Source organism: Nycticebus coucang, chromosome 15 (genome assembly GCF_027406575.1).
Source record: "Nycticebus coucang isolate mNycCou1 chromosome 15, mNycCou1.pri, whole genome shotgun sequence".
Classification (NCBI taxonomy): Eukaryota; Metazoa; Chordata; class Mammalia; order Primates; family Lorisidae; genus Nycticebus; species Nycticebus coucang.
In genome coordinates, this window is record NC_069794.1 from 88,391,046 (window position 1) to 88,535,224 (window position 144,179).

Below are 144,179 nucleotides of genomic sequence, written 5' to 3' on the forward strand. Positions count from 1 at the left end.
AACTCGTAGACAGTGTGGCCATCCCTTGGCCACAGTGTCAGTTTCTTTATTAAGATATGCTACAGGTTGTAGAACTGGACCTCAGTATTGGGCCAAAACTCCCAGGGCAATTCCAGTTCATTTTTTAATATACAGATTAAACTGCTGGCCAGTGGGAAGACTCAAAGCAGGGCCCTGCAAAAGAGCATTTTTCAACCGTTGGAAGGCCTTATCTGCTTCCGGTTCCCATTCTAAAGTGACTAGACCCTCTTTTTGAGCATTTTTAATTAAAGAATAGAGTGGTTTAGCTATTTCACTATATCCAGGAATCCAGAGTCTACAAAAACCTGTAATTCTTAAGAAGCCTTGAAGTTGTCTGAGAGTTCGAGGTTTAGGATGAGCCAATATAGGCTCTATTCTTTCCTTGCCCAAGGCTCTCTTCCCCTGTGAAAGCTGGAGACCCAAATAGTGAACTTCTGGGACACAAAATTGGGCTTTAGCCTTGGAAACTTTGTACCCACAATCAGCTAGAAAGTTTAAGAGAGCTTGGGTAGCTGGGTGGCATTCCTCTGCATCTGATGTTCCCAAGAGAATGTTATCTACATACTGAATAAGAGTCGCTGTAGGATATGAAAAACGACTCAAGTCTGGCTAAGGCTTGTCCAAACAAGTGAGGGCTGTCCCTAAATCCCTGGGATAACACAGTCCTAGTAAGCTGGTTGTTGGAATCAGAGGGGTCCTCAAAAGCAAAAAGGGATTGGGAATTTTCATGAAGGGGAATGCAAAAGAAGGCATCTTTGAAGTCTAATACTGTGAAATAGGCAACCTTTACAGGGATATGAGATAATAACGTGTAGGGATTGGGAACTACAGGATGGAGAGGAATGACTGCTTCATTTATAATGCGGAGGTCTTGGACTAGTTTCCAAGTCCTGTTTGGCTTTGGCACTCCTAGAATAGGAGTGTTACATGGACTGTTGCAAGGTATTAATAATTTCTGTCACTTTAGATTCTGTGTTATAGGCATTAGTCCATTCTTAGTGTCTGCTTTTAGAGGATATTGTTTTTGATTGGGATAGATAGTGGGATTCTTTAACTTAATTTGGACTGGCTGAGCATATCTTGCTCTTCCCACCTGTCCCTCAGTAGCCCAAACTCCTGGGTTAATTTCTGTCTCTAATAAGCGAAGATATAATATAGGTTCCTGTCCCATATTCATATAAATCGTTGTTCCTGCTTTAGTTAGTATGTCCCTCACCAAAAGGGGAGCAGGACTTTCAGACATGATTAGGAAGGCATGAGAGAATAGCCAGTCTCTCCTTTGCAGCTTAAAGGCTGAGAGAAAAATTTGGTAACTGGCTTTCCAGACACCCCCTGATATAGTTACCAATTTGGGGGCGGTAAAAGACCAGGGTTAGAGAGAATTACAGAAAAGGTTGCTCCAGTGTCCAGAAGAAATTCTATCTCCTGGCCCTCCACTATAAGGTAAGCCCGGGGCTCCTGAGGGGTGATGACACAAGTTGGAGCCATGAGATGCCCCGGGCACCCTCAGCCCAGTTTGGGTGCAGATGGGATCACTGTCCCAGGAGGCCTTTGCCTCTGGGGACAGGCCACCCTCCAGTGGTCACCCTTACATTCTGGACAGGGGCCAGGTGGCTTGCCCAGCCAGCAGTACTGCTGGGGCAGTCCTTTCTGAAGTGAGCAGCCTGACCACATTGGAAGCACTTATCCCTAGCACCTCTGGCTTCCCCCTGCCCCTGGAAGGTGCTCGTTCATCGGAGTGCCATTACTAGACCTGTCATTCTTTTTTGATCCCTTCTCTCTTTTTCCTCCTTTTTCTCCTGATCTCAGTTATAAAAGACCATAGTGGCTATTTTAAGAAGATTCTCCAGATTATGATCTAGGCCTAGAGCCAATTTCTGGAGTTTTCTTTGAATGTCTGGAGTTGCTTGAGTAATAAATTTGTCTTTTAAAATAATTTGACCCTCTATGTTGTCAGGTGTCAATTGGGTGTGTTTCCTCATTGCCTCCTTAAGCCTCTCAAGAAAGGCTGAGGGACTCTCGTTTTGCTCCTGGCAAATAGTAGACAACTTGGAATAATTCACAGGCTTTTTCTTGGACCAAGGTAAACCATCTAGGATACATGTTAGAAAATGTTTAAGCCACTAGTCACCTTCTTTCCCAGGGTCCCATTCGGGATCCTGAAGGGGACCTGCCTGTCTTCCTGTGGGGTATCTGTCCCTGTCTCCAGGAGACATACAGCCATCAGTATTGGACATGAACTACCAATCACCCCACTTTCTAGCTTCATCCAGAACTTCATTTTTTGTTAAATGTTAAAGTTTGATCTAATAGTAACATTATATCTCTCCAAGAGAGGTCAAAGCTTTGTCCTAACCCTTGGAGAACATCTATGTACTTATCAGGATCATCAGAAAATTTTCCTAAATCAATTTTAATTTGCCTCAAATCTGCTAGAGAAAATGGAGTGTATACTCGTGCACTTCCCCTTTCACCACCCACAGTCTCAACCAAGGGACACAAAGAAGGATATGGTTGCTGTCTGGGGGTCCCAGTAGGACCAGTAAAAATTCCTAGGATTTTCTGAACACATGGAGGAAGGTGTGGGAGAAGTAGATGGAGGGTTTGAACTAGGGAGTGATGGTGTCTCCCTTGAGAATCCCTGACCATTTGGGCAAGTTACTACAGCTAAGAGAGCAGACTATCTGACAGGTCTTACACAGCTGGGGGTTGTCCCTGAGGGAAAAGAAAGCTTGCACATAGGGCACCTCAGACCACTTTTCTTCCTGTTTACAAAAAGCATCTAGCTAAGAAATGGTGTCAGAATTAAGAGTACCTTCTGGGGGCCATTGTTCGCCAGCGGAGAGTTGACCCACGCCAGGCCTGGGTGCAGAAGAAAACCATACATTCTTTTTTCAGCACCTGGGGATCAAACATGTCCCAGTGCCCCAGAATACAGCCCAGCAAGGAGAAAATCCCACCCTGTATTCCTGAGTCATCAGAGCATCCTCTGACCAACCCAAGAAGCCTTCCAACCAAACAAAAGAAAGCGTCCTTCCAGTGCTTGGGGAAGAGTACCTGAGGAGAGTGGCCTCCTCAGCCCCGCGCTTGTCTGGAATTAGCCACTCGTAAGAGCGCTTAGTGCCCGCTGGTTCTCCTGTGCTTATAACATGCCGGCAGCACAGCTCCGAGAAATCAGGTATCAGGGAGCCTGGTCCCACCCGATGCATATATTCTGTCCCTTTCTGCCCCTTCCCCCCACAAGCCTCAGAGTATCAATCAAAGTGGGGATGAGCTGCATCCTGGAGAAAATGGCTGTGTGATGTTTGCACATTTAACTCTATAGAATCTGTACAAGCTTTTTCTAAATCCCCGTAACAAAAAAGGAAAGTAGGCTTTCCAGCATGAGCACGTCTTGGTGTTAAACGCTATGCTTTTCTAATTTCCCTTTCTTTCTCAAAGGTTAGCAAGGCAACAATAAATTAGAGTTGAGTTGAGAGACCCTGTGAAACTTTTTGTATTACAATTAGTTGCACAAACCTAGAATTATCTTAAATTTCCCCACACCAGAAGAAATCAAATACCCAGGTCATCCTCATTGCTCTTCTTTATTTTCAAGAGACTGAGCAGTAGCCAAGGTTCAGGGCTAGTCCCACCTTGGGGAGTCATCCTGGGCTTCCCTTCACAGGCCTCTGGTTGCCCAGACAAACTGTGGAGGGGAGTCATGTCGCCTCTTGTTTGGGACTGACTTATCTTTAACAAGGTCAGCCCTTGTGTTTTTAGTGACATAAAAACACTAATGAACAGTAAAAACTCTCAACCCACCTACAACATTTGAAACCCCCTTAAAACATCTAATACATACTTCTAAAAAAACCCAGAATACACTTACAACATTAACTAAATATATAAACAATTCTTACCTACATTCAAACAAAGCATATTTACTATCAAGGAGAGGGAGAGAATGAGAAGAGGTCTACAGAAATAGAAAAGATTTGGGACCAAGGAAAAGAAGAGAAGATAGGAAAAGCTGGGAGGGCATTGCTGGGGACCCCAGGGCTACCTCTTTTCTGGGTGCTATCTCTTTACTCGGCTCTCGACCAGGGAAAAGGAATAAACAGAGAATAGGTTCACCCTACGAATGGATTAATAAATTGTGGTACATGTACACCATGGAATATTATGCAGCCTTAAAGAAAGATGGAGACTTTACCTCTTTCATGTTTACATGGATGGAGCTGGAACATATTCTTCTTAGCAAAGTATCTCAGGAATGGAAGAAAAAGTATCCAATGTACTCAGCTCTAATATGAAGCTAATTTATAGCTTTCACATGAAGGCTATAACCCAACTATAGCACAAGAATATGGGGAAAGGGCCAAGGAAGGGGAAGGGAGGGGGGAGGTTAGGGTGGAGGGAGCCACACCTACGGTGCATCTTAGAATGGGTACAGGCGAAACTTACTAAATGCAGAATACAAATGTCTACATACAATAACTAAGAAAATGCCATGAAGGCCTCGTTGAACAGTTTGATGAGAATATTTCAGATTGTATATGAAACCAGCACATTGTATCCCTTGATTGCACTAATGTACAGTGCTATGATTAACAATAAAATATATATAATATATAATATATATATAAAAAATAAAGAATTGAAGACTAGCATGAAGGAGAGTGAGACCTGTCTCTACTAAAAAATTGAAAAACTGAGGTAAGAGGATTGCTTGAGTCCAAGAGTTTGAGGTTTCCGTGAGCTATGATGACACCATGGCATTCTACCCAGGGAGACAGAGTGAGACTTTATCTCAAAAAAAAAAAAAAAAGATTTCTCCATGTTTTTTCAGGGCTTGATAGCTAGCTCATTTTTCTTTTTTTCTTATTTATTTATTTTTTCAAAACAAGTATTTTTGTTACATGGCTATCTTGTGTGATGCTTAAGTCAGGGTTTTGGTATACCCACACCAGAATAGTGGAATGAAACTGGACTCCTGTCTCTCACCATATGCAAAAATAAATTCAAGATACATGAAAGACTTGAGTGTAAGGCATGAAACCATAAGAATTCTCGAAGAAATGTAGCAGAACCTCTTCTAGATACTGGTTTAAGCAAAGAATTTATGACTACAACCCCAAAGGCAAATGTAACAAAAATAAATAAATGGGACTTGAATAAATTAAAAAACTTCTGGATAGCAAAGGCAGGAATCAGGAGAGTGATTAGACAACCTGCAGAATGGGAGAAAATATTCCGAAGCTCTACATCTTATAAAGGGCTAATCACCAGAATCTGCAAAGAACTCAAATCAGCAAGAAAATATAACCAACCAGTCCTATCAAAAAGTGGGCAAAAGACATAAACAGACATTTTTTTCAGAGTAGACAAATGGCCAAAAAATACATGAAAAAATGCTCAATATCACTGAACATCGGGAAAACGAAAACTACAGTGAGATACCATTGTACCTCTATTAGAATGGCCATTATTAAAGAGTCAGAACTCAACAGCTACTGGTGTGGCTGCAGAGAGAAAGGTACACTTATACACTGTTAGTGGGACTGCAAAGTAGTACAACTGGGTGTTGTGGTGGGCGCCTGTAGTCCAGTTACTTGGGAGGCTGAGGCAAGAGAATGGCTTAAGCCCAGGAGTTAGAGGTTGGTGTGAGCTATGATCCCACAGCACTATACCAAGGGCAACAAAATGAGACTCTGTTTCAAAAAAAAAAGAAGAAGAAGAAGAAAAATAAAGAAACATAGTGCACTATTGTCAATAGCTGATAACAGACTATTGGACTCAAACCCCATAAACTCTCACTAGCTGGCCGACGTCTTGCAGTGGTGGAACCAGTCAGGTCAGGGAAGTTACAATTAAATCATGGGTGTAGTAGCTGTCAATTAGCTTTTGTGACTTACTAATGTTTTAATTATGCTGATCAATCTGGGAGGATTATTTGGTTAAAACTTATTTTATTCTTTGGTATTTTAGATATATTAATTTTGTATATATTTTTAATTAATTAGTTAATTTTTTTAGAGACAGAGTCTGACTTTGTTGCCCTCGGTAGAGTGCTGTGACGTCACAGCTCACAGCAACCTCCAGCTTCTAGGTTTAGGCGATCCTCTTGCCTCAACCTCCCCAGAAACTTAGACTACAGGCGCCCGCCACAACGCCTGGCTATTTTTTTGTTGTTGCAGTTTGGTGGGGGGCTGGGTTTGAACCCACCGCCCTCGGTATATGGGGCTGGTGCCCTAGTCACTGAGCCACAGGTGCTGCCCAATCTGTTAATTTTTTAAATGAAATAAAAATATAAAAGACAAACAAAAATAATAGTCATAAAAATGAAAGGATTTGTTCTGTAACATTTGGATTCACTCAAGAGGCCACACATAAGGACCTAGAGGCCACATGTTCCCCACCCCAGCCTGTGCGTTTATTGCTATTATAAAGAAATATAACGGATTTTTGTATGTTTATTATATATTCTGTGATTTTGCTGAACACATTTATTAGTTCCAGGAGGATTTTGGGGGGCTGTTTCTTAGGATTTTCTCACTCTGTTGCCCTGGGTAGGGAGCCCATGGGTGGCCAGGGGCATTGTTGAATCTCAGAAAAACTTTAAAAGGCAGTCCTTTACTGGCAAGATACTTCCTGACTTCAGGCACCTATGGAATCAATACAGAAAAAGGGTTCTCATTGTCCAGGCCTTCTTGTACATATGACCCAAAGACAGGCAGCTGGTGTTTATCTTTTCCCTTCAAAGCTTGGGGTTTAGCAGTCTTATAGATAAGGGCAGTTTTGGTCATAAACCCAGTTGTATTTGCACAAAGCAGTAGTTAGCCTATCCCTTCCTGCTTTGAATCCTGGTACTCACCACTTTTCTTTCTTACTAATAAATGTTCTTTGCGGCATTCCTTCCCCCTCCCCCCATTTCATTTACACTAAAAACTTGTTCGGGCAGATATCCGCTCTTCTGAATAATTTCTTTAAGACAGAGTCCCACTCTTTCACCCTGGCCAGAGTACTGTGACGTCATCATAGCTCCCTCCTGGGCTCAGCCTCCTGAGTAGCTGGGTCTACAGATGCACCAACACACCCAGCCAATTTTTCTACTTTTTGTAGAGATGGGGTCTCACTCTTGCTCTGGGGGGTGGTTGTCTTGAACTCCTGAGCTCCAGGAACCCTCCTGCTTCGGCCTCCCAGTGTGTTAGATTACGGGTGTGAGCCACCGCACCCAGCCTCAGTGATTTTCTTTACGGTATCTGGGAATATTTGTAACCTCCTGGTCAGCAGAACCTACTTCTCCTGTTTTCTTGATTTTTTAAAGCCAGACCTCTCTAAAATTATGAAATCTTCTTTTCCTGGCATTAAATTCTCCAGCTTTCCATCCTTTACCTTCCTTTGTTTTTTTTAGACAAGAGTCTCAAGCTGTTGCCCTGTGTAGCGCCGTGGTGTCACAGCAACCTCCAACTCTTGGGCTCAAGTGATTCCCCCTCCCTCAGTTTTTCAATTCTTTTTTTTTTTTTTTTTTTTGTGGTTTTTGGCCGGGGCTGGGTTTGAACCCGCCACCTCCGGCATATGGGACCGGCGCCCTACTCCTTGAGCCACAGGTGCCGCCCCAGTTTTTCGATTCTTAGTAGAGATGAGGTCTTGGTTTTGCTTAGGCTGGTCTCAAACCCCTGAGCTCAAACAATCCACCCACCTTGGCCTCCCAAAGTGCTAGGAATTACAGGTGTGAGCCACCAGGTCCGGCCCTTTTGCTTTAAATTGTCATCTAATGACACATATAAGTGGACCTGCATAGTTCAAGCTCATGTCAATATAAAGATGTCTAGACATAATCTCAAGTCAAATAAACTCCACACATGTTAAGAACATGTCAAGGTAAAAATGATCATTTCATTGCAATGAGATTCGCATTGTTTTAATCATTCCCCATACTTCTTTATGTTCCCTTTTTTTTTTTTTTTATCTCAGTGGAGCATGATTAATAGCTAGTTGTGTGATCTTGGGAAATTTACTTATTTAAATACGGTTCATTTGTGAAATGTGGGTGATCATACCTGTACTGGAGTCTATCAGATTAAATAATGCATATAAAATGCTTATCAGATTCCTTGGATACACTAAAAGGGTAGTAGCTGATATTTTGCCATTTCACTCTGCTATTGCTATGTGTTATTTTTGTTAATGGGCTCTGAAAATTAGCTAAACTACCTTTTCTTTCAGATTGCCTCAGATTCTGTATGAACTATGCTCTTAGCTTAAGTCAATGTGTGCTTAGTATGGTAAGGTGGCATCAAAGGTATCAGAAATCTTAAGTCTTCATGGATGAACCACATAAAAAAGCAACACTTTCTCCCAAAATTCCTATTATGCTTCAAGTATGCATTTTAATCACTAGCTTATAAAGAATAATAAATTATTTCATCACCTTTTAGGTTCATTAGTGATCTTACTTTTAGCTCAAGGGGTTATAAATTCTTATGAATTCTTGTAGTCTTGGCTGGGTGTGGTGGCTCACGTCTTTAATCCTAGCCCTCTGGGAGACCCAGGCAAGTAGATTGCTTGAGCTCAGGAGTTCAATATCAGTCTGAGCAAGAGTTAGACCCCCCTGCTATTAAAAATCGAAAAATTAGCTGGGCATTGTGGTGGGCACCCATAGTCCCAGCTACTTGGGAGGCTTCGGCAAGAGGACTGCTCAAGCTCAGGAGTTTGAAGTTGCTGTGAGCTATGATGCCATAGCACTCTACCAAGAGCAACAGAGTGAAAATGTTTCAAAATAAACGAATGAATAAATACATGTTCGTGGTCTTTCCTGTTTGCTGTCATTTCCTACTTGTATGCGCTTTTCTTTGTTGTTCTTTTAATCTACTTAAATGCTCTCAAAATCTATTAGTAAATGAAGTGTGCTTACTCATTTAATTATTACTATATGCTAATAAGTACTGTGCCAGGGATACTAATTTGATTAAGGAATGGTTTCTATTTTCAAAATGTTAATAAGCTGTAACTTTCAGCTTACTTTTCCATTTCAATTTTATTTTTCAAACGTTTAATGTACTGCTAACATGTTCTACTTACATAACCTCCGATTTTCAAACCCTCCAAAACCAAAAGTTATAGCATCATCATTAAAGAGGGCATGTATGCTCTGGAGCCAGACTCCGTGGGTTAGAATCATGATGCCACTCTTCCCTAACCGTGCAACTGTGGGCACGTAACCATTTTCTGCTTTCGTTCCCCCATCTGCTGTACAGGTTAGATGAATCAGTATATAAGTGCTTAGAACAGTGGCCAGTATACAGTAAGCATCTAATAAATACTGGATATTATTATGAATAGTAGTAGCTTCTCTAAGATGGTAGAAACAATCTAATTCTGACTTGGGGTTCATTATTTTATAATTACTATTAGTCCTGATAGTATTTCAAAGACACAAGGTTCTGATGTTACTAAGTAAATATACTTATCAATGTTAAAAAATTTTTTTTTCTTTGAGACAGAGTCTCACTTTGCTGCCCCCATGGAGTGCAGTGGTGTCATAGATCACAGCAACCTCAGACTCCTGGGCTCAAGTGATTCTCTTGCCTAGCCTCCCAAGTAGCCAGGACTATAGGCACCTGCCACAACACCTGGTATTTTTAGAGGTAAGAGTCTTGCTGTAGCTCAGGCTGGTCTCGAACTTGTGAGCTCAGGCAATATGCCTGCCTTGGCCTCCCAGAGTGCTGGAATTATAGGCATGAGCCACCGCTCCTGGCTCAATGTTAAGAAATTTTAATTTTCTTTTCTGAGAAAGTGCATCACTCTGTTACCCAGATTAGAGTGCAGTGGCATCAACATAGCTCATCACAAACTCAATCTCCCAGGCTCAAGTGACCCTCCTGCCTTAACCTCCCAAGTACCTGGGACTATGGGTGTCTGTCACAACACCTAGCTAATTTTTTCTTATTTTTAGTAGAGATGGGGTCTCACTCTGGCCCAGGCTGGTCTTGAACGCCTGAGCTCCAGGGATCTACCCACCTTGGCCTTCCAGATTGCTAGGATTACAGACCCTGAGCCCCACTATGCCTGACCACTTTAATCCCTTTTTAATTAGATTTTTCCAAATAACATGAACTCAAGAGGGAAGGGCTGCCGAAAGTATAAAAATACAGTATATATAAGATTAGGAAGGGGGAAAATAAGACTGTAAAAGGAAATGGACACCTTTGTTACTGACACTATCATCTTGCTTTTAACATATAAATTTCTAAAGTTTCATAGGTTGAAACAGGTTTGATATGGATAAATTTGTATATATTAAATTTTATGCTAACTTTATTTTTGAATCTCTGAAAATGGTTACATGACTATGGTTTAAGTTCATGAGAATTATGCAGGCACTTAAGAGTAAGAATAACTGCTCTGTCTTCTTGTTTAAAAGTTGTATTTCTCAGAATCATAACAACTAAGCTAAATAAACAAAATTACTAAAGCAGAAGAAAACGTGACTTCTACAAACACCAGAAAAAAAACCCCATTTTGTCTAAGAGGCATGCAAATTTTTACTTACAGGAGTTAATTATTTAAAATTATTAAAAGGCAATGACAATAGGTTTATTCTGGCTTTATTTAAAATTCGAATTTCAAATGAAATAATTCGACACATACATAAGAGTACAATCAAAGAGTGCAAACAACCTAATTCATTTTCCGAGTTTGCTCAAGCCTCCAGGCACCCGTCAAATATCGAAGTCGTATAAAAAGTAGGTCTTTGCCCATTTGTAGCCAGCTCCAAAATGGAACTAGTTTAGAACCTGCAATTTAAAAATAATTATTTCATTATTTAACAAAATAATAGATGACCGCATAGTGGCAGAGAGTTGAAAGATGGATATCAGAATCTGGGAAAGGGGTGTGTGTGTATGTGTGTGGGTAGAAGAGGTTGGTTAATGGGTACATAGAAGTTTTAAGTCCTAATGTTCAAAAGCAGAGTAGGGTGACTATAGTTAACATCAACGTGTGGTCTATTTCAAAGTAGCTAGAAGAGAGGAAATGTGTTCAAGGTGATGGATACCCCAATGCCCTGAGTGGTCATTATATCTTCTATGTGTACAATAAATACTCACATGTAACCTGTAAATAGGTAAAATATTATGTATCAATAAAAAATTTCATAGCCAGCAGTGCCCAATGGTTCATGCCTATAATCCTAGCACCCTGGGAGGTGGAGGCAGGCAGATTACTTGAACTCAGTAGTTCAAAACTAGCCTAAGCAAGAGTGAGACCCCCATCTCTACTAAAAACAGAGAAAGAAAGAAAAAAAGAAAAACCAACTAGCTGGGCATGGTAGCTCATGCCTGTAGTCCCAGCTACTGAGGAAAGAGGATCACTTGAACCTAGGAGTTTGAGGTTGCTGTGAGCTTCAGTGACACCAGGGCACCTACCCAGGGCATCAGGGTAAGATTCGGTCTCAAAAAAAAAAAAAAAAAAAATTTCATTGACATTTTAATTATACTTTATCTTCAAGGAAGAGCTTTTCCACTGCTCTAAATATATATAAATTTAGCTTTCTTATGAAAACACTACCACTGAAGCACTTTGTAGACATTAGCCTTATTCTGTATAATCAATCAGGTACCATATTTTTTGTTTTGTTACTTTTTAAACTACCCAATATCTGATAAAGCACATTATTTTTTTCTATTTTTTTTTTTCTTTTTTATTTCAGGGGATATTTTCTTCATTTCACAAATGAAGAAGTTGAGATACCTATAACTCAGATTACAACACAGCTGTCTCTCTAACACCAATGAGCAGGTGACATAAACATCAACTGATTTTTGCTTTTCCCCATTTCATGGTCCTGTAGAGTCTATGTTGGGCATAGATCAACACAGATAGATGAACAGAGCTGCTCGTGATACTTCTGAGCAATCCTTTTACCTGCTTCCCAATCTTCTCTGATTCCAGGCTGCAGAGGAGATTTAACTTTCTGTAAACTCAGTTTGATTCAGCAAGACACCACGAGGTTTGAATCCATTCTATACAGTTTGTATAATCTCAAGACTGGTTCTTAATATTTTTCTGTCTCTAAACATCTGAGGTTAAAGAGTAATAAAGACTTACTGCAACAATGACTCTCAAAGAGAGGTGGATCACCAGGGAGAGGTGGACTTTGATAAAGTCTGTAGTTGATTATGTTAACTGCTCCTACATCATGAATTAATTGAGGTTCATTGCGGCTCAGTGCTTGTAGCTCAGCAGCTAAGGCGCCAGCCACATACAAAGGAGCTGGTAGGTTCAAATCCAGCCCGGGCCAACTACAACCAAAAAATAGCCAGGCATTATGGCGGGCACCTATAGTACCAGCTACTTGGGAGGCTGAGGCAAGATAATTGCTTAAGCCCAAGAGTTTGAGGTTGCTGTGAGCTATGACCCACGACACTACCCAGGGCAACATAGTGAGACTCTGTCTCAAAAAAAAAACAAAACTGAGGTTCATTCTAAGGTAAGCAAAGGAGAAAAAGAATGTATTTCAAATTCTATATATATACTCTATATTTCGGAGCTGCCCAAGTGTTTCCAAATAGTAATTACTAAGACTTCAAATTATAGAATTAAGAAATCTTGACATTTTTGGATAGATGGATGGATCACTACATAGACAGATAACAGTTTAAAAATGGCTCTGAATTAACTGAACATTTAGAGTAAAAATTATTACTTATTTAGCTTTGCATAGTAGTTTGTAGATACTTAATATCCACTTAGTGACAAAAAAGTATAATGAAATGGTGATGCAAACAATGACGTTTATCTCAAAAGACTATCAACCTTGCTCCTAACCTCAGGTCACCATGACCTTGTCTATTGCAGCAGGTTTTACTGAACTTTCTTGGTCAGGGCAGTAGGTGTACTACTGAATGCCCCAAGAAAAGACAGAAACGACAGAGAAGGCAAGCCAGAAGGAGGGGCTTACAGGCAGTACTTGTTACGGAGCAGGGTCTCAAGACAGCTGCAAAGGCCTTGATGAAGGGAGTGGGAGAACATTAAAGTCAGTGACTTTACTAGGCAACTGTATTGTCTGACATCTCCCAACTTTGACTAAAGAGATCAGTCAGAACATAAACAATACTAACCTTCAATTTCAGTCCAGTTGACAGCAATTTCTGCTATTGGAATTTTGAAGAACTGTGCTATATAAAGCAGTTCTACATCAAATGCCCTAAAATAGAAAACAAATTCATATTTACTTTTAAGAAGACAAATAGAACATTAATTAGATCTCGACTTTGGCATATTGTAAAGAAGTTTACACAGCAGATGTAAAACTTATACTATAAAACTGGAGATCAGATTCACAGAGCTCAAATAGTTAAAAGATCAGTAATTCAGAAGCTCTAAGGCAAATAATGTAATTTAGTATGTTACTGTATAGCATTTAAATAAGAAACATTATCGCTGTACAACAACTCAGGAACTTTCAGAGGTAAAAATGGCTTCATGGGCTCCAACATTTAATCCTGGTAATTTTCAAGATTGATGTTTTCCATCTCAGCCTTAACTAGCTCAAGGTACAGAATTGACAGCATTTCAGCTGATTCAGAGCTGGGAATCCTAGAACTCTGGGAAGCTCTAGGAGAGAATGTTCTCAATCGCTGTAGAGTTGCTTAGTTATCATCTTCTACCACCAAAAGACCAAAGGCTTCCCTTCTACTACAGCATCCCTAGGGCCTTGTCCTCCCCTTTCCATTTCCTGTGCTGTCTAGGAAAATACAGTAGAGACAGTCTCCAAGTTACAAACATCCAACTTTATGTACAACTCACATGAGCAGGAGCTATTACAGGTAGTAAATGTTCCTATTCCATTATACATACAAATTCAACTTAAGAACAAACCTACAAAACCTATCTCGTTCATAACCAGAGGACTGCCTGTATTGGCAACTTTTGAAAGTGAAAAGGTACTTTACACCAGACTGAAATGTTCTTTGGGTATAATGAAATACACACATAGGAATTAGGAATAGTATTGCTTGTTACTTGTCCTAACACACATTCTTAAAACCATTTCTATTCTAAATCCTCAGTCAGCCTTCCCTCTACTCATGAAAAGGACTTTTTAAAAGATCCTCTGCCGTTAGCCGCTTGGTTTTGGTCAAAACCACTTTCCCTAAAGGGTTTGAATCCTGACTCAGAAGTTTTCCTGATTCCGCTTACAAATTTTCTGCTTCTTTCCACTGGCATTAGGTTTAGGAAGAAAAGCATCACTATCTATTAAACCTTCGTGAAGCCCCTCTGACTGTTTAAATCCTGTGCTGTTTTGTTCCTGTCCTTAAGTTATGTAGTCCCCACTCTCCAGGCCAGGGCTTGGTTGTAAAACATTAACTCGCACAGACTAGAAAATACCTAAAACCCACTTCTGTTTGATCTCAGATAACTTGAATTTGGGAGTTTTGTTTTTGCCACATTATCACTATCCATTAGGTAACTAGTTGAAATCCCAAGTATTTGGATAATTCAATATGAAAACTATTTTTTAAACAATGTCTTTTCTTATCCTAATAAAATATTTGGAGTTAAGATAACAAAAATACCTATGAAAGTGGGTATTTAAACTTTGTGTTTTTAAAAGGCTAACTTCTGTTTACTTCTGTCAACTAGACTTGTGACACTCATGAAAGGAGATTATTTCAATATTAAACCCGGTGCTCAACTCTTAACTGTCTCTTTTAACACAAAAACAAAATTATTAGCTAGTGGGCTTAGTTCTAATGATACTTAAAACACAGCTTTGAACAATAACCTAAACAAGACTATGAAATAGTTTTCTAAGGATATCAATATATAGCTAGTGTCTTATCAAAGACAAAAAAAGCAACTCAGAAATGATGAATGAAAAGCAGTGGGTGAATTAAACAATAATTAACTGAAATCTCTTTATATTAAAAAAAAAAAACCCTCGGCGGCGCCTGTGGCTCAGCGGGTAGGGCACCGGTCCCATATGCTGGAGGTGGCGGGTTCAAACCCAGCCCCGGCCAAATTAAAAAAAAAAAAAAAAAAAAAACCCTCTATAGACTAAAAGGATTTTTAGAATTACATAATTTTACTCTTAAACGTTTCAGAAGACATGAAGATATTACAAAAATCCCTGCAACTCACATCACTGTATTATAAGTGATTATAATGTGTTACCAAAGCAAACATTTTAACTAACATACCAAGTACTCCCAGACACAGAATTATGCTGTTAGAGGGAAAAAGTATAAAAGCTATTTTCCAGCTACGATGCCTTCATTTGTTTTTGCAAATGTGGTTGGGCAAAGCCACCATGTTTTCTGTTGTCACACAGTTCCTGTACAAGTGTCGTCTCACTAACAGATATATTCCTAAAGAACAAAAAAGATGTTGAGACTCTATTAGACATAGCAGATGGACAAGGAAGGACCCACTGTTCCCTCCTGAAATCCTCCTAGAACTAAAGCAACAATAATGGAATAAACAGACAAGAAGAGAGAAGGGAGGAAAATATAACAGTAAAAAGAAAAGTGGAAGTTGTAGAGTAGCTGGACATGTGGCAACTAGGAAAGGTAGGAAGGCGGCCAAGAGCAGTGGGAGAAGGGTGCCAGAGAGCCCCCAGCAGCTCAGGGTCAGAGGCCTCGGCTGCTAACAGGAGGACTCGCTGGGTATCTGTACCAGCTTTTCCTTCTCCTCATGCCTTTGGCTTTTCAGCTCTCTGAAGGGTGACAGCCAGTCTCATGGCTCCTAGGCAGGAAGGAAAATGACCAGCCCAAAACACAGTGGTTGTTGGGACTTTTTCACACAAGGCTCCATCAGTTTAAATTGCAGTGACATCCTCCAGATGGTCAAAGTCTCTGCCTATGCACACAGCTTCTGATGAGGGTTTTAGTGCCATTCTAAGATAGTTGAAGAAAGAAACTGGTGATGAAAGGGAACAAGAAAAAAATTGGAACCAAGAGAAACAATGGAGGGAAGAAGAAAATGACAATGTTTCAAATGATGCATTCAGAGGCGGTGGAAGATACCACAGTCATGGAACAAGAACAGAGGTTTCAAAAAACTTATACTGAAAAACAAAAGAATTCTAGGAAATGAAAATTTTTATAGCAGAAAAAAAAATTCAAAAGGAGGGATGGATGATAAAATTGAGAAAATCTTAAGAGAACAAAAATAGAAAAGATAGAATTATAGGACCAGTAAGGAGGTCCACACCCATCTACAGGAAAGAACAGAGAAAACGGGGAGAGGCGATTGTCAGAAATGATCGAAGACACGGGAGGTTTTTTGCTGTATGTGCAAAGTGGGGACACAGGTGGGGCTGCAAACAGGAAAACTGAGCGAATATCTACATAAGATTTTCCCCTCTGTTCTGGTGTTTCATAGCATTGTAGGATGACTACAGTTAATAAACAGTATATCATATATAGTTACAAATAGCTAGGAGAAGGATATTGTCCATTCCCAATACAAAGAAATGGTGTTCGAGATGATGGATATGCTTATTACCCTGAACTTATCACTACATAGTACCTGTACTGAAACATCACTATACACCGCATAAATGTGTGCAATTATTATGTCAATTAAAATAAATAAAAAATTGATTAAAGAGTACTTCTTTGAACTAAAGGACACGACTCTTCAAAAAGTGGCCCTGGGAAGGCTGGATATCCATATTCAGAAGAATAAAGCTATACCCTTTTCTCACACATGTACAAAAATTAACTCAAAACGGATTAAAGACTTAAACCTCAGATCTGACACTGTATGACTACTGGAAGAAAAAAGGGAAAAAACTATAAGATTTGGGTCATATAGTTTCTGGTCAAGTATTGGTCTGAGCCAAGACTTTTTAGAATGGACCCCAAAAGCACAGGCAACAAAAGCAAAAGTAGATAAACAGGATTAAATCAAACTGAAAATCCTCTGCACAACAAAGGAAACAACTAATAGAGTGAAGAGGCAGCCTATGGGTTGGAGAGGAGATATTTGCAAGCCACATGTCTCATAAGGGGCTAATATCTAAAATACATAAAGAACTCAAACAACTCCACACACAAATTACCCGATTAAAAGACAGGCAAGGGACTCAAATAGACATTTCTCAAAAGGTGATACACAAATGGCCAATAGTTATATAAAAAAATGCTCAACACCACTAATCTAGGGAAATGCAAATTAAAACCAAAATGAGATACCACCTAACACCTGTCAGAATGACCATTATCAAAGAGACAAAAGGTGAGTGCTGGCAAGGATGAGGAGAAAAGGGAACCCCGGTTCACTGCTGGTGGCAATGTAATTAGTGTAGCTATTATGGAAAACTATATGGATGTTCCTCTCAAACTAAAAACAGAATTACTGTACAATCCAGCAATCTCACTTGAGTACCCAAAAGACTTGAAGCAATATGCTGAAAAGGGATCTGCACTCCCATCCTCACTGCACTACTATTCATGACAGCCACATGCAATCAACCTAAGTGTCCCTCAACAGATGAATAAAGAAAATGTGGATTATATACACAAGAAATACCATCCAGCCTTAAAAAGAAAGAAAGTCTGTCCTTTGCGGCAAAGTGTATGGAACTAGAGAACATTATGCTAAGTGAAATGGGCCAGACCCAAAAGATAAGTACTGCGTAATCTCACTTAGATGTGGAATCTAAAATAATTGAACTCATACAAACAAGAGAGGAGAATGGTGGTTACCAGAGGCTGGTGAGCGGCAGTGGGGAGATGGGAAGATGCTGCTCAAACGGTACAAACCGTCATAAGACAGGAGGAATAAATTTTGAGATCTAGTGTACAGTGTGTAAATATGGTTAGTGTATTTTACATTTCAAAATTGCTAACAGAGTAAGTTTCAAGTGTTCTCACGACAAAAAGTATTTGAGGTGATGGTTATGTTAATTAGTTCGATTTAATTATTCCACATCCCATTCACAAATCACAATATCATTTTGTATTCCATAAACGTATGCAGGTAAAATCTGTCAATTTACAAGAAAAATTTTTAAAAATTGTATTACACATACAAATGTTTATTAAATGTATTAATGAGTTTTGTGAAAAAAATTAAAGGACATGAGTTTTCAGATTTAGGGGCCTATTTAGTACTCAACAAAATGCATGAAAAAGAGCCACACTAAGGCCTAGGATATTTCAAAGCATTGCAGAGCAAAAGCTTCCAAGAGGGGGGGTGGAAACAACATTTAAAGAATCAAGATCCAGATTCTCTACAGAATTGGACTCTTCCCCAGAAACACTGCATGCCAAAGACAATACGGGAATGTTTTCAGAATCCTGAGGAAAAAACGGTTTCCAACTTATAATTCTTTCTCCACCTAACTATTAAAACAAGTATGAAGATGGAATAAAGATATTTTTTCACATGCAAGGCCTCAAAAAGTTTCTCCTATTTTTCGGACATTAACAGAGGATGTGCACTACTAAAGTGGGTATAAACCAAGAAAAGGACATCAAGGACCATGCTGTTTGGCAGGCCAGAGAGCAACCAGAGAGATAGGAGCAGACCGACGTTCCCAGGAAAAGAGGAAACTGATGCCGAATCTGTGTTTGAACACAGTGAGAAATAACCATACTCTCAACAGAGGCTGAATGTGAGTGAGAGACAGATCCATAGTACACTAATGCAAACAAAAAACTCCAGTGCCTGTAGCTCAGCCAGCTAGGGTACCAACCACATACACCAGAGCTGGCGGGTTTGAATCCAGCCTGGGCCTGCCAAACAACAATGACAACTACAACCAAAAAATAGCCAGGCATTGTGGTAGGCATCTGTAGTCCCAGCTACTTGGGAGGCTGAGGCAAGAGAATCGCTTACAGCCAAAAAGAGTTTGAGGTTGCTGTGAGCTGTGACGCCACCACACTCTACTGAGGACGACATAGTGAAACTCTGTCTCAAAAACACCCCCAAAACTCTAGATTATCATCTTCAGGAAAACAAATAGTACGAAATAATGTAATCATACTGCATTCAAATGTGAATTATCTTTACATAGCTATATGTATGTTAATACTGACCTAATCAAAAGTTTTACTGTACTTGGACTTGAAGTGTGGAGGCGGTACAGGAATTTTTTTTTTTTTTTTTTTCCAAGCTATAGCCCTGGGTAGAGTGCTGTGATGTCACAGTTCACAGCAACCTCCAACTCATGGGCTTAAGTGATTCTCTTGCCTCAGCCTCCCCAAGTAGCTGGAACTACAGGCGCCTGCTACAATGCCTGTTTTTTTTTTTTTTGTTGCAGTTGTCATTGATGTTTTAGTTGGTCCAGGTTGGGTTCAAACCTGCCAGCCTTAGCGGCGGGTACCCTATCCACTGAGCTACAGGTGCCGCCAGCTGTACAGGAATTTAAGAGAACTAAATGCGTATCCATGGATTTCCTAGTTTGGAAAATAGTATCTAAAACTGAAAAACAGCTATGCAGAATCATTATCTAGACTATAGAGGCAAACATCACAAAAAAATAGCAAAAGAGAATTAAAAGTGTCTACAGCTGGCAGTAGGAACAGAAGATTGGGGGACGTAAGGGAAGGGACTGTTCTTTAGTTATAAACATATGGAACTAACTGTACGTTATCATCATGTATTAACACTGATTAAAAATAAAAAAGTAATCACTGGAAGATAGTACATTTCAGAGAATGTTTTAACATCTATAAATGGAAAGAACTTATGAGGTAAAGCTCTGAGGATGGAGATACACACACACTGGCCCTCTGCAGTCATGAATGTATCCACACATTTGATCAACCTCAGATGAAACATTTAAAAATGTATCCACACATTCAATCAACCTCAGATGAAACATATTTAAAAAAATAATAAAAAATACAAATAAAGCACATTAGGTATTACAAGTGACCTAGAGGTTAAAATTTACGGGAGGACGTGCATAGGTTATCTGCAAACTATTATGCCACTTTACAGAAGGGATTTGAGTACCTACACAGGTTCTTGTTACCCATATAGATGTGGGTCCCAGAATTAATACCAGAAACCAGTACTGGGATCTACTGTGCAAATACTGAGGAGCTACTGTGTCTGTATCTGAATTGCAGACCATATTTATGTTACTTATAAAAATTTCAAATCTTTCTATATTTTTATGTGTAGCATAGCATTTATTTAATCTTATTCATATTTAATTTGTATGAATATTTAAGCACACATATTTAACATTCCTATATTCAACTCTGTAGCTCTGAATCCAAAGATATACCAATAGTGTGAACTTCAGGTATAGTCTTTGATAGATTTCTAACACCTAGATACTTGACTTGATTTGGATTTCTTGAAAGTTTTGAGGAAATTTTAATGAATCCTTAAGAACAACAACAACAACAAAAAAACAGTCAAAAGAGACACTTGTATGGAAATAAGAAGCAGAAGTATACAAGTTGGTTTCTATAACTCGTGGTGTATAAGAAAAAAACAGATTGCTCTTTAGTTTTTCTTTACTTAAAGTGCGGGAGCAGAGATGTTTAAATGAAAACTATTAATGAAATATTACTGCAGTGAAGGTGAGGCAAACTGATACATGCACATCTGCTGCTTCTCCTTTACAGGCACAAAATAAACACAACTGGACCCTCAATGAAAATGCGAGAGGTTAAAATTTTAAGTTAGGTCAATATTATGTCAATCAAGTCCAAAATGAATAATTAAAAAGTCTTTCGCATAACATTTTAAAAAGAAAATCCAACAATATTCTTTACCTTAAAATAACCCCAAAGACACTGTGCTAATATAGTAGCTACTGGCCGCATGTGGTAACACCTGAAATGTGGCTCGTCTGAATCTAGTCTGAAGCGAGATGTATTGTTAAGTGCGAAGACATAGTGCAAAAAGAAGAATGTGGGTGGTGCCTGTGGCTCAAAGGAGTAGGGTGCAGGCCCCATATGCCGGAGGTGATGGGTTCAAACCCAGCCCTGGCCAAAAAAAAAAAAAAAAAAGAATGTAAAATACCTCAATGTTGTTTCATACTGATTGCATTCTGATATGACAATGTCTTGGACAGAATGTGTTAAAGGATATTATTAAAATAAGTTTCATATGCATCTTTATTTTTTTAATGTGGCTAAAAGAAAACTTGAAATTACATATATACCTTGCATCTGTCTCATCTTAACAATCTACTGCACGGTACTGCCCTACAACAGCCCCGACAAAGAAACTTCATGATTTTTAGGTTATCAACCTCAACCTTTTATATTTCAAGAAAACAATGAAAAATAGTGTTCTCCATTTCTGAATCCTTCCTCTCAAATTATAAAGAACCTACTTGTGAACCTAATAGCTAAGCAAAAAATGTTTAATGCAGACAGAGGGCTTTATTTCTAAGATTGCTCCTTAAATTTTCTAATTTTGGAGTCCATTAGCTATCAGTTTACATTAATCTTAACATAATAAAAACATGTATCTGAATTTAAGCCCAAATTTATACTTCCTATAATTTTTTAATCTAGGAAAAAAAGATTAATGATAATCTTAATTTTGAAAATATAGTTTTTTAAAGCAATTTTTTATGGGGTTATACAACATATACTTCTAGGGAGATAACAGATCTTTGCAATCAGATAAACAAAAGTGGCAGAGGGCTCAAAATGGACATATATGGGAATAATTATGCAGATACTCATCATAAACAGGATTCAGGACTAACACTATACTATTAGTTCTTTTAACAGCATTTACCGGGCACCTATTAACTGCCAGGCACTTGATCAGACAGTGGAATATACTAGTAAGCAAAATCAAATAGGACTCTAGCTCTCATGGATTTTATGCTTTAACAGAGAAAAGGAAATATTAAATAAGAAAAGCTACAGGAGTGGGCTATGAATAAAGTACACAGTACTCCAAAAGCATATAATCAGGGCATCTGAGTGAGTTTGCAGGGCAAGGGGAAGCTGCCCTAAGGAGAATTTGAAGCAGTGGACCAGGGGGAGGGTTAGGAAAGGGAAGAGTCTGTACATGGAGACACGGGTGGGGTCAGGCTATGCAACATGTATTAGAGGCCACTGGAAGCCACTGAGGGATGGATTCTAAGCAGGAGAGGTACACATGACTGATCAGTCTTAAATTTAGGAAAGACTCTCTTGTGCTGCAGCATGGTAGTCTGGGGAAGGATGTGGTGGTGGTGGTGGAGATAACAGAGCAACATAATAGCTAAAATCCATAGGCCTTGGTCGTGGAGTAGATACATTCAGCGGATGTAAGAATGTCAGGGCTGATGCCAGATTTCTTGCTTCTGTGTGACAGTGCTGGTCACCTGTATTCCCAGTGCTTTCAAGAAAGAGCTCAGAAGTATCAAATAGTGCTAATGGGTTAAGTATGACAAGTATTTAACATGACCATCGGCTTCAGTGACATGGAAGTAACCAGATGGTTAGACTAAGGAATGGGAGAACATTCCTATTAAGATGGGGTGAGGAGTAAGTGGTAAGCAAGAAAATGAAGCTACTCGGTATAGACCACTCTGCTAAGAAAAGGTTGGCTGTGAAAGGAGAGAGACCGGGCCAGGGCTAGGAGAGTATGGGTGGAGATCAGTGGAGAACTGATAAGAGAGAGAATGAATGAATAGGATTAGGTTGTGAGAAAGTGGTGGAAGATGTGGAGGTCAAAAGGTTGGTCTTAGGAGACAGACTTTATCTGCTGTAAAAGGAGGGAAAGAAATGGGTACCCCATTCTGCTTTGGTATTTCTGAGCATTTTCTTTTTATTCAAAGGAAAAAAGAAACCTAAAGAAACACTGTTTTCAGGCTTCTCAATTTATACTGTCTCTAATAAAGGTGAATACACAACTTTTTACTGTATGTTGTATTTGTGTATTTTCAAAATAAGATCCAATCTGGGAAAAGTATAATGGCACAGAAGGAATTTATGCACGTAGGTGTCAATTTTATTTAAATCTTCATGTTCGTTATGAGAATACAAGGCTGCTTCTCGTTACCTGGAATAACTGCTGGGTAATAAGACAGACCAGATACATTCTAGTTAGAAACATACCATCGTTCAATGTGAAGAGATGAAAATGTCCGTGAAGCTGCTTCTCGAGTTAATAATTTGAACCCACACTGTGTGTCCCTGATTCCTTTGACACAAAGGAACCACACCAGAAAGTGGAACCCATACATGAGAAGAGTACGGAAGTAAGAACGCTGAAAACAAAGACAAAATATAAATGACTTTTCCATTTATCTGTAAAGGAGACATTGAAAACACCTGGCTACAGACAACTGCATTTTAATATTTAATTGATGAGGTAGATCTTACATATGAAAATCATCGTTCCATGAACATCACCAACAAAGTATATTAAAGAAATAGCGAGAATATCTACCGCAGAGAGAAGTGTTAAAGAGGCTGAGTCAGACAAGAAAAATCACTGGACCTGTGTGTGAGAGGCCAGAGCTTCATCCTACTAGGAAAAACTGGTTTGGGGTTGCTATGAACAAGGAGAACCTCTCATTTACCTACATAATTCATGCCTCTTACCCCACATATATTTCAGTTTCAAAAAAGGCATCAGTTTCCAGAAAGTATTAGCAAAACAAAATACTAAGATTTGAACTTATAGTTCAATACCTAACTAAGAATTCTGACAGAAGGAGGACGTACAGCCGGGTATCACAAAGGTTACAGACCAGAAAGGAATCTGACACAAAACCTAGTCTCTCTAATCAGGGGTTGCGGATAGCTCATTAAATACATTTCAGAGATTTAGTTCTTTAAAACTTTGGACATTAAACTTAAGTAGTTTTTAATCCCTGGTGAGGATTTACTATTGTTATTAGTGATTAATTTTATTATTAATATGAACAGTAACAGAAAAAGCCTATTGTTCATTAAACATTGCAAACTTTAAAACATAAGAATGGAAGATAATTATTATTGTATTCAAGACTTTCATAAAAGATAGGATCTCTCAAATGTAACAGACTCACAGAATGGCACATTACATATGTACACAAGCAACCTGTTAATAGTCCACTTAGTATCTCACACTATAAAATAAAGGTTTCTTCCTCCTTTTTCTGCTTTTGCTTTTTAAAATTAGAATCTTTAGTATTATTCTTCCCTCAACATGGCTTTTTCTATCATCACTGAACAGAACCAGAACTTAACAGAGTGATAACATGACGTAGGAGAAAGATCACACTTGGAATCCGGGCTGCATTACTGATTTGTAGGGTAACCTTGATTAAGTCACTTCAACCTTCTAAACCCCCGTTTCCTCATCTATAAAATGATAATGCCTATCTCACAAAGTTATTGTAAGGATTAAATGAGATTATATTAAAGCTAATAGCCCAGTGTTTGGCACAGAAGGTTAACAGGAACTCAGTAACATCTTTGTTTTATAAAGGAAGAAAACTCGAAAGTCTACTCTCTCAGCCACAATTTTACTTATGTATTAAACAGGGCAAGAAGGAAAAGAAGAATAAAATACTTATCTATGAGGAAAATAAAACAAACTTTTAAAAATGATCTATTCTAGCACTTCTCATTTACACCTACAATCATTATTTATGTTTTGATGTAAATATGTCTTACCTCTCTAAGTAGATAGGGTTGAAACCTCATCTTAAAATATTTTGGGAATCTCTCAACAGCTTGCTCAGTGCCTTCCATATAAAATACTTCCAATAAATACTGGTTGATTGATTTAACCTCCAAAAGAGCATTTATTCTTAGGAAAGGAACAAATAGAAATTGAAAGATAGAAAAATAAAAATTAAAGGTAGAGAAACAATACCTATAAACTATTCTCCTTCAGTAACTTTCCCCCTTTTTTTGGAGACAGGGTCTCACTCTGTTGCCCAGGCTAGAGTAGAGTGGAGTCAACACAGCTCACTGCAACCTCTAACTCCTGGGCTCAGCCTCCAAAGTAGCTGGGACTATAGGCATGTGTCACCACACATGGCTAATTTTTTAAATTTCCTGTAGAAACAGGGCCTTGCTATGTTGCTAGCTGATCTCAAACTTCGGGCAACAAGTGATCCTTCTGCCTTGGCCTCCCAAAGTGCTAGAATTACAGGTATGAGCTACTGCACCTGGCCCCTTGAATGATTTTTAATGTGATTTGGGTAAGCTTATTCATTAGCAAATAAAAGTATTTATGACTGCTTTTGCTTGGATGTTAACAGACTTTTTTGTTTTGTTTTAGGCTAATGGCTTTTTTTTTTTTGCAGTTTTTGGTATGGGCTGGGTTTGAACCCACCACCTCCAGTATATGGGGCCAGCGCCCTACTCCTCTGAGCCACAGGCACTGCCCCTAATGGTTTTGTTTTTTTTAAAAGCAGAAATATGTGGAGTTCACATGAAGACCTTAACTTATATAATTTCTATCATATTTAAAAGCCTAACAAGGTAAGCCACAAACAAGATCTTGTTTTATTTTTTAAAATTTGGCAGAATATATTAAAATTTAGGAGATATCTAAAATATGTTACAAGATAAACTTATTTAGTTAAATAAAGCTAACCAAGTCTTAGAGTAGCCTTACTTGGACTTCTGAAATGGATATTTAAAAACATGTAGGAAAAAGATATTCACGGTTTTAATATTAACAATATCTCCAAAATGTTCATGAAATGCAACTAAGGATTAAAGGTGAAATTTAAAGCTAAGTGCTAATTTCATTATCTTAAAATAAGAAGTTCCAAGAGTTCAGCAGACCATTCAAAGAAAAACTAAAGCCATTAACCACTAAAAGATTCTATTCTTGGATCTTTTAAAAATGATAAATTGAAAAATACCCAGGCAATATATAAACATAACTGTTATATAGAATACATGGTAATATGAAGACATTTAAGGATGCTAAAGGGCTCTACCAAGGCTGTATCATGTTAAACTTCTAAGACAGTAATAAAACAGATGGGAGGATCAATTGAGAATGTGTGAAAACATGTGGGGAAGATATGTCTGAACACTATACAATAAGCTACTGAAGGTGCCATTTGCTGCCTTGTTTCTTTTACGATTTTCTTGTTGCTCATAGATTGATAACCATATGCAAGGGGCTTATATTATCCATAGCACAGCAAGAGAAACGGAAGGCTGCCTTGCAGTTTCCTGGACCTGTGTCACATGCATGTTTTGTCTCTTGGAGATGACCCTCTATGAGACAGGGCTAGTTCTACGAGAGTAATCTGACTTGAACAAGCCTACTGGGCAGCAGTTATATACAGCAACTGCAGAGGACAACTGCAGAGCTCTAGCCAGTGGGTCAGGTAATACTTTCTTCCTATAGAACAGCGGCCAATTCTGTGGGGACCAAAAGCACTAAATCAAACATTAGGTTTTAGAGATCAAAGAATGGGTGGATGGAGACAAGAAAAATTATAAATACACAATTCTTGGGATAGATCCCTTGATGTCTGGCTAAGAGCTGACTAGGTAGAAGATTTAGACCACAGCACAGTCTCCTTTAAGTATCACTGTATTTCTGGGAAAAATTTAGAGTTTTCAACAAATACAAGTTCTAAGTAGAAAGAAGTTACACCATTAAAAACAAAAAATCCATATGGCTCCTTTCTACTCCCAACAAATAAATACAGGTGCCAACTATCTCTTGCCCAGATTATTTCAATACCTCTGTAATTCATCCCTTGCTTGTTATTTTCAAATCTTTTTTTCTCTCACCAAGTAAATTATCCTTTTCCCCCCATTTATATATATATATTTTTTTTTTTTTTTTGGGAGACAGAGTCTCACTATGTTGCACTCAGTAGAGTGCTGTGGCATCACGGCTCACAGCAACCTCAAACTCCTGGGCTTAAGCCATTTTCTTGCCTCAGCCTCCCAAGTAGCTGGGACTAACAGGCACCTGCCACAACACCTAGCTATTTTTTGTTGTAGCTGTCACTGTTGTTTAGTTGGCCTGGGCCAGGTTTGAACCCGCCAGCCTCAGTGTATGTGGCCGGTGCTGTAACCACTATGCTATGGGCACCGAGCCCCATTAATACAATTTTTTAATTTAAAAAAGTTTTAAAAAATTTACTAACAAAACCATTAAATTAGTATTGGTCTATTTTCATTAATTTTGTTTACAAAAACAGTTTGTGTTTTCTACACAGGTAATTAACTGTACTTAAAATACCAGTTTTTTTCATACTACCTAATTTTTAGGTATTAGCCCATGTTACTACACAGTCTCCATTATTATTCGCTTGACTGGCTGCTTATCTGATCCAGGGATGTATCTATTATTGGAAAGTATTTTATACTTGCCAGTATTTTAGTTATAATAATGTACCAAACATCTTAGACATACACTTTTTCCTTTTCTTATTCTTTGTGAATCAGTAAATTGATGAAGTTGGATTAGCTAGTTTCTAAACTTTCTTCCCATTTTAAATCCCTAGGAATGTGATATTCTCTATGGTTAATAGATTAACCTTTTTTAAACGCCAATGAGAAGCCATAGAGTATATAGAATACTGAACTAGATGCTAAGGTTATTAAAACAATTTATCTTTTATAAAGAAATCTATATTTATAAAGAAATTTATTTCTTACAAAGAAATTTATTTCTTATAAAGAAATAAATACTAAATTAGATGCTAAGGATATTAAAACAATTTATTTCTTAGAAAAGGCAAGTCTAGGCTTCTACACTTGAACTTAACCTTCAAGAGGTTTTATATGACTTATCAGCAGCATATGTTGAAAAAAATTAGAATTTCTTTATATTTTATTTCAGAATTATTGGGTAGGAGGTTCAACCTTTTATTCCACTGAGTCTCAAAGTCTGATGTATATGAGAGAAATCTGGGAAACTGTTAGAAATGCAGATTTCTTGGTCCAAACCTTACAGTTTTCTAGAGTCTTGATTCAGTATGTCTGGAACTGGTTTAGGAACATGCATTAAATAACAAACAAACAAAGCCCCTTTCCAGATAATTTTGATCATATATTGAAAAACTACTGCTTTATTCTCCTATTTGAACACTTTAGTAGACGAGCAGGACTTAATATAAGTAATTACTGGACTTGATATACTACACCTGCATTTTAAAGTGAAAAATGATTAAATTGAAAATAAATTACACAGAATTTCATAAGATATTTTTTTCTCCAAAAGTTACTCCAGGTTTTCTAGCATAATCTGTAAAAATGAAGAATTTAATATCTTCATTGATTTTTTTAATACCCTAACATGACAATTACAAGCTTCTCAGATTTTAAGGGATAGTGCTTTTATAAGAAAAACAAAAAAATTTAACCTTTGAATGAAACTCAAAATACAGCACTTACATTTGCCAGTATGAGAAAAAAAGAAGGGGAAGTTGATTGCTTAAAAAATGCATCATTGAGAAGTTTGCCTTATATTACAACTGTATAGGTACTCTTTGTGTCTTAAGAAATATTAAAAAGAACTGCCTGCATCCTAAGGGAAAGAGAAGTCCATACCCTTCTTGTATAACTTTAAAAACAAAAAAATCAATTCTGAAATGTGCTAATCCTTTATAAACTTAACAAAATTAACAACATTATTTCCTTTTCTTTTGGAAAGAACTTCATTTTTAAGAGATCAAACATAAAAGCCTATTTCTTGCCAAATGTTTTTGTAGAAACGGAAATGAAAGCTGCTGCATCATGCCAGTTAGTGAAGTCTCACCTGAGAAATTGATTCTTTTTCCAAATGAGCTCGAGATCCACATGCAATAGCCATTTGATCCTGAGGAAAAAAGGAAGGGAACGGTTCTTAAATATTTAAGTATCACTTACATCCGATGTGAAGGCCCATTTTTAGAAATTCATTTAAAAAAAATTAACATTGAAACTCTTACAGGTTTTACTGAGGAGTTCTGAATATGCATAACTTGAGAAGCCCAATCATATTGATGAAAGAGACACTGAATTTTGCCCTATACAGGGCTAAATATAAAAGGCATGTGTTACTTCAAAATTCTTATCTTTAAATGATGTTTTTCTGAACACAAGTATCAATATTATTTAAGAGAAAAAATTAGTGGAATTAGAAAGAAAAGGGTTATTTATCTATAGGTCATATGATGATGTACCTTGGAAATCCAAGAATAGCAACTGAAAAACTGCTACAAAGAATTTTAAAAGTGGGCACAAAATGAATATATGCATAATACTTTAGCCATCGTATGTACAAAAAATAATCAGAAGATAGTGTCTTTACACTATTCATAACATCAATAAAAACAAAAATTGAGAAACATTTCAAGAAAGGTGCCAAGACTGGCTCAGCACGGGCAGCTCAGTGAGTAGGGCGCCGGCCACATACACTGAAGCTGGCAGGTTCGAGCCTGGCCTGGGCCTGCTAAACAACAATGACAACTGCAACAAAAAAACATAGCCAGCACAGGCTGGCTGACTAGATGCATAAACTCACACCAGACATCTTCTGTACATAAGAATCTCATCTGACCTTCAACCTTCCAAATGCCGTGACCTTTTAATACAGTTCCTCATGTTGTGGTGACACCCAACCATAACATTATTTTCATTGCTACTTCATAACTGTAATTTTGCTACTGTTATGAATCTCATAATGTAAATATCTGATATGCAGGAACCCCCAAAGGAGTCATGACCCACAGGTTGAGAACCCTGCCTTAAAGGATAAAAATAGACTCAGGGTGAAGGGATGGACTTCTATAATACAGGCGAATGGAAACCAGAAAAAAGCAGGGGTTGCAGTTTTAGTTTTAGATACAATCGGCTTTAAACCAACAAAAATAAAGACAGACAAGGATGGTCACTACATATTTGTCAAGGGAAACACCCAACACGAAGAGATTCCGATAACCTTTATGCACCCTACCAGAATGCTCTTCAATTTATAAAGCAGGCCCTAATGCAGGGGTCCTCAAACTACAGCCTGTGGGCCACATGTGGCCTGCCCAGGACATTTATCTGGCCCGCTGGGTGTTTTTGCCACTGCTGCCTATCCTGCTTAGCAGCTGACTTGTCCCGGGCCCGCAGTGCGCATGTGTGGAATGTGAGCCGAACTCTCCGACTCCCCTGCATTTATATTTTGATTGCTATTAGATTTGGAAGAAAAAAGGCATACGTGCCTTCTTTTTTCCTACAGTGGAATCTAATCGCACGGGTCTTCTCACCCATGCAACCAGATTACTGTGCGAGTTCACAGATCACAGTGCGGCTTGCACAGGGTAGTGTGAACTGGAAAGGTGGTGGAGGAACCAGCTCTGTAATTGTGCCAGTTCCCACACTGCACCTGTGTGAGCTTGAGGTAAAAGTGGACTTCCACCAATATGGGCACTGGTGAGGCTGAAATGATGTGGACTGGCAAGGCTGCATTGATGGGCACTGATCAAACTGCATTGATGGGCAGTGCAGTCTATATTTCTCTGTGTGGGCAAAGTTATTGCTGGTATATTGTTTTTGCAGCGCTGTATATATATATATTGGTATTTTACTAATAGCAATTTGGAATCCCCAGGAAACAATGATATCAAGAAAGAGAAAAATTGACTTGGAGTGTAGGATATTCAAAGAACAGTGGACTTATGATTACTTTTTCATGCAGTACAAGGAAAGCTGTGTGTTTGATATGCCAGAATATAGTGTCTGTGTTCAAAGAAGACAATTTGTGTCAACACTATCAAACTCAACATAAAGATAAATATGATTGTTTGGTCAGAGAAGTGAGAAAAGATAAAATATTAAAACTGAAAAATACATTGACAACTCAGCAAAATACTTTTGTGAAGCAGAAGCAGCTAAATATTTCATCACTGCGAGCAATTTTTCAAATTGCCAAGCTAATAGTGTGCAATGGCAAACCATTCGTGGAGGGAGAATTTGTTTCTGTTGCCAAAGAGTTGTGCCCAGAGAAGGCCAATTTATTTAGTACAGTGAGTCTTTCAGGACCTACAATTACACAAAGGATTGAAGAAATGGGAGACAATTTGCATCAGCATTTGCAAAACTCTGCAAAAAAACTTTCCTATTTTTCCTTGGCACTTGAGGAAAGTAATGCTGTTCGTAATTCTGCACAACTTCTAATTTTTATTCGTGGGACAAATGACTATTTCGAAGTCACAGAAGAACTGGCTGCACTGCAAAGCATCAAAGGAACAACTACAGGACAGGATAGCTATGAAAAGGTTTGCCAAACTATGAATGGTTTGGAGCTGGACTGGGCTAAACTAGCCAGTGTGACAAATGATGGTACTCCTAGCATGGTGGGGTCTAAGAAAGGAGTAATTGCTCACATTAACCAAGAGATAGACAAACATAACCATTCTCATCCAATAGCCATACACTGCCTCATCTACCAACAAGCACTGTGTAGTAAATCACTGATGTGGGACTCTGTTATGAAAATTGTGGTATCTTATGTTAACTTCATTAGAGTTAATGCACTAAACCACAGACAATTTCAGGAATTTCTGTCTGAGCTAAATGTTGCCTAAGAAGATGTTCTGTACCATACACAAGTCCGTTGGCTGAGTTAAGGGAGAGCATTGAAACATTTCTATGACTTACTTCCACAGATTACAGCTTTTCTGCTTTCAAAAAACAAATAAGTACCACAGCTCAATGATACAGAATGGAAATGGCACCTTGCCTTTCTGACAGATGTAACAGAGCTACTCAACAGTTTCCATGTGCAACTTCAAGGAAAGGGGAAGCTCATCTGTGATATGCAATCACATGTGAAAGCACTGGAAGTAAAATTAGGCCTCCTCATCAAACAAGTGAAGGAGGAAAATTTCTGCCATCTCCCCACAACTCAAAATCTGTTAGCGGAAAAACCAATGGTTGCATTCCCAAACAAAACATGTGTGGATTCACTGGCAAAGTTGCAAAAGGAGTTCCAATTTAGATTTAAAGAGCTTCATCTCTATGAACAGGACATACAGCTTTTCCGTAACCCATTTTCTATTGACATTGAAAATGTGGATACAATTTACCAAATGGAACTGGCTGAACTGCAGAATTGTGACTCTCTGAAAGACGCATTCAAGTCAAGCAGCCCTAATTTCTATGCATCTCTCCCCTCTGAGACATACCCTAATCTCAGGAACCATGCACTCAAAATGGCAACCATCTTTGGTAGCACTTATGCCTGTGAACAGACTTTTTCCAGAATGAAACATCTGAAATCTCCAACCAGATCTAGACTAAATGATGCACACTTGCATCACTTGTTTCAACTAGCAGTGACAAATATGGAACCGAACATTGACCATCTCATTAGCCAAAAGCAGGCCCATAGTTCCCATTGAAATACTGGTAAGTTTGTTGATTTAACTTTACTTGTTCTTCATTTTACATGTTGTACTTGTTCCCGTTCTGTTTTTTTACTTCAAAATAAGATATGCGCAGTGTGCATAGGAATTTGTTTATAGTTTTTTTTTTTAACTATAGTCCGGCCCTCCAAAGGTCTGAGGGACAGTGAACTGGCCCCCTATTTAAAAAGTTTGAGGACCCCTGCCCTAGTGGATATGAACAACTTGATATCTTCCTGCACTATAACAGTTGGAGATTTTAACACCCCTTTGATAGTTTTGGATAGATCTTCCAAAAAGAAACTAAACAAAGAAATATTAGACTTACTTAAACCTGACCCTAGAACAAATGTACTTTACGGACCTCTACAGAATATTTCACCCTAATAAAACTGAATTCTTCTCATTAGCCCATAGGGTCATCCTCCAAAATAGATCATATCCTAGGACACAAGTCTAACCTCAGCAAATTTAAAAGTATAGAAATTATTCCTTGTATCTTCTCAGACCACCCTGGAATAAAAGTTGAACTCAACAGCAACAGGAATCTTCATACTCAAACAAAGTCATGGAAACTAAATAATCTTAGGCTGAAAAGATAGGTGGGTCAAAGACAAGATTAAGAAGGAAATCACCAAATTTTTGGAACAAAATGATAATAAAGACACAAATTATCAAAACCTGTGGGATAATGCAAAGGCAGTCCTAAGAGGGAAATTTATAGCATTGGAAGCCTTTATCAAGAAAACAGAAAGAGAGGAAGCCAACAACTTAATGGATCATCTCAAGCAACTGGAAAAGGAAGAACATTCCAACCCCAAACCCAGCAGAAGAAAAGAAATAACCAAAATCAGGGCAGAATTAAATGAAACTGGAAACAAAAGAATCATTCAGAAGATCAACAAAACAAAAAGTTGTTTTTTTGAAAAGATTAATAAAATTGATAAATGTTTGGCTAACCTAACCAGAAATAGAAAAGTAAAATCTCTAATATTGTCTATCAGAAACAAAAAAGGAAAAATAATGACACTTCAGAGATTCAAAAAATCCTCAATGATTACTACAAAAATCTCTATTCCCAGAAATATGAAAATCTGACGGAAATGGACTAATACTTGGAAGCACACCACCTTCCTAGACTCAACCCAAAAGAATTAGAAATCTTGAATAGAACTATATCAATCACTGAAATAGCATCAACAATACGAAATCTCCCAAAAAAAGAATAGTATGGGACCAGATGGCTTCACATCCGAATTCTATCAAACCTTTCAAGAGGAACTAGTACCCATATTATACAACCTTTTCCAAAGCATAGAAAAAGAAGGAATACTTCCCAACACATTCTATGAAGCAAATATCACCCTGATCCCCAAACCAGGAAAGGATCCAACAAAGAAAGAAAATTATAGACAAATATAATTAATGAATATCGATGCAATATTCTTATTGAATATATTTCAATAAGATCTTAGCAGATAGAATTTAACAACACATAAAAAAATTATATACCATGATCAGGTTGGTTTTATTCCAGGGTTACAGGGTTGGTTCAACATATGCAAATTTATAAATATAATAAAATAAAAAACAAGGACCATATGATTTTCTCAATTGACACAGAAAAAGCCTTTGATGATATCCAGCATCTTTCATGATCAGAACACTTAAGAAAATAGGCATAGAAGGAACATTTCTTAAACTGATAGAGGCCATCTACTGCAAACCCACAGCCAATATCATATTGAGTGGTGTAAAATTGAAAGCATTTCCACTCAGATCAGGAAAGAGGCATGGATGCCCACTGTCTCTACTACTGTTCATTCTAACTGTAGTAATGGAAGTCTTAGCCATCGCAATCAGGCAAGAGAAGGTTATCAACGGTATCCAAATAGGGTCAGAGGAGATCAAACTCTCACTGGAAAATCACAGGGACTCAACTTCAAAACTCTTAGAAATAATCAAGTAATACAGCAGCCTCTCAGGATACAAAATCAATACTTATAAGTCAGTAGCTTTTATATATGCCAGCAATAGTCAAACTGAAAAAACAATCAAGGACTCTGTTTCTTTTACAGTAGTGCCAAAGAAGATGAAATACCTGGGAGTGCACCTAACAAAGGATGTGAAAGTTCTCTATAAAGAGAACTATGAAACTCTTGAGAAAAGAAATAGCTGAAGATGTTTACAAATGGAAAAACATACCATGCTCATGGCTGCAACATTGTTAAAATGTCCATACCACCCAAAGCAATCTACAGATTTAATGCACCGCCTATTAAAGCACCATTGTCATACTTTAAAGACCTTGAAAAAATAGTACTTCATTTTATATGGAATCAGTAAAAAACCTCAAATAGCAAATACATTACTCAGAAATACGAACAAATCAGGAGGTATCATGTTACCAGACTTCAGGCTATAGTATAAATCTATAGTGATCAAGACAGCATGGTACTGGAACAAAAACAGAGAGGTAAATTTATGGAACAGAATAGAGAACCAAAAGATGAACCCAGCTAGTTATCGTCATTTGATCTTCAACAAGCCTATCAAAAATATTCAGTGGGGGAAAGACTCCTTATTTAACAAATGGTGCTGGGTGAACTGGCTGGTGACCTGTAGAAGACTGAAACCGGACTCCCACCTTTCACCATTAACAAAAATTGATTCTCACCAAATAAAAGATTTAAACTTAAGACATGAAACTATAAAAATACTAGAAGAGAGTGCAGGGAAAACACTTGAAGAAATAGGCCTGGGAGAATATTTCATGAGGAGGACCCCTCCCCCAGGCAACTGTAGCAACACCAAAAATACATTACTGAAATCTGATCTAACTAAAATGCTTTTGCATGACAGTAAGTAAAGCAAACAGACAACCTTCAAAATGGGAGAAGATTTTTACAGGTTATGCTTCCGACAAAGGTCTGATAACTAGAATCTACAGAGAACTCAAACTAATCAATAAGAAAAGAACAAACCCCATTTCTATGTGGGCAAGAGACCTGAACAGAAACTTCTCTGATGAAGACAGGTGCATGGCCTACAAACACATGCAAAAATACTCATCATCTGTTGGGGTCCCTTTGTGGATGCCATTTATCAGGGCCCAGGACTGGCCAGGTCTCCAGCCCTCGGCCTATCTAGCTGACCTCTTCCAGACGCTGACCTCTATGCTGTTATCTAGCTCAGGAACAACTGCTCTTAGGTGGCTATTTACTTTAGCAGAAGGGAGAAAGAGAGAGAGTCAGAGACAGTCTTTGAGGGTGAAGCAGTCTTAGAAGGATAGATCTTAGAGTCTTTCTTAGCAGAGCTTAGTAATCTTCGGCAGAGAGATGCCATAATGGCATTTTGCAAGTGGGAGAAGCAACAGAGTCAGAGTAAGCGAGTCCGTGATAGAATGAGCTCACTCCTGACAGCCTTCTCCTCCAGCCTCACATAGAGCTGACCTCATGACTCTTACACCACAGGTGTAGGGACTCTGCTACTCTTGTCTCACGAGCTCTCAGTTGTTAGGAGAGCTAAATCCCTCCCCAGGCCCTTTTCACCAAGGTGTTCCATTATAACTCTTATAAATCTCACTCCTCCTAGCCATAGGCTATACGGGCTGCTACAATCATCCTTAATCATCAGAGAAATGAAAATCAAAACCACTTTGAGATATCATCTATCTCCAGTAAGATTAGCCCACATTACAAAATCCCAAAACTACAGATGTTGGCTTGGATGTGGAGAGAAGGGAATGGTTCTACAGTGCTGGTGGGAATGCAAGCTAATACAACCTTTTTGGAAAAAGTTTGGAGAACACTCAAGGAACTAAAAGTAGACCTACCATTCAATCCTGCAATTCCTCTACTAGGTATATACTCAGATGATCAAAAATTATTTTATAACAAAGACATTTGTACCATAATGTTTATTGCAGCCGAAGTCATAATAGCCAAGACATGGAAACAGCCCAAGTGTCCATCTACCCATGAATAGATTAACAAATTGTGGTATATGTACACCATGGAATACTATGCAGCCATAAAAATGATGGAGACTTCACATCTTTTATGTTTACCTGGATGGATCTGGAACATATCTTCTTAGTAAGGTATCTCAAGAATGGGGAAAAAAAGTATCCAATGTACTCAATACTACTATGAAATCAACATATAATCACCTACACACTCATATGAATGGCAAAACATAACTATAGTCCAGAAGGTAGAAGGGAAGAGGAGAGAGAGGGGAGGGAAGGGGAGATATGGGAGGAGGGAAAGTATTTAGGGGGACCTCACCTAACGGTGCATGATGCAATGGTACATTTCAAAACTATTAAGAAATTAGTATAATTGTGATGGATGTGTTACTTAGTTCAATGTAAGCATTTTACATTGTATATTGAAACACTACCCCATAAATGCATCAATGTACAAAGTTATGATTTAATAAAAAAAAAAAATAATAAAAATAGCTGGGTGTTATGGCGGGTGCTAGTAGTCCCAGCTACTTCGGAGGCTGAGGCAAGAGAATCGCTTAAGCCCAAGAGTTTGCTGTAAGCTGTGACGCCATGGCACTGTTTAGGGTGACATAGGTTGCTGTAAGCTGTGACGCCATGGCACTCACGGAGGGTGACATAGTAAAGACTGTCTCAAAAAAAAAAAAAAAGAAGAAAGAAAGGTGGCAAGATCTAAACAAAGAAAACATGAAATGCTACCAAGGGAAACAAAAGAATCCAACACACAGGAGGCGATGCCATGATCATGGATGAGAGGATGTGATAATAGCTTTAAAAAGTCAACGATCCTTAAATTAATCTATGAATTTAAAGTCATACCAATAAAAATAGCAAAATGATTTTTCATTGAACTAGACAAGCTGATTTTAGAGTTCCTATTAATTAAAAAGAAATAAAAGGATCAGGAAAATTCTAACAGTGATGAAAAACTAGTCCCTTGAAATTTAAAAATATAAGGCTATAATAATTAAAACTAAGGTGTTAGAATGTGAAGAAACAGATGGAAAGGCCAAAAACACACATTAAAAAGGTAAATGAAGGCTGGGCATAGTGGCTCATACCTATAATTCCAGCCCTCTGGGATACTGAGGGGGGTGGATTGCCCGAGCTGAGGAGTTCGAGACTAGCTTAAACAAGAGCAAGGCCACGTCTCTAAAAAAATAGCCAGGTGTTGTGACGGGCGCCTGTAGTCCCAGCTACTTGGGAGACAGAGGCAAGAGGATCGCTTGAGCCCAAGAGTTAGAGGATGCTGTGAGCTATGACACTGTAGCACTCTACTGAGGGTGACAAAATGAGACTTTGTCTCAAAAAAAAAAAAGCCATATGAGTACTTAGAATATGGTAACGATGACATTTTAAATCAGTGGGAAAAAACTGATAAATGGTGTGGGACATGTTGGTAGCAACTCGGAAACCAAATTAAGTTGGACCCAAGCCTCTTAACTGAATACTAGGATATGGCCTGCATACAGCTGTTTTCAGTGTAAACTATCAGAAAGCATTTTGTAAAAGATCTCAAGGAAAGCCCAAGTACATAAAACCCAGAAGAAATGATAGGTCAATTTGATAATAAGACTTTTAAAAACTGTGTGACAAAACAACAAAAATCCAACAATATTCAGAGTTAAAAGACAAACTAGAAAAAAAATACTGGCAATTTATATTACAGACAAAAAAGGTTAATTTCTAAAGTGGATAAAGTGCTTCTACAAATTAGTAAGAAAAGTACCCAACAATCCAGTTAGACAAAGAAAAAAGCTAAGAACAGAGAGTCCACAAAAGGGGGAGTGAAAACAGCTCTTTACTGGAAAGATCCTTAGTCACACTTATACCAAGAGTAATGCAAACGAATTCTATCGGTTTTTACCACATTGTGCCTGCCACTTTCTATCCACAGCAACTTGAATGAAAAGTTATCAAAATAGCAACTGCACATATCGCTTGACCCAGGATTCCAATAATTCTTCCTATAAATGTTTGCATATGTGTAAAAGTGTAAAATGGCTTTCAGGTAGGTTAACAATCATTTCAGTGTTGTGTGGAGCAGCAAACCTGCACAGCCACCCACAGGGACTGTTACTCTGGAGCTAACTTGAGAAATGAGAGATGGAACTAGTTATGTAGTGTAACTTCTCATGCCATTTGAATTTTGAACTATTCACAAAAGTAAAATGAAAAAGAGTTCATTATAAAAAACTGGCAAGCACATAAATTTGCATGCCTGATAAAACTTTAAAGAGAAACGTTATTTATTTATTTATTTTTGAGACAGAGTCTCACTATGTCGCCTTGGGTAGAGTGCTGTAGTGTCACAGCTCACAGCAACCTCAAACTCTTGGGCTTAAGCGATTCTCTTGCGTCAGCCTCCCAAGTAGCTGTGACTACAGGGGCCCGGCACAACACCTGGCTATTGGTTGTAGTTGTCATTGTTGTTTGGCAGGCGCGGGCTAGGTTTGAACCCACAGCTCCAGTGTATGTGGCTGGCAACTTAGCTGCTGAGCTACAGGTGCCGAGCCTGAAGAGAAAGGTTATTATCTCACTACCTAAAAGCAGCCACTGTGTTACAAAGTTTTATTATCATGTGTTCTTTTCTTCTCTGCATTAATAAAACTATAGCTGAATGGGCAGTACCTGTGGCTCAAAGGAGTAGGGCGCCAGCCCTATATGCCAGAAGTGGCAGGTTCAAACCCAGCCCCGGCCAAAAACTGCAAAAAAAAAAAGAAAAAGAAATGAAATGTACTCATATGTGTTACATTCCTTTTCACCTAAAATCTTTTTAGCTATAAATCATTTAAAAATCTTATATACTTTCCTGCCTTTAAAAAGAGCATTTTCTCTCGACAATCACGGGGATATTACATTTCTGGAGATTTCTGTGATTTGCACAAATTACGGTTGTAAAGATCAAGGTTTTAACCATCTAAAACAAGGATCATGAACTACGGCCTATAGGGTCAAATTCGCCAGTTTTTGAATGGCCCCTGAGCTAAGAAAAGGTTGTTTAAAAAAGGCGGAGTAGGAAGAGGAAGAAGAAAGGAGAAGAATACCACTTTAGAGACCACATGTGATTCGCAAAGCCTAAAATACTTATTCTCTCGCCCCTTACAGAAGAAGTTTGCTGTTCCCTATTTCAGGAGATATCCACTTCTGAACTAAGTTTGTTGGTATCATATCCCTACTCTGATAGGCAACTCTAGTTCTGAGCCGCCCTCTTCAGTGATTAGAGAAACACAGTTTGAGATCTGCTGAGACAGACTCTCTTGGAAGTTTTCTGTACAATCATACTTCTTTTTTTTTTTTTTTGTAGAGACAGAGTCTCACTGTACCGCCCTCGGTAGAGTGCCGTGGCGTCACACAGCTCACAGCAACCTCCAGCTCTTGGGCTTACGCGATTCTCTCGCCTCAGCCTCCCGAGTAGCTGGGACTACAGGCGCCCGCCACAACGCCCGGCTATTTTTTTGTTGCAGTTTGGCCGGGGCTGGGCTTGAACCCATCATCCTCGGTATATGGGGCCGGCACCCTACTCACTGAGCCAGAGGCGCCACCCCAATCATACCTCTTTTTACATTTTCAAAACTGTCCTTTCATTTTTGCATTCTTCCCTGTTTGACTTCACAAAGAATGTAGCAAAATGTTTGGTGGAATTGCCTGGTCTCTAAAACAAATGATTCTAGAAGTTAGGGGTTCTCGTTTGGAAACCTAGTCTTCTACCCACATATGGAGGGGTTGAAACAAATATACAAGCCTCTTAAACTTGCCCACATGTCTACAAAAAAAGCAGGAAGCACTAATTGCCAAGTTCTTTTAAGGATAAACCAAACGAAGCATATACATAAGAAACACTGGTATGGGCGGCGCCTGTGGCTCAGTGAGTAGGGCGCTGGCCCCATATGCCGAGGGTGGCGGGTTCAAACCCAGCCCCGGCCAAACTGCAACCAAAAAATAGCCGGGCGTTGTGGCGGGCGCCTGTAGTCCCAGCTGCTCGGGAGGCTGAGGCAAGAGAATTGCGGAAGCCCAAGAGTTGGAGGTTGCTGTGAGCTGTGTGACGCCACGGCACTACCCAGGGCGGTACAGTGAGACTCTGTCTCTACAAAAAAAAAAAAAAGAAACACTGGTATATCAAAACCACAAGTGGCCAAGGATTATACTGAAGGCAAAGAACATTCAGAGTCATCAGCAAGCAATCATTTCAGACTGAGTTGTGTATGTGGTTAATTTCGGCTTCCTGCAATTTTTCTTAATGTAATTTTACCTTGTAACTCTTCTATATCCATTATCTCCAGGGATGTGTGGACTTGAAAACTTATAAGCTAAACTTGTTACAATTATGTCTAAATGAGAATTCAAGACTTAAGTTATGGCCCAAGAATTACTCTATGATCATGAAATACAGACTTTTTGTCATCTATTTTGCCTGTCCAGGGACTTTGATTCTATTTAAAAAAGCTAAGCTACTGAACAAATGGTCATCATATACTTTGCTTAGAAAAACTACTGTAGGCTCAGTGCCCCACAGCACAGTGGTTATGGTGCCAGCCACTAACACCAAAGTTGGTGCGTTCGAACTCGGACCAGGCCGGCTAAACAACAATGACAACTGCAACAAAAAAATAGCCAGGCATTATGGTGGGTGCCTGTAGTCCCAGCTACCTGGGAGGCTGAGGCAAGAGGACCTCTTGAGCCTAAGAGTTTGAAGTTGCTGTGAGCTGTGATGCCACAGCACTCTACTGAGGGCGACATAATAAAACTCTCTCTTTAAAAAAAAAAAAAAAAAAGAAAGAAAAATTACTGTAAAACCAGGAAGATTTTTATTAAAAGAAGCAGAATATCCAGTGGTTAGGAAATTGAAAATCTGGGAGAAAAAAACATGTGAGAAAATAAAATAAAAATTAAACTATTTATAACTAAAATGTACATGCCCTATTTTTTTTGTGTGTGTGTGTATCATATAAAGCTCTACTTAGATGACATACATTGAGTTTAAAACCTTAAAAGAACAATCATCTTCGGAAAAGAGACTGGAGACAACTTTTCTAAAATGGCCTCAAATCAGACATGTGACCTAGTTACTTTAAGAGGAAATGTAAGTAAAAAGTTGTAGCAAATTCCTTTTTTACTTTGGTAATTAAACAAAAAAAATCAGCTGAAAATACAGAAAACATTAGAAACCACTGAAAAATATACTAGAGAAATTACTTTAAATGATCAAAACAGCTTGTATTTTTAAGTGGCATTCAAATTAACTGCTGCCATCTAGTGAGTCAGTCCTATAATTATAGAACTTAACCACTGAAACCCAGCCATGTTCCTGTTTCATTATTTTCAGAACTACTCTAGTCAATATTTTTTATTAGGGCTTAGAGAAATATATGCAAGGCGTATTTATCAAATTTGTGGCTAAAGTAAATTAAAAGGAACAGTTAATGCATTAAAGATGGAATAAGAACCTTTAGAAACTAAAATCTAAGGAGCTGACATTTAATACAGATTGACAGTCACACTTCTATTCCTGAATAAAACAAAGCAAAAGAAAACAGAAAACAAACAAACAAAAGTACCAGTATAGGGATGGAAAATACGGTTCAAAGGCAACTCATATGAGAAAGAGTTGGCAGCACCTCCGAGGTAACCAAGTAATGTGGTAACCAAAGCCACGTACACTGAAGCATGTTTTTCTTTCTTTTTTCCCCCCTTCCTCCTCCCACCAACATGCTGACTTTTACTAATGCAGGATCACTGAAGCATCTTCAGTGGGAAAATATCAGAAATAGAAAAGTGCTATGTTTAAAAGTTGGTAGAACGGCTGGCCGTGGTGGTTCACGTCTGTAATCCCAGTAGTCTGGGAGGCTGAGGTGGGTGGATTGCTTGAGCTCACAGGTTCAAGACCAGCCTGAGCAAAAAGCGAGACTCTGTCCCTACTAAAAGTAGAAAACTAAGGCAAGAGGATTGCTTCAGCCCAAGAGTTGGACTGTGGTTGCTGGTGGCTGTGAGCTATGATGCCACAGCATTCCACCAGGGACAGCTTGACACTTTGTCTCAAAAACAACAACAACAAAAAAAAAGCAGGTAGAACTGCTGATGGCCTAAAGTAGAGAAGACACATGGAAAACACCTTTGACTCTCCAAAGGGCTGCCACACAGAAGTGTAGCTACAAAAAACAGACCACTGAAGGGGGTGATTAGAAGGTGGCAGATTTGCACTTACTTAATGTAAAGAGGAACTTTATGCCAAACAAGCAGAAATTGATCACTTGGCGGATATCAGCTCTGCCACCTGTTTTGTAAATAAAGAATCTACTGTCTACGTCTATTTTGTGCTACAACAAGCTGAGTAGCTGCCACAAATACTCTTTGGCTCTAAAGTTAAAAATATTTACTATAAGCCCCTTTACAAAAAAAGTCTGCCAACACCTGAATTACACAGTTAAGATGTCTTCTACTTTCTCTATGCCTGTTAACTTTAGAATCTAAGTTTTCTGAGAGCAGTGACTGACTATTTTATCAGAATCAGACTAACTCAAAAGTCTCTCTCCCTGGGTTGATCCAAAAACTATGGATTTTGGCACTTCACTTATCATTTACCTGCCTCCATTCTACCACCTGTAAAAGGTATTATCTGATGCATATTGATAAAACATAGTATCAAATGAACTCAAATGAATTGTGTTATTCTTTTAAATAACTAAGCACACTTTAAGGTGCTGTGAATTAACTGCTTAATCATAATCATATGCTTTGATTCTTTAAACTCATAACATTTACAGTACCAATGCAAATGTTTAAAAATGGGTTATTCCTTTCCTTTCTGGAACAGTATAAAACAACTGAATTCTTAAGAAGAAAGTTCCGACTTTTTTTCCTGTTATTGTTTGGTTCATTCCCTAACTTCAGCTAAATCCTTTAATTTTCCTTTGCCCTACTGTAGAATGACAAAGTCAGCTGCTAAAAATTTCACACTTCTAACCTCACGCCCACTCATGGCTCTCTGAGCCAGAGGGATAATGCTGAAGAAACATTTAGTAAGTCTCTGTGGTGCACTGCAGAGAACCAGGAAATGAAACTAAGCAACTTAACTGGATTTTCCTTTTAGTCTATCATGATTTACTCAAAGGTAGAAAAAAGAAATACTTTTTTAGTAAAAGTGAACTGTAACATATCCAATAACAAATTCATATCATATGGTATAAGGCAGAACTCTCCAAGAGAACTTTCTGTGATGATGGAAATGCTATTTGATAAAGTAGCTATTAGCCTCAAGTATTTGAAATGTGGCCTGCGAGCCTAAGGAACTGAATTTTTGTTTAATTTTAACTAAGTGGCCACTTGTGGCTAATGGCCACTGTTTTGAATAGCACAGGTATAAGGATATTTTTAAAGCTAACTCTTTTAAGACTTATATGAATTCATTTAGTTATCTTAGAAAAAACACGTTAGCATTAAAGGGGAGTGGGGTGGATGATGGTGTGGGGAGAAGCATGAAACTTCACAAACGGTAAAATTAAATAAGTAAATATCTTTAGGAAGTAACATATGTAGAGAGTTTTTCAAATATTAAGCTTTTTGGGCTTTGCATGTTTACTTTTTGCTATATTTTAATAAGTATATAGTAACATTCAGTTCTAAATAGGTCTATTTTATTCATAGTTCTTTTTATTGATTTTATTTTGGCCCTCAATTTGTTTCCTTAGTTCTGTAATTTCTCTTTTCATGTCATCCTGTTGTCTTGCACCTTTGAACACCTATGTTGTTGAATTCTTATTTTTGTTAAGTACTATTTCTTTTTTGTTTTTTTTTTTGTAGAGAGAGTCTCACTGTACCGCCCTCGGGTAGAGTGCCGTGGCGTCACACGGCTCACAGCAACCTCTAACTCTTGGGCTTACGCGATTCTCTTGCCTCAGCCTCCCGAGCAGCTGGGACTACAGGTGCCCGCCACAACGCCCGGCTATTTTTTGGTTGCAGTTTGGCCAGGGCTGGGTTTGAACCCGCCACCCTCGGCATATGGGGCCGGCGCCCTATTTCTTTAGCCAAAATGTTCACATGTCATTTTATCCTTAAATTACATTGTCTTTCTGGTGGGGTTTATATCTTTCTTTTATTATTATTATTTTTTTATGTAGCAACATGGTGTAGCTGCCATTTGTTTTTTATTTTGTCATGATTAACACGGGCAGCTCTTCCACAGTACCAGTGAATTCTCTTTGATATACTTTTATTAGGTTATTAAGTAAGATATCTCCAATTTCCTTAAGTTTGACAGTTAATATCTCTGACACTTTTTTTTTTTTATTGTGAAGGTATATCCTCATTCTTTCAAACACCCATTTTGGCTTGTGATTATCTTTAAAAAACACTAAGAGCAATTTTTGTGAAACCAGGGGTAAGTAAAAAATTTGAAAACTTTATTTTCTAATATAAGTTCCACCATGAAAGCAATGCAGCACAGACAGCTTTAAATATCAAGAAGTATTTGGGAAGGATGTGGCAAATGAATGCATAGTACGTCAGTGGTTTGAGGGGTTCCACTCTGGTGATTTTAATCTTAAAAATGAGCTGCATGGGTGGATAATGATGAGCTCAAAGCTGTAGCGGAAGCAAGTCCATCTTAGTCTATGCGTGAATTAGCATCAAGGTCTGATGTTACTATTCCAATAATATTGAACTATCTGAAACAAACTGGCAAAGAAAATAAGCTGTATAGATGAGTTTTGCATAAATTTAACAAGCATCAGAAGAAAAACCATCTGAAAGCTCTCCTTTCTTTGCTGTCTCACCATAAAGGTGAGCCACTTCTACACCGTATTATTACATGTGATGAAAAATGGATTCTTTTTGATAATTGCAAGCATTCAGCATGATAATTGCAAAAAAAAAAAAAAAAATGAAATGCCAAAACACAGTCCAAAACAGAATATTCATCAAAAAAAGCTAATAGTGTCAGTTTGGTAGTCCAGTGCTAGTACTACCCACTACAGCTTCATGAAACCTGGTCAGTTGATTAAAGAGGATGTCTACTGCAACCAAATGGACAACATGATGAAGATGCTTGCAATTAAGCAGCAGAGACTGGTCCATAAAGACAGGCCAATCCTCTGGCAAGGCAACGCTGTTGTAGAAACAACGCTGCTCAAATTACAGAACCTGGACTTGGAAACTCTATCATCCACCATCTTCACCATTCTCTGGACCGACTACCAGTTCCTCCACTTCTTGAGAGGAAAAATATTCAATTCTCAACATGCTGTGGAAAATGCCTTTTGGGATTTCATCACCACTTGCTGTCCAGGCTTCTTCACTGCTGGTATACACAAGCTACCATTAAGAGAATATAAAACTGTGTCGATAGTTTAGGCACATACTTCGATTAATTGTACTGATTCTTATTTGAGATAAATAAAAACTAAAATTTTGATTCAAAATCAGACATTTCATATTTAATGACCTAATACCTTTCCCCCCTCTGAATTTCAAGGCCTGAGTATTATTCCTGGCATTGAGGGTTGAGGGAGGAAGGACCCTTCCCTGGAACTCTATGTGGCTTTATTAGATTATTTGGGTTCCCCTTGCTCTTATACGATTTTGTTAAATGCTCCATACAAGGGCACACTACACTGAGTAACTTAATCACATGGATCTGTGCTCCCCAAAACAGCAAGCCCTAGAAAATTTTCTTGCTTCTTTTAAAATCCTGACATACAATGTGAAAGGTAACAATGACACTAGGATTTTCCTTTCTCAATCTCTACTTTTTGAAGTTTTTTTTTTATTAATTTTTTTATTGTTAAATCATAGCTGTGTACATTAGTACTCTGCTGCTTAATTGCAACTGAAGTAATTACTTCAATTACTTTTTGAAGTTTTGAGTGATTGTGGCTTATGATTTCTATTTGTTTCATCAAAAAATGTATTCTGTACCTACAAAGAACTCAAGCAAATCAGCAGAAATAAACAAACAGCCCTATTAAAAAGTGGGCAAAAGATATGAACAGAAACTTTTCTTTTTGTTATTTTGATACAGAGTCTCAGTTTGTCACCCTCAATAGAGTGCCATGGTATCACAGCTCACAGTAACCTCAAACTTTTGGGCTCAAGCGATTCTCTTGCCTTAGCCTCCCGAGTAGCTGGGACTACAGGTGCCCGCCACAATGCCCGGCTATTCTTTAGAGACGAGGTCTTGCTCTGGCTCAGACTGGTCTCCAACCCGTGAGCTCAGGTAATCCATCCGCCTTGGCCTCCCAAGTGCTAGGATTATAGGTGTGAGCCACCTTGCCCAACCTACAGAAACTTTTCAAATGAAGACAAGGTAATGACCAAAAACTCATGAAATGTTCAACATTTCCAATCATTAGGGAAGTGCAAATCAAAACCACAATGAGCAATCACCTAACTCCAACAAGAATATTAAAAAGTCCCCAAACAACACACTGTGGTGTGGATTCAGAGAGAAAAGAACTCTCATACATGTTGGGAGGACTGTAAACTAGTATAACCTCTATGGAGACCGCATGGAGATACCTAAAAAAGCTTAAAGTAAACTTACCATTTGATCCAGTAATCCCATTACTGGGAATATACCCAAAGGGAAAAAAGTCATTTTATAAAAAGCACACCTGCACTCTGTTTATAGCAGCACAATTCACAGTCACAAAGACATGGAATAACAACCCAAGGGTCCACAATACATGAATGAATTAATAAAATGTGGTACATGCACACTATCCATGGAATACTACTGAGCCATATAAAAATGGTGATCTAGCATCTTCTGTGACAATCTGGATGGAACTGGAAACCATTCTTCTAAGTGAAACATCACAGGAATGGAGAAACAAACACACATACTCAACACTAGGTTGGAACTGATCAATCAACACTTAAGTGCACATATGGAAGTCAATTTTAATGGAAATCAAGCTGGGAGGGGAGAAGAGGGAGGAAGGAGAAGGATTTGGTTAAATTCATACCCTCTGGGTACGGGGCACACTGAGTAGGGGGCAGGATTGTAACCTTGACTCAATTTGTGCAAAAACCAAAGTATATAAACAAAACATGATTCCTTAATAATCTGGGGGAAAAAAGACTAAAGAAAGATAAAACAACAAAATGGATTCTGTGATCCAGTTTCACTTCACATCTTTACCTAGAAGTCTCTTTTTAAATAAAAGGAGGGCTACACTTTTAAATAAAAAGCCTTAAGTGAATATGCACAACAAATATTAAAACTCTGATAGAAGCAATTAGAAATCAACAGAGAAAAATGGCCATAATACTAAATAAGTAATTAGCAAGTCAATCTCATAAAATCAGTCAACATTTATAACAAAATGAAAAGTTCTTCTTTATGTCTGTAATATTTACACACAAATTTCACATGAAAAGCCACCAATTTTTTAACTTGCAGGTAAGTTTTCTTTTACTTTTGCTTTAGATCCCCTGTATTCTTGACTGAATGTCATTTAAACTATTCTCTTATACTCACAGGCCAAGGCTGTAGGCCATTTAGTCCCTTTTCCAATTTCTCAACATCTGGAAACTTTGTGGCTCCATCAGCATCTGCCATAAGGATCTTTTCTCCTCGAGAACAAAATACACCCTGTATTTAAAAAATTCAAGTAAAGGAAAATTGCTTAAAATGAAGTTTAAATTCAATGATATTTCAGTTTGTCATGCTTTACTTTAAGTATCAAACAGTGAAATAGCTGTGAGATGGCAGAAGGAGGCCACAGTTCACTTAAAATAAATAACCGGTGATCCGATAAGATCCCCCCAATCCTACTTATTGCCTGTCTTCATTATTTTAAAAACTTTGTGAGGTCATACTAATATCAAATAAATATTAACAAAAAAATAGGTTTGGACAAATTAAAGATATTCTACATTATTAAGAAAAGCAAACTACTTCATATGAAATATGGATGTATCATAATGCCGGAAAGGGATCCAGGGCTGCTTAGAACCACACATAGAGATGAGCAGTGTTTACGAACACATTCAGCAATCTAACATACAGATTTGCTGTGAAATGTATCTTAAGACCACAGATCTTCAGTATTCTTTATTAAAGATCTAAAGTTTATAAAATTGTTGAATAAAGAAATATAGAATATCACTAAAATTCAGAAATTATAGATATATCCAAGCACTATTTTATGCCATTTAAGGCATCTGACCCTTAGCAAAATTAAGCCACCTAATTTTGGGCTGATTGGTCTGTGTGCACATTATGGCTCTAGATGAGTGCCTATTTCACACAGAATAAACAGCACATCAACTTTAGATTTCTAGGGTACATCTGACTAAATTCTTTATACCGTAAGTGCTACTGTATTTATGGTTTGATATAGTAAAATTAATACTTAATAAAATTTGAAGATGGACAAGATATATACAAGCATAGGAAGTGATGAGATCATTTATTCTATGGTAAAAATAAGCCTGATTAGTATCTGTGATGTCTTTTTATCACATCATTAGCATATGTGTAAAAAAAGCAGAAATAAAAATGTTATGTTTAACATCTGAATGACATACATGATGTTTTAGAAAACAGAAAACATTACAAGGTATTAAAACTGGAGTTATTAGTTTGAAATGAAACAAACAAACAAAAAAAAAAAACAGTAAGTGACTAATTATTTCAATGGTACATGATAAGGGTGGAACTGACCTGGAAGTTATCATTTAGCACTAATGGAAGACTGCGTATGGCCCGCCCCCATGCTGAAGCCTACTCTTCCATTTTACCATCTTCCTTCTTGGTTTGGTTGGGAATACAAATGTTAAAAAAAACCAAAAGCAAACAGACAAACAAACAAACAAAAAAAAAAACACTCAGCCTCTTGTAGAAGTAGGCCTATGAGATGTAAGTAAAAGATATCAGGCAGAGCTTCTAGGAAAGCTCCTTAAAATGGTTCAGCTGGTATTCATCTGTTGTACCCCGCCCTTCACCTTCCTCTTTGGAATGTGGATGTAATGGCTAATGCTCTGGGTGTCACCTTGTGTACATGAGGGGGAGGGAGTGAAAAGATAGGAGCCCAGGTTTCTGATGACAGTGTGGAATTCCTGAACAAAGCCTGGATGGCCTAATTATACTTTTTGTGGGGGATAAGATAAATAAATAAACCTCTCAGTGATTTAACGCACTATTATATGGGTTTTCTTTCACATTATCTTGCTTTTTGAACTTCCTTTTGGTGTGTCTTGATTCCTACCTGATACACCTCAGCTGAAAGTCACCTATTCTTTCTTAGCTCTCCATCTGCAGGTCTCTGATCAGTAAAATCACCTTCTTTTTTACTTATGCAAATGCTCAGACTACACATCTCCTCAGGGTAGACCCAGGTCAGATTCATCTCAGTTCACACTATCATGCATAACATAGTGTCTTCATTTAGGTGACACACAAGAGCATTTTGTAAATTGCAAAAAAAAAAAAAAAAAAAAAAATTCACATCATCTTATTATCTGGTGATTATATTAAAGATACACAGAAGTAGATAACATTTTCAACTTTGAGGTAAATGTATTTGTCTTAATCGCCTAGTATGTTACAGATATGACATTTTTAAATTTGATTAAAAATGTAGGAAGTTATTAAGAATACATTGTCACTCAACTGAAGTGCTAGTATTCAAACAGTAGAACATACATGTATAAGTCTGTAAAAGAGGTCATTCAAAATACTTTAATATTTTACATAAAAATGTTGAATATAAGTATTACCATCCTAACAGCTCCGCCTTTCCCACGATTCTTCACCAATGTTATCACTCGTATTTTGTCACTTCCGTGTTTCTGGCAATATTTAAAAGCTACCTGTCAAATTATATGAAAGTCAGAACAAGATTAAACTGGAATCCAAGAGATTTATGAACTGGGTTTCTCATTTTGGCTCAAACACTGTTATTGTAGTTCACCTCTTCTTGTGACAAGATTACCTACTTATTGGTAGCCTGCAGGAATTGTAGAATTCCTGGTGCCAGGATCAACATTAACCTAATAGGCTGAAGTCACAATTTGATTACCTGTAGGGCAATCACCAAAATAGGCAGCAACCTTTGCTTCTCGATTCCTCTACCTAAACCACTGTGCTGCTAGAAAATATAAAAGCCATGTGCTAACTGCCTGGTACACACTTGTGACGGGACCTTCAGTACTACTTAGTGGCATGTTCATTTGCTCAGGTCAGCAATTCTTCCCCCAGAGAAGATGTTTGTATCCTAGACCATTTCCTCCAGTTTTTTTCACTCAAGTTTCTCTCTCTCAGCAGATATCCATACTGCAAATTATCCTTGTCTTCTGAATCTTTAATTTCCTTTCCACTGGGGTCATAGCCTCAAAGTTGCTCAAGCCTAAAATCTAAAATTCAAAAATCTTCCCTTTGACTTCATAATTATCTTAAGTGACTGCCGTTACTCTCCGATTTATATCAGTCATGAAACAGCGATACGCGTTTGTCATCTACCTTTCCCCATCACCTGTTTATTCCTTTTTTTAACATTTAAAATTTTAAATATTTTTAGGTCTTTTTTTCTTTAATTTCAAAATATTAAGAGGGTGTGTTTGTTACATGGATATATCCGCGGCAGCATGACTCACGCCTTTCGCTTTTTCCCACACCCCCTTCCTACTTTACTCCATCGAAGGCACCCTCCCTTCTGACAGTCACTCCTGTTCAGCTGTGAAGTCGTTCTCATCTGGGGTTTGCTCCTCCGACGGTTCCTCTTCAGTTTTCACCACAACCCCCTTTTGTTCTTCTTGCTCCTTAAATGCTGATAATCCCCGCAAGGACCAACCCTACCCTGCATAACCAGAGAGTTCACGGGCAACCCTTACCCATCTTCTCTTCTCAATACATAAGCTCAGTGCGAGCCACTGCATGGGTTTAATTACCACTTATACTATGAATCGCAAATGTCTGTCTATTGTCCAGGCTTCTCTCCTGTGTCATCTAATCTTGTATCGGATACAAAAACTCCAGAAATTCATTCATTTCCTCCTCCCACTCCTGCTCAGTCCATATTCCTCACTGCAGCAAATGGCATCAGGGGGCCTCTCAAGCTACACAAGCTAAAAGCCTGAGAATCACTTTCCATTTTTATCGCCTGTCACAATTCCCTGGCTACTACAACACCAAATTGGCATTTCTCAAATGCCTCTCAGCTCCATGCTCCCCACTCATCTTTCTGACCTTATTCAGGGCCTTATCCCCTGCAGTCTCCACCTCTCTAGCCTGAGTCCTCAGTTCATTCCTCACGGTTCTATGAGTAACCGTTCTCATACAGAAATTGTTGCACATTTGCCCGTACCAACACCCTCAATGATGCCCTATTGCTTAGTGTGGGTTTCTTATCACACATAGGAGCTCCTTTGTGATTTGGCCCTTACCCAACCTTTTCAGCCAGTTTCTGAGGCTGCCTCACTAGTACCTTGTAAATCAACAGTGTTTAGGACTTCCAGAACATACCATGCTCTCACATTTCTACGCCTTTTCTCAAAACACTGTCTTCTAGCTTCTTCACCTACCAGACTGACTTAAGATTCAGCTCAAACACCATTTCTTTTTCCTAGTTTCTGTGCCCATCCTCATCTTCTCCCAGGAAAAAAGAAAATATAAATTTAATATATACTCCTAAAACATTTTCTCATTCAACTGTTACTTTACTCACCATACAATGAAACTATAGAATTTCCCAGCTAGGGTTTTAACTACTTAAAGGCAAAGATTAATATTTCTAGTGCCTGACACATAGTCTGGAATTGACCAATCTCAATGAACAAGTGGAACCATTTGTACACACTCCTGTTTAGCACCATGGCAGGTGTAGTTAGCCAGCTGCCTATCCAGCAAATAATGCCTCCTCCTTCCTTGCTGCTGTGGACCTAATCTTGCATAGTGACAAATGTGCAACCTTTGGGGATGAACAATAATTAGCTTAAATCCTCTTTACCAAGTACTTTTCCAGCCTCCTTCACATACGGAAGTGGCCATGTCACCAAATTCTGGGCATAGCAGTGAGGCGTGGCTGTCTCTCATTGCTTCAGGATATGTAATACTCAGAGCTGTGGACATTTTGTGATGAGAGAATGTGTAAGAATCAAGAAGATAGGGATCCAGCTATTTCTCAGTTTATTTACTTACTTATTTTTGAGACAGAATTTCACTCTGTCACCCTGGATAGAGTGCCGCAGTGTCATCACAGCTCACAGCAACTTCAAGCTCTCGGGTTTGAGCAATCTCGCCTCAGCCTCCCGAGCAGCTGGGACTACAGGTACCCACCACCATAACTGGCTAACTTTTTTCTATTTTTAGTAGAGATGGGGTCTTGCTCTTGCTCAGGCTAGTCTTGAACCCCTGAGTTCAAGCAATCTATCCACCTTGGCCTCCAGAGTCCTGGGATTACAGGCATGAGCCACCAGGCCCAGCCTACTTCACAGATTAAATGCCGAGCCAATTCTACAATCAAGTATGTCCACATTTCCTGCCACATGAGATAATTAAATTTGTTTATTATCTAAGCTATACTTCCAACTGATAAAAACACCTAACACATTGTGTTCTAATTATTTGGTGCAGCTCTAGCCACCCCACATCTTACTGATCCAGAGTGGTCTTGCACCTTTGTATTCCAGTACCAGCCAAAGCCCTTGTCTCCCACTCAACAGCTCAAGAAATACCTATTCAGAGAACAATTTATCCTGTCCTGTATATGTTTGCTCTGGAATGGCACAAAGATAGATATTCATCCCAAGACTCAAAAACCAGGAAAACGAAGTTATTGTGCAAGCTGAGTGAACTCAAAAGAACTTCGCTAGGTTAGGATGAAAGGCTCACTCTAAAGAGCTGTGGTATCCTGGGAGGCCAATGCAGAACTGCCAGAGCCTAGGACTTAGTTCAAGGCTGCAGTGAGTATGATGGTACCAATGTACCCCAACCAGGGCAATAAGGCAAGGCCCTGTCTTGAAATAAAAAAAAAAAAAAAACTATGGTATCTAGCTTTGACCAAAGCAAACACTGGTGATGCCACACCTGTGTGGAGCAGGTGCACGCTGAAGCTCTATAGTGTGCCCTCTGCAACATACAGCAGCTGTCACCCGCCTATCATATGTAAGGTGCGTTCACACTGGGTGCTTATTCACCTGTTATATTACTCAAGGGAATAATAAAACCCACAGTACAACTGCAACATCTCTTGTACTGACACGTATAATCCTTGGTGCAAAACCCCTCAAGAACAAGAACTACATCTAAAATTTGCCTAATACCACTCACACTGTAAGACATTAACAGGAAATTGATAAAAATTCAACTTAGGGAAACTGGTTTCTTCTTCTTTTTTTGTTTTAATAAAAACTTCTACTAAATACGACTTCAAACTTCCAGTTTCTTCCAACCTTGGGAGCAACAAGGCCAAGTGCTAACCTCTTCCTCACTTGCCCTGCTGAGAAGAGGGTACCTTCTTTCCAGGAGTGCAGCCTGCTGCTCAAAAGGCCACCACTGCCAAGCAAGTGCTTCTTCAAAGAGGCTGCTTTTCCTCAGCTGGGGTGAGGCTTCTGGAACCGCAGCAGCAAGTCTCTAGTCTTTGCTTTCTGTGTCATTCTCTTCAGGGATGAATCGGCTGCTGAGATAATCTGTGCTCATACTTTTCACGTCACATTCACTGTTCAAAATGCAGCACTTACTCTTCCTCAGCCAGATCCCGCCAATGCTTTCTGGCCCTACGCCGCTTTTGTTTTCATAATTTTTCAATCTGAATATACCATCCTCCCTGCTCCTAGTCATAACCAACTTTGAAGGTTTAATTCAAAGATCACTTCTATTCTCCCAAATTCTTTATAGCATTCTATCTTTGGCCCCACTTTTAACCTGCACTATATAATTTGGGAGCTTGTCACAGGACTGCCCTATAGACTCCTTCCACAAAGGGCTCTGTGTGTGTATGGCCCATCCAGTGCCTGGCATTTCATGCACAGATAGTATTTAACAAAAAATCATTAACTGATGAATAATTAAGTGAACGGATTTTTTTTTTTTCTTGAGACAGAGTCTCTATGTCACCCTTGGTAGGTAGAGTGCTGTGGTGTCACAGCTCACAGCAACCTCAAACTCTTGGGCTTAAGCAATTCTCTTGCCTCAGCCTCCCAAATAGCTGAGACTATAGGCACCTGCCACAACACCTGGCTATTTTGCTGTTGTTGCTGTTGTCATTGCTGCTTAGCAGGCCCCAGCCAGGTTCAAACCCACCAACTCCAGTGCATGTGGGCAGCGCCCTAACCACTGAACCATAGGCACCAGGCCCAAGTGAACGGATTGTCTGTACTTTTACTTTAAGGTTTATTGTGGTGCTATTTAACAAGACTATTAAGAGTCTCATAAATGAATCTTCTATTCTAGAAATATGAATGTCAAAAAAGAAAATGTAAGGCATGCTTAATAATAAAAACATTTAGATAGTTGGAGAGTAACTTATCAGGGACCCTGATGAGATTTAATAAATGTACTATGACAAAGACGTGTACAGCTGGGCCAAGCAGCAACAGGTGTTGGAATGACAAGGGATAATGCCTTGAGACACTGGCACCGCTCAGGGCGAAACCTAGACAAGGAATGCCAAAGGACACACCTGATTCCCAGGGGCAGATATGAAGACAGCTCCTGATTTGTATGACTGCTTTAGAAATTATAAGGCAAGGTGGTGCGTAAGGAAAGGCACTATGCTTAGGAAAAAAGGAAGCAAAAATTGGTAGGCAAAAAGGATTTCCTAGAAGCCAAGGTGAAATGTTGGTTATGTTCCCTCCCTATCTGGTGGTCATCAAAGTCTCCCTGATCTTATGGAGCAGAAGAATAGCTGATACATTCTCCATCTTTCCATAAATTAAACTTGTTTTTTTCTACTGCCCACACTATATCAGACATAGTTTTAGGCCCCTCTGATGAAGGGAAATGAGATTTCACGTATGCTAAATTATTCTATATTTTCTACCTACTGGCAATTCTGAAAGCAAGTACAGACCAGGTGCAGTGGCTCGCGTCTACAGTCTTAGCACTGTGGGAGGCCAAGGCAGGTAGATTTCTTGAGCTCTGGAGTTCGAGACCAGAGCAAGAGTGAGACCTCATCTCTATTAAAAATAGAAAAAGTAGCTAAGGGTGGTGGTGCACCCCCCATAGCCTCATCTACTTGGGAGGCTGAAGCAGAGGACCACTTCAGCCCAGGAGTCTGAGGTTGCTGTGAGCTAGGCTGAGGCTCTGGCACTCTAATCTGGCCAACAGAGCAAGACTTTGTCTCAGAAGAGCGCAAAAATCAATAAAAGCAAGTGTATATTTACCTTTGAAGTCTGGTCTGTACTGCCATCATCAACTACTATCACCTCATAAGTGAATGCAGGGTCTTGTTTCTGCGAGAAGCAAAAGTAACGTAATGACACAATTTGGCAAGACTGCCATCAAGAATTCTAATTAAATTATAAGTAATTTAAAAAACAACTTAGTGTTGATATGTATAAATTTGAACATATATATCACTGCACAAACCACATAAAATAAAGGCTAAGAACGAAAAAAAGGACAGACTGTGAGTAGGAGCAAGGATGAATCCTGACTCCATCCCTGCTGCTCTGCCCCCAGCTACCCTGCACCATGTCAGTGGGAGACACTGGCTACTTGTGGTGCCACAGCACATCTGTGAAGGGTAAAAGCTCATGAGGTTCAAAGTCAGACTTCCAACTCGGCCGTAGGTCTTCTTAGTCCAGTGACCTTGGGAACCTTAACTTTTGCCCTGTTTTCTTAACAACAACAAAAAAGGACAGTCCATGTTGCTGGTGTGAAGATTACTTGTAATAACTGAATAATTAAAAGTCTCAAACGTAATAAAAGCTCAACTCCCTAATTCTTTTATTTAAATTTAATTTTTGGAGCAATATGAATTGTCTATCATTCCTTTATATGAAAAACTTAAAAGCAAAGTACATCAACACAAAAATAATTTTTTTTTAAAAAAAGAACCAGCTGTAAAAAACTCTATTTTTAACCTCACTAAGGGGATTCCAATGGCAGCTGGTATTACAAAACAAGGTTGTATATTACTTCTCGTTACACATGGAAAAGGAGAATATGTGTGTGTGGAGGAATCTTGAGAGAAATAAATATAAAATAATTTTAACTTAAAAATAAGTCTTTTGGAAATATAGCTCTTGAGTAGGGCTGGACACAGTGGCTCACTCTTTTAATCCTAGCACTCTCAAAGGCCAAGGTGGATGGATCACTTGAGCTCATGACCTCGAGACCAGCCTGACCAAGAGCAAATGCAAGAGCCTGTCTCTACTAAAAATAAAAAAACAGCCAGTGTTGTGGCGGGTGCCTGTAGTCCGAGGTGCTCAGGAGGCTGAGGCAAGAGGCTTGCTCAAACCCAGGAATTTGAGGTGGCTGTGAGTAATGGTGACACCACAGCACTGTACCAAGGGTGACAGAGTAAGACCCTGACTTGAGGGGGAGAAGAAAAAAAAAGAAAAAAAATATATATATATCACTCTTGTTTAAAAGTCACAAAAGTAAAAGCAACATTATGACATTATACAAAGTCGGCAGATATACGCTGTCACTCAATATTAAGTCTATTATCAGGAGAGAGAGGATAAAAAGTGGGTAGGAGGGTAGAGAAAAAGAAATTTCAGCCCTTCGATGTGTCCTGGGGACCCCCACCTGCCTGCAGAGTGCGGTGCTGCATGTAGCGGGTGGTCCAACCCTCAGGGGAGTGCCAGCACTGCCTCCCACAGTGCATCTAGCTTAGGGTCCACAAGCTGGCGACCTGGTCTGATTGTCACTGGAGACACCATTTTAAAAGAAAAAAACATGATACCTGTCTCTTCTCTAGATAGCTCAGAGCTTCATCCATCATCACAGGCACTTAAAGAAAAAAAAATACATTGATAATTGCTTTTGAAAATTATTTTCCAAGTCCCAGCACACTCAGTTTATACCTGGAATCCTAATAATCTAACTAGCCCCTCTGGGACTTTTTTCCCATGGCCACTTCCATCTGGAATGTCATCTGCTGTTCGAGTTTGGTTCATTACTTCTCTGGAGCACGTCAGGCCTACTGTCCCATAACGCTATCCTATACGTGGCAGCAGATATTTACTTTTTCTCTTCTGAACTACAATTACCAACTATCCACTCACCATAGCCTACATCTATTAATGTTCTAAGATAGTGAAGTCAAATTTATTTTTCTTCTCAGATTATCTCTTACCAAAATAATTAAATAGGGCTTACACCGTTTTTCTTCATTGTATGAAGGCACAACAACAGAAAGTTGTTTGGTAGGTGAGTCCCATATGCTGGGTAAAGTTTCCTTCTGGCCTTTGGCATTTAAGAAGAACTTCTCTTCTTCATGTAAATGAAATGATGGCATTTTGGTAGCAGTGATAAATGCAACAATGGAAATCTAAAAGTAGACGTACAAAAAAGAAATTATGCTAGCATTTTTATATTTGTCAGAATATATTGCCTACATGACCTTTTTTAGTGGAATATTCAGTCTCAGTTTTTAGTTCATTTAGTTCAGGTAACTCCAAAATTAGCCCCCTAAATATTCCCTACTCATGATCTGATAGCCTCCTTTTTTCCATTTGTAAGGAGCTAATGCCTTAAGAGGCTTTTAATTTCTTCCTGTCTGTCATTCCCTAGGCCTCATCCCAGATGTACGGGGAGCAATCACTACAGGAAGAACAATCTACTTTTAGAGGCCCTGAAGTTCCAATCCCTAGCACACATGCACTCAGGCACACTCACTGTAGAGCACTATCTCTACTTGGAGCATTCATGTGACAGGGGACAAGTCTACATTGCAGTTGGAAAGATCACTCTGACCTCCACAGTAGGAACCAGTAATGTTTAATATGTTTTCGATACTTACCCCAAATCTGAATTCAGAAAATAGCACTTTCTGAAGTATCAAACCTACAGGCTCCCTTCCACACCCACTTGGAAGGTAGCTCTGGAAATAACTATTCTTCATAAGTAACATTGTTTCTGTTGGTACATTTTCTGCTTTCCAAACAATCTACATATTTTTGGAATGCTACTTATTTATAATTTGATGACCATTTATAATATCTATTGGGTACAAACTGAAATTGAATATGCTTCTGATTGGTATGAACACAGAGGCAGTCAGTACCCAAAACAGTTAAGAGTTCATGCTCTGCACTCTGGTGTTCAGACTATGATTTTTTTTTTTTTTTTAGAGACAGTCTCACTTTATCGCCCTTGGTAGAAAGTTCCGTGGCATCACAGCTCACTGCAACCTCCAACTCCTGGGCTTAGGTGATTCTCTTGCCTCAGCCTCCCGAGTAGCTGGGACTACAGGCGCCCGCCACAATGCCCGGCTATTTTTTGTTGCAGTTTGGCCAGGGCTGGGTTCAAACCCGCCACCCTTGGTATATGGGACTGGCGCTCTACCCACTAAGCCACAGGTGCACCTAGACTATGATTCCCCCCCCCCCCCCGAAGACAATCTCACTCTCTCAACCTGGCTAGTGTACAGTGGTATCATCATAATCCACAGCATCCTCAAAACTTCTGGGTTCAGGTTATCCTCCTGCCTTAGCCTCTTCAGTAGCTGGAACTATCCGTGCTTGCCACAAAGGGTGCCTAATTTTTCTATTTTTAGTAGAGACTGGGTCTTACTCTTGGCTCAGCCTATCTTCAACCTTCTGAGCTCAAGCAATCATTCCACTGCCACCTCCCAGACTGCAAGGATTACATGTGTGAGTCACCACACCAGGCCCCAGACTGATTTCCAAATTCAAATTTCCACTAAAAGCAACTATGCTCCTAAGAGGATGATTGATTCAATTCTGGGGCAGGAAATGTACAATGGTAGAATAGATGTCATACCAGAGGGTAAAAACACCATGATTGTAAGGGCTACGTTAAAAGACAAAGTAGTCAACCTGAAGGACTCCCACTGGCCTATAATAGGAGGATATGAGCAACAAAAATAATAATTATTGCAATGGATCAAAACACATGGAAAATATTTATTTTTGAGACAGAGTCTTACTCTGTTGCCCAGGCTAAAGGGTCATGGCTCATAGTTCACAACAACCTCAAACTCTGCAGCTCAAGCAATTCTCTTGCTCAGCTTCTCAAGTAGCTGGGACTATAGGCACCTGCCATAATGCCCAGCTAGTTTTAGTTGAGACAGGGCCTCCTTCTTGCTGAGGCTGGTCTCGAACTTCTGAACTCAAGCAATCAACCAACTCAACTTCCCAAATGAAAAATATTTTAAATCATGAATTCATAATGACAGGGAAAATAAAATGGGGCACTTTTGTAAGATACTACAGAACCATCTCATTGTTTTAAAAACTTGGCTTTTTGGCTCGGCAGCCGTAGCACAGAAAGATGCTAAAAGGCATCAAGGGGGCCAGGCATGGTGTAATCCTAGCACTCCGGGAGGTTGAGACAGGTGGAGAGCCTGAGCTCAGGAGTTCAAGACTAGCCTGAGCAAAAGCAAGACCTTGTCTCTCCAAAAAATAGAAAAAAGTAGCTGGGCATGGTGGTGCATGCCTGTAGTCCTAGCTACTTGGAAGGCTGAGGCAACAGGATTGCTCAAGCGCAAGAGTTTGAGGTTGCTGCAAGGCATGACACAATGGTACTCTATCGAGGACACAGAGATTCTGTCTCCAAGAAAAAAAAAACATAGGGATCAAGGGGATGCAATCAGTGAGATCCAGATTTGAGAAATTCTCCAGGACAAATGACCACATTTATTAAAAATGAGGAAAAGAAAAAAAAGGAGGAAAAACCATTAGTAGAATAAGAGACTTGAGACATAAATTAAGTGCAATGTGTGGCCCTTGCTGGATTCTGACTAGAACTGAGACATTTTACTAAGAAATGGGCTAGTACGGAGGCTCATGCCTGTAATCCCAGCACGTTGGATGAGGAGGGATCACTGCTTGATTTCAGGAGCTTGAGACCAGCCTGGGGAACACAGGCAGATCCTGTCTCTACAAAAAATAAAAAAATTAGCTGGGCATAGTAGTCTTACATACTTGGTGGGGCTGAGACAGGAGGACTGCTGGGGCCCAGGAGTTCAAGGCTGCAGTGAGCTATTATCTCAACACTGCAATCCAGCCTGGGCAACAGAGCAAGACCCTATCTCTTAAAAAAAAAGTAATAAAAATAAAATCTGAACAGACTGTATGAAATAAGGAGAGCATCTGAGCTGAAAAGACATTTAAAAATCACAGAACAGTTAAAAATGTTAAAAACATCTGTGATCACCTTACTGAGGTATTTTTAAACGAGGGTCCTTATCTATTAGAAACAAATGCTGAGAATTTACAGATAAAATATTGTGTCCTGATGGCTGCGCTTGTGGCTCAAAGGAGTGGAGTGCCGGCCCCATATGCTGGAGGTGGCAGGTTCAAACCCAGCCCCGGTCAAAAACTGCAAAAAAAAAATTGTGTCCTGGATTTGTTTTAAAATAATTCAGAAAGGAGGTGAGGTGGGAAGAAAGTTATAACTGGAGAGTGGATACACAGAGAAAAGAAGATGACATTTTTGTCTGGTTTCCTTAAATCATTTCTTGCTTTGCCATTAAGAAAAAAAACAAAACAAAACCCAAGTTCCACTAGCTGTGTAACATTTTAGTACAGATGCTCTTGTCTCCACCCTATTTCCTCACCAGTAAGATGAAGCTAATAACATTTCTGTCACAGTGCTGTGTTAAAGATCAAATGAGATAATCCTTACTAAACGGAGTACAGCATTCAACATGAACAGTTAAGTACTGAATAAAATGGTTGCTCTTATTCCCACTTCAACCTGGTGGGATTACATACTGTTAGTACAGTCTCATATTACACACACTTAGATTTGAACAACAAACGAAACATCAGGCAGCTTCAATCTAGGATTGTGTCAAACTCTGCCCAACTGAAAACCTGATTTGCTCAAAACCCTGAAATCTCCATGTACTATTAAGGGAGAGAGAGGAGTCCTTCATCCAGGCACGTATCAACAGAGAAGTCAGGATGCATTGCATTTTCTTTATCTAAACTGCTTCTAAATTTAAACACACTCTGAGAAGATGGCATAGTGGCCTTCTGGTAGGCTCTGCAGGCGGCTAATCTGAATGCCAAGGAAGCTGACATCCCTCCACTTACTAGCTAGATGGCAGGATCATTCCAAATTATATCGGAGAGAGTTCACTTGGCATCTATCACTTATGGATCAGCAAGTGTTCACTAATGTTTTTCTGTTTCCAGAGCAAAGGCAAAGAAAAAACTGAGTTTGAATCCTCTGCCCTGCCTCATTTAGAGGTAGTCTATTTAGGGTGCTTAATTGCAGAAACACAACAACCCCCAGACCATAGCAACTTGACGAGGCCTTGGGCCTCTCTTGCTCACCCTGCGACTGATTTATTCCAATCTGTAACAGATGGCTGCTAACCGTGCTCCATAACTACTTTCTATTTACTTAACCACACCAGGGAAAGGGAGAGGGAGCACATCCCCTCCGCGATGACGCCAGAACTACAGGGAATGCAGGCCCAGGGAGAAGTCTGGGAGAGGTGGAGGCTGACTGGGCGGGTGGGCAGGGCGTCCAGGCGAGCGAAGCGGGGTTGGAAGGCAGGGAAAGCGCGTCCCGATGTGGAAAAACCCACAAAACTAAGCACGGAGGGAGGTAAGGTTCTCAGGGAAAAATAAAAAACCAGAGAAAAAGGGAGTGAAAATCTAGGACTGGAAATTCTGGGGACACGAAACAGGGCGACGCTGGGTGAAAAAGGACAGAGCCAAGACCCGGCAGCGCGGAGGGATGCCTGGGGAGGGTAGTCTACAGGACAGCGGCGAGCCCGGCCCGCACAGGACCCCAGCTCCTGTTCTCACCAGTATGAGGGCTGCGGCCGCCAGCGCCGCACCGAGCACGGTCAGCTGCAGCAGGAGCGGGGCCATCCTCCATGCCGGGGCAGCCACAGCCAGCCGCCCTATCCCGCGCCTACACAAACGCGGAAGCGCGCCCGTACAGCCACGCCCCCCGCCTCCAGCGAGGCCGCGCCGCCCACAGCGTCCCCGCGTGGCCTGGCGGAGAACACGCAGTCTTGTGTGCTAAACGACCAGAGAAGCGGGCGCTGGTTTCTTCCCTGGCAGGGTTACCCCAGTTAGCAAGTACCAAGGCGTCCTTTTAATTTGAATTTAGGATAAACGACAAATAATGTTAATAGCCTTACTGAGCTGTTCACGAACTATAGAATTCATCCATTTAAAGGTTTCTGGTTCACATTAATTTTTTTTAAATTGTGGTAAAATAAAACAAAATCTGCCCTTCTAACCATTTTAAGTGTACAATACAGTCAGTGGCTTTAATTACATTACAGCGCCGTACTTCCATCACCACTACCTAGCTTCACTCCCTCCAGCTTATGGTACTGCCTATTAGCATTATTTGGAAGCTTATTAAAACAAAGATTACTGTTTTTCTACATTTAAATTTGATTGGGTGTCCTGTATTATATCTGGTAACTCCACCTAGGCGGGAGGTGGAAGCCGGGAACCACGACCTAGTCTACAATACAAGCTGATCCTGTGGAGCCAACGCAGGACCTGCAAAGTGTAACCTGGTGGGGTAATGAACCCACAGAAAGTGCACGTTTCTCGGGTCTGGAGCAAGGAGGCAAGCCCAGGGCCCAGCCTAATACACGGGCGAAAAAAAGACTCAGAAACACTGGAACAATGCTCCACATTTTTCGCTATTAAATTCCGCCTTCTCTTAACAGTTGGAGTAATCCGGAAGTAGAGAACCAGCTTTTTTCCAAAGAGGGACACCTCATTACTTCTCTAATGGCAGATTCGTCAAAATATGTGTAAGCCAAGGAAACCCAGAGAGACGTCTGGCTCAGGAAAGTCGACGCCAAGGCAGTCCTGGGATCTCTCCCGTTGCGTTCTTGCCTTAGGCGTCTCCGGCGGCCGGAGAGGGGCCGGGCCTCAGTGTCCAAAGTGCGGCGGTGAAACGCGCATGCGGGCAGCCCTTCCGGCTCCGGGGCGCGGGGCAGGAACGGCGCAGGCGCATGGGCGGAAAGATGGCGGCTGGATTTAAGTGAGTGTTGGCGGCTGGTGAATGGTTCTTCTTTTAACCCTAACCTGAGGTTTTCTCCCCTGGAGACTGACGCCGCCTGGGTTTATTTTCTTTTTCCTTCAAAGCAGGAGGCGGGTAGGAGGGACTTCATAATTGAAGTATAAGCTAAATTTCAGTTACAGGGAAAGTAAAAATGTAACTTCCCCTCCATTTTCTGATTATCTAGTAAAATGTAACTCATTGGTGATCACTAGGTTAAGCATATCTGCTTTTGAGCAAGAATGAAAGGGTTATTTAACACGTGGACAAATCCTCTCAAAGATTTCCAAGGGCTGTGGACTCCAATAAGGAAGAGTTAAGGACAGCAGTGAATGTGAGGCTTTCTGCAAGGGTTTCTACTTTCAGTAATTATTTTTAGTTACAAAAGTGGAAATTTATGCGCATCACACACACTTAAGATCTTTGCCAGTTTCTGGATTTATGTTAAGATTCATTAACTTACCTTAGATATATGTTTCAGAACCGTGGAACCTCTGGAGTATTACAGGAGATTTCTGGTGAGTAAAAGTGCGTTATATATTTTGATAAAATTATATGCTGCTTTTAAAGATAAATTTCAAATATTTTAATTCATTTTAAGTAATGAGAAAGGTTTAATGTGTTTCTTTTGGTGTGTGCAAATATGTAATAGGTATTGAGTAAAATATGCAATAAATGTAATCTATATTCATACAAACATTTAGAAAGAGAACTGCCGTCCTGATGGAAGGGAACTTGGTGAATTCAGAACCACAACTGTCAACATAGGTGAGCATATATTTTCCAGTTTTAACTGTATGACATTTCTAAGTCTTAGTCTGTGTACCACTTAAACAGTTTTTCAGCCAAATTGTAACGTATCTAAGAGATTTGATGATTTAGGGTCAAGAGCTGTTTTTCAATTATTCAAAAAATAATTAAGTCAAATTCAACAAGTGAATAACTTAAAACATTAAGTACTTTAATTACAAAATGAATTACTTGAACTTGGAACTGAGATGTGTAGCAAGATAATCATACATAGAAAAATGTCTAATTTTAACCATATAGGTAATTCTGTAGCTGTTTTCCGTTTATGGATTTTTCATTTTGCTTAAATACTTTTTCAGGTTCAATTAGTACTGCAGATGGTTCTGCCTTAGTGAAGCTGGGAAATACTACAGTAATTTGTGGAGTTAAAGCGGTATGTTTCATATATGTTCTAAAGAGATTTGAGTTACAAAAGTGGCTTCATAGATTGTAATATACACCTTTACTTCTGTTGACAAGGCAGTTGGAGTCTATTTTAGTTTCCCAAGGGCTTTCATCTATGAGTATTAGATAATAATGACCCAGTCTGTTGACTCTTAATTATATGTAATTTATGAACATTTGTCAAATGTACTGAAACAAAACAACTTTTTAAATCTTTGTCAAGATTTAAAGAGAATTTGGTTGTATCATTGAGAAATTGAGAATTTTGGTGACATCTTTTAAGCCATGGATGGCATTTAATCTGTATTAATGTATGGAAAATTTAAGATTGATTAAAAGCAAAGTTTGAAAAAAAAAAGCGAAGTCTGAGGAATAATAACTACCATTTACTGAGTATCTGCCATGTCCCAGGCACTTTTATTAGATGCTTTATAGAATTATCCAGTTTAATCCTCAGAACAACCATTTGTTATTTCTCTCCATCTCCTATTTTACAGATGAGGTTTAATAACTTGTCCATGTATAGAAGGCTCATAAGTAGAACTTAAGGCAGAAATGACTGCAAAGCTTTTGCTTTTTTTTTTTTTTTTTACTACACTCCCCCTTCAATTACTTCACCTCAATTGATTCTTCCTCAATAAAGCTGGAGTAATACCTAACCATGAGTACTTAACTTCTTGCCAGGTTTTATGCTAGGGACTTAATGGCATTATCTCATTTGACCCATAGTTCCTGGGAGTGTTAGAAACTGCAGATGAGGAAGTTGGTTTGAGGTTAAATACCCTGTTTCCCCATCTTATTTTAAGGTGTCCTCCCAAAGATGCGCTAGGTCTTACTTTCAGGGGATGTCTTATCTTTCCTGTAAGTAGGTCTTATTTTCGGAGGATGTCTTATTTTCGGGGAAACAGGGTAACTTGCCCAAAGTCTGTCAGCCAATAATTGTGGTCTGACATTGGAACTAGGGTAGTGATGGCATATCTTTGCTCTTGACCACCACTTCTAAATTTGGTTCTGAGATCAGCTGGGGATGAAATTCAGATTCTTGGCTACTGAATGAGTAGAAGGGAGGGAAGGGCAGAAACCCAATTAATATTTTTTTAAAGATCCCCAATTAATCTTCATGAGACCACTATAGTGTAGTCACTATACTATACTGCCTTCTTAATCTCGCCAAGATATTGTGAGGTTCAATGCCAATATCCTTTGAGCCCCTGACACAATTTCCCAGGCATGGTAAGATGCTCATAATGTGGTAGTTAACTAAGATGGTCTTTGGTAGAGCTATGGCTTCTTTCAATGGGTAACATTTCTTTGCTTTTGTAGGAATTTGCGGCACCACCAACAGATGCCCCTGATAAAGGGTATGTTGGTAAGTTACATAATTTTGTATTTTTTTTATAATTTTGTAATTTTAATACAAATCCTTTAATGTGTTTAGTAATTGAAAGTCCTGGTATAATAATTGAGTTCAAGAAAAAATTCCTAATATTCAGAAATACTTACATAGGAGTGAAGCACATTCCCCGAAGTTTTCTACGTATGTGTTAGATAATAGAATTTTATAAATTTAACGCTTCTCAAACTTGGGCAGTTTTTGTTTATACATTCAGATATTACCAACCAAGAAAGTATAATTTTTTAGCCAAAGGACTATCACTGCAAACTTTTCTGTTTCCATGGGGATTCTTCATTTCAGAACACTGCAATTTTTGTCATGGACTATCTTTTCTTTATAGTAGGAACCAACATTTTTCAAATGCATAAGACAGTTGAGTATAAGCAGGGGGGCTTCTTCTGTTGTAGACTGAGCTGTTTTGAAAGAAATCAGGAAAACTCTTGTGAAAGATTTAGGAATATTGAGGCCTAATACAGATTAAAAAAAAAAAAAACTGCGTAGAAAAAAAAGAGCAGAAAAGTAGAAATTTCATTTTATCTAAGCCTGAAAGTTTTACAGACCAGAAAAAAATATATAATTATAATGTTACAATGGATTCTACTTTGAAATATCTATTCATGGCTACAGTTGCCTTTGGTGTATATTGCTAATACCTTTAACACTTCAGTGAATTAAAAGGTAAAAGTTTAGTTTATAGCTGTAGAGTGTTTCTTTCAGTTCCTAATGTGGATCTACCACCCCTGTGTTCATCAAGATTTCGGTCTGGACCTCCTGGAGAAGAGGCCCAAGTGGCTAGCCAATTCATTGCAGATGTCATTGAAAAGTAAGACCACCATGGCTAAATTTTATTATTCATTTTTCAGATAGTTTTTTGACCTTACATTTACTGTACTTTTTGTTATTAAATCAAGTTCACAGATAATTCAGAAAGAAGATTTATGCATATCTCCAGGAAAGGTAAGAGGAGAAAAAAGCTACAAACTTTTATTAATTCTGAAATGTTTTTAGTGGAGAAAAGTGAACAGGGGAATTTTAATAAACCACAATAACCTTAAATGTGGATGTCTTACAAATTTTAGATGGAATTCACTTTAAAATAATCAGTCTCATTTTATAATTATCTAAATAAGCTATGTAGTTTATAAAAAAACAAGTTTGACTTAATTGCCTGTCTAGGAGCTACCTTTTAAGCTGAGATAATTTTTTTCCCCTTAACTTTTAGAAAAATTGCAGTCATTCTTTATTCCTTATAGCAGATTAATTTCTGATCATGCTAACATGTGTTTAAGGTGAATCCACATGGTAAATTTTCCAAAAGTTTGTTTGAAAATGTTTCGGTTGGTTAGAACTTGGAGAGCTTGTCCTATCTGATCATATATTGATTTATTAGCACTGTAAAACCTAAACATTTCACGTATTAAGGTTTCTGTGGGCAAGCACATTATATGAGTTTCAGCTAGGGCTTTCAAAAAACATTTCCTTCATCTGCTAACCTAGCAAAATGAAAATTCCTTTTATTATCTATTTCCCCTTGAGAGAAATGCAGATGTTCATCACTGGTCAGCTTAGTAGTCAAAAGTCAACTTTCACCAAACCTGTCCCCTTTTTATTTTGTATTTTACATAGGGTATAGCATTTTTTAAAGCTTTGATTGGCTTGGTGCCTGTAGCACAGTGGTTAAGGTGCCAGCCACATACACACCTGAGCTGCTGGGTTTGAACCCTTCCCATAGCTTGGTAAACTATAACAAAAAAAAATCGCTGGGCATTGTGGCGGGAGCCTGTAGTCCCAGCTCCTTGGGAGGCTGAGGCAAGAGAATCGTTTAAGCCCAAGAGTTTGAGCTTGCTATGAACTGTGATGCCATGGCAACTCTACCCAGGGTGACAGCTTGAGACTCTTGTCTCCAAAATAAATAAATAAATAGTTTTGAGCCTTGAAGGTTATCTTGCTTGTCTGAGGGCTGTGTAGTTCCTAAGTCTTGGTAGATTACATGTTCTACTCATCAGAAAGCTTTATTTTCCTTTTATGTGTACTTTGTTGTAGCTTGCTTGGGTCCTATACTGTGATCTCATTTGCCTTGACTATGATGGAAACATTTTGGATGCCTGCACATTTGCTTTATTAGCAGCTTTAAAAAATGGTAAGTAGCCTTAAAGGCACTGTGCTTACTAATAGAATGTTCTTAGTGAAACTCTTAACGTACATTTGCTTAATAAATGTCTTAAAGATTTTTAAGATTTAGCTTCATTTATTTCCAAATTAAAGAACATAATACTGACATTCCAAATAGAAGTTTTATATTCTCTGTCTGAATGCCTTTTAGAGTGTCGCTTTGACTATATCCATCTATTTAGGTTAGGACTGCAGTCCTTCCCCAAACAGTATGTTAGTAGTGTAATAAACAGTTGTAATTACAGACTATGTGACTGGTGAAGATTTGCAAGTATTCTCTAAGTTTTTTATGCTATGTTACTAACAGGAGGCTGCATTAACAGTAAACTCCCTCAATAAAAAGACTAGATAGACTGATTTGTTAATGGATTTCAGTTAACATTCTGTCACTGCATTGCCGAACTGATACTGCAACTACAATTGTTTTTATCTACCATTATTTACCTTACTTGTTCTAAGACAGTTTTTTTGAGACAGAACCTCAAGCTGTCACCCTGGGTAGAGTGCTGTGAAATCACAGCTCACAGCAACCACCAACTCCTCGGCTTAAGAGATTCTCTTGCCTCAGCTCCCAAGTAGCTGGGACTACAGGCGCCCGCCCCAACACCCGGCTATTTTTTGGTTGTAGTTGTCGTTGTTTGGCAGGCCCGGGCTGGATTCAAACCTGCCACCCTCTGGTATATGTGGCTGGTGCCTTAGCCGCTTGAGCTACAGGCACTGAGCCATAAGACAGTTTTTTAAAAAGAATGTTCTAAGTAAAATAGAAAAGTGAATTACCAGAGGATAGAAAACATTTGTTACTTATAGAGACTAACTTTGCATATTTGCACTTTTTCCCAGTACAGTTGCCTGAAGTTACTATAAATGAAGAAACTGCTTTAGCAGAAGTTAATTTAAAGAAGAAAAGTTATTTGAGTATTAGAACTCATCCAGTTGCAACTTCCTTTGCTGTGTTTGATGAGTAAGTTAATCAAATGCATGAAACAGTTTCTATATTTAAAGTAAAGTAATAGATTATTCTGTTTTCTAACTCTTCAGGAAATGCCTGAGGTGACCCTGTATTCTAGTTTGCCCTGACATTGCACTTATATTTCTGGTCAACCCACTCACTTTTATAAGTATACTGAATTATATACTCAGTTCTATGCTTATTTCACCTTTTCCTTGGTTTATTTATCTCTGTGTAAAGTTTATTTTCAATTCTTTCACTAAAGACTTAACACAGATTAATTTAGCTATTAACTTTTCTGTTTCCCTACCAGTTCCATTTTAGCTTATGTTTGATATCAATACCTAGGCTAAAATGCAGGTTACATACAGTATTTAGTATTCTTTTTTTTTTTTTTTTGCAGTTTTGGCCGGGGCTGGGTTTGAACCCACCACCTGCGGCATATGGAGCTAGCGCCCCACTCCTTTGAGCCACAGGCGCCACCCGTATTTAGTATTCTTTTAAAGTAAAATTTGTTCCAAAGATTGATAACTTTTTCTTTTTTATAGCACTCTGCTCATAGTTGACCCTACTGGAGAGGAGGAACACCTGGCAACTGGAACCTTAACAATAGTAATGGACGAGGAAGGCAAGCTCTGCTGTTTGCACAAACCAGGCACGTTCTTGCCATTTCAGTCCTAAACATACACAACTGAAGAAAACTCAGTATGAGCTTTGTATTAGGGAACGTCAAATAGAATGTGGGGTATTTTATTATTTACCTAATGTAAGTTTATTACAGTTTTGTTACCTCAAATTGCTCATATTTTTATTAGTATTCTTAAAATCATGGCATGTATCAGAATTACTTGGAATTCCTGTTAGAACATAACTTGGAATTCCTGAGGCCGTATCCCTGATTTAGCTTTTTCTTTGTTGTTGTTTTATTTGTTTGACCTGACGTTGATTGATGTTTTGCAAAGTAAGATAACTGATTAAAAGTACTGGCACGATAATTTTTCAGGTGGAAGTGGGCTGACTGGAGCTAAACTTCAGGACTGTATGAGCCGAGCAGTTACAAGGCACAAAGAAGTAAAAAAGCTGATGGATGAAGTAATTAAGAGTATGAAACCCAAATAAACAGCCACCATGTTTTCAAAACAGATTTGTAAAAATTGTATTTGTTACATTGTGCACAAATCTTTTATACTAAATAAATACCAAACTACATTCTTCTGAAAGATGTTTCTAATATTTCTTAGGTCACTTTCTTAATAGTATGTACAGTGAAACCATTTTTAAAAAGCAGTGACTTAGACAAATCAACCCTAGTTTGTTAAACCATTTCCCTGTTTTTATTTAAAAATCATAGGGTTGTGCTTCTGTATAAAGTTTGTACATCTAGCAATGTAAAATACTGACACATTAAAAAACAAAAATGAAGTAGAAACTCAATCTTTTGATTCAATGCTCTTATGTTTAAAAAATAATAATGCAAGACTCAGAATTTTGGAGTGGTTGACGTGCCTCTCTTCATTTTACTTTTTGACTGGCTGCCTGTATGCCGATGACGTTGTAGCTGCGCTGTTTGTGCTGCTGCTGCCGCCATAGCCATTTGGTGCTGTAAGAATCGCAACTGCTGCAAAGGGAGGGGAAAAAATATCATGTTATGTTAGATGCAGGCAGGTGGGGAAAGGTGCTTTTCCTGAGAGTGACGAAAACAACAAAACTGAAAGGGAGAAAGCACCAAGATAACAAAAAAGGACTATACCACATTGAGACAATGCACAATCAAACAGCACCAGTGGCACAGAAGCCTGCTGAGGGCTTTAAAAATGATTCTTGGCAAACTTCAAATTATGTCTGTTACTTTGCCCTGCCAGTCTATATTGCAGTAACTCAGCAACTTCAGTTACCATTTTGTTGTATGATAGTTTATAGCAAAATAAAACCACCCTGAGTATCAAGTTAGTCAACTATATTATGCTGACTTTCCTTCCTAAAATAATGGTACATTTCTCTAAATAAACAGGTATGACAGTTACTAAAAGGGACACTTTTCTGTAGTACAATATTAGGAAGGTAACAATTGGCACTTACAACTGTCTATTGCAAAATATATTTCAAACTAGAAAAGTATGTTAATGTGCCACCAGCACTTCATGAGAGATTTTAAATCAGGAAAAGAGTATGGCTTAAATGGACAAAATATACTCAGTGCTCCAAGTTGACTAGCTAAAATGTCAGACTTATAAGTAAAATTCGCTAAATTATTTACCAATTACTATATAGTCTTAAAAGACAGTAATATAAAACTAAAGCAAGCTATTCTGAGGTACTTTTGGAGCTAAGTATCTTTAAAAATGTAATCAGAGTGAAGTTGCTGGATTACTTGTATCTGTTGCTGCTGCTGTTGAAAGGCAGAGGAGAGCTGGAATCTCTGCTGAGGAAGGCTTTGCTCAGGTCTGTTCTCGGCAGAGCCAAGCTGAGACAACACTACAGAGAGGAGAAGGGGAAAGCAGGCCAGTCAAAAAGTTTGAAAGCTACCAGGGTTAGAAAAGGACAACACAGAAAATGAAATAATAGAAAAGTTAGCAGTATGATTAATCTTAAGTATCAAATTATAGACATTTCAGAATAAATTTAGTCTCCTGTTAGTTGATGAAACTTTCTGGACAAAGAAAGGGAAGAGACTGCAGGTGTGCCAAAGCACTATCCCTTCCTCTCTTGCATCTCCATGAAATTTGATACTGGTGCTATTTTGTTTAGAAGACTTTCTTTTTCAATGTAAGATGAAAGTACATTATTTTGAAAATATAACCAACAAAGTAGGAAAAGGGGGATTGGAAATCCAAGCTATCAACGACAAAACTGGTAGACAACTGCTTTAAAGAAAAATGCTGCAATGAATATCAACAAAAAAGGTAGCGAACTAAGACTACGCCTTATTATTTTTAGACCTGAGTAGAAAGACAATTATCAGTTAAAACCCTCATTTTACCACGAGTATGTTTAAGGGTTAATTAACCTGGTTTAAGTACAAAGTAATCAGTGGCAAGTCTGTTGCTAACACTCTCATGATTTTTCAGCCTAGAGATCTTTCTACTAACTTACACAACAGCTATTTTAGGAGATTTATAACTTGTGTGGTAAAGATATATAATTATAAATTTCCATTTGGAAATTTATTAGCTCTAAATTATTTAACAATTATTATTTCCAAAATAAAGACTTTGATTATTCCATTCTAAATGACTCCTAAATTCAGACATTGAGTGTTATGTAAGAATTCTAAAGCCATTACAGTAAGCTCATAGTGATAACATGAAAATATTGGCAACACAGTCAACTCATTCAATCCTCAAACTCTTACCATAGCTCTTATACACATGGTGTATTGGTTTTAATTAAATATGAAGTTAGAACTGTCTTCAATTAATAGAATATTCACTAAGGGTAAATCTGGCTCACCATTTACTGCTGAAGTAGTGAATAGTAATTAGTTTAATCTCACTTTCTTCAAAAGAAAAAGTGGCTTACGGAAGTTATGCTACTGACAAGTAAGGTTCAAGTCATTTATACAACTACAAGCTACCAGAATGAGATAAAGATGATACGATCTAGAAAAATGCAATCACAATAACCCAGGAAAACTGGAAAGTTATTAAGATAACTAAGACAAGTATTGGCAAATACTGAAAACAGCCTTAGCAGCTTCCTAATAAGTTGTATAAGTATGTAAAATTTTGCCAGTAAATGGTAAGATGAGAAAAACACAACTGCTGTAAATAGATGTTAAGTTAAAACTCTTAATCAACTGTCAAATGAAAACATCTTAAGACAGTCATCAGTTAATCAATTTAATTGTTTACACATTAAATACAACTTTTTTTTTTCTGATTACTGCTTGCAAGGCAACTGAAGTGGTGAGATCGCAGATGGATTAAACACTTTCAGTAAATTCAGCAGATGAAGTTATAAAAATACCTACCAGCTGCCTGTGACTGCATAAAACTTCCTACTCCAGTAAGGTTAATAACAGCAGCTTGCTGAGCAGATAAGGCCTGTTCTTGACTGGCTGTACCTTGTTCAGAACCCTAAATAAAAAATAATGACTTATACAAAAAAGGAAAAACAATTTTGAATTGGTAAAAAGAAATTAGAATTATTTTTCTGGATAAGATGAGGTCTTAGAAAAATGTAGAGGAAAGACTTAAAAGGTATTTGAATAAGCAAGAGTAAGTTCATGGTATTAAAAAAAAAAAAAACTTCAGTTTTCTGAATTGAATCTGAACTTATTGTTTCATGCTATATTAATAATACCTCATTAAAACAATTTTTTAAAGCTTAACAACATCTTTTGTAACAAAAACATTGTGTTGGAACTTTTAACCAGCAAAGTAAGTTTAAAAAAAAAGGAAATAAAGGCCTAGAGATAGTAAGAAAAAACAAAACTGTCCTTATTTGCGAATGACACAACCATCTATGTAGAAAATCCTAAGGAATCTACAGAAAACATACTAGTTAAGTTCAGTAGGATTGGAGAATAACAACACACAAAAGTCAATATTAATGTACTACTAATAAACGTGGCAACAAATTAAAAATAATACTATTCACAGTTGCTCAAAAAAGGAAAAAATTCAGGTATAAACTGAATTTATAGCCCTAAGTCCCAGATTTTTTCCTGTGCTTTCTTCTGACAGTTTTATAATTTCCTATTGTAAATCTTGATCCATTATCAGTTATTTTTTGTATAAGAAAGTGTGTGGGAGGGTAATCAATGGGATCTCACCTACTGTGTACATTGCAAGTGTACATGTCAAATATATTAACAGTAGAGTATACATGTCTAAACACAACAATTAAGTGAGGTGAATGATATGTTGACCAGCTGGATGTGAATATTCTAGGTTGTATACAGAGTCTATACATTTTACCCCATAAATGCAGTAATGTACACTTAGGATCTAATTAAAAAAAAAAATATCTAAAAAAAAATAGTGTGACAGACAACATAACAAAACATATATGTGTAATTTTGTATGCCAAAAAACTATAAAACATTGATTTTTGGCTTAAACAGAGACATAGTTTTTCTGGAATGTGAGACTCACATAATAAAGACAAAGACAATTCTATGCCAAACTGATCAAAAGGTTTAACTCCATTCCTTTAAAAATCCAGCAATGTATTTTGTAGATACAGATAAGATGTTTCTAAATTTATATGGAAAAGTAAATGATTTAGACTAGCTACAATAATTTTGAAAAAGGATGAAGTGGGAAGAAGACATTGTGCCCAATTTCAAGACTTACTACATAATCTACACAGTGATCACAACAGCATGGTACTGGCCAAGGAAGAGACACAAAGATCATCAATGGACAATAACAGAGAACCCAGAATAGTCCCACCCAAAGAGAGCCAGCTGACCTTTGACAAAGGGAGGAAGAATCGCTTTTTCAACAAATGGTGTTGGAACAATTGGACAGTCACAGGAGGAAAAAAAAAGAACCTGGAGCTAAGTCACACACTTTCGCATACAAAAAATAAATGATAATGGATCAAGATTTAAAATAGGAAATTATAAAACTGTCAGAAGAGCGCACAGGAGAAAACCTGAAACTTAAGACTAGACAAAGAGTTTCTTGGACATAACACTTAAAAGCACATTCCATAAATGGAAAGAAAATATTAACTTGGACGTCATCAAAATTAAAAACTTTGTTCTGCAAAAGACACCCTTTGATATAACACCTAAAATAATGTCTGAAGTAATATTTCAGTATATAAAACATTTCAGAAGTTATATTTATCTAGAGGGGAACTCCATGGGTATAGAAGGAAAACCACACAGAAGAGCACAGAGCTGACAGTTAGGGGACGCTCTTAAACTTGAAACCCAGTTCATGAAATGAACAACAGAAAACAGCAGAGTACATCATCTCCCCAACTGCTGTCATAAGACAACCCCAAAATGTAAAAAACCCAGCTGATACAAATTTCCTCCCTAAAAACACCCCATAAACATATAGATTCTAAGGCAACACCACCAACAGAATCAATGCTGGAATAATGAAAAACACCTGAAATAAGAAATACAAATACTAAGAAATAAAGACTCAAGCTAAAAAGAAAAGGATGAAAAAAGATGTAAGCTAACACTACTCAGAAGTAGTATTAATATTACTAGAGATGAAGGTCATTTGTTAATAAGGGGTCAATTAAATAAGAAAATAATCCTGTGTATGCACCTACTATTAGCAAAAAATTAATAGAACTAAAAGGATATTTAGAAATTTCCAGTTTTTGTTAAAGACTTCAACACTTCACGTAGAAAGAAAAAATATATAGAAAGAAAATCAGTATGGGTGCAGAAGAACTAAACAGTATCAGCCAATAATATGATCTAACACAGAACACTCCTAACAACAGTAAAATACACGTTTCCTGTTTCCTGTTATATAGTCATACATATATGGAATATTATCAATAATATCATCCAGACAACATTCTGCAGCAAAACAAAACAAACTTAAAATATATTATCAGACCATAGTAGATTTAAACTAGATATCAACTGTATCTAGGAGATTCCCAAATACTTAGAAATCAAACAACACATCTAAATAACCCAGTAAGAGAATTTGTGGAACATTAGAAATTTCTATGGAATAAAATGAAAGCACAACATAACAAAATTTGTGGAAAGCAGGTTAAATAGGGTTGAGAAGGACATGTGTAACAATATTTAGGTCATCCCAATAATTTAAGTTTCTACTTTAAGAAACTAGACAACCATAATCCAAGAAAATCTTCCAGAAATAAAGAAGACATGAATCTACACATTAAAAAGACCCACTGGAAAGACATGGACAAATCAATTTTGACACATATCTAAGTGAAAATATAGATCTAACAGACAAAGACAAACATTAGGGGCCTCTAAACAAAATGATTAAATAAATAAACTTAGAAGAGCAATATAATAAGACTGGCATCTGATTTCTCAAAAACAAAGCCAATATGGTGGTGGCACCTATGGCTCAAAGAGGTAGGGCGCCAGCCCCATATGCTGGAGGTGGTGGGTTCAAACCCAGCCCCAGCCAAAAACTGCAAAAAAATAAATAAATAAATTAAAAAAAAAAAAAAAAAAAACAAAGCCAATACTAGAAAACATTTTCAATAAATTTAAAGAAAGAAACCCACCTATAGAAGAAAACACAGTAAAAAGAATCATGACATTGGATTTGGCAATGATCTTCAATAAGATACCAAAAGCATGAACAATAAAAGTAAAAGCAGATAAAATGAACTACATCAAAATGTGCAAAGGACACAATAAAGAGTGAAGTCAACCCATGAATAGAAGAAAATCTTTGCACATCATATCCCTGGATAGAAAGAGTACATGAAGAACTACAATTCAACAACAAAAAACCTGATTAAAAATGAACAAAGGGCCCGAATAGACTTTTCTCTAAAGAAAATATGCAAAAGGTCAGGAAACATATGAAAAGATGCTCCACATCACTAATCATTAAGGAAAAGCACAGTTATCACCTGACACCCATTAGGATGGCTGCTGGTAAAAAAACCAAAAAGCCCCATATAACAAGCATGGAAGGTTATATGGGTAAGTTAGATAGAATCTTTGTGCACTGTTGGTGGGAAAGATACAAATGGTATAGCCACTATGGAAAACAGCATAAAAAATTAAAAATAGAATGAACACATGACTCAGCAATCCAATTTCTGGGTATATATCCTGAAAGCAGGGTCTCAAAGAGATGACTGTATACCTATGGTCTTGGCAGTAGTATTCACAATAGCCAAAAGATGGAAGCCACCCAAGTATCCATCAATGGATGACGGATAAACAAAATGTGGTCTATATGAGTATTATTTAGCATTAAAAAGGAAAGAGACTCTGACACATGCTACAATACTACATGGACAAACCTTGTCTCACTTTATGCTAATAAACAAAAAGGACAAATATGCCAGACACAAATACTCACTTCTATTAGATATTTTAAGTAGATGAACTCACAGAAACATAAAGTAGAAAGGTGACTGCCAGGAGGTCAGAGAGGGAAATGGACAACTGTTATATATTGGATATAGAGTGTCAGTTTTATAAGATGAAAAAGTTCTAGAAATCTGTTGCACAATGTTTATACACTTAACACTACTGAATACTTAAAAATGGTTAAGATGGTACATTTTATGTGTATTTTACTACAGCTGAAAAAATTTTTTAAATTAAAAGAAAGCAAACCAAGGATTTTATATTCAAACAATCCTTATTGTGTTAAGAATAAAAAAACTAGTTTTGAATGTGCCTTTTTAAAACAATCTACCAGAGGGCGGCGCCTGTGGCTCAGTGAGTAGGGCGCTGGCCCCATATACTGAGGGTGGTGGGTTCAAGCCCAGCCCCGGCCAAACTGCAACAAAAAAATAGACGGGCGTTGTGGCGGGCGCCTGTAGTCCCAGCTGCTCGGGAGGCTGAGGCAAGAGAATCGCGTAAGCCCAAGAGCTGGAGGTTGCTGTGAGCTGTGTGACGTCATAGCACTCTACTCTGGGCAGTACAGTGAGACTCGGTCTCTACAAAAAAAAAAAAAAATAACAATCTACCAGAAAATGAGCTTTATCCAACTACAGCTCAATTGGGAAAACCTGGGCAAAGGCTTCATATAATTTATTTCATAAAATTTAACTGTGAGCTATAGAAACTCTAGGGGTGAGACCCAGGAATCAGTACTTTTTAGTTTCCCAGATGATTCCAAAACATAACCAAGGTTTAGAAAACACTTTACTTCTACTTTAATTTACTTCAGCTCTTATTCACTTTCTTTTGTTGGGCAGTGTACATGTATTTGTTTTTGCCTGTGTTCCCACTGCCCTATACTTCATGATATTCCCACATCAAAATCCTTTGAACAGAAAGACGATAACTGGGTAGAAAATATGTATATATGCCATAGGGGCAGAAAGACCTAGGTTTGAATCCCTGGCTCTGCCACTCTCTGTGGGGCTATGAACAAGTGTCATTCTTCTTCTTCTTTTCCTTCTTCTTTTTTTTTTGGAGACAGTTTCTCTGCATTGCCCTTGGTAGAGTGCCATGGCATCACAGCTCACAGCTCATAGCTCACAGCAACCTCAAACTCTTGGGCTTAGGCGATTCTCTTGCCTCAGCCTTCCAAGTACCTGGGACTACAGGTGCCCACCACAATGCCGGCTACTTTTTTGTTATAGTTGTCACTGTTGTTTTTAGCAGGCCAGGGCTGGGTTCGAACCCACCAGCTCCAGTGTATATGGCTGGCGCCTTAACCACTGAGCTACTGGCACCGAGCTGAACAAGTGTCATTTATCTGAATGTAATTCCTACTATGCAAGATGCAGATGACATTATCTACTCTATATGGCTGTTTCATTACAAATAGGCACCCAATAACTGAGAGATACTATCGTTAACAAAGAAAAACACTATAGGAAACATCTGTTTAAATAAATAAAAGCTTTGATTGGAATACACAAACACAGGTTATAATTTCTATGGTAAAAGCCCACACAAGCCCAGAAAACACATACCTGCTCCCCGGGTGGTTGAGGACTAGAAGTTGTGGGCTGCTGAGGTTGTTGTGGTGTGAACTGAGACAGCTGCTGTTGCTGCTGCTGCAGGGTGTTAAAAATGAGTGAACCACCTGGAAGCTATTAAGAATTTAAACAAGAATTAACCAAATTCACATGTTTATATAAAATATTTAAATTTCTTTATTCCACATAAAGGTACCTCACAGTGACTAGGTACTATCCTAATACTGAGGAAAGAGATGAACAGAAACCGAAACCTATTGACTGCCCTTAAAAAAAGATCTATTTAGAAACAATTTTAAGTGTTACTACTTTAATACCTCAAACATAAATCTTTCTACTTCAATAATTTAATAGCTATCCAAATTTACATTCCATTTTTCATTTCACTCTTCTTATGTATCAATACAAAAGAGCATTAAATACATTAGAAAGTAAAAGCAAGAATCTTGGGAATCAGAAATGTATATTAAGAAAATCTATCCTCCACCGGGAGGCTGAGGCAAGAGAATCGCTTAAGCCCAGGAGTTGGAGGTTGCTGTGAGCTGTGTGAGGCCACAGCACTCTACCGAGGGCCATAAAGTGAGACTCTGTCTCTACAAAAAAAAAAAAGAAAATCTATCCTCCAAAATTTATTCCAGCTTTGCTAAAAATTCAGAAATGTATGAATTTCTATATAACATAGTGAAGAATTCTGAAGCTGAAAAAAAGCATAGCATATTAGATATCTATATTTGGTTTGAAGATCATAATCTGTTGTCACTCTGAAATCTAAATTGATTCAAATTAAAGAAAAAAAAATTTAAGAAGCATCCAGAAACTTTACGTTAATAATAAAAACAATGTTTTCCAAATGCACCAGAAAATAGCTTTTTCATTTTAAGCTGTAGGGATTCAAGTTATATGTACTCTGAGGCCTTACCAGCAGTAGAATTTTAGATCTGTATAGGCATCTTTCAGTCAAAATATCTACATCCAGCACAGCTCACTGTTAGGTAAATCTGGACATAGCACAGATTGGTCATCCTTTCCTCAATTAGCAGATGGTGAATATAGAAAAATGTAATAAATTCATAAGGTAGCTTTGTCCTTATTCCTTATTATCAGTGCTAATATCCTTGAGAGAAATTCCAGTGACAATATGCAAGAAAGTAGGTTAAATAAACCAATGTGATCTGTGGTCTTGTCCATCTTACATGAATATTGTCCTGCAAGTACAGTCTGCAGATACTGACACTATTTGCATCTTGTATAAGAAATAAGTTTTAAGTTTTAGCTCTTAACAAATTTCCCAATTGTTAATCCTGAACACTAGTTTGGTTGATCTGTTATTTCTCAATAATCCAAAGCTCTATCTCTTATATCTTCAGAACTTTACGTTTATGTCTATCTTTAAATTCTTTATATAATCCCACTCATCTTCCAAACTACTAGCTTAATACCTTACTCCTTCTTTAAATTAAAGGACCTAGCATAAGACCCAAAGTATTGTGAATTTATGTGTTATAAAATTTCTATATTCGGGCGGCACCTGTGGCTCAAAAGAGTAGGATGCCGGCCCCATATGCTGGAGGTGGAGGGTTCAAACCCAGCCCCGGCCAAAAACTGCAAAAAAAAAAAAAAAAAGAAAAAATTTCTATATTCTATCTCTATGACTTTATTGACACTAAAAACATATATGTACATATAAGAAAAAAAGAAGCCTCATCATTAGTTATGTACTATAACCCAACAAGCATTTACTGAATGACTATTAGGTGCCTAACCCTATGTTAAAAAATCATATCCTCCTCAGGAAAAGAATTATTTTAAAAATCTCCATTCAAGCACAAAATCTATTATAAACAACAGTATTACATATATGTATATATAAAATACCTGTTGGGAGAACAATTATTTCCTAAGTATATCCACTATTATTATTGCAGACAATTATCCTTGGAAGGTGTCAGTTCTCTTTACTGGAAAAGCTAGCTAACTAGGCAAGGCTGCTGGAGCCAATGAAAGTATGCTATATAGAATGAAGGCTTCCTGAAGCCTCCTTATCCGCCTGACCACACAAACACAGCAACAGCAATCACACCCTTAAAAAAAAATCTCTAAACAGAACTCAAAATTTCAAATGCAAATTACGTACAGATATACCTTTTTAAATAATTAAAATATAAAAACATCAATCAAAAGCAGTTTTTCAGGTTTACCTGGAGGAGATTTAAGGGCCTGAGACTTGAAGTATTTTTTAAGCCAAATGGAACACCTGTTAAATGAAACTTATGGTTATAATAGAATTAAATCTTTATAACACATAAAAATAATTCATACTTAGTATATTTAAGCACATTTTATATATTCTGCACAGATGTGCTTATTGTCCATACTTTTAAAATATCTTTAAAAAAATCATCTTCTTCAATATTTATCAACACTGAGATTAAAGATGTGGTGTACGAGATGTACATTATATTCTATTACTTCAGAAACTGAGACTTCTTTTCCCTATTCTGAACAAAGAGTAAGCTAAAATTACTACAACACCATTTGTTGATGGCTGAACAAAGAGTAAGCTACAATTACTACACCATGAATATAACAAAACTATCACTGCTGTACAAACACATCAGGTGCATCTACTTAAATTTCTTGGCACTGCAGAGTATACCGTAATAATACCTCTAAAAAGTGGTGTGCTGTATGCTGTTTTTTAAACTACAAATGCTAATATTCAGAATGCTAAAGAATATTGAATTTTATGTGTAATGATCAAAATCCAAAGTCAGGAAACAAATGCTCTGGTAATTCTGATCTTATTCCTAAAAATCTGTGATGCAACATACAATATATCTCAAAGCTGGGAAGAACTTTTTACAATAAAGGCCCTAAATGTAAGCTTTGTGGGCCACATGGGAGAGGGAACCATATGTTGCCTTGAGGCTGCAGGTTGCCCACCATGCTGATGACCCTGGTCTCAAAGTATGTGTATATTTTGCACCTTAAAAAAATGTGTATCTAGTACTCTCTATCAGATAATTTTATTTAAAACAAAAAGATGTGAGGCAAGAAATTCACCTGATAACTACTGCCTGTTGTTTTAAAAAACTGAAAAGTAGGTTCGGCACTCAAAGCTCAGTGAGTAGGGTGCCAGCCACACACACAGAGGCTGGTAGGCTCAAGCCCAGCCAGGGCCTGCTAAACAACAATGAATAAATAAATAATACAAAAAATAGCTGGGCATTGTGACGGGCATCTGTAGTCCCAGCTACTAGGGAGGCTGAGGCAAGAGACTCGCTTAAGCCCAAGAATTTGAGGTTGCTGTAAGCTATGACACCATGGCACTCTAACTAGTGTGACAGCTTGAGACCCTGTCTCAAGAAAAAAACAAAACAAACTGAAAAGTATAATCAGATAGAAATATGATGAAATTGATTTTCCTTTTCTTTTTTTTTAAGGTAGATGACATCTGTATAATGCTTTCTAGACTTCTAAGGGCTTCATTTATTTCTTTTAAGCACCAAAAAAAGTTAAGATATTTTTACTTCCATTTTAGAATGAATGAAACTGAAGAGAGAAGAATGAAGTAAATTAACTTCTCTAAGGCTCCACAGTTAATAGCTGAAGCCACATGTCACTCACTGGTTCAAGTGGTAGAGAGACATAAATGTAAATACCTACGTTCGAGATTTGATTCTGTTTCCAGGGCTTTGGTCACCAGAGCGCATTTAACCTATCTATGCTTATTAAAATAAGAACACCAGCTAAAATCAGGAAATCATAGCAACATGTTAACATATATTTCATTATATTCTTTGGGTTCCCTTTCTTATAATTCATAGAAAATTTTTGTTTGTTTGAAGCAGGGTCTTACATGCATGCTTTGATCATAGCTCACTGAATCCTCAAAATCCTGGGCTAACGTGATCCTCCTGCATCAGCCTCCCAGGTAGCTAAGACTACAAAAGTACACACCACTATGCCCCGTTAGCTTTTAATTTTTTACATTTTGTAGAGATAGAGTCTTACTATGTTGCCCAGGCTGGTCTTGAATTGCTGGACTCAAGCAATCCTCATATCTCAGCCCTCCAAAATCATGGGATTATAAGAGTGAACCACTGTGCCCAGCCGACAGAAAGGTTTTGACAAATTTTTCTGATTATGTTGTTTTTCCTGTTAAATTTTTCCTCAGTAGTGAGAAATTGAATTGTTCCAAGATATTGCCATATATTCTTGGAAAGAGGATGAAAAAACTCCACAAGTTGTTGTAACTGTTTACCTATGGAATAATAACTGTTACTGAAAATGAAGACAACAAATATTTTTGAAGGCAGGTGCAGTTTAAACACATCATCTGCATTTATTCATTTAATCCTCATAACTGTGATGCAAATTATTGCTATGTCCATTTTATTTACAAGAAAATGATACACAAAGGGAACTTTCCCAAGATTATACACAAATAGTGAGAGAACTTTGAAGGCTTTTGAAATCAAATACCTGAGATATAATACTTCATGAAATAATGACATTAATTAAATGCCTGTGGTAATATCCTTTAAACAATACTTTTATATTAGCATCTACTTTAGTCTTTTAGAGATTATTATTTCCAACATTCTGACCTGCTTGTGAAGCTGCCTGCATCGTGCTGGGCAATGCATTTGGTAGGAGACCTCCTGAGGGCAGAAGTCCACTCAGGTTTATTCCTGCAGGAGTTATGGCACCAGTGTTACAGCCCAGCATGGGGTTTGAACCACTCATCAAAGCCTGGGTCCCACTGTAGAAGAATAAAGTATTAAAATTCCATCACAAAAGGAAAAATCAACCACACAAGTCCTCAGATTAAAAAACAAGCAAACTACTAAACAAACACAATTAGTTATTTCTGTCTTAAATATCAATTTCTGGGCTTGATTTCATTTTATTGCCAAAAAGTGACAGCAATGTTGCCTAAAATAAAGTACTGTATATTTAAAATGTAATTTGAAAAAGTAAAGCGTTAACCAAGGAACTAAAAGACGTTAACACAGAGTATAACAGAAAAGTCCAAGCTGCTATGAAGTTATCATCTCAGTACCTCGTAGATATGTCCTCTAAAATTAAAACATACATGTGAAGCAGCTTCTGTCCGGATCTTAACTATTCTCTTTCAGTTAAAGTAACATGCAAATTGTTTTTAATTTTAAATAAAAATGTATTTGGATTGGTGAAATTGTCTTTAAACAAACCAAAAAAACCCAACCAGGACATCCACACAAACTTACCAAACAGAGCCCACTACATTGATGAAGTTAAGTCCAGTAGAATTTGCCATGACCTGGGTGGCCGTAGTTCCTGTAGTTATAGATGTCACCATGGTGGAAAGAGGAATGGTCGTTACAGGCATTGCCTGGCTCAGAGACCTTTGCTGCTGAGCAAACTGAGTTAACAAAGTGGGCTGAGGGGTGAAGCCTGAATCTTGGGGAGTAGGGGTGGCAGAAAGGGTACTAGGAGTTGAGCTCTGAGCATCAGGAGGGTGTGGGGTCGATGAAGGGGTTGGTGTAGGAGTAGATGGCTTAGGAGTTCCAGATCCTGCTCATTGAGAAAAATAAAAATTGCTAGTTTGTTATAAATGGCCAGTCCTTTTAAAAATAAGGTTAATGGAATCTTACTTAGCACTGACAATTTGTTCCAGTTTTTTTTTTTTATAAGCAGTTAACTGCAAGTGTTAATTTCTACACATGATACATGAGTGTTGCTACACTCAATTACAATTAAGGATGCAGTATATCACATAAAACTCCCATTAGAGATGCTATTACCATAACAGTAAAAATATACATTTGTATTCTACCACAATACCCATTTGAAAGTTGGTTTCCTACAAGCTGCCTTTGGCCTAAAAAGTTCAAAAGGAATTCAAATTAATTTATTATTTGCAATCTTACTAATTCAAGACTTCATTTTAAAATATTGCTTATTTAGTGTAACAGTCTGAGATAAACTATGAACGTATTTAATAAATTACATGTGGTTAACAATCATATTTGGCACCTAAATATACATGTTTGATTCCTAACACATCAAGTTTTTCCTGACACACAATTTACAAAAAACAGTAATAAAGCAAGTATTTGATAGATAATACTGCATCTTTAACAGTAACTGTGTACTTCTGTTTAAATGTAGAATGTATAGAAAATCTGTTGTGAATGAAGTATGCACAGTTTATCATTTAAAAAAAAATAAAAAAAATAAAAAAACGAAAACAAGAAACAAAACCAAAAAAGTAAAACCAAAAGCTCTTGAGGTGTTTTCTTTTTTAGCTTTCATGTCCTGCAGAAAGAAAGGAAAGAAATGTGAATGTCCAGAAGCTGTCACTCAATCCCTTACTTAAAGTAACAACTGTGTGCAGTAGATTACCATAATCCATACCCACAACATAAGAAGTGTGAATAAGACTTTCAGAAAATTTATATATTTTTCTTTGTGCAAAACAAGAAGGCAGAAAAATTACACCTTTTGAGCTATCAAGATGAAGATGTTTACATCTAACGCGAAGACCACCCTATCACTGTGCAGTGTACTAAAACTTTTAGCATACATTAATTATCTACAAAAAATCTAAAAAACTGGAATGCTTTTTCCCCCAACTTGGTACTTAAAATATTCAGATATTTACGAAGAAATTCTCCCAAACTAATACTAGCATTCTTGTATAACTCTCCTTGATGTTTAAAAAAAAAAAAAAGGTATTCAATAGTAAAAATTACATTTTACTATCTTCTAAATAATGCTTTATGATCATCGCATTTAGTAACTGACAGTAATTCATTAAAGAGTGTAGGGGTGTTTTTGAAACATTGGTTTTCAGTTTATTCTATCACCACCGTTGGAACTAACTAGTTGGCTTCTTATACATAACAAAGATAGGACCTTCTGTAACAATTCTTAAGACATTTTTTTTTTCGTATCTGCTGCATAGTTTACATAGAATTTAAAATGATCTTAGGGTATACTGGGATAAAAAATATTTTGAGTCTTATTGCCATATGTAACTACCAGATTAAGATTATTGTTTTAAGGAGATGTGTAGGTTGCAAGTCTATAAGAAAGGTATACACAGAGTGCATACATAGATACAGAAAAACAAGTACAGTTACAATAAAGACATAATACATACAATCAACAAGAGCTCTGCCTGAAGCTTCTCGCAACTTACACATTTTGGGTGCACAGTACATTCAGATTTCACTATTTCACAGGTTGAAAAAGCTGCCTTAAGAAACATTAATGCAAAAGCTTATGAAGACTTAAGGAAGAATTTAAGTTTTGACTCACTTTGTGATGAGCTGGCAGGTGACAGGGCAGCTGGAGAAAGCATGCTACCTTGACTGAGATCCACAGATGACTTCCTAGAAAGACTTGGTGGCTTGGAAGAAGGAGGAGGAGTTGGAGATTTAAGAAAGCTGCTTGCCTGTTGTGGTGTAAAATAGTTACCTAAAATAGAATGTAAGTTATTTCCCAGGTTATTATTCAAAATTCTGTTCATTAAAGAAATAAAAATAGGGACAAAATTTTAAAAAGAAATTATCATTGTATAGTATCTCTTACTTTAGATTATAGAAAACTAAGAAATGTAATACCTGAGGAACTATTTCCTGAGCTTGAGGGAAGTTTGATGGGTGGGGGACGATGCTTTACTCCTTTCCCCAATACTGAAGACTGAACTGACACAGTCTCAGGCTGCTAAAAGACAGTGACATTAAGCATACTTGTTAAAATTAATATCACTTTAATTCCAGATGAAAGCAATTTATAATTGCAAAAGTTACAGTTATAGATTTAATATTACAGAGGAACATAATTTTACGAGACCCATGAAATGTATTATAGTAAACTTAAAGCATAAGAAGATTTCTAAGGAACAGAGTGGGAAGAAGTTTGAGGGAGAAGGGCAGAGTAACATGAAGGCAAAGTTCCCACCCTTCTATGTCTATCTTTTCCAGGAAAATAATTATTAAACTGTCAAAACCAGATGACTAGAACGTGGGTGTTCATTATACTTTTCTAACTTAGCTACATTAAAAAATTTCTATTATAGTTAAATCATTTTAAAATGTGGAAGTAAACAATACCCCCACCTCTCAAAAAAATAATCTTTAAGGGTGGCGCCTGTGGCTCAGTGGGTAGGGTGCCGGCCCCATAAACCGAGGGTGACGGGTTCAAAGCCAGCCCCAGCCAAACCGCAACAAAAAAATAGCTGGGTGTTGTGGTGAGCGCCTGTAGTCCCAGCTACTCAGGAGGCTACGGCAAGAGAATCGCCTAAGCCTGGAAGTTGGAGGTTGCTGTGAGCTGAGATGCCACAGCACTCTACCGAGGGCGATAAAATAAGACTCTGTCTCTACAAAAAAATAATAATAATAATCTTTAACATTTCTCAGACTCTTTGAAAAACAGGCACAAAAAAGTAACAGTATTAAACACACTTCTGTTTCTTTCCCTGGAGAAAGTTGACTCAGAGTGGCTGAGCCACTGGAGCTGTGTGACATCTTGACTGGACATTTGGCTTCGTTCTGGACCAATTCCTGGTACTGATTAACGACCCTGTAATATTAAGGGAAAATAGATAAGGATTAGCTAACTTTGTTTTAAACACAAATTTGTTATATAAGAAATGTCTTAATGAAAGTTCTATGAAAATTAACACAAAAATTTATATTTCTTTTTTTTTTTTGTAGAGACAGAGTCTCACTTTATGGCCGTGGCCTCACACAGCTCACAGCAACCTCCAACTCCCGGGCTTAAGTGATTCTCTTGCCTCAGCCTCCCGAGTAGCTGGGACTACAGGCGCCCGCCACAATGCCCGGCTATTTTTTGGTTGCAGTTTGGCCGGGGCTGGGTTTGAACCCGCCACCCTCGGTATATGGGGCCGGCGCCTTACCGACTGAGCCACAGGTGCCGCCCTAACACAAAAATTTAAATCAGGCAGTTTCTTCGTGTTAAAAGCACATTCTTCTAACCTTTTCAATGACAAGCTAATGCCTAAAACATTTTGCTAGATAAGTCAGAAGACATACTTCGAATTTCTTATTTCTAATACAGAAATTTCATCATTTTTTGAACCAATACGCAGCCAGAAAAAACACTGCCTTGTCCTTAGATTCTGATTAAATTACTACATATTATCTTCCTTAGCTACAGCAGATGTCTATTTTCTTATATGAAACAAAACTGTATTTTAAGTATTATTCTTTTGTTTTCTTATTCTATGAAAAAATATCCGATGTATTAAGAACACTGAAAAAAATGCAGTTAAGTGCCCTCCCCAAATCTCATCCTATGAAAACAACCATTAACAGTTTGGCTTACCAGAGAATCAACAGAACTTTAAAGTTGGAAGAGATTTTACTGCCTAATAATCCAATTTTACAGTTGAGGCTCATAAATAATAAAAGTCGTATGTTCAACCATTTAAAGGCATAACTAAAATCAAAGTTTTTGACTCCTAACAGAATACTTCCAAAGGTCAAGTTTTCCCTATACTTTCTGACCACAAATAAAGATGCAAATATTTTTACCTCTCAGCATCAGTCTTTGATCCAATAATAAACCTAAAATGTTTTAAGATACAAAAAAAGAGAAAAGTATTAGATAGAGTTGTTGTACAAAACCCTGAAATTACTTTTGAAATCTTCCATATTTTAGTAACAGTAATTTTATAAATTGATATTCTACCAAGGTATTTTTTAAAAAATTAACAATACATTTAAACTTATGAAGCAATTTACATGCATTATGAAATAAGTATATGAGTAAGTTAACTAATTTAAGGGAAATTTATTTAGGCCAAAATTTTTTTTATCAGAATATAATGTGGGCTGAAAGTTAACAAGGGGTATACAACCTTACAAGTGTTGGCCCTGCAGCAAAATCACTCAACTACCTTGGACAAGGCCCTTGGCCTTCTTCTCACTTTAACCTTTGATTTCTGAAGTTATTTATGTCCACATAACAGGACCTTAGAATATATTTCAGGGCGGCGCCTGTGGCTCAAAGGGATAGGGCACCAGTCCCATATGCTGGAGGTGGTGGGTTCAAACCCAGCCTCGGCCAAAAACCACACACACACACACAAAAAAGAATATATTTCAGATAAGGAAGATAGTTTATTTCCAATTCAAATAAAATATCTCTACCAAGTTCTTTTAACAAGTTTGACATTTACATGATTTCTTAACAGATTAAAACAGTGAGATGATTTTTTAATTACCAATTTGAATGATCATCTGTGGAGGAACTGAAATATAAAATGTTAAAAAAAATCTTAGTTAATGCAACTCAAACTTTAACTTCACAGTTTTTAAATGCACTATTTTATGCATATGCAAGATAATAAATCATGTAGCATTTTTCCAGTGACTTTGATAGAAAAGCAGACATTTTAATTTACTACCCGTCAACCAAATTAATCAGTTTGCTTTTTATTATTATTATTATTATTTTTTAATGAGAGAAGCTGTATTACCCTTGTGTTCTAGGACACTTAGTAAATTTTAAATGAAATATCTTTAAGTGAAAGATTTTTAAAAACTATAGGTGATTAAAACACCTGATCTTTGTATTCTACATACAGCAATAAAAACTGGTAATGTAGAAAAACTAAGGATTCCCTGTTACTATTTCCTCTCATTGACTTTTATCTAGGTATTGGTGAGGTTACTTACTCTTCAAATCCATCTTTCTACTGTAGTTCCAATTAGTATTTTGTGTAAGTAAAGGCGTTACAATTTAATGTAAACCTGCTCCTTGCCCTTTTCTGTTAAGCTCCTTTGTTTGTCCTTTTCAAAACAGCATCAATTTGATCAGAAAACAAAATAACAGTAACAACAAAAACCAAGTACTGACATCCTGTACCAAATAAAGTTCATATGATTTGGAAGATCAACTGTAAGGTCCCAAATAACTGTATTATGCACTGAGTCTGTCTCCTTACATGCAGTACTGAAATACCAGGGATCTTTTAATATTTATAGCAAGTATGCTAGAGGGCTCTGTACCGCGATGGATAGATAGCAAACATGCTTCCCTTTAAACATAACTGCTCCAATACTTCATGCTCACAGAGTTAAAGTTGTAAGTGCCATAAACATACCAAGGAGAATATCACATGCATATCGTTCAAAGCAAGAATAAAAATAATTATACCACAGGATTTTTTTCAAAAAAAAAGAAATTATATTTCAAATTCCTTTTGGACAACCTGGTATGTTTTAAGCTTATATAGGTTTACTACCAAATCTAATTGGTATACTTAACAAACGAATTCCCAAAGGGAAATTTTTATTCATTAATGGTTATCAGTAGTTGCTAGATAAATTATGACTACCTGATTTTGTCATTAATATTTAACAGAACTCACTGTGATGGAGACATCTGGCTATCACTTTCTTCATCTGCCTTCCATGGCTGTATTTTACCATAGTAAAGTGGATCACCAAGTGACTGCAAGATGGTCAGCTTTGTTTTTTGATATTGATTACCAGCTTCACTTTCAAATACATAATCATCCTTTATATCCTGAAAAAGACATAGCATCCAAAATAAACACCTTCTCAAATATTAAAAATAATTATACCACAGGTTTTTTTCAAAAACAGAAATTATATTTTAAATTACTCTTGGACAACCTGGTATGTTTTAAGCTTAGTCAAGTTCACTACCAAATTGAACTGGTATACTTAACAAATGAATTCCCAAAGAGAAATTTTCATTCATTTTATTCATCAGAATTAGTAAAAACTAGGAATAAATGACACACTAAGTTACAACCAACAATATGAAGACACGTGGACTTTAGGCTATAAAAATGTTTAAAGACTAAGAGAACAAAGACTGGGATAATTTTTAAAATTACACACTAACCATTCATCTAATAAAGCATTACCATACACTATGAAGTATAAAAATGTATGTTGAGAATATATCATTAAATATATTAACTTAATATATTTAATGGAAATCCTAATAGTAATATTCTTTGAACATTGTTGACACTCCGTAAGTACCGCCTCATACTCTTCACCAATTAGAATTGAGGGAACTGAGCAGACAGGGTAAGTGACTTGTCCAGGGTCAGACTGGAAGCTAGCAGTCCATCCCCCTACTGGCACCCCTGACCCTCATGAGGTCCCACCTCTCCATATTCAGCACGATTATACTGCTTTCTTTTCTACGTGGTATTTTTAAAAGTTCAAATGGAGTTTTAGTTTTTAGTTAACCAAACTTGACAGAAATACAGTAGAACTTCATACTGGACATATGAAATAACAATATTAGATAATACTGAAAGGATTAAATTTCCAAAAGCAGATGCGTTTCTATTTGTCTGCTTTTACAATCATACATACTCTCATCATTTTACTCCTAGGGCTCACCTTACTTAACATACTATGACTATTTCTCCCTTGAAGAAGTTATTATTACAATTAGGGGAACTTATACAAAACATTTCTGTTAGGAGACATCCTTAGAAGAATTTAATAATTTGGAGCAGAAAACAAACTACCAATATGCAAACCAAAATAAAAATTAAAGCTAATAAAGCATTAACAGAAACCATAATTTTGTATTAAAACAAGGAAGTTGTTGTTTTTTGTAATTCATGAAACCCCATACAATCCTTTTTTAAAAACTACAGTAATTGCGCTTTATGTTCAACAATAAATTCAGATCCCAGATTAGACACAGCATCATTGGAAACACAAGCAATGACCTTACATGGGCTGGCCACACTGTTGGTTGTGAGTCATCAGATTTGATAGACTTTTCTACTTTAGCATATTTCTCCACCTAAACAATCAAAGAAATCAAGAGACACCAAATAAAATGGAATCAGTATTCTAACCAAAGAGAAAACCTATGTAACTCAATAATATATTTACTAGCACAAGAATTCTTGAATCACTAATATCACCAACTACTTAAGCTTAAGTGTAAAACTCTTCTGGTAAGTTCAGTTGTAACAACTTTAAAATAGACAGTAGAAAGGGTGAGTAGGAGGAGGGGAGAGATGTAGAGAAGTAGGTTATAGGGTATAAACACACCGTAAGACAAAAGGAAAAAATTCAAGGTTTGTTAACAGTAGGACTGCTGTACTTAACAAAAATGTAATGTATACACACCCTGAACACTCTGACCTGATCACTGCTACATATTACGTACATGTAACAAAATTTCATAGGTACCCCATAAATGTGCACCAAAAAAAAAAAGGTATTATCCTCCCCTAACCCCATTTATTTATTTAGGTTAGGCTATTTGTATTTTTATGTTATTTTTGCTATCAGCAACACTACACTAAACCATCCTCATATTATGTACATCTTTGATTATTTCCTTTAAATAAAGTTGTAAAAGTTAAAAAAAAAAACTTTAATAACAAACAAAATTAAATAAATAAATGTAATAAACACAGCTGGCTTTTCTGGATGGTGCCTCTTTTTTTTTTTTTTTTTTGCCTTTTTTCCCCCCACAAGCTGACATCTCATTTGTCCTTTGAGAGCTCTTCCTTTAGGAAAAATAGAATGTCAGAGATATAAGAACTAAGATCCTTTCCTTTTGGCAAACCTTTTAATGGAACAGGAGTTATCATGTTAACGCTGAGGACAAAATTAAGGAGACAATGGAAGATATAATATTAAATTTGATATGTTTCTGAACCTTTTCTAATTTGTAGCTATATATTGCATATGTCCCAAGCATCTGAATCAAATATTCTCATCTTTCCTGGCAACCATGATCATAAGAGTATTTTATACTCATTTAGGCACCTGTAAAAAATACAGATTTTCATGCCCTATGCCTGGGAGACCATGACTAAGTAAGCAGGTCTTAAGTGGGGCTTGAAATCTATGTCTAACTGATATATTAGGTATTCTTCTTATTGAAATAGACTGAAAAACTTTGTCTTAGGGCCTCTGTGGACTCCAACACCACATAACCTGGGATGCTGCATAACTGCGGCATCTCAGTCCTCAGACCAGACTTGCTGAAGGAGAATCTACAATTTAACAAGCTCTCCAGGTAATTAATACATACAATGAAGTTCTGCCAAAAGATGTGTGGCTTCCTTCCTCGAGGGGTATATACAGACCACTAATGTTTTTGGCTTTGTGCTTTGCACATTTTTAAAAAAGTTACAGATAGTAAGAATGGTGTATATGTGCTAGACTGGAAAAAAGAACAATAAATCTGTTAAAATAACTAAATAACTATAAAGAGTTGAGTGAATAATAAGAATATGGGAGAAAGAAACAAGAAAATAAATTATAGGACCTCTCATCAGAATATCCCTCTCCTGTCTTCAAACATTGATAGTTCAAGCCTATATGTATCAGCAAACAATATGACCTAAGGATCCTAATCTTCACTGCTCCAGTATTATGAAACAATTAACCAGTTTGATAAAAGAAGCATTATTAGATGTTCCTATATAACTTAATGTGCTTCCAAAACGAGCAGTTGAAGTTTTGAAAAAAGTCATTTTATTTTTAAAAGAATTAAGTTTGTTTTCTTAAAAGTATAAACTACCTAATCATAGAACGTAATTAAAAACTTTGTATGAAAGTTCATGAACTGACTCACATCCACTTCAGAAGGCATGGCCAAATTACAGGGACTCCGTTTCCACATATCTACACACTGAAAAATTATAAACAGTATGAATACACAGAAAATTCAAAATAAAGCAAGCTTTTGATTTAATAATAAGATTCATTTTAAAAATATCTACTTACATTTCCTGCTTTAGAAATTTTGAGGTCATAATGCTGACCCGCTTTTCTTTCCTTTCTTTTTTGTAAGAAATCAAGTAATCTCAGCTGAGGAGGTGGAGGACACTGAGACAGATCCTGCTGCCGATTCAGAGACGACCTGGAATATCTCTTGAAACACCTGAAGATTTGAACTAAACAAAGTTAATAAAAGATACTCATATATATGAGTTTAAACTAGGACACTCACAACATATAACGAAATCACAAATGTTTACAGAACACTACCACATGCCAAGCAATGTGCTAGAGACACTGGTGAAATAAGGTGACAGTCCAGAAGGGAAAAAGACATTTGCAAGTAAATAGATAATTTGACACTTCAGATGGCAATAAGCGTAAATGATAACAAGAGTACTGTAGTTAAGGGATAGGGAGGGTAACTTTAAGGAAAGGAAGAGAGGGAATTAAAGAACTTTGATGAAATCACATGTAAGCTAAGATAGGAATGATGAGGAGAAACTAGCTATAGAGAGACTGCGGTAGGAGTTAGGGGAGACAACTTCTAGTGTCCAACCAATCTGGCATATGAAACTCTGAAATTGCTACCCCATTTTTAAGAAGTAACACACTGAATAAAATGAAAAATTAACAATTCTTAGCTCCAGCATAGACATGAAGTCACGGGGCAAACCACTGCCCCCCAATCTAGGGAGACCAACAAGGAATGGAGAGCACTATGTCTTACTGGAGCAGAAACTCATAAGGGTAAATGTCCTTAGAAACCAGTGCTGAGTAGGGGAACCTAAAGTATAACATGAATTGCTAAAAGCTCAGCATGGACGAGTTTGAGACATTAAAAACCCCAAGGGTACCCAGTTGTTGGACACTCACCACTTGTAAGCTTTACCTCCAGAAGTCTGAAGAGGTCCTCACAGTGAATACTGGGGAGAGGGGGTGTAGATGGGACAGAGGTATAGGGCAGGGCATGGGGAGGAGAACCATTCTGAAAAACCAGGGAATGAATATTTGAAACAGAGAGATTTTCAAAAAGTACTGGGGAAGGAATAAATTTGGGTTGTTTCAAAAACAGAAGATAAGTGAGACTGAAGCATCAGAGTTCACAGAGTAGATAAGGTCAGACAGCAAGGCAATGGCCTTGCAAACCTAAGGCAATGTGTTTAGATTTAATGTAAAATGCTATACTTCTAGAGTAATTTAAATAAGGGGTGGCAGAATATAGTTTGCAAGTTTTTTTAAAAAGATTACTCTAGTTTTTTTAATATGGTGAATAGACAGGAAGGAAGCAGAAGTGGAAGCAGGGAGACCAATTAGGAGTTTATTTCAGAAGTCAAGATGAAGATGACGGTAGCTTGGTGTAAGGTACTGAACAGCAGGAATGAAACAGAGGTAAAAGACGACTTTACAGGGCTGTGATGGATTCTAGATAGACTCTTTCATTATTTCCAAAGGTATAATACCTTTTCCTCTGAATATACTATGTGTCTAATACATTATGGAATTTAGAAAAAGGCTAAGTTTCTCAAGTCTCTTCAGATTTAAAGAAGTTCCAAAGCGGGCAACCCAAATAATTAAAGAATATTTAATGATCAGCCAACTATAACTGCAGCCCAAATTAATAAGTACTCTTTTATTTTATTAGAGAAGAGACAGCTAAAATATTTAAAGACAAATTACCATGTTATAAAAGACAGTTATAAACTGACTTCTAAAACTGTGATCTTATTTTTCCAAATCCCAGGAATAAATTATGAATTGTTTCCTTAGAAGTAAGATTAACAAAAACGAAACTCATTACTAAAAGTATTGAAGAAATTATTCTTTCTGTTCATATCTGATCTCTTCCAGCTTCTCTACCTTTTTGGTGAACAGACTATAAAACTTAGAAGACTAAAAGACTACAGAACATGCATCACTTCAATATAAAGCAGAGAACATTAAAAAAAATACAATACAAGGCTATTAAAAATCCTATTTTAAATTAAAAAAAATCAGAGCACTTAAACTCTGGAGGAAAAGTTTATTATAGAGAGAATAAATATGTATATTTATTATACATAAATAGTAAAACTTAGAGCTACTTGTCACAGATATGTCTCTTGGTTCATCCCTCCACAATGGCAATTACCTTTTCATTGGGCGAGTGTTCATCTTTTGCTTATTATAGAGCAGTCTGTTTGCAGTGCAAGTTACTGCTATGGAAGGATCAAGACACAGTGGTTCAGCTGTAGCTAGGATCAGCTGGCTTTCCAGCACAAGTTTGTCTTCCTGAAATGTGCAAGAGTTGTATCAACACAGGATTTAAGATTTTCAAAGATGTAATTACATGTATCACATAATCTAGAAATATTCTCTGGAATTCTGCTAAGGACTATAGTAAAATAACATATTTCAAATTTCAGTGTTAGCACATAAACTTAGAAACTTGACAGCATAAAGAAACTTCTGGGTGGCGCCTGTGGCTCAAAGGAGTAAGGCGCCAGCCCCGTATGCCGGAGGTGGTGGGTTCAAACCCAGCCCCAGCCAAATACTGCAAAAAAAAAGAAACTTCTAATGGAAATCCAATATAGGCATAACCTCCTTTTATTATGCTTTGCATATATTTTGCTATTATACAAATTGAAGGTCTGTGGCAACCGCACTTTGACCCATGTCTCCTGGTACCATTTTCCCAATAATATCTGCTCACTTCATGTCACCATGTCACATTTTGGTAATTTTTTTCAATATCTCAAAACATTTTCATTATTTTATCCATTACAGTGATGAGTGATCTTTGATGTTACTTTTATAATTACTTTGGAGCATCATGAACAATGCAAACTTAATAGATAAATGTTGCGTGTGTTCTGATAGCTCCACTGACCAGCCACTCCTTTGTCTCACCTTCTCAAGCCTTCCTATTCTCTGAGACACAATATTGAAAACAGGCAAATTAAAGACCCTACAATGGCCCATACGTGTTGAAGTGAAAAAGCCACAGGTCTTTCACTTTTAAATGATTAAGCTTAGTGAGGAAAGCATGTCAAAAGCCAAGATAGGCTGAAAGCCAGGCCTCTGGGCCAAATAGCCAGACAAGCTGTAAATGTAAAAGAAAAGTTCTTGAAAGAAGTTAAAAGTGCTATTCCAGTGAACACAAGGATGGTAAGCATTGCTGATAGAGAAAATTTTAGTGATCTGGATAAAAGATCACGTTAGCTACAATATTGCCTTAAGCCAAAGCCTAACCCAGAGCAAAACCTTAGCTCTCTTCAATTCTATGAAGGCTGAGAGAGGTAAAAGGGCTGCAACAGCAAAGCTGGAAGCTAGGAGAGAAGCTGCCTTTTTAACAGAAAAGTGCAAGTGAAGCAGCAAGTACTGATGTAAAAACTGAAGCAAGTTACCTGGAAGATCTAGCTAAAATGACTGATGAAGGTGCTACATTAAACAACACATTGTCAATGTAGATAAAATCGCCTTATGTCGGAAGAATATGCCATCTAGGACACATTCAAAGCTAGTGAACCTCTGGCTTAAAAGCTTCAAAGCAAAGTTGTCTCTTGCTAGGAGCTAATGTAGCTGGTAACTTTAAACTGAAGCCAAAGCTGAGTTACAATTCCAAAAATCCTCGGGGCCTTAAAAATTAGGCTTAGTGTATTCTGCCTGTGCTCTAGAAATAGAACAAACCCTGGATGATGGTACATCTGTTTACAGCATAGTTTATGGAATATTTTAAGCCCACTCCTGAGAACTACTGCTCAGAAAAAGATTCATTTCAAAATATTACTGCTCATTAACAACAACCTAGTCACTCAAGAACTCAGAGATGTAAAGATTAATGTAGTTTTAATGTCTGCTAACACAACATCTGTCCTGCAGCCCATTAATCAAGGAGTTGTTTTGATTTTTAAGTCCTAATTTAAATAGTACATTTTATATAGCTGCTGTCAATAATGATTCCTATGATGGATCTGGGCAAAGTAAACCGAAAACCTTCTGGAAGGATTTGCCATCCTAAACGGCATTAAGAACATTTGTGATTCATGGGAAGAGGTCAAAACATTAACTGGAGTTTGGATGAAGCTCATAAATGACTTCGTGGGGTTCAAGACTTAGTAGAGTTAAGTCATTGCAGACATGGTGGAAATAGCAAGACTAACTGCAGAGCCAGAAGATATGCCCAAATTGCTGCAATCTCATAATAAACTTTAACAGATAAGGAGTTCTTTCTTTTAGATAAGCCAAAGAAGTGGTTTCTGAAGATGGAATCTACACCTGGTAAGATGCCATTAACGTTGAAATGGCAAAAAAGGACTCAAAATATTCTGTAAACTTAGTTAATGCAAGCAGCAGCAGCAACAGCAGCAGGTTTTTAGAGGACTTCAATTTTGTAAGCTATTCTACTGTGCGTAAAATGCTATCAAACAGCAGCACCACATGCCACTGAGAAATCTTTCACGAAAGACTCAATTGATGCAGCCAACTTCACTGTTCTTTTTCAGGAAATTGCCACATCTACCCCAACCCTGAGCAACAACAACCCTGATCAGTCAGCAGCCATCAACACTGATACAAGACAATCCACCAGCAAAAAGACCATGACTCATTGAAGATTTACATGATTGTTAGCACTTTTTAGCAATAAAGTATTTTTTAATTAAGCTACAGTCTAATAATTAAGTTCTCAAACTTGCCACCATGTGCTTATTTAGCAGCACAGTACAAAAAGCATGGTAAGGTTTCATAACCTCGGCATCTCTAGGTCTCGTGGCTGTGTGCATGTCGACATGTGAAGGTGTCTTGCTGAGTGGTGTTCATTATTGCTGTTGTATGTGCCGTCAGGAGAATGTCAGAGTTTGAATTAGAGCAACAAACAGACATTAAATTTCTTGTTAAACTTGGCAAGAGTGGAAGTGAAATCAAGGACATATTAGTTGAAGTTTATGGGGATAATATGAAGAAACAGGGTGTACAAATGGATTAAATGTTTTTCTGAGGGGAGAGAAAGTGTCAGACCTCAAACTTAAAACTGTCAGACATCACTTTCTTAGATAATCCTATTATTAATAGACTATAGTACAATTGACTGAAACAATGCAGGAACTGTGCAGGTCTACTTACACATAAATTTTCAATAAAAGTTAACACTGAGTATGCCTGCCTCTCCTGCCTCCCCTTCCACCTTGACCTGTTGCATTGCTGCCACCAGAAAAAGCAAGACCAACCCCTATAAAGACGGGGATGAAGACCTTTATGATGATGCATTTAATGAACAGTAAATATGTTTTTATTTTCTCTTCCTCATTTTCTTAGTAACATTTTTCTAGTTTATTGTGAGAATACAGTATATAATGCATATATGAAATACATATTAATCAACAGTTAATGTTATATAAGGCTTTTAGTCAACAATAGGCTATTAGTAAAGTTCTGGAGCAGTCAAAAGTTACATGTGGATTTTCAACTGTGCAGGGGGTTGGCACTCTTTCTCCACCATGTTGTTCAAGGAACAACTATATAGTGTAAACCTAACTTCTAAATGCACCCGGAAACCAAAAAGTTGGTGTGACTTGCTTTATTGCAGTATTTGCTTTATTACAGTGGTCTGAAACTGAACTTATAGTGTCTGTGAGGTATGCCTGCAATTTATACAAATTATGAAATGACCAAATTCTAATAGTGCCTATTCATTAATCCAACAAATTATAAGCAGTACCTAAGTTTCAAACATCCAACTTACGTACAACTCACACTTATGAATGGAGGCTATTACAGATAATAAATAGGTAAATATATACAAATTTGACTTAAGAGCAAATCTACAGAACCTATCTTGTTCATAACTCATGAAGTGCCTATATTTACTGAGCACCTACTATGAGGCAAGCACCATTCTAGGAGCTGGGGGTAAAGTAGTGAGAAAAACAGATAAAATCCTCCATTCCCACAAAACTTACAGGGTCATGATGGATTATACCACTTTCAGCAACTGCAAAGCAACAGTCCCCTTCTATACTCAGCTTGAATATATCATAAGCATAAAAATGACGATACGAATATTGTGAAAACTCTATATACTCAATTCCAAAGTACATACATAACTTACTTTACTAATCTATTGTTTTGCTTATTAACCTCTTAAGTATGTTAATAGTTATCACAAAATTTTTTAAAGTTAAATGAGTCAATAAAATGCTTTCATTCAATTTTTTATTATGCACAATTTTAAACATACATGCTAATAGAAGAGTAATAACACCTAATTCTGTGACTATACACATAACTTTTGCTTCTGTTTATTTCACTGAAGTAATTAAAATGCATCTCAGAAGTGCTATTTCACATGAGAATACTTGAGTGTCGGGGACCATCCTCGACATGCAGTGGGTTTACTTCCTAGTGGGCTGGTGGTGTGAGGAGACTGGAAAATTAGTAGGAGTTATAGAATATTAATACAGAGAAACAGACACAGACATAGTTTTAAGAGCAGCAGGGCTCAAGAGGCAGCACACACTTCTTCATGAGGCTTCCAGTATGCCTTCCTGAGTATCAGACTATTTATTTCATACATCACTGTCCCAGTCATAAATTTCAGGAAAGCAAGGCAGCCAATCCCATCAAGGTTCTTGCTGCGCTTGCATTCCTACTAACTAGACTAACTCTACAGCCGATTATGTTAATTGCATGGATTAACTTGTTACTTTTCACTGCTTCAAAGTATTATGGTCTTAATGTAAACAAAGTCTTGACAATGAAGCCAATCAGAGGCCGACTCAAGGACCAAGTCCTAGAGGACCCACACACCCACAGTTACACACCACAGATGTGATGTTTTAATACTCTGACAGCCTTGTGTCCAAACAAAATCCTCTGGCCCAATCAAGGTGACAGAAGAAAAGAGATCTTTCTTCTCCTTATCTGTTCTGGAGCAAGTCTTCCTCAGTTAGACAAAGTTTAAAGAATTCACATTCTTAACTCCCAAAAACCACTCCCTGAGAGCAAACAGCCTTACCCTGGCAGAAAGCAGCTTCAAGGCCTCCAGCTAGCTGCTATGCCGCAGCTGTGAGGAGTGGTGGGGGGATATACAACATGCTAGGCTGCAGAAATATTAAATTGACAAGATCTTGCACTTTGTGCTCAGAGCCAGGAAAATGGGTGTGAATCGATTTCTCATAACTGTTTCTCTTTCTAGGGGTCCTCAAACTGCGGCCCATGGGCCACATGAGGTGGTGTGATTGTGTTTGTTCCTGTTTTATTTTTTTACTTCAAAATAAGATATGTGCAGTGTGCATAGGAATTTGTTCAGTTTTTTTTTTTTTTTTTAAACTATAGTCTGGCCCTCCAACGGTCTGAGGGACAGTGAACTGGCTCCCTGTTTAAAAAGTTTGAGGACCCTTAGACTCTGTTCCCTATTTCTAATAACATTTCTAATCTACTAACAATTAGTAATTATTAGTTTCAAACTTATAAAATCATTATTACTAGCAATGCGAGCACATGAAGATATGACTCTTCCCTTAAGTCTTCCCACATGCACCCTTTACTTAAGCATGCATTACTTGACAAGGACCTCGAATATCCAGTCTACATTTAAATTTCCCCTGATTGTCCATTAGGAGTGTATTTTCAGTTGGTTTGTTCTAATTTGAACTCAAATTAAGGCCCACTCACACTGTATCTCTCTCAAAGCTTCTTTTTTCTTCTGTAATAACCTTTCCCTCATACTTTTTTCTTTTGTCATGTAATGGGTTTGTTGGATTTGATGAACTGCTGCTCTCCTATCAGCTAAATGGATCTGGCTGGTTGCTTCCTCATTGTGTTACTTGATGATTTCGTTAATTCTCTGAATTCCCTCTAGTTCAGTGGTTCTCAACCTTCCTAATGCCTATGTTGTTACAAATTGAACAAAGGAGTCACAACCCCCAAGTTGAGAACCACTGCTCTAGTTAGATCTAGATGCTTGATTTTACTGAGGCTCTCTTCCTTTAGACAGGAATTCTTTCTCTCCTATGACACCAGGAAGCAGACAATGATAGACTGTTCTAGTTTCAGATCAATGTGTTCAATCACATCTCTGCATTATAAATTTCCCATGAATCTATCATATCTAATGGTTTTCACATCAAAGAGTGACTATTTCATTAGGATTTTCAAATTAATATTTTTTAGTCTATCATTTCTTTTGCACCTATTAACTGACATTTTTCTAAGAATTCTGCCTCAGTTACTATTTTGCTATCTAAAATAAAGGTTGTTACCAGCAGTGCATCTTACAAGGGTATATGTGAAACTTGGCAAATGGTCTGTGAAGCTAGTGAATGATGCCCCATGATCATATCAATGTACACAGCTATGATTTAATAAAAAATAAATAAATAAATAAAATAAAGGTTGTACAGGAATAACAATCACTATATTTTCTCCTTTATTAATTCTCAAAGTAAGAAATTGATGCCTACCAATTCCTGATGGTAACCAGTTTTTTTGTTTTCAAATATTCTTTTAATAGCTTTTAGCTATTTTGTGGATGAAAAGTTTATAGCGCCAACTAAACTACAACACTCAATAGTTATTAATGAACTAAGTCTTTATAACCCCTTTTCACAGACTGGATAATTTTCATTATTGATATTTTCTTTGATTTAGGAATTATTTCCCTCTGTAATAGCAGAGAAACAACAACACTGTTGTGAGTGAACATCTCACATACAAGGGTCTTCATGGAAACTGCGTATTATGAAAACATTATGTACAGATTTCATAATTTTTTGTATCAAATAAATGTACTTGCTATAACATGTCTGAACAGGATTTAGTCTGAGGCATTAGGAAGGATAAGACTCAGTGTGAAAGAGCCTCTATCAGACCAACACGAATTCTGCTAAAATTGAGTAACATCAAATTTACAGTGAAGCTATAGTGGAAGAATGGTGAAATCACTGATGCAAAAAGTTTATGGGGATAATGCCCCCAGAGAAATCACCCCTTTAGTCATTTTAAGGAATAAGACAGTAAGATGAAAACTGCAGCAACAGACCATCTATATCAATTTGCAAGGAAAAAATTAATGTTGTTCATGCCTTAATTGAAGAGGACTTATGATTAACAGCAGAAACAAGAGTCAACATCACAGACACCTCAACTCATTCAGCTTACACAATTCTGACGCAAAAACTAAAGCTGAGTAAACTTTCTATTCAATGGGTGCCAAAACCATTGCATCCAGATCTTTGAGTGGCAATTTTAAACAAGTTGAGACCGAAGCACTTCTTTGAAGAAATGTAACAGGTATGAAACATGGCTTTACTGGGATGATCCTAAAGACAGAGCACAATGAAAGCAGTGACTACCAAAAAGTGGAAGTGGTCCAGTCAAAGCAAAGCCAACTGGTCAAGAGTTAACAGTCATGGAAATAATTTGGGGGGCTGCTCAAGGCATTTTGCTTGTTGACTTTTTGAAGGGTCAAGGAATATTAGCATCTGTTTATTATAAGAGCATTTTTAGAAAATTAGACAAAGGGTTAGCAAAAAAAAAAAAAAAAAACTCCCAGGAAAGCTTCATCAGAGTCCTTATCTGCCCTAACAATGCTTCTGCTCATTCCTCTCATCTAAAAAGGGCAATTTTGCAAGAGTTCCAAAGGGAAATCATTAGGCATTCACCCTACAGGCCTGATTTCTGACTTCTTTTAGTTTCTCAAAAAATTTGTAAAGGGCACCCGTTTTTCTTTAGTTAATATTGTAAAAAAGACTGCATTGATATGATTAAATTCCCAGCACCCTTAGTTCTTTAGGGATGGACTAAATGGCTGGTATCACTGCTTATGAAAGTGTCTTTTTCCCCCCACATCTTAAATTTATTTATAAACATCTAGTATGCTACGAAGTTCAAGAGTTTGATCCATTTTTCAAAGAGATCTCACCTCTTAAAATGTTCTTCATATCTGTTAAATGGATGAATTAAAACAGCTCTACTTCTTAAGCACCTGATGTCTTAGAATAAAGGTGCACTAAATCCAGATCCAAAGTATAAAGTCATTATAATTAGTAACCACCACTTATTTTCCAACATAAAGGGCAAATTCTTCCTGGGGCCCTCCTCATTGTAGCTCCCAGGGACAACAAAGGTTGTGAACTTCCGGATGCTATGTACAAAACTACGAGTGTCTTGAACATAGCTTATGTTGAGAAAAAAAGTTTTCACTTCTTCATCTTTTAATTCCATTTTTTCCAAGAACTTCTTTGAGCCCCCTCATTTATTGTTGAGGGTCAACCAACTATTCTCAGAGGTGTGTTCCCCTAGTTCTAAGGCAACTAGTATAAATGGCAACGAAAGACAGGCTAGGCCTGCTTTAGAATCCTTGATGATAGAAAGTCATTATCTATCTGTAACTATAGTAAAAGCATAAATATTCTTCTGTTTGCAGAGATAAGTTTCACACTGAACATATTAAATCATAACATGATCCTCAGCAAAATATTCTTCTGTTTGCAGGTGTAAGTTTCACACTGAGCATATTAAATCAGCCTGACCATAACATGATCCTCAGCAACTTGAAGAACTACTGCATGTATAAAGACACCCTTAACTTCTAAAGGTCATCAAAGAGTCCCAGTTTTTCACAAAAGGTATCAGATGTTATTCACGAATAAAAACATGAGCAGAAAATAGTCTTATTTAACTTAATGATGCTGCTTTTTTTTTTTAATCCTGTATTTTGCCTGTTTGGTATTAAAAAGTAAAACAACAAACCTGGGTCCATTTATGGTTATCACTTGTTATTGAATGTACATCACAGATTAAAGTCTAAAAGGAATAAAAATTTAAAAGCCCATTAGTCAATACACAAACAAATGAAGACATTTAACAAATAAGACCAACTAAAATCTGAAATAACACTTAAACATTCCTTACCTGCATTGTCGGACGTAAGAGAATGTGCCTACTTTGGTAACCAGGAGATTTCATATTACTGGATTGCCTATAATCACGTATTTCTGCTATGACACATCCGCAATGAAAAATATTAACCTGTTTTGGGAAAAAATATTTACATAACTATGTTTTTCAAAAGTCCAAATAAGTGGGGTTAGTTACCAAATGTTTCAAATTCTTTACACGCATGTATTATTTCTGGTCACTCATATACTCTTCAATAGATTTCCCTTTACATGACGGATAAATGTTTTTGTTTTTTTAACTTTTCATTAAACCATACTGTATACATTTATGGGGTACAATGTGATGATTTGATATACAATGTGGAATGTTTAAATCAAACTGATTAATATAACCATCACCTCGCTTATTTTTTTGTGTGAAGACATTTATAATATACTCGTTTTGAAATGTACCATTCATTGCATTGTGCACATTAGGTGAGATCCTACCAAATACTCTCCCTCCACTCACCTTCTCCCCCCTTCTCTCTTCTCTTCCCTCCTTCTTGCTGGACTATTTTGTGTTTTATTATTCATACAAATGTGTAAGTGATCATATATTGGTTTCGTAATAGTATTGAGTACACTGGATACTTTTTTTTTCATTCATGAGATACTTTACTAAGAGGAATATATTCCAGCTGCACCCAGGTATACAAAAAAGATGTAAAGTCTCCATCTTTATATAGCTTCATAGTATTCCACGGTATACATATACCACAATTTGTTAATCCATTCATGGGTTTACAGGCATTAAAGGGAATTATTTTATGTTCATCACTGACTTAAAAGAGTTTAAGACTGTTTAATGATTTCTAGTTATACACTGGCTTTGCGATCTACAAAGACAACACATCAACTTTTGGCAGTTAAATACTATTCATGTTACAGATTCTTGGAACTGCTGTACTGGCTCACTGTATGCATTGTTAACGTCATCATTATTAGAAAGTGTTTATTTATTTTTTTTTTTCAGAAAGCATCTATTATTATAAGTTGCCAGTTGAACCTGCCAGTTTCAGCTTCTACATATAACTGTTATATTTGCTTCTGCTAAATTTCCAGAAATAAAATCTTAGCCTTTTTTTATAAGAGAAAAGCTAACTATAAAATTCATTTTTTTGGTTTTATTTTATTTTTTTATTAAATTCTGCACTCAAATGTAAGAACTTTTATCACTGAGGTCTTGTTAGTTATAAGTTCCCAGAGTCATGTTTTTTACCCATTCAGAACTTTTAGCGGGTACTGTGACCTCCATGTTATCAGTCATTCTTATCCTCCTTTTTTTAATAAATATTAAGCAACTATAATGCATACTATGTGCTAGGCACTCTCCAAGAAGCTTCACAGATTCAGTGGTGAGATGACAGTGTGGGATGACAAGCAATAAACATGTAAACAAAACAAGATAATTTTAGACAGTGATGAATGCTATACAAGAAATAAAATAGGAAGGGGCTAATTTAGATTACACGCTCAGATAACAACCTCTTTGAGGGAATAATGTTTCAGCTGAGATACACATGGAAATCACAAGAGAGGGCTAGATACCTGGGACAGATCATTCAGATAGAAGAGGAGCAGATGAAAAGGGCTCACTATAAAAGTAAGCTTGGAGTGCTTTAAATGCAAAGAAGGCAGGGATGGCTGGAATGGAATGAATAAGGATGAGAATTAGGAGATAAAGACAAACAGAAAATCAGAGATTTTGTCCAGTAAGAGAGCACTGGAGAACTTAAAGCAGGAATACAATACATTTGCTTTTGTGTTTACTGTTTTTATTTTGTAAACTTAATCTGGCTGTCTGTGGAGAACTAATTCCTGAAGTTCTGGAATAAAAGCAGGGAGTTCAGCAAGGTAACCATGGAAGGCAAATGACCATATACTATGTATACTGACATGAGAGCTGAAGAGCTGACATTTACTGATGGACTGAATGTAGAAGATGAGAGTAGGATCATCTGTTGAGACTGGAGACTGGTGTTGGAATTGGTTTGAAGGTTAAAAAGTTCTGTTTTTATCATGTTAAATTTGAGAAATCTGTTATATAGCCAAGACATATGTAAGCTAGGAGTGTGGTGGAATGACCAGGGGGAGACATGTAAGTAAAGAATTAAGTAACAGGCTTGGTGCCCAGGGCATAGTGGTTACACTGCCAGCCACATACACAGAGGCTGGCGGGTTGGAACCTGGCCTGGGCCAGCTAAGCAACAATGACAAATGAAACAAAAAACAGCCAGGCATTGTGGCGGGTGCCTGTAGTCCCCACTACTTGGGAGGCTGAGGCAAGAGAATCGCTTAAGCTCAAGAGTTTGAGGTTGCTGTGAGCTATGACACCATAGCACTCTACTAAGGGCGACGTAGCAAGACTGTCTCAAAAAAAAAAAAAAGAAAAAAGAATTAAGTAACATTTTAAAAACCCACAAAACTGGTCATTATCGTAGCCGGGTGTTGTGGAGGGTGTCTGTAGTCCCAGCTACTTGGAAGGCTGAGGCAAGAGAATCACTTAAGCCCAAGTGTGGGAGGTTGCTGTGAGCTGTGACGCCACAGCACTCTAAGGGCGACAACTTGAGACTCTGTCTCCAAAAAAAAATAAAGGTCAAGATCATTCAGGAAGAGACTATTACTAAAGATGAATAACAAACCTAGGACTGAATCCTCAAACTCATACAAATTTATGGACAGAACAGAAATGATAGCAAATAAAACTGAAGATTAAAGAAGGGAGAGGACAACTTGGAATGTGATGCCTTAGAAGCCACAAAAATGGCATTTGTCAAAGGGGTAGTTATGCATTGAACTTTGCTAAGAAACCAATTAAGATGAGAACAAAAAGTGATCAAGTGACATGGTGCCATGGAGATACTGGTAACTTTTACAAAACAGCTTCCGTAAAAATATGGTCACAATGCTAAATGGAGTAGGGAGAGGAAAGAATGGGACATGAAAAAAAAAAAAAAAAGAAGACTCTCCTAAGTTTGCTGTCAAGAGGAGCCAGAATTATAAAATAGTAGCCAAAGAAGGATTACAGAGTCAAGGGAGGATTTCTTTTCAAAAGTTGAGAGATACAGCTTGAGTATCTCTTACCTGAACTGTTTGGAATCAAAAGTGTTTTGCATTTGAGGTATTTGCATTATACTTAGGTTTAAGCAACCCTAATCCTAACATCCAAAATGTTCTGCTGATCATTTGAGTGTCATGTGGCTGCTCAAAAAGTTTTGATTTTAGAGAATCTTGGTTTTGATCAACCCATAGGACAGGATGCTTACATTATGTATCTACTAGTGAAGGAAAAGTAAAGGGTAGTTATAGTCGCAAGTCCTTGAGAAGGAAGGGGAGGACACAGCAAACAAGTGGACGGATGTTTTAGGAACGCCACACTTCATCCATTTTAACAGGAAGACAGGTAGAAAGTGTGGAAAGATGTAGGGGTGATAGTTGACTGGAGGTAGGAAGAACAGGAGTTCTCATATGATGGTTTCTTTTTCCTCAGTGAAGGAAAAGCCATACATAGTATGACTGGGGTTAAGTCAAAGCAGTAGGAAGGAAGAAGACCAAGGCAAGGGAGTCCGGAGAGTAATCACCTAGGCTGGCTATGAAGAGATGTATAGATCTCTTCAGTTTATGGACAGTTTCTAGGCCTCAAGAGAAAAACTTTACAAACATTCAAAGTAGTTTCTTTCATAATTTCCTGATTGTAACTATACAGAGATTTCCAATTGATGAGCCAATTGCTACATCAATTTTACAAGAACTAAGTCAGGCATTTCAGTATAGCCTAAAGGTTAAATACCTCACCCTCACAACAAACCAATTTCCACAAAACTATGTATAATGTCTCATTTCATGTTCTAAATACTGTTTGAAACTCTGGTAAAGATTAAATATCATCTAGCACATAACATATATGTATACCCCATACATATGACAAATCAAGGACATTTTAAACAGAAAAATTTTATACCTGAGATTTTTCTAGGAGATCAACCAAAATAGGAGGTAATTCTTCTGCATCCAAGTATTCAAGCAATTCCCCTTCTTCATAAGGCAATCGAATGGTCTCAGAATCTTAATTTTAAAACATAAAGTTTAAAAAAGATCAGACTTGCTGAAAAGCTTAGTTACATAATTAATAATGACTCTTCATAAAAAACATATAAAAACTGTAGCTGGGCGCAGTAGTTCACACCTGTAATCCTAGCTCTCTGGGAGGCCAAGGCAGGAGGAATACTTGAGCTCACAGCTTGAGCAAAAAGGGAGACTCTGTCTCTACTAAAAATAGAAAAAACTGAGGCAAGAGGATCACTCGAGCCCAAGCGTTGGAGGTTGCTGTGAGCTATGATGATGCCACAGCAATCTACCCAGGGTGACAGTTTGAGACTGTCTCAAAAAAATTATAAAATAAAATAACTGAAAGGCTCTTTCTAATGTTCTTTTTTAAACTCTTACAAATGAATCACATTACATATTGCTAATGATTTAAATATATAAAATTTTAGATAAAAGAGGGGGGAAGGGCGGCGCCTGTGGCTCAAGGAGTAGGGCGCTGGTCCCATATGCCGGAGGTGGCAGGTTCAAACCCAGCCCCGGCCAAAAACCACAAACAAAAAAAAAAAAAAAAAGGGAGGAGGGGGGGAAAGCCTGACGTATTATGGAAAACCATCTGGCATAATCCAAATCACAGCCAGAAGCAAAATGATCAGAATATGATAAAATTCCACTATCACAGTTAACTGAAATGAATCACATTATATATTGCTAATATATATAGCAATCTCAACTGAAACTCAGAGTGGTAATTTGGTAACTCACCTGAAAAAATGGCCATTTTTAGAACAAAATTCTCTTGGTATTATACTTTACAATAAATTAATCAATAAAAGAAAAAATTCTTAACTGGGTTAAGTTCCTTATAGAATTCATATTATTATCACATTTTCAGATGCCTGTTTAGTGAAATCTAAGAGCACATTTTAAAACTATTTTCACATTCACATTAACCGAAATACTTTTAATATATGAAAGTTACACAAAAGGCAGCCAGTATGCTTAATTTTGGAGATTTCAGACTCAAGAGCATATTCAAAATGCACAAGGAAAACATACCTTAAAAAACCTTACACTATTTTAAAATATAAAAAGCAATAGAATAAAAAAGGAAATTTTGAAAATCATTTAAAAGTCGTACTTCTCTTAAGTTGACTTCAAAGAAGTATCAACTAGAATACTTTTCAAATAAATGTTCAGGAAGGATAACCATATTAAGAGATAATTTTTAACAGTATAACAAAATATCATAAGAAGGAAAATTGGAGATCAAAGTCTGCTTTTATTACCAAGTCATCTCTGATCCAAAGGACAAACTATTAACAGGTTAAAAATCTATTTTTAGGGTGGCGCTTGTGGCTCAGTCGGTGGGGCGCCGGCCCCATGTACCCAGGGTGGTGAGTTCAGGCCCAGCCCCAGCCAAACTGCAACCAAAAAATAGCCGGGCGTTGTGGTGGGCGCCTGTAGTCCCAGCTATTCGGGAGGCTGAGGCAAGAGAATCGCTTAAGCCCGGGAGTTGGAGGTTGCTGTGAGCTGTGTGATGCCACGGCACTCTACCGAGGGCCATAAAGTGAGACTCTGTCTCTATAAAAAAAAAAAAAAAAAAAAATCTCTTTTTAAAAAACAGCACATCTTGCACAACAGAGGTATTGTGTAGCAGCTGTACTTTAAGTCTTACCTGATCCATTTTTTCCCCTGAGCATCAGAGAATATCCCTCATTTCCTGGGTACAGATTGACCACTAAACATGACAAATTCTCTTGCATAACAAGCTTCTCTAACAAGTTCACATTTCTTCTTAATTTCTGCTTTAAAAAGAGGCAGAACTCATGAAAATAATTCAGTATACTTTAACAAATAATGCTATGATTTAACAAAATCAGATCTGAATTAATCTTCTGGTGCTCCTTCTAACATTATTTTCACAAATATATGGGTACAATTCTCAAAACTGTATGGGACAGCTATATAAACTTAATTTTGATCTATTACATTTTATTCAAATTAACTCATAAAAAATGGTGATATATAAAATAAAATACTTAAATATAAAGTACATACTCTTAAAAACAAGTAAACAATTAAAATAATAAGCAAAATATAAAATCATCTAATATAAACACATAAAAACACAGATGTCGGCTTGGTGCCCCTAGCTCAGTGGTTAGGGTGCCAGCCACATGCTTTAGGGCTAGTGGTTTCGAATCCGGGCCAAGCCTGCTAAACAACAATGACGATTAGAACAAAAATAGCCAGGCATTGTGGTGGTGCCTTAGTCCCAGCTACTTAGGAGGCTGAGGCAAGAGAAGCACTCAAGACCAAGAAGGTGAGAGGTTGTTGTGAGCCTGTGATGCCACAGCACTCTACCAAGGGAAACATAGTGAGACTCTGTATCAAAAAAAAAAAAAAAAAAAATAGATGTCTACAGAAGGTGTCAAAAAAACATACATTTTAAAACAGGAAAAACTGTATAAAAATTGTAATAGACTGAGGCTTGGTGGCTCAAGCCTGTAATCCTAGCACTCTGGGTGGCCAAGGCGGGTGGACTGCTTGAGCTTAGAAATTTGAGACTAGTCTGGGCAAAATCAAGACTCAATCTCTACTGAAAATAGAATATTTACCTTAACCTCAGGCTCTTTTTCACATTCTTCAATATATAAGTCATAAAGTTTTTGAAATACAGATTTTCTAAAAAAGGAAAACAAAGATTACAAAATGTTAAAATAGTAATGATGTGACATAAATGTTATTTTAGCCTTTTCCTGTATTTTTACTTATTTTTATTAATTTCTCCAAAAAGGGGGTAGGGTTGGATATGGCAGCTAACATCAACTTAGAAATTCATAATACGTACAAAGAACCTGTAACACATTTCTACTTCAGTGCCTAATAGAATGCAATAAATGGTGGTGATCATCATATGTCAATAAATCTAAGATGTTATCAATTAATTAAATATTCATACCTTCCACTTGACAGGTATTTCCTTTTAGGAGGTCTCTGTCGGGCACTTTCAATGACATACTAAAAAAGAAAAATTTATGAAAACAGCTTGCCTTTTGCTTTTTTGCATGAGCAACCATACTGAGTACATCTAAAACACACGTAAGGCTAAAAAGGCTATTCACTTTAGTCCCTGACTCTTGTTAAATTATACCTCGTAAGAAAAATAACTTCTAAATAAATATAGGTTACAAATAGGTTAAATTTAAACTGCACTAAGATTTAGCACAGTATTTCAATGCTATAAGCAAAATCATAATAGTTTCACAAATGTGATTTCATAGGTCAGAAATATTCTCAATATGTTTAATGTATAAAAGATTGTATATCTAACTGCAAGGACTCTTCTTTTTTTACAGCTATTTCCTCCTTCAATTTAGTAATTAGCAAACTTGTCAAAATAGGAAAACATAATTTTAGAAATTCTATGTTCTTGTTCAAGTAATTTTGATTCCATAGCATTATTATCCGGGGATTCCAAGTCACAAGTGAACAAAACATCACCTGGTATTTTTACATGTTTATAGCAAAATTATTTGCATACCTGTCCAAAATAATATTAATATACTCCTTTGAAAATCACATACAAAAATCTCTTAAAACTTGAGTTTTTGTCAATTAAAGACAAGACTATTTCAATACGTAACTTAGTCACGCCTCACCTCTGCACGATCCAAAGCTAGTTCTAAAGCTTGTTGCTGTAAAAAGTAAATAGTGTATTTGGTAATATTAGTTATTTTCATGAAAAATAATTTAATATACATTTAACATTTCTAATTAAATGTTTAAATGTGTTTCATTTTCTAAAACAGGTCTAATGTATTTTCTTTTCTCTCCTCCACCCCCATTATATGACCAACATATGTTAACACAGAAAAAATATGACAGTCGTCAGCACCTGAACCATAACCTTGATAAGAAATGCTCAAATGGTGTCTCTGGTGTTTATGAGGCTGATACAGGGGAGAGCTGGATATGGTAGCTATCAGCACTTTATAAACTTTAATTTCATCACCATTCTTTCTGTGAGCACCATTTAAAGAAATAAACTGGTCATAAAGCAAATAACCAGAGTGAATCAAAAACTAAACTCCCCTAATCTGCTAGAAATCCCAAAAATTGGGAGTGGTTTTGGTGGTCACTAATATCAACACAGAAATTTATAATGCATTAATGCAGACAACCTTTAATATAACGTTTCTATGGGAATACAATAATTAATGATGGCTATCATTACCATGTTTTCATGAATTTAAAATGCCATCAATTATAAGCATGCATCATTACTTTAGGTAACCTTAAGAAAAAAATGTTGCCAGTTGTAGTTGTTATGGATGCCATTGATTACAGACGGTTCATAATTCAGTAATGCTGTATTAAAAATTTTTTAAATGCCATCGGGCGGCGCCTGTGGCTCAGTGAGTAGGGCGCCAGCCCCATATGCCGAGAGTGGTGGGTTCAAACCCAGCCCCTGCCAAACTGCAACAAAAAAATAGCTGGGCGTTGTGGCGGGCGCCTGTAGTCCCAGCTGCTCGGGAGGCTGAGGCAAGAGAATCGCGTAAGCCCAAGAGTTAGAGGTTGCTGTGAGCCGTGTGACGCCACGGCACTCTACCCGAGGGCGGTACAGTGAGACTCTGTCTCTACAAAAAAAAAAAAAATTTTTTAAATGCCATCTTAGAATTGACTAAATATTACAACACGTAAGGTTTGAAATCCACTAGCATAGCCTAACCTTCTTCTATTTCTTCAAGACCCTCATTTTAAGGCAAGAAAGAGAAATATGAAAAAGCCAAGTTCTGTCTTCCTTTTTTATAAAGCTTTCAACACAAGTGAAGTAAAAGTATTGGGGTCTAAACAAAGTTAAACCAAAATACCACTAGGTTCTCTTTCTAGTTTTTTGTTTTGTGTACCACATGGAGTTACAGTATTTTTCATTCACAAAGACAGTCATTTCAGGGGCACAGAACAGATTCCAATAATACAACCTACCAAGTTCCATGTGGTAAAAACACTCCTAGGACCCACCAAAACCCCAGAACAGCAGGGGGAAAAACAAATATTGCTACCTTTTGGAAATCATAGGAAATTTTACGTGACTCTGTTACCCTAGACCTATGTGTTAAAAATTTGCATGATTACAAAAGTCGTTGGCCTTTTTATTATCTTTTATTTTCTTCCATTTTGCCTGCTAAGAAAGTGTGCCTCTTTAGACTGCACTCAAAAACCACCCACACTATTAAATGTAATAAGTCTACAACTTTCCATCATTTCAAAGGTTTAGTTAAAATAAATCTATACCAACTTATTTTATTAAAAAATCTTAAAGAACAATTCCCAATGAAACTGTTCCCAAATTAAGATTCTGAATGTAGCTCTTTTTTCAGCACAAACACATAACTGGATGTACCAGGTGTCGTAAAGTTTCTGCGCAATTTAAACTAGCCAACTCTCAAATAGTTGGGTGTCCTGTGAACTTTATAGACACCCTGTATACTCCTGACAAATAAATAAGGTTCTTTTAAATTTTCACCATGAAATGTTAATGTACATTTAAAGAAGAAATTATAATAAATATATACTCAAGAAAATTTTAAATAGTCATCTCAAGTAAATGTCTCCTGAGATATACCTGCATATTGTAAACATAAACACCATTAATTTACTACTTCCTTCAAAATACTTAAGTTGGAAATGGTTAGGTTAATATAGACGCAAAATACATATAAAGTCAGAAGCCCACTGTGCTAGTTTTTCTTTTCTCTAATAAGGCAAAGGTGGATAGGCAAGATCCCACAGGAGAAGGAAGATAAATGTTTCCTGAGTTTTGTACTGCAGAACAGGGGTTTATGTGAATGGTCAGTGTTCATTTATTCTGTCAAATGTGTCTTCTTTAAAACCTTAGAAAGTGTCCCCTCCACACCCATAGTTTTTAATGGCAAAAGTCAAATGCCTACACTTATGTTTAGAGACTAAGTCAGTGAACAGAAATGTGTCACAAGAAGGCTAGTTTAGGGACTGAGCATGGAGGCTCACACCTGCAATACCAGTATACTGAGAGGCTGAGGTAGGATGACCCCTGGAGCACAGGAGTCCCAGACAAAAATAAGGAAGAGCGAGACCTGGTCTCTGAACTAAGAATAGAAAAATTATCTGGACATTATGTCAGGTACATTTAGTCCCAGCTACTCAGGAGGCTGAGCAGGAGGATCACCTGAGCCCATAAGTTTGAGGTTACTGTGAGCTAGGCTGATGCCATGGCACTCTAGCCTAGGCAAGGGGGTGAGACTCTGTCTCAAAAAAAGAAAAAAAAAAAAAAGGCTAGCATTGATGTTGCTTAACAAATGTTATGGGGAATAAGCAGGTTAAATTTATTTTAGTAGTTTTTAAAAATCTAAATAAAAGAGGTGCTTTAAAATATGAGAAACCTATGACCCCCCCAAACTCTGTATTTGCACTCATCCTCTTTGCTAATGATTTGGAATATGGCAGCTAGAAATTTTTTTTAATGCTTCATAATACAAGGGCATGGATTTTTTGAGTAACTTCAATATAATAATTATAAGGTTGAATTGAGAGATGAACCACATATTTTATGGAGAAGACTTCGAGGACGGTTGCTACGTAATTTCCCAATTAGGGTAATTTGCACAGCTTGTAATATTTATGTACATACAACACAAATATTTTTATGATGATGAAGGAAGAGAACATTCTAAAGCACAAGCTGGAACTACTAAGCTATAGCTTACCATTATGGCATAAAATAGGGAGTCCAAAAAGAAGCAAAAACTTATGTATGCTGATGAAGTGAAGTGAAAACCATGTCTTTAATATCGATCTTATAATACTGGAAAAGCAAAAACAACAAAAACTCAATATTAATAAGACTATTAAGAGAAAGAAATAAGATCACAATTAACAAGGAAAATTACTTTAGGCACATATCCTTTTAACACACTTTTTAATAATATGCAACAAATAAAATTCTTGAGAAACAGCCTATCCATTCATGGCTGAAGAGATTTTTAACAAGTAGGGCAAAATACAGTTCACAAGTTAAAATCATTACTTTCTTCAAAAATATTTAACATCACTAAAGAGAAAAGAATAAACGTTTTTGGTATGCTTGTCTAGCACCACTATGGCAATTTTTTCTTCTGGAACATTCAAATAGCCTGCCCACTGGCCTTGATAATATAGAGTTCAACGGATCTCATGCTTGCTGATAAAAATACTCTGATATTCGGGGCGGTGCCTGTGGCTCAAAGGAGTAGGGCGCTGGCCCCACATACGAGTGGTGGTGAGTTCAAACACGGCCCCAGCCAAAAACTGCAAAAAAAAAAACAAAACTCTGATATTCACTCTGGGAGGCCCAGGTGGGTAGGTTGCGTAAGCTCAGGAGTTCCAGACAAGTCTGAGCAACAGCAAGACCTGGTTTCTAAAAAAAGAAAAAACAGCTGGGCTTTGAGGTGGGTGCCTGTATTCCTAGCTACTTGGGAAGCTGAGGCAAGAAGATCACTTGAGCCCCAGAGTTTGAGGTTGCTGTGAGCTGTAACGCCCTGGCACTCCCCCAGGGCAAAACAAAACAAAAACCTGTATTATTCCCTCAAATTCCCCAGGCTACATTTTCCAGATGGCGCTCCAAACCCTCCTGTACTCAAGCAAACCAGACACTCCGGAAGACCTTCATTCCTGTTGACACAGGGGTTCTCATCTTTGCTGTACAACAGAGAAACCTGAGGAGCTTTAATTAGCCAAATGCCTGCGCCCACATCGTCCAGAGATAAATCAGTCTGAAGTGGGGCATAGGGATCATCAACATTTTGGGGGCTCCCCAGATAGATCAAAGGGGCTTCTGTCTCCTGGAGACCTAGTACAGAGATGGTACATAACATTTGCTCTGAGAGTCATGGTAAATTAAGCATATTTTAAATCTAATTCTTTTACCTAACTCCATGTAACCATCGCTGTTTGTTTACACAGCTGAATTAAAATGTAACTTCTGATGACAGAAAACAAGATTTTCCATGTAAAACTGTTTTGATTTGCTTTTGGTGAATCCCAAAGCTTAGGTTTTTGCCAGTTCAGCTTAAAAAAAAAAAAAAGAAAGAAAGAAAGAAGGAAACTAAAACAAATGGGCTAAACGCTATACAAGTTGTAGTTAATAATCATATTGAGTAAGATATTAATCCTAACCTTGGAGAGTTCTTAAGAGGGTTAAATTGAATTTACGTGAAGATGAAAAATTTCTGACCAGTGAATCTAAAGATTAAGACCAACTACACATCCTTACAGACAAAATGTGATGACTTAAGATTTCCTGTCACTAAATTGGGGGAGGGGAGATTAGTAACTTTCTGCAGACAAAAAACTTAACTTGGTATACCTCTTATACAGTTAGACAGAATTTACTAGAATCTTGTGAGAAAATCATTATCATTACGATCAACCCCATTTTACAGAATAAGGCACCGAGACAGACCCACCTACACCGGGACCCGTTTTCAGATTTTTTAAAGCAAAGAGTATTTAAAATAAGGACTTAATTCTGCTCAGAGACTAATAGTTTTTAAATGTGATCTAACTTGATATAATGGTGATGCACAACACAGCACACTGTACCCAGCCTAACTCCTAAAATCTCGCTAATCACTTTACATTTCGAGTTCCAGTGGGGTTGGGGGCGGCCGCGGCCCCAGGACGCGCTGCTGACCAGAGATGGCCTCCAGGGGCAGCTGCTTTCCGAGTTCATTTCTGAACGCCCGGTAACCGTCGCGAGGACCAAAAATAAATTCAATTCTAAATATCGCTATCAAATCCACTGATTTCCCTGATCGACCTACAGCTCGATCAACTACACGAGCTCTTATAACAACTTAGGCTTTACCTGTAACACGCCAACTCCACAGTGGAGCTACCAGCCTTTATTCAATATGGACGCTAAAAAACCGCCTCCGAGAAGCGTTACGCAAAATCCCCGCGAGTTTCCGTCAACACCTCTAGCTGGAACCCAAAAATCGAACTCAAATTTAAAGCGTAGCTTAGGAGCCCCGCGAAAGGCAATGGAAGAGTCCGCCCGGAGGGTGGCTGGCTCGGTGTCCGCCCGCGGCCGACACGTCTCGGGACACCGACTTCCCCCTGTGAGCTGAGGGACGCGGCCCAGTTACCTCTGACCCGGGCCGGATCTAGCGCGCCTAACCCGCCCACCTGCCAGCCGCAGGCCCGCCCCATCCTACCAGCCACCGCCCACCTGTACGGGCCGCCGCCTTGCGGAGCTCAAAACTGCACAGTCGGTCGGGCTGCAACGCCAACCCGCCCCTTCGGCAGCTCCCAGCCGCAGCTACCCCAACCGCCAGTTCCGGCGCCCGCGTTCGGACTAGGACTGCGCCGTGGGGCGGGGCCAACGGACGGAAGAGGTGGAGCCAGGAGGGCGGGGCCGCAGCTGGAGGCTGGAGCGCCGCGGGGTGGTGCTGTCCCCTGAAGGTTCCGGCTAGGCCAGCGCAAAGCAGTCCACGTGCTAGGCGGGTTCCACTAGCATCTGCTCAGGCTGGGCTCCCAATCTGCAAAGTGGGCGGGAGGGCGTAGGTGTTTCTTGAGGGAAGGAGGATCTTGTTGAATTTCTAGAGTGAAAGAAACGTGGAACTAGCTTTTCTTTTTACCAAGCTCATACAAGTGATGCTCGGGCTTATCCAAACCTACATTTACTAATCCGGTCCGTACAACCTTCTAACCTTCTTGTTATATCAAGTGCCAATTAGTTTAATTTTTAAATTATATATATATTCATTTATTTATTTATTTTACATAGTCTCACTCTGTCGCCTGGGTTACCATGTCATGGCCAAAGCTCACAGCAATCTCAAACTCCTGGGCTCCAGTGATGCTCCTGCCTCAGCCCCCCGAGTAGCCAGGACGACAAGAGCCCGCCAAAAGGCGGGGCTGATATTTCTGTTTTTAATAGAGATGGGAGTCTGGCTTTCGCTTAGGTTGGTCCAGAACTCCTGAGCTCAAATGATCCACCTGCCTCAGCCTCCCAGGGTGCTGGTATTACACATATGGGCCACTGTACCAGGAAGGAGTTTGATGTTAGTTTGTTGTTTTAAATCACCCCAGAGAAGGGTCCTAAAAATTCAGAAGCTGTATCACCAGCACACGTTGTAAGGTCAGTTTGTAATTCTGTATTTTTGAATAAATTTGGTTATCAGGAATGATTTTTTTAATTGCGGCAAAATTCACAGAACATCAAACAAACTGCTCTAAAATGTACAATTCAATGGCACTTAAAGCATTAGGGAATTTCGTCTTCGGTAGTTTCTTGGTCTCTGTGATTCAAAGACTGAATCAGTGGACCACAGATCGGTGGTAAGACAAGATTTATTTACAGCGAAGAATACAAAAACCCTGGCAGGGAGAGCAAACCCCACTCGGGAGAGAAAAGCGCTCTGTTCCTGTCTGACCCCTGGCTCTTTCCAGGGGTATATATAGTCACATGGGGCCCTCTGTAGTTACATTTAGTGTGTCTGGGACCCTCTATAGTTACATTTTGCTGTCTGGGTGGCAAATGAATGGCTACAATCCTTTTCATTCCCAGGCCTGGGAAATTTGCATGAAATTGACCAGGCCTAGGAAATGGGGTTCAAAGTTCAGCCTCAAGTACATAGGGGAGGGAGACCTAAGGTGTTGGTATCTCCACAGCAGTTGTCAGGCCCCTCCGGCTACTGGAGTCTCCTGTGGCGCCCTCACCACCCCCCACCCCCTCCAGACCTCTGGTTCCTCTGCTCACTGGCTGCCACCTTACCAACATCGCCAAGGCAGAGGCAGCAGGTCTGCCCCTCAGCTCTCCCACCTCCTGTCCTGTATCACCACCATCCCCTGCAACTAGTTCCAAGACGTTTTAATGGTCTCAAAACCTGAACCCGTTAAGCATTTCTTCCTATTCCTCCCTTTCTAGGCCCTTGGCAAATATCAATCAGCTTTCTTTACTCATTCTGGATATCTCATATAAATGGAAATGTGGCCTTTTTGCGTCTCTCTTCTTTCACTTAGATTAATGTTTTGCAGGTTCACCTTGTAAACATAACATGTATCAGCACTTCATTCCTCAGTAGATGCCATGATTATCTAACCATCCATTGTTGGACATGTGGGTTATTTTCACGTTCAGGCTTTTGTGAATAGTGCTGCTACATATGTATAAATATTTGTGTACAGGTATTTGTTTGAGTCCCTGTTTTCAAATTCTTTTGGAATTTGTGGATCTACATTAATTCTTTATTATAAATATTTGAGGAACCCATAAACTGTTTTCTACAGCAGCTGACCCATTTTACATAACAACATGATTGGGGCGTAATTTTAATTTCTGCACATACTCACCAACACCTTTTCTATTCTTTTGATAATTGCCATCACAGGAGCCTAGGCGGGTTCCACTAGCTTCTGCTCAGGCCGGGCTCCCGCGCGCGTCTGCCAAGTGGGCTAGAGGGCATAGGTGTTTCTTGAAGGAAGGACCTGAAAATGATATTTCATTATGGTTGTGATTTACATTCTCTAATGGCTAGTAATGTTGAGCATCTCTTCGTGTCCTTATGGCCATTTGTATATCTTCTTTGGAGAAGTCTCTAGTCAAGTCTTTTGACCCACCATTTTCAAATTGTTTGTCTTTAACTTACTGTTAAAGTTGTAAATTATATATTCTGGATACTAGACTCCGACTGAATATATCATTTGTGGATACTTTTTCCCATTCTGCAAGTTGGCTTTTCACTTTCTTGGTAATATTTGCTGGTGTACCAAAACCTTTAATTTTTATAAAGTCTAATTTATGTATTGTTTTTCTTTTGTTGCTGGTGCTTTTTTTTTTTGAGACAGAGTGTTACTACATCGCCCTCAGTTGAGTGCTATGGTGTCACAGCTCACAGCAACCTCAAACTCTTGGGTTTAAGTGATTCTCTTGCCTCAGCCTCCCAAGTAGCTGGGACTACAAGTGCCCACCACAATGCACGGCTATTTTTTCATTGTAGTTGCCATTGTTTGGCAGGCCCGGCTGGGTTTGAACCCTCCAGCTCCCGTATATATAGCTGGCACCAAGCTACAGGTGCCAAGCCATTGTTGCTGGTGCTTTTGGTGTCATATCTAAGAATCTATTGCCAAATCCAAGGTTACTTGGATGACCCCCCTTCCCCCCATGTTTTCTTCTTAGAGTGTTAAGTTCTATTGCTTATATTGAGGTCCTTGATCCATTTTGGGTTAATTTTGTATATGGCATGAGGCAGGGGGTTTCTTCTCATTCTTTTGCATGTAGAGATCTGTTTGTCTGTGCCACCTGTCCTGTATCATCCTTGCATTTTTACATGACTTGAAGATTAACTTTTCTACTTCTGCAAAAATATTTTTTAAATGGCCCTGGAATTTTGATACCCATTGCATTAAATCAATGTGTCACTTTGAAATATTAAGTCTTCAAATATATGGACATGAGCTATCCATTTATTTAGTTCTTTAATTTCTTCCAAATATTTTGTAGTTTTTAGTTTATAAATCTTTCAACTCCTTAGTTAAATTTATTCCTAGGTACTTTATGTTTTGAATGTTGTCTAAGTCTGCTAAGGCTGCTATAACAAAATACCACAGACTAAGTGGCTTAAACAGCAAGAATTTATTTCTCACCATTCTGGAGGCTGGGAAGTCTAAGACCAAGGTGCTGGCCAGTTTGGTTTCTGATGGGTGTTCCCTTCCTGACTTGCAGATGGCTGCCTTCCTGTTGTGTGTTCACATGGCAGAGGTAGGGAGAAGGAGGGAAAGAGAGGGGGAAAAAGCTGGGAGAGAAAGAAACAGTACACTCTCTCTCTAAAGTGTCTTCTCATGAGGACAGTAATCCTACTGGATGAGAGCACTACCTTTAGCAGCTCAGTTACCCTTCATTAACTCCTTACAGATTCTGTCTCCAAATATAGTCACACTGGGGATTAGAGCCCCAACCTATGAATTTGGGAGGGGACACAATTTGATCCACAGAATTCTGCCCTTGCCCTCCCCTCTAATTCATGTTCTTATTGAATGTAAAATACATTCACATTATCCAAGCAGTTCCAAAGGTCTTAACTTATTCCAACATCAACTCTAAAGTCTAAATTCCCAATCTCGTCTAAATATCATCTAAATGAGAAATGGATGAAACAAGAAATAGGATTCAACCAGAGGCAAAATTTCTCTACAGCTGTGAACCTGTAAAACCAGACAAGTTATTTGCTTCCTAAATACAATGGGGAACGGGCGTAGGATAGACACTCCCATTCCAGAAAACAAACAAAACAAAACAAAAAACCAGGCAACCAGGGGGTATAACAAGGCCCAAGCAAGTCCACAATATAGCAAGGCAAATTCCATTAGATTTTAAGGCTCAAGAAAAATACATTTTGATTCAACATCCTGCCTTCCAAACCCAGTGAGACAGAAGCCCTGCCTTCTGGACCCTTGCCAGGTAATGTGCCCCCCATGCCCACTCCAAAAGCTCTGCCAGATGATGGCCCTGAATTGTCTTTGAGGTCATTCTTCTCTTTTCTTAAAGAATAGTGCAAGTTTGTTCCTAAATACCTCTCTTATCCTGTCCTGTAGAAGCAAAGAAGTCTGAAGGCCTTTTTTCATTTTGTCCTTTTTCCAGCCCCTTAAGTTCAAACGGGCATTGTTTATACTCATATAATCCCATTATGCCTTTATCAAGTGATGGTTGAGCCACACCCTTAATGTTCTTTTTAGAACATGCTTTATCATTTTTTGTGATATGAACAGGCTGAGAATTTCCCTAATATTTAAATTCTGGTTGCTTTCTGCTTAGTAATTCCCTCTACAATTCATCTCTCTTCTTGCTTTATATTATGAGGAGTCAGGTGGATTCAAGCTGCATCTTCAACATTTTGCTTAGTTAAATATCTAATTTATCATTCACAAGTTCTAACTTCCACAAAACTCTTAAACACAATTTGGCTAAGGTTTTTCCCACTTTATAACAAGAGTTGTAAAGTGTGCCATTCCTCCTCCATTTTCCAATGACCTGTGCTTCATTTCTCCCTAAGACTTCAGGAGAATGGCCCTTAGTGTCCATATATCTGCCAACATTCTACTATTGATTATTTATGTGTTCTCTAATAAGATGAAGAATTTCCTTTCATCTCTCCTTTTTTCGTTCTGAGTTTTCACCAAAATTATCTTTAACATCTTTCTCTCCCTTTCTCTTTTCCCTTCCCTTCCCTTCTTTTCAACACAGGGTCTTACTTTGTTTTCCAGACCCAGGCTGCAATGCAATACTGTCATCATAACTTGTTGCAACCCCAAAGTCCTGGCCTCAAATAAGCCACTTGCCTCAGTCTCCTGAGTAGCTGAGAATACAGGCCTTTACCACTTTACCTGGATAATTTTTCTATTTTTCTGTAGAGATGAGGTGTCACTATGTTGCTTAGGCTGGTCTCAAACTCCTGGCCTGAAGTGATCCTCCCACCTTGGCCTCTCAAAGTACAAGGACTATAGCCATAAGCCACCAAATCAACAGCTACCTGTCAACATCCACATTTCCACCAATAGTTGCTTCATGGCAAGCATGCACCTCAAAACTTTTTGAGCCTCCACTCATTACCTAGTTCAAAAGTCTCTTCCACATTTTCAGGTATTTATTAAAATAGCACCCCAATTTTTGGTACTAAATCTATCTCAGTCTTCTTGAACTGCTATAATAAAATATCACAGACTGGGAGGCTTACACAACAGACATTTATATCTCCGGATCCTAGATTAAGGTGCCAGCCAATTTGGTTTCTGGTGAGGGCTCTTTCCTGGCTCATAGATGGCTTCCTTGTTGCTGAGCTCTCACGTGGCAAAGGGAGAGGATCTGGTGGTGGGAGATCTGGTGTCCCTTTTCATAAGGATCTGGTGTCCCTTTTCATAAGGACACTAATCTGTAAGGAAACCCATCCTAATGATCCATTTAATCTTAATTGCCTCCTTATATGTCCCAGTTTCAAATACAATGACATTAGGGGGTTTGGCTTCAACACAAGAATTTTAAGGGGACACAATTCAGTTTATAGCAAATGATATTATAAATGGAATTATTTATTAATTTTCTTTCCATAGGGCTCGCTGCTGGTATATAGAAAGAATTGATTTTCAAGTGTTGTCTTAGTCCATTTTCTGTTGCTATAACAGAATATGACAGACTGAGTAATATATAATCTGAAATTTATTGGCTCATGGTTATGGAGGCTGGGAAGTCAAGACTGAAGGGCCAGCATTTGGCAAGGGTTTTCTTGGTATATTGTCCCATGGCAGGAGGGAAAGCAGAGGGTGAGAGAGCAAGAGCTCAAACTTGAAGCCTCAAGCCCTGTTACAATTGGCATTAATCCATACATGAAGGTGGAGACCTCAGGACCTAAGCAACTCCACTTAGTCCCCACCTCCCAACACCCGTACTGAGGATGAAGTTTCTAACACATGCTTTTGGAGGGGCACACTCAAACCATAACAATTGTTGCTGTCCTACTCTGAGAATGTGTTGAATTTGCTTATAGGCTCCAATAGGTTTTTTTTGTCTGTCCGTAGAAATCTTTAGGATTTCTACATAGGATCGTGTAATCTATGAGCTCAGGTAGTTTTACCTTTTCCTCCTAATTTGAACACCTTTTATTTCTTTCCCTTGCAAATTTCTCTGGCTAGAGCCATTCCTGCATTTTAAGGATTTGGCTCATGTGACTGTGGAAGCTCGCAAGCTACAAAATTTGGGGGGCCTTTTGGGAGGTTGGAATCTCAGGCAGGATGTGATGCTGTGATCTTGAGGCACGGTTTCTTTTCTCTGAGAAACCTCAGATTTTGCTGTTAATGCCTTCAACTGAATAAGCTCCACCCACATTATCAAGAGCAATCTCCTTTACCTAATTTCCACTGATTATAGATATTAAACGCATCTATAACATACTTTCATAGAAACACTGAGATTAGTGTTTGATTAAGTAAGTGATTACTATGTCCTACCAAAGTTCACACATGAAACTATCACATTCAATGTACTAGACAGTGTTACTAGTTCATATGGGCTTTTTAGTTTTTATTTTTCACTCAGTCTATGGATTCACTTTGAGTATAGTATATCATTGGTTTTCACCTGGTTTTTCATTGGTTTTCTGTGGCACACTGGTGTGCTGTGAGAAGATCTTAGCTGTGCTGCAAAAATTTTTAAATATCATTAATTAAATTATTTTCAAAAGAAGTTCAAAGCATAGTAAGTATAAGGTTGAAAAAGGTTGTATGTAAGGTTGAAAAACACTGGTGTACACACTTCCTCACCTGCTGATTTTGCATGTGTCTGTATAACTTGCTTTGGCTATTGAAACACAAACAGATCCACTAGCTGGAGAACTAGATGAGGTCTTGGAGAAGGGGAGGGCATGTGTGTTCTGAATCCTCTGGCTTTGGGTGCATGTGTATCTGTATATATGTATTTCTGCAGGCAACAGTACAATGACCAACCTGAAAGGGCTTCTACCAGCCAAACAAATGACAATTGGAGCAACAAGGAGAATCAAAAAGATTTTTGACTGAAATGAACATTTGACTTCAAAAGAAGTCAAAACTTCAAATGTTCATTTGAAACATATCAAATAAAGACATGAGTTTCAATGCTTAAAACACAAAAATCCTTAGCTGGGTATTGTGGCAGGTGCCTGTAGTCCTAGCCACTTGGGAGGCTGAGGCAAGAGAATCTCTTGAGCCCAAGAGTTGGAGGTTGCTGTGAGCTGCGATGCTATAGCACTCTACCTAGCGTGACATAGTGAGACTCTGTCTCAAAACAACAACAAAAAATCCTTTGGCTGGGTGCAGAGGTTCACACCTGTAATCCCAGCACTTTGGGATGCTGATATGGGAGAATCTTCAAGACCGCCTGAGCAAGTACAAGACCCTGTCTCTGAGAAAAGTAGAAAAATTAGCCAGGTGTGGTTGTGTGCACCTATGGTAATAGCCACTTGGGAGGTTGAGGCAGGAGAATTACTTGAGCCCGGAAGTTTGAGGTTGCAATGAGCTACGATAATGCCACTGTGATCTAGTCCAAGTGACAGAGCAAGACCCTATCTTCAAACCAAACCAAATTAAAACAAAACAAAACAAAACAAACCAAACTTTCACTGGTCCTCATTATTCTGAAATCTGTGAAAAAAAGCTTTTAAACCAAATTTCCTGCTTTCCTAAATAAACTGAAATTCAAAAAAAAAAATTCATAGGGGAAAACGTTTTTGTAGAAAAATTCCAGTGAATAAATGAAGAAGAAATGATAGAATTATCACCATTTTGTGACATGTAAGAAAATAATGCTTCTGGCTTGGTGCCCGTAGCTTAGCAGCTGGGGTGCTGGCCACATTCCCAGTGGTTGGTGGGTTCAAACCTGGCCTGGGCCTGCCTAACGATAATGACAGCTACAACAAAAAAATAGCCAGGTGTTGTGGTGGGCACCTATCGTCCCAGCTACCTGGGAGGCTGAAGCAAGAGAATAGCTTAAGTTCAGGAGTTTGAGGTTGCTGTGAGCTGTACCGCACTCTACCAAGGGTGACAAAGTGAGACTCTGTCTCGAAAAAAAAAAAAAAAGAAAAAGAAAAGAAAAGATACGAAAAGAATTCTTCTTAGGAATAATTAGTAATAGTTGCCAAATAACCATTTGGTGGAAATGTGAGAGGGAACCTAAAAATAATCCACTTTATAGTGGACCAGGCTGGCAATACCTGCTCAATTGTAACAATTCTAAGTGAGATGACGAAATATTATGTGTGTCTTGATATAATGTATTTCATATTATTACTATTGATAAAATATTTTTGCCGAAATATTTTGGCATGTTTTGGCTCCAGCCAAAAACTGAAAAAAAAAAAAAAAAATCAAAAGTAACTTGGAACAAGAAGAGGTAAATCAGTCTAATTAATATAATTAGTTAAAAAAATAGTTTGGTTAGAAAATATAAGCCCAACAAAAACCATGAAGGGTTAACCTATCCCCCTTTAAATTGATAATTAAAACAATGGTGTATGTAATAAAAATGGAGCTAGCTCGGAGCAAGGGGCTGTTCCATCGTCCTCATACTTTGAAGGTAGACAGCCCCCCTGACCCAGCTGCTCTTAATAAACTTTCTCTTTCAGCTGTGACTTTTCATTTTTCCCTCATCCTCTTGCCTCCTTCAGCCACTGGGAAGAAACTCACAATATAACTTGGGGCTGGTTCCCAACAAAAGGTGACTTGAATAAACTACAGACGGGTTGCAATGCAGTAACCTGTTGCTACAAAAAGGAGAGTGAAGAATCAATCTCTCTCTTTCTCTCCTCCACTTCCCAGCATACGGAGTCTTGTTGTGGGAAGAAAGCCCCACACCTGTACTGAGCCCTGGTTCCTGGAAAGTAGACCACAACCTGGGCACCAGCAGTATTTATGACGACTGGATTAGTATTGTTTCTAGGAATTTCAGTGAACAGAGTTAGGAAAAAAATGTAAATATAAGTATAAATAAAATATAAGTATATGATAACACACAGCATGGACTTATAAACTTTGCAATTCAAATTCAGTTTAGAGGCTTTTATTTAACCTCTTAGTCTGTATCTTTATGGCCTTTTTCCTGCATTTAAAATGCTGGTCTCCAACTGTACCACTGCCTTGCCGTATAACATTTACAACAGCCTCAGAATAACATCAAGACTACCAATATGATAACTGAAATATTAAAAAGTATCTTTTTCGATAGAGACACCAAAAGCCCAGGCTCCACAACTATAAAATATATACATGTAATGGAATTCAACTTGTTATCCTTAAATTTTTTAAAATTTAGAAAAAAAGAAAAAAAATTTTGAACTTCATTTGTCCTTAGAGAATATAACCACTACAGAGGTATGTAAAAGTTACATGCTTCTTAAGCCATTTAAAATAATTTCTTTCCGGTTGGTTATGTCAACAACATGATACAGAGATATATTTGTTTATTGTTTCTAGGAATGATGCTGTTTGTAAGTATGTAAAACAATTATATGGTCACAATTCAAGTCTACGAATCAAGATTAAACTCAGAAAAGTCTAGCTTCTATTCCAGTTCCGTTATCTGTTCCTCTCTCCTTTTGTAGGTAACTATTTAATATAATTTATGATGTATAAATGATATATAATATGTGATATGTAGAGATAAATATACAGCTGATTATATTTTCTGTTTCTATATTATTTAATATAATATATGACATAAATAGATAAATATACAGATGATAAAATATTACTAATATTCATAAAAACTGAATGTTGCTGATATTAGTAATGTTACTAATATTCATAAAATCCGGTAAAGGGATGGAATTAAGCTTGTATCCTGTTCTTTGGAATGTTCTGTAGCTCAAGAGATTTAGTTAATTTGTGGGTTATAATTGTTGAAATTGGTGAGTGGAAGACCATGGTGCTCTTTTTTTCTACTTTTGTATATGTTTGAAATTTTTCATAATAAAAGCTTACTGTAGTTCCCCCTCCCAGATACCTTATACCCGCCCCCGGGTCAATTTCTGTTAACACTATATTTATTTAACTTTCCATTAATTTTTTATGCATATACAAATCTTTGGCTTTGCATACAAATGGGGGGGGGAGCATACCCACTTTTCTGTACTATTTTTCCTCCATAACAATATATTTGGGAAATTTCTCCATATCTACACATAGAAATCCAGCCCACTCTTTTGACTCATATGTGGTCATTCTATCAGGTGATTATATCATAATTTGCTTAAGCTAGGTTTCTAGTATAGACATTTACATTGTTCCTCGTGTTTTGCTATTGCAAAGAATCATGAAATGAATATCCTTATATGCAAATTCTTGCTACTATGTGTGACTTTGTGGAATAAATTGCAAGTAGAATTCCTATAGCAAAGGATATATGCATTGTGAATTTTATTAGATGATAGAATTGCAAAATATTCCTCTACAACAGTGGTTCTCAACCTTCCTAATGCTGGGGCCCTTTAATGCAGTTCTTGTGGGTTGAGACCCACAGGTTGAGAACTGCTGCTCTACAAGTTTATACCAACAAACAGTTCCAAGAGTCCCTGTTTCTCCCCTTTATCACCAAAACTCTGTATTATTAAGCTCTTTGATCTTGCCAGTCCATGTGAAAGTGTTATTTTGTTTTAATTCAGGATTTTAAAATTATGAGTGAAGAGGAACATCTTTTCTCATGTTTATAACATCTCTCCATCCTTGCCCTATGATACTGCCTTATGTGTTTTTCCTCAAGTATCATTGTTAGAAAGAATCACTACCCTTTATTTCTCGTATCTTACTATGACTAGATTCAGTGCTCCAACTCTGGACTTCCTGGCTTCCTAAGTCATCTTCTAGCCACATGTTCTCCAGAACATATAATAATCTTTCTTCTTTGGGCAGCGCCTGTGGCTCAGTTGGTAAGGCGCTGGCCCCATATACCGAGGGTGGTGGGTTCAAACCCGGCCCCGGCTGAACTGCAACCAAAAAATAGCTGGGCGTTGTGGCGGGCGCCGGTAGTCCCAGCTACTTGGGAGGCTGAGGCAAGAGAATTGCTTAAGCCCAGGAGTTGGAGGTTGCTGTGAGCTGTGTGATGCCATGGCACCCTACCTAGGGCCATAAAGTGAGGCTCTGTCTCTACAAAAAAAAAAAATAATAATAATCTTTCTTCTTTTCTAGATCTTGAACAGTTTATTTTTAACTCTGTTCTCAGAGTGTGTCGTGGACCGCCAGTCGATGGGCCTCAGTCCGAGGGTGCTCAGGGTGAACGGTACAGGTTGGTTGAAAAGGTCGACGCAGGATAAAATGACAAACTGCCACACACCACGAATGATGAAGAAAGCAGCTGTACTTTACTGATTTTTAAGTCTGGTATTTATACATTTTCTTCCCAGGGTTTAAACAATGTAATCATTATTTTGCTCATGCTTGTAAATTATCTTTGTGTCTCCATATGTGGTTTATCATGTACTATATGTTTTCAAGGTTTTGCTCTCCGGAGGGAGGTGCCGGAGGGATGTAGTTTATTTTTTCAAGGTTTTTGCTCTAGGGAGGTGGTTTTATCAGTAACACCTGGTTACTTCCCCTTATCTAAGAATGTCAAGGTTTGTGACTTCTCTTAGTTCTGTAATTGGTCTCAGTTTCTTATGATCTCTTTTAAAAACAGCTGAACATATTCTTTTATGTATAATGTTTGACTACTTCTATATATATTTTCTATGTATTTTTACTCTAATTAGTAACTATATTTTGATTCATTGTTTGTTAAACATTAAACTACTCTATTGATTTGTGTTACATATGAAAATTAGTGAAGTAAGATGTTTTTCTAAGTAAAGTTTTACTAATTAGTGAAGTAAGATGTTTTTCTAAGTAAAGTTTTACTGCAGGAGGTGATAGTGTATGTCATGTTGGAACATCTTGTTTGCCGTGCCTGCATTGTCTCAAGTCACTGACATTTATGGTAGGGACGTGCTGTTGTGCAGGCTCTCTTGGAGCCACTGAGTTCAGCACAGCCATTCTTGCTGTGTTTAATTGTGGATCAGTAAGTCATTATGTTTATTCTTAGTTTCTCAAAACAATCAGGCATTCAACTGAACAGACAGGTTTCAGAGCAAAGGTTTTTTAGGCTTTTATGCCGCACCTCGTGAGTCATTACGTTCAAACAAAGGCATGCTAGGCAACTTATGCGCTGCTGTCGCAAACCAGGGGTGCTGGGGGTTTCGCTCCGGGGAGCACATACCACCTACTCACGCATTTTATAATGCGGACAGCGCCACCTCACCACGGCTTGATGCCGGGGGTGCGGCAAGAGTGAGCACAGCAGCTCATGCCTGTAATCCTAGTACTCTGGAAGGCTGAGGTGGGTGGATTGTCTGAGCTCAGGAGTGAGACTCCATCTCTAAAAATAGAAAACCTAGCTGGACATTGTGGCAGGCACCTGTAGTCTCAGCTACTTGGGAGGCTAAGGCAAGAGGATCCCTTGAGCCCAAGAGTTCGAGGTTGCTATGAGCTATGATGCCACAGCACTCTGTCGATGGCAACAAAGTAAGACTCTGAAAAACACAAACCAATCTTCTATTTTCAGTGTTCAGCAGGGTTTTTGTTACAGCGAAGTAGCCTGGTTACAAACTAAGTTAATAAAAGGTTTATGAACTGTACTTCATACCACTGACCTTCAAGTCATCATCACAATATCAAAAATACTCATTACTGCAGAACAGTTCTCTGAGTGGTCATGAGCTGACCTAGTTCTCCTTACTTTCTTGCTTATAGTTTTCAAGAAGATCTGCAGGATGAGCTGGGATCCTGAGATGAAGGGGAACTATCCAGAATAGCCAGGGCTCTGTTCCAGTACCCCCTCCCAGAATAGGACATACCCCGATGCTTGAGTCTAGTAAATTATGTTACCCTGGGGTATAAAACCAGGACAGGCTTCTTCCTGGGGTCTCTCAGTTGCAGTACAAGTGGCGCACACACAGCAGAGACTTTCCACCCTGGGCGGCTTTCCTGAGCATTGGGGGACTGGCTCACAGTGAATCGTAGGCTTCTCTTGTCCCCTGCTGCCTGTCTGTAAGTAAAGAAACCACTTCATGTAACCTGATGTGTGTCTGGGTGTTCTGTCTTACTGGACTCAGACAAGTTGGTAACCAGTGCTCAGTGAATCTGCTTCACAACTGTGTTCTGTGTCCTTTACACTAATTAATTTATTTAACCCTCATGAGAACTCTGCAGGGTAGGTACTATTATTGTCCCCATTTTACAAATAGGAAACTGGAGGCTAATTTATAGCAGAGCCAGGTTTTGAATCCAGGAAGGTTGGTTCTGGAGATTTTTTTTTTAATTAGTAACTTTTTAAATTTTTTTATTAAATCATAGCTGTGCACATTAATACAATCATGGGGTACAATGTGCTGGTTTTATATACAATTTGAAATATTTTCATCAAACTGGTTAACATAGCCTTCACTGCATTTTCTTAGTTATTGTGTTCAGACATTTATACTCTACACTTATTAAATTTAACATGTACCCTTGTAAAATGCACCATAGGTGTGGTCCCACCAATTAACCTCCCTCCACCCATCCTCCCCCCTCTCCTCCCCTCTCTCTCCTCTTTTCCCTTCTTCTTGGGCTATAATTGGGTTATAGCTTTCATATGAAAGCTATAAATTAGTTCATAGTAGGGCTGAGTACATTGGATACTTTTTCTTTCTTTCTTTCTTTTTCTTTTTATTGTTGAGGATTCATTGAGGGTACAATAAGCCAGGTTACACTGATTGCAATTGTTAGGTAAAGTCCCTCTTGCAATCATGTCTTGCCCCCATAAAGTGTGACACACACCAAGGCCCCACCCCCCTCCTCCGTCCCTCTGTCTGCTTCCCCCCCCATAACCTTAAAAAAATATGGAACGCTTCACGAATTTGCGTGTCATCCTTGCGCAGGGGCCATGCTAATCTTCTCTGTATTGTTCCAATTTTTAGTATATGTGCTGCCGAAGCGAGCACTCATTGGATACTTTTTCTTTCATTCTTGAGATACTTTGCTAAGAAGACTATGTTCCATGTAAAAGACTGAAACTGGACCCACACCTTTCCCCACTCACAAAAATTGATTCAAGATGGATAAAGGACTTAAACTTAAGGCATGAAACAATAAAAATCCTCAAAGAAAGCATAGGAAAAACACTGGAAGATATTGGGCTGGGGAAAGACTTCATGAAGAAGACTGCCATGGCAATTGCAACAACAACAAAAATAAACAAATGGGACTTCATTAAACTGAAAAGCTTCTGTACAGCTAAGGAGACAATAACCAAAGCAAAGAGACAACCTACACAATGGGAAAGGATATTTGCATATTTTCAATCAGACAAAAGCTTGATAACTAGGATCTATAGAGAACTCAAATTAATCCACATGAAAAAAGTCAACAATCCCATATATCAATGGGCAAGAGACATGAATAGAACTTTCTCTAAAGACGACAGACGAATGGCTAACAAACACATGAAAAAATGTTCATCATCTCTATATATTAGAGAAATGCAAATCAAAACAACCCTGAGATATCATCTAACCCCAGTGAGAATGGCCCACATCACAAAATCTCAAAACTGCAGATGCTGGCGTGGATGCGGAGAGAAGGGAACACTTTTACACTGCTGGTGGGACTGCAAACTAGTACAACCTTTCTGGAAGGAAGTATGGAGAAACCTCAAAGCACTCAAGCTAGACCTCCCATTTGATCCTGCAATCCCATTACTGGGCATCTACCCAGAAGGAAAGAAATCCTTTTATCATAAGGACACTTGTACTAGACTGTTTATTGCAGCTCAATTTACAATCGCCAAAATGTGGAAACAGCCTAAATGCCCACCAACCCAGGAATGGATTAACAAGCTGTGGTATATGTATACCATGGAATACTATTCAGCCGTTAAAAAAAATGGAGACTTTACATCCTTCGTATTAACCTGGATGGACGTGGAAGACATTATTCTTAGTAAAGCATCACAAGAATGGAGAAGCATAAATCCTATGTACTCAATTTTGATATGAGGACAATTAATGGCAATTATGGTTGTGGGGGGGGAAACAGAAAGAGGGAAGGAGGGAGGTGGGCGGGGCCTTGGTGTGTGTCACACTTTATGGGGGCAAGACATGATTGCAAGAGGGACTTTACCTAACAATTGCAATCAGTGTAACCTGGCTTATTGTACCCTCAATGAATCCCCAACAATAAAAAAAAAAGAAAAGAAAAAAAAAAAAACATGAAAGAGGTAAGGAAAGACTTTTCTCCATCTTTTTTTAAGGCTGCATAATATTCCCATGGTGTACATATACCACAATTTATTAATCCATTCATGGGTTGATGGGCAGTTGGGTTTCTTCCATGACTTAGCAATTATGAATTGGGCTGCAATAAACATTCTGGTGCAAATATCTTTGTTATAAAGTGATTTTTGGTCTTGGAGACAATACTCTTAATTACTACAGTTTTATTTCTACTCACTGAAAGACATTTGTTGAGCATATTTCTCAGTGCTTGGGTGTGTATTCTTTGATTTAATCCTCACAGCCGTATGAGTTGTTAAGCAGCAATATCTAACAGTAACCAAGACACTCTCCTTGACCAAACTTTAGTCAGGGTCCTTAGAGGCCTCTTCTCAACTGGACCTTGACTTCGGCCCCCCTCTTTGCCTTCCTCGCATAGCCCAGTTTTAGTGAGAATCCTGCCAAAACAGCTTAGGGAGACTCTCTCATCTTGTGTATCTGATTGATACAGGACAGGTGGTGCCCCAGCCAGGTTGGCCCAGCTGAGGGGAGGACCTGTGGCCTCTGCCCTGGTGGTGTGTTGGTGCAGTGGCAGCCAGCAGAGGAACCCGCGGCCTGGAGGGTAGGCAGAGGGGGATGCAGGAGGCTCCAGTAGCCAAAATGGCCAGACAATGCTGGGGAGACACCAGCACCTTAGCATCCCCCTCCCCTTGCACTTGCAGCAAAACAGGGAACCTCCATTTCCCAGGCCTGGTCAATTTCATGTAGCTTTCTTAGGCCTGGGAACCAAAGGGATTGTATTCATTCATTTTTTATATTTACACAAATGTAACTACAAAGAACCCATGCATGCTAAATGTAACTACTGAGTCCACGCCAAATGTAACTACAGTGGACCCATGCATGCTAAATGTAACTACAGAGGACCCATGCAAATAAATAAATAAATATGTATATTAGAGCCTGGAGAGAGATCTTTTTTTTCCTAACTTGGGTTGTTTCTCTCTGCCAGGAGCTTTGGTGTTTTTGTATTCTTTTCTGTAAAATAAATCCTGTCTTACCACTGATCTGTGGTCCGTGGATTCATTCTTTGAATCACCGAGACCAAGAACCTAGTAAAGACGAAATTCTGGTATCATGATCATGTTAATATCTGATCACTCTCATTTGTCTCCACTTCAGCAAAAATCCTATTAAATTAGTTTAGCAAGAATTGTCACCTCTCATGTCTTTTTAGTCATTTTTGGTATACCAATGCTCTCAACCTGCTTCTTTGCTACGAATCTCATGTTCCTTATTGTATTTGGAGTTGAGCCCTTCTCTCTCCCATATTGTGGTAGTCTTTGACATCTATTGTAATAATCCTGAATAAAGTCTCCCTTGTCTTTTAAACAAAGAGTCAGAATATTTTTTTATTTAACAAGTTAGTGAGCATGTGCTATGTGTTGTTCTAAGAGCTTTCTATTTAATATTCACAATACTCATATTGGGAAGTACTATTATTATTCCCAGCTTGTAGATGAAGATGAGGTTTTAAAGGGTTTAAGTAAATTGCCCTAGATTACACAGCTGATACACTCGCAAGGCTGTGCTCACAATCTCCGCAGCCTACTACCTATAAACGTTCTTTCTTTTCTTACAGTGACCAGCTGTGGTGCTTCGGAGTCTCACTCAAGTTTGGCTGTGATGTAAATTACTTACAGAGGCTCCCTGTCCTTCTATGGTTAATGTCAGGGTTGTTGCCCTGGGCTCCTCCCATATTAGTGAAGGCGGGTGCCTTCCTAGCAGCTGGCGGAGCTGAGGGGCATATCTGCAGCCTCTGCCCTGGTGGTGTTTGGTGCCACTGCAGTGGGTGGAGGAACCCCAGAGAGAGAGCTTTTTTCCCTGCTTGGGTTGTTTCTTTCTGCCAGGAGCTTTGGTGTTTTTGTATTCTTTTCTGTAAAATAACTCCTGTCTTACCACTGATTTATGGTCCATGGATTCATTCTTTGAATCACTGAAACCAAGAACCTACCGAAGACAAAACTCCCGTATCATTGGTGTGTCCCTGATTGTAGAGCTGAAGGCTTAGTTCCCCAGTTCTGCTCTAAGTGACAATTACTTCCTTATGCCACTTCTCCCTCCTTCCCTAATGCCTGCCTCTCCGGTGCCATACTTACTGTTGTCATAGCTTCTTCTCTGGCTCAAACTGCTCAAACTCCCGGGATGGGGCAGGCATGAATACAGGGAGAGGGTGTTGAGGAGGCCCTATCTTCTGGTTAAGCGAATGCTGTTTGCCTCCTATGCTGGCCATAACAGTGGCAATGGGGAGGCAAAACCTTTCTCACCTGTCACCCCATCACTGGCTGCCTTTCACACCTCTAATACCCAGATCATGGCATAGCCCCTTTGTTAATTTTTGTTTGTTGAGCCCCACATCCACAAAATAAAGATTGTATCCCTAACATGACATTAAGGCCCTCCGGGGTCTGACTCCGTCTGTGTTTTCAGATGAAGTGTCACATGATAACGCCTTTTACATTCTAATGACTTATTAGTTTTGTATTTTTTTTTTAAAGTTTATTCTTTTTTATTTTTTATTTTGCAGTTGTTTTTTTTTCTTGGCTGGGGCTGGGTTTGAACCCGCCACCTCCAGCATATGGGGCCGGCGCCCTCCTCCTTTGAGCCACAGGCGCCACCTAGTTTTGTATTTTTTAAAACATCATTTTAAGAATGGTCTAGTACCTGGAATTTTCCTTCTCAATAAATTTGCCTGTTGAATCTTACACGAGCCTGCTAGGCCACATAAATGTTAACAACTCCAAGACACATTCTGGGATTTCCTCAGAATTCGTTTTTTTGATCTCTGATGTCCCCATATGTTTTATTTGGATCCGCAAGCCAAATAATGTCTTACTAATGTTCCTTTCATTAATAATGATAATAATAACAAACTAAATTTTAGTTTGGATTTTTTCCTGACTCTAAGCTCATGACTATTCTTTTCTTACATTATTTACTTTCTTTGCATCCAGGAAGCTACTGTCTCCAGTTTCTGTGGGAGGGTAGAAGTAAGTGTCAGTGCTACTCAAAGTTACAAAAGTACCCTCCTATATCATGAAGATACAAGAAAGTTTACTTCTTTGTGTAAGGTCAATTAGCACAGATGGCCTATCTCCCTCCCCCAGCTCTTAAAACTTCTACTAAACTTCTGTACATCACAGAGTGAAAAGGCAACCCACGGAAGGTGAGAAAATGTTTGCAAACCATATATATGATATATGTGTATATAACAGATGTATAAAGAAATTCAACAACAAATAAAATCCAAGCAACCCAATTTTAAAATTGGCAAAGACATTTGGAGAATAGACATTTCTACAAAGAAGATGTACAAATGGCCAATAAACATATGAAAATGTGTTCAACATCACTAATCATTAGGGAAGAACAAAATCAAAGCTACAATGAAATACCACTTCATACCATATATGATAACCCCTTTTATATTCTAGTGACTTATTAGCATGGCATGTTTGCCTCTCGTTGTAAACATTCATTTTGTATTTTTACAAAATACAAAATGAAATGGGATGACTATTATCAGAAAAATAGAAAATAACAAATATTATCAAGGATGTGGCAAAATCTAGGTAGTTGTACATTGCTAGTGGAAATATAAAATGGTTTAGCTGTTGTGGAAAACAGTATGGTGGTTCTTCAGAAAGTTTAACATAGAGAAGGCAAAATAGGAGAATTGCTGAGGTCAGAAGTTTCAGACCAGCTGGAGTAAGAGTGAGATCCCAACTCTACAAAAAATAGCAAAATTAATTTGGCATGATTACACACACCTGTAGTTCTAATTACTCAGGAGGCCAAGGCAAGAGAATCATTTGGTCACAGGAGCTTGAGGTTGCAGTGAGCTATGATCATACACCACTGCACCTGAGGCTGGACAACAGAGTGAGATTCTGTCTCAAAAAAAAAAAAAAAACTACCAAAAAGCAAAAAAAGTTCAACATAATCTTACTATGTAATCCAGCAATTACACATCTAGGTGTATAGCCAAAAATTGAAAGCCAAAACTTGAACAGATATTTGTACATCAACGTTTATAGCAACATTATTCACGATAGCCAAAAGGTAGAAACAACCAACAGACAAATGGATTGACAACCCAAAATAAGTGAGTGAGGCAAAGGCTTCCATCAGTGGAGCTTTATTAAGCTGAAGCTTGAGGATGTTCCTGGGAAAAGCACAAATCTGTGACTGTTTTTCCAAAAAGGAATTTGGGAATGTTGATATTTGAAGGAAAGGCTAATAGAGAAAAAAGAGTGGAGAGTGAGGTACGTGATTAAATTCTTGCAAGGCCTAGGGAATCTACATTTTATATAAGATGAGGTGAACGTTAGAAGAGAAAAAGGGAGTGAAGGAAGTATCAGTTGTGTAAATGTCCTTGTTAGAATGTTTGATCTTTGTCTCTGTTCTGCACCTGGGAAGGTAAACTTGTTATCGACATTTATTAATGTGGAATTGAACAAACTTTAGTTTTAGGAACTAGACTTAACATATAGACTCGAAGTTACAATTTGTATGTCCTTATTTATGGGAAGCCAGCAAAGAATTTTTTTTTCAAGACAAAGCCTCAAGCTGTCACCCTGGTAGAGTGCTGTGTTGTCACAGCTCACAGCAACCTCAAACTTTTGTTTGGGCTTAAGTGATTCTCTTGCCTCTGCCTCCCAAGTAGCTGGGACTACAGGCACCCGCCACAATACCTGGCTATTTTTTGGTTGTAGTTATCCTGGTTGTTTGGCAGACCTGCCAGTTCCAGTGTATGTGGCTGGCACCCTAGCCACTGAGCCACAGGCAAAGAGCCAGCAGAATTTTCTAATGAATGATCTGTGGGGGTAGTCCCTGTAGATGCCCGAGGCCTTCCTGCAGGAATTTGGTTGATTCAATTGTTTTCAGGAATCTAGGCCCAGTGGTGAGAAAGCAGAGAGAAAGTCACCCACTTTTGCAGGTGACAGAAGAGCAGAGCTCTTTGCAGAGCTGCGGCAGACTAGAATCCAAAATGGCTGAGCTCCCAGATCAGCTCTGTCCCTGTCCTTTTTTATCGGACTCACAAGAAGACAGACAAAAGAATTACCATATTACCTCTCATTGGAGGTGTCAAATCATGGGCAGGGTTTATAGAAGCAGAAGCAAGCAGCAAGCGTTAGTCTCAAGGACCCAGGAAACTAAGTTTTACAAATTATTAAGAGCAGGCTTACCATGAAGAGGACCTTGCAGGTGTGTCCTTAGGCTTCTGTGAGAAACCCTTTGTTCCTCCAGACTTGACTTTACCTGGGTATCTTCTCTGACATTGTTACTAGGGTGACAGCTTGAGGCTTTGTTTCAATAATAGCTATTCATTTGGAAGGAAGGGTTGATCTTCCCTTTTGCATAAAGAGTTAGGGGATAGGATGGTCCTGAGATTTTTATTTTCCTTTACAGTATAAATAAAATCTAATATATACATGTAATGGAATATTATTCAGCCTTAAAAGCCAATGAAGTTATGATACATGCTACAACATGGACGAACCTTGGAAACATTATGCTAAGTGAAGTAAGCCAAACACAAAAGGACAAATATTGTGTGACTCTATTTATGTGAGGTAGTTAGAGTAGTCAAATTCATGAGCCACAAAGTATAATAGTTTACTAGAGAATATGAAAAGAGAGAACTCAGAAGTTATTATTTAATGCACATAGAATTTCTGTTTGGGATAATGGAAAAGTTCTGGAAATGGGTAATGGTGATGTTTGTATAAAATTGTGAATATACTCAATGCCACCAACGGTATACTTAAAACCGGTTGTGGTAAAATTTATTTTATATATGTTTTACTGTATTATCACAAAATATTCAAGAATATCAAAACTGGCTGGCACGGTGGCTCATGCCTGTAATCCTAGCAATCTGGGAGCCTGATGTGGTTGGATTGCACTGAGCTCACAGGTTCCAGACCAGCCTGAGGAAGAGCTAGACTCCCATCTCTAAAAATAGCTGGGTGTTGTGATGAGCACCTGTAGTCCTAGCCACTTGGGAGGTTGAGGCGAGAGAATTGCTTGAGCCCAAAAGTTGCTGTGAGCACTCTACCCAGGGCGACAAAGTAAGACTCTGTCTCAAAAAAAAAAAAAAAAAAGGAAAGAAAGAAAAGAACCTCAAAACCTAACTCCACCCCCAAGTTTGTTTCAGTGGAATTGAGTTCATGCTCCATTCTGTTTTCTCTCACCTATTGCAAAAGCCTTAAATAAAGTTATTCTTACTTGTTTAACTTTGTCCAGGGCAATTTTTGCTCTGACAGTGTGTATTTCTGGCATTGCATTAAATGCAGTGTGCATTGTATTCAGCTGCTTGTGTGCCCATCTGCTTCTCTGTGAGATTTCAAGCCTTTTGAGGTGGAGGAACTGTGTTGTGTTTGTATTTTTATCATCCAGGATGCATAAGAAGGTGTCTTCACAAATTAAGGCTCAAAAACTGCTAAAGCAAATGAAAATGTTTTCTGTTAAACACTGAGAGTTTGCTTGTATATAAGTCCCATCCCGTGACACCAAATGCAATAGCCAGTACTATATTAAGAATTTTCTTTAAACAATTAATATTCGTTTTAGAGACTCAGATCCTGCATATCATCTTTAAAGTTTGCCTAAAATAAGCACTTGTCGCAGTCAGAGGGTAATGAGACAACAATATTGCTTAATGATGCTTTTGTTGACTTGGGTACAGCTTACCAGGGGCAATTTGTGAATGAATCACCACAGCCCCTATCAGATCTGGAAACTCCCGAAACTTAAATGAAATTGCCAACCCCCAAATTATTAACTTATTAATAACTGGCAGAAAGCCAGCAGTTAAAACCCAGAAAAAGGAGAATGTGGATTGGTGATAAAGGCAAAAGAGCTGCAAAGAACCCTGAGAAATGTCAACTGCACTGCTGTTTTGAGAAGGGAAGATTTGGGGCTTGAAAAAATATTTGGAATTGCTGATGTCTTAGTGAATATTCAATTTATTAAAATTATGAATTTATAAATTTAGATCTCTTAAGTGTTTCAGTTCAAGGTACTGATAATAAAATTCACAAATTTTGTTTCAATTAAAAACAGTCTCTTTTTCTAATGCCTTAGGGGATTCCTAAGGGCTTTTGAGTATGAAAGCCAACGTTCTGTAATGTATGGTAATTTTTGTGGCTTTTTTTTTTTATTGTTAAATCATAGCTGTGTACCTTAGTGCAATCAAGGGTTACAATGTGCTGGTTTCGTATACAATCTGAAATATTCTCATCAAACTGTTCAATGTAGCCTTCATGGCACTTTCTTAGTTATTGTATGTAGACATTTGTATTCTGCCTTTAGTAAGTTTTGCCTGTACCCATTCTAAGATGCACCATAGATGTGGCCCCACCCATTATCTTCCCTTCGCCCTAACCTCCCCCCTCCCTTCCCCTTCCTTGGCCCTTTCCTCATAGTCTTGGGCTATAGTTGGGTTATAGCTTCATGTGAAAGCTATAAATTAGCTTCATAGTAGGGCTGAGTACATTGGATACTTTTTCTTCCATTCCTGAGATACTTTGCTAAGAAGAATATGTTCCAGCTCCATCCATGTAGACATGAAAGAGGTAAAGTCTCCATCTTTCTTTAAGGCTACATAATATTCCATGGTATACATGTACCACAATTTGCTAGTCATTCGTGGGTCGATGAACACTTAGACTTCTTCCATGACTTAGCAATTATGAATTGGGATGCAATAAACATTCTGGTACAGATGTCTTTGTTATATTGTGATTTTTGGTCTTCTGGGTATAAACCTAGTAAAGGAATTATAGGATTGAATGGCAGGTCTATTTTTAGGTATCTAAGTATTCTCCAAACATCCTTCCAGAAGAAATGTATTAGTGTGCATTCCCACCAGCAGTGTAGAAGTGTGCCCATTTCTCCACATCCATGCCAACATCTCTGGTTTGGGGATTTTGTTATGTGGGGTTAGGTGATATCTCAAAGTAGTTTTAATTTGCATTTCTCTGATGATTAAGGATGATGAGTTTTTCTCATGTGTTTGTAGATTGTGCGTCTGTCTTCTTTAGAGATGTTTCTATTCAAGTCCCTTGCCCACCCTGAGATGGGATCACGTGTTCTTTTCTTGCTAATACGTTCAAGTTCTCTGTGGATTCTGGTTATTAGATCTTTATCGGAGGTATAACCTGAAAATATTTTCTCCCATTCTGAGGGCTGTCTGCTTGCTTTACTTACTATGTTCTTGGCTGTGCAGAAGCTTTATAGTTTGATCATGTCCCAGTAATGTATTTTTGATACTGCTTCAATTGCCTGGGGAGTCCTCCTCATAAAATATTCACCCAGGCCGATTCCTTCAAGAGTTTTCCCTGCACTTTCTTCAAGTATTTTTATAGTTTCATGTCTTAAGTTCAAATCTTTTATATAGTGAGAGTCTATCTTAGTTAATGGTGAAAGGTGTGGGTCCAGTTTCAATCTTCTACAGGTTGCCAGCCAGTTCACCCAGCACCATTTGTTAAATAGGGAATCATTTCCCCACTGAATGTTTTTAATTGGCTTGTCAAAGATCAAATAACGGTAAGTAGCTGGATTCATCTCTTGGTTCTCCATTCTGTTCCAGACATCTACTTCTCTGTTTTTGTGCCAATACCATGCTGTTTTGATCACTATCGATTTATAGGACAGTCTCAGGTCTGGTAGTGTGATTCCTCCTGCTGTGTTTTTATTGCTGAGTAATGTTTTGGCTATTTGAGGCTTTTTCTGATTCCATATAAAATGAAGTATTATTTTTTCAAGATCTTTAAAATATGACAATGGAGCTTTAATAGGAATTGCATTAAAATTATATATTGCTTTGGGTAGTATAGACATTTTAACAATGTCGATTCTTCCCAGCCATGAGCATGGTATTTCTTCAGCTATTTCTTTTCTTAAAGTTTCATAGTTCTCTTTGTAGAGATCTTTCACGTCCTTTGTTAGGTATACTCCCAAATATTTTATCTTCTTTGGCACTACTGTGAAAGGCATAGAGTCCTTGACTGTTTTTTCGGCTTGGTTATTGTTGGTATATATAAAGACTACAGATTTATGGGTGTTGATTTTGTAGCCCAAGACATTGCTGTATTCCTTGATCACTTCTAAAAGTTTTGTAGTAGAATCCCTAGTGTTTTCCGGATATATGATCATATCATCTGTGAAGAGTGAAAGTTTGATCTCTTCTGACCCTATGTGGATACCCTTGATTGCCTTTTCTTCCCTAATTGTGGTGGCTAAAACTTCCCTTACAATGGTAAAGAGCAATGGAGACAATGGGCAACCTTGCCTGGTTCCTGATCTAAGTGGAAATGATTTCAATTTAACTCCATTCAGTGTGATATTGGCTGTGGGTTTGCTGTAGATGGCCTCTATTAGTTTAAGAAATGTCCTTTCTATACCAATTTTCTTAAGTGTTCTGATTATGAAGGGATGCTGGATAGTATCAAAAACTTTTTCTACATCAATTGAGAGAATCATATGGTCCTTATTTTTTAGTTTATGTGCTGAATTACATTTATAGATTTACATATATTGAACCAGCCTTGAGACCCTGGGATAAATCCACTTGGTCATGGTGTATAATTTTTTTGATGTGTTGTTGGATTCTGTTTGTTAGGATCTTAGTGAGTATTTTTGCATCAATATTCATTAGTGATATTGGTCTATAATTTTCTTTTCTTTTGTGTCTTTCCCTGGTTTGGGGATCAAGGTGATGTTTGCTTCGTAGAATGTGTTGGGTAATATTCCTTCTTTTTCTATATTTTGGAAGATTTTTAGTAATATAGGTACTAGTTCTTCTTTAAAGATTTGGTAGAATTCTGACGTAAAGCCATCTGGTCCTCGGCTTTTCTTTTTAGGGAGATTTTGTGTAGTTGATGCTATTTCAGAACTTTATATAGGCCTGTTCAACATTTCCACTTCGTTCTGTGTAAGTCTTGGTAGGTGGCGTACTTCCAGGTATTGATCAAGTTCTTTCAGATTTTCATATTTCTGAGAGTAAAGTTTCTTATAGTATTCGTTAAGGATTTTTTGAATTTCTGAGGGGTCTGTAGTTATTTCATTGTTACCATTTCTGATTGATGAAATTAGAAATTTTACTCTTTTTTTCCTGGTCAGTTTGGCCAAAGGTTTATCTATTTTATTGATCTTTTCAAAAAACCAACTTTTGGATTTATTGATCTGTTGTATAATTCTTTTGTTTTCAATTTCATTTAATTCTGCTCTGATTTTGGTTATTTCTTTTCTTCTGCTGGGTTTGGGGTTGGAGTGTTCTAAGTTATTAACTTCCTCTCTTTCCGTTTTCTTGAGGAAGGCTTGCAGTGCTATAAATTTCCCTCTTAGGACTGCCTTTGCAGTATCCCAGAGGTTCTGGTAATTTGTGTCTTGATTGTTGTTTTGTTCCAAAAATTTGGTGATTTCCTTCTTCTTCTTCTTCTTTTTTTTTGTTGAGACATTGTCCCACCCTATGCCCCTGAGCAGAGCGTAGTGGGCATGGTAGCTCACCGCAACCTCAGACTCGGGCGGCGGGCACCCTGCTGCCTCAGCCTCTGGAAGCCGCTGGGATTACAGGTGCTTGCTGCAGTGCCCAGCTGGGTTTTTCCATTTTTTTCATGAGTCGGGATCTCACTGTCACTCAGGCGAGTCTCGAACTCCTGAGCTCAAGCGATTCTCCCTCCTCAGCCTCCCACAGTGCTGGGATTACAGGCATGAGCCACCGTGCCCGGCAGTGATTTCCTTCTTAATCTCATCTATAACCTATCTTTCCTTCAGCATAAGGTTGTTTAGCTTCCATGTTTTTGTACGGGTATGTAGGCTCCTGTTGTTATTGACTTCGACTTTTATTCCATGATG

General features: G+C 38.0%; 3 protein-coding genes and 1 non-coding gene across 14 annotated transcripts; 1 reads left to right on the forward strand and 3 right to left on the reverse strand.

Annotated features, from left to right (window-relative positions):
- Window positions 1–10,600: 10,600 nt before the first annotated feature.
- On the reverse strand, window positions 10,601–62,332 carry ALG5 (ALG5 dolichyl-phosphate beta-glucosyltransferase). Of its 2 annotated transcripts, XM_053563054.1 has the most exons (10): window positions 62,184–62,332; window positions 57,556–57,727; window positions 57,140–57,186; window positions 55,611–55,679; window positions 50,007–50,099; window positions 47,764–47,877; window positions 28,663–28,722; window positions 23,043–23,194; window positions 13,128–13,213; window positions 10,601–10,802 (listed from the first exon to the last, which is right to left on the reverse strand). In XM_053563054.1, exons 1-10 carry the CDS (start codon window positions 62,247–62,249, stop codon window positions 10,687–10,689), a joined length of 975 nt encoding a protein of 324 aa, XP_053419029.1. In that variant the 5' UTR covers window positions 62,250–62,332; the 3' UTR covers window positions 10,601–10,686. The 2 variants fall into 2 exon arrangements, with proteins under 2 accessions (XP_053419029.1, XP_053419030.1); XM_053563055.1 differs by lacking the exon at window positions 62,184–62,332 and having other exon boundaries at window positions 57,558–57,729.
- Window positions 62,333–62,837: 505 nt separating this feature from the next.
- EXOSC8 (exosome component 8) lies at window positions 62,838–70,339 on the forward strand. Its single transcript, XM_053563056.1, has 11 exons — window positions 62,838–63,390; window positions 63,890–63,926; window positions 64,113–64,176; window positions 64,518–64,591; window positions 65,926–65,971; window positions 66,716–66,821; window positions 66,910–66,955; window positions 68,042–68,138; window positions 69,011–69,131; window positions 69,668–69,774; window positions 70,123–70,339. Exons 1-11 carry the CDS (start codon window positions 63,362–63,364, stop codon window positions 70,236–70,238), a joined length of 843 nt encoding a protein of 280 aa, XP_053419031.1. The 5' UTR covers window positions 62,838–63,361; the 3' UTR covers window positions 70,239–70,339.
- Window positions 70,340–70,430: 91 nt separating this feature from the next.
- On the reverse strand, window positions 70,431–117,801 carry SUPT20H (SPT20 homolog, SAGA complex component). Of its 10 annotated transcripts, none has more exons than XM_053563044.1 (26): window positions 117,680–117,799; window positions 115,179–115,276; window positions 112,092–112,127; window positions 111,392–111,450; window positions 111,048–111,114; window positions 110,105–110,234; window positions 108,344–108,447; window positions 104,354–104,470; window positions 104,192–104,245; window positions 95,592–95,731; window positions 93,467–93,623; window positions 93,315–93,371; window positions 91,449–91,520; window positions 90,091–90,248; window positions 88,942–88,968; window positions 88,250–88,282; window positions 87,158–87,275; window positions 86,315–86,417; window positions 86,010–86,168; window positions 83,954–84,023; window positions 83,312–83,466; window positions 80,900–80,955; window positions 78,696–78,815; window positions 73,090–73,195; window positions 71,491–71,594; window positions 70,431–70,737 (listed from the first exon to the last, which is right to left on the reverse strand). In XM_053563044.1, exons 2-26 carry the CDS (start codon window positions 115,179–115,181, stop codon window positions 70,600–70,602), a joined length of 2,343 nt encoding a protein of 780 aa, XP_053419019.1. In that variant the 5' UTR covers window positions 115,182–115,276; window positions 117,680–117,799; the 3' UTR covers window positions 70,431–70,599. The 10 variants fall into 10 exon arrangements, with proteins under 10 accessions (XP_053419019.1, XP_053419021.1, XP_053419018.1 ...); XM_053563046.1 differs by lacking the exon at window positions 117,680–117,799 and adding an exon at window positions 117,317–117,600 and having other exon boundaries at window positions 86,315–86,414; XM_053563043.1 differs by lacking the exon at window positions 117,680–117,799 and adding an exon at window positions 117,317–117,600.
- A 14,078-nt stretch (window positions 117,802–131,879) lies between these two features.
- On the reverse strand, window positions 131,880–131,987 carry LOC128567022 (U6 spliceosomal RNA). The gene has a single exon (XR_008374698.1). It is a non-coding gene; the product is annotated as a U6 spliceosomal RNA (small nuclear RNA).
- Window positions 131,988–144,179: the final 12,192 nt, after the last annotated feature.

Coding starts and splice junctions, on each gene's coding strand:
- ALG5 (XM_053563054.1), bottom strand. CDS start 62,249: ATGGCCCCGCTCCTGCTGCAGCTGACCGTGCTCGGTGCGGCGCTGGCG. Junction 57,187..57,555: donor ATACAATGAAGAAAAACGGT/GTAAGCCCTATT, acceptor TTTTTCTTTAAG/TGCCTGTGATGATGGATGAA. Junction 55,680..57,139: donor GCTATCTAGAGAAGAGACAG/GTATCATGTTTT, acceptor TGCTTCTCGCAG/AAACAAGACCCTGCATTCAC.
- EXOSC8 (XM_053563056.1), top strand. CDS start 63,362: ATGGGCGGAAAGATGGCGGCTGGATTTAA. Junction 63,391..63,889: donor AAGATGGCGGCTGGATTTAA/GTGAGTGTTGGC, acceptor TATATGTTTCAG/AACCGTGGAACCTCTGGAGT. Junction 64,177..64,517: donor AACCACAACTGTCAACATAG/GTGAGCATATAT, acceptor ATACTTTTTCAG/GTTCAATTAGTACTGCAGAT.
- SUPT20H (XM_053563044.1), bottom strand. Junction 84,024..86,009: donor ACCTGCCAGCTCATCACAAA/GTGAGTCAAAAC, acceptor CTATAACTACAG/GAACTACGGCCACCCAGGTC. Junction 80,956..83,311: donor GCAGGCAGCTTCACAAGCAG/GTCAGAATGTTG, acceptor TTCATTTAACAG/GTGTTCCATTTGGCTTAAAA.